General features: G+C 45.2%; 1 protein-coding gene across 1 annotated transcript; it reads right to left on the bottom strand.

Moving 5' to 3' along the window:
* Nucleotides 1-13718: 13718 nt before the first annotated feature.
* On the bottom strand, nucleotides 13719-76006 carry LOC120753632 (vasoactive intestinal polypeptide receptor). Its single transcript, XM_040066054.2, has 12 exons — nucleotides 75916-76006; nucleotides 61721-61828; nucleotides 52237-52340; nucleotides 47206-47306; nucleotides 44364-44496; nucleotides 30180-30333; nucleotides 27102-27162; nucleotides 24763-24832; nucleotides 20907-20998; nucleotides 16071-16200; nucleotides 15422-15463; nucleotides 13719-14295 (listed from the first exon to the last, which is right to left on the bottom strand). Exons 1-12 carry the CDS (start codon nucleotides 75980-75982, stop codon nucleotides 14104-14106), a joined length of 1254 nt encoding a protein of 417 aa, XP_039921988.1. The 5' UTR covers nucleotides 75983-76006; the 3' UTR covers nucleotides 13719-14103.
* Between the last annotated feature and the right edge of the window lie 57236 nt (nucleotides 76007-133242).

Raw genomic sequence — 133242 nt, 5'->3', positions numbered from 1 at the left:
AAAAAAAAAAAAAAAAAAAATCAAAAATCAAGATATGCAAGTGTGGGTGAATTGTCCTGGCCAGGCATCAGACACTGTCACGGCTGACATCTCCAGCTGAGACAGTCCCAGGGAACCCTTTATTTCAAGGAAAGAAATGGGAACTTTGGGTGAGGTTTTCATCTGTCCGAAACCAGGCTGGAGAGTTGTAGCAGTAGGTTTAGATGGGATATCATGAAGGAATTCTTCCCTGTGAGGGTGGGGAGGCCCTGGCACAGGGTGCCCAGAGAAGCTGTGGCTGCCCCTGGATCCCTGGAAGTGTCCAAGGTTGGACTGGACTTGGAGCAACCTGGGGTAGTGGAAGGTGTTCCTGCCATGGCAGGGGGTGGAATGGGAGGATCTTTAATGTCCCTTCCAACACAAACCATTCTGTGATTCCATGGTATTGACCAACTCTCCTGCAATTACAAAGAGATTCACTGTAAAAATGCTGCCCAGGAAATGAAAACATTATTTTCACTTCAGTAGATTTTTGGCGAAGTTGAAAACTGGGGCTGAGAAGTTTGTCTGAGCCGGTTTCACGGGCGCTGAGCTGCATTTTTCATGGCCACAAAATTAACCTGTGGAAAAATGCCTCGATGTAATCCTGCTTTTGAGAAGGGGCAGAGTCAGCAGAGAGCAAAGCACATCTCTTGTCGCACGTGCAGCAGGATAAACGGAACAAGCAAAGGTCTGGTTTGTTATTGCTCCCATCTGGAGGGTAGACCTGACATTTCTATCTGCCAATAGCAATTTATTGTGAAGCAGAGCCACGGGGAAGGTTTCCTCATGCTAAATCAATGAGCAGAAGAAATGAACCTTGTGTTACAACCAAATAAAAAGCTTAATCACAGCCTACATGTCTGGCTGCATAAATAATTCAAATACATGCAGCTGCAATTTCAATATATTAAACCCCAACCTCCCAAACAGCCCTGTGAAAAACAAAGATTAATATTCCATTAGTAAAGAAGCGGAATAAATTGAAGTTCAGGTTTGTTCTCACTTTGGGGAAGAAAGAACTTTCTACAACCCACAAGGAAAATAACTGTATTAATGATCTAGGGGTTATTTTATCCCAGTTAATCTCTCTTTGCTGGAGCCACGGTCAAATTCTCTGCTGAACCCACAGTGCCCCAAAATAATTATTCCTGTCACTGAGCCAAGATCATGAGTTTTAGGTGTATTACTGAAGGTAGAAAATGTTTTTCCCACTTCTCTTAAAAGCTCTGAATTTATATTTTTCTCACAAATGGGGACATTCACTAAGTGTTAATACAGTAAAGATAATTACATTCTTAACAACAGCAGTGTCCTTTTTGGTGACAAGTATTTTTTAATACTGTAATATTCAAGGTTTCCATCTGCATTGCTCACCAAAAAAATCTTACTGTAAGAATTTGATTTCAGTATTAACATAGAGCAGAAGCAAACCCCAATTATTTCTATAAGGGGAGAATATTGGATATCCTGTGAGGTGTGCAGGTGCGTATTCCAAGCAAAACTATAACTGTTGCCAGTTTCCTCCCCCGGCTTTGAAGTGAAATGTGTTTGTGCAGCATTTTCTTCATCACACACCTTTTTACTGGTGTTGTGTCCCATAACACACCCCTTCCTTCACAAGGACCTGTTACCAGTTTTTGTATTCACCAATCCGACAGGAGCCAGGGCAGCTGTGTCTCAGAAGGCCAAGGCCCGCTGTGGGTGTTGGTGATCCATCCATTCCTTGGAAGCTCAGGTTCTCCTTGGCAGCACCTCTGCAGTCATCACCACAGACCTTTGTAGAGGAGTTCACATCCATCAGGAGCCTCTAAATCCCTCCTTTATGGTTTCCATGCAATGCATTCAGCGAGAGGAAGACTTTGTGTGGTGCACATTTTGCCCCTTTCAAAGAGAAAAATCGGGAATTTCAGTGTCTTCTCTGTCTTTTTGATTCCAAAGTCCTAAATCAGACAAGCCAGGGTTTTCTGAGTGTATTTAAATTGAGTATAAATTTATCTGCTGCACCTGCATGGATGAATTTCCTCCTGAACTAAATTAACTACATTGACAAGAACTCTCTAGAATGGAGTTCTGGTGAGTGCCTCTGGCATTAAAAGCCGTTTAATTGACACCTAAAACCAGGCGAGAGGATTTTCCCCCCGAGAGTCAATGCTTCAATAACAATTCTCTTTGTGTTTACAGAGCTGACAACAGCTTTTCACACCCTGTCCCACCTAGCAGAGGGAAACCAGCTCTATGTGCAATGAAATGAAATGAAGTTTTTCAGCTTATTTCTGTAGAGACATTGTTTTTCTGGAGAGAAGCATTGGGTAGAAGGTTTGTCCAGGTTCTATGGCTGAATTCCACCTATGCTTTAAATCGGGGTTCAGAATTAACAGGAATTCAGAATAAAGGAAATTTCCATTGTCCACTTCACCAAGCTGTGCTGTGTTCATTTTAATTTGGTCTTTTTTTTTTTTTTTTTTTGGTTCCTGAAATGTAAAACTTTGGTAACGAGCTTCTGCAGCCAGAGGACAACAGTGAGGACTCTCATTGATCTTCATCACTGAAGTGCTTCAAACCTGAGCACCAGCCTGCACTTCTCCAGCACCTTGCCAGCTCTTGGCTTCCCAAGGACTTGTTTACCTCCTGGCAAGGGATTTGTTCTGGCTCTGTGTGTAGGATCCTTTCACAAAAACTCCCTGGAAATTCCTCTCCTGTTGGAGCAACTGCTGCTTTATACTTTGTCTAATAGCACCTAAAACGCTTTTCCCCTGTGAACAGACCACAGCACTTGATGTTGAATCTGAAGAATTTCACTCTTGTTTGAGGCTTAGGCAGCTTCCTGAGCTGGCATATTACTATGGATGTGAGCAACCCTCCGAAGAATGTTGCATTAATTTACATTTTGCACTGTAATTAGATTGGATTTGAATGATGAGAGTTGCTGAATTCTATGCATCTTTTGTTGATGTTAGAAAAGGTGCTCCTTGACTCTTTGCACTCCTGAACAACCCTTGTGTTTCTAATCTGCCACAAGAATGATGTGTATTATAACTATAGACAAATAAATCACCATGTACATAGAAGAAATGAACTGATGCAGTTGGATATTAAATCCCAGAATGGTTTGTGTTGGAAGAGGCCTTAAACCCTACCTTGTTCCATGCCCCTGTCATGGGCAGGGACACCTTCCACTAGAGCAGGTTGTCCAAAGCAAGTCTGAAATGTTCCTCACTTTTTTTAGTTGCTCTGACTAAGATGAGTCAGTGGGAAGGAGGCAGTGCTGTCCTCCTTTTTTTGAAAGTCCTTTTGGGTATACCTTGACTTATTCTCTTTTATTTTATTTTATTTTTTTTTTTTTAAAGTATTTTCAAATGGCTGAAATGAAATGTTCCATTTCATATCACAGTAAAGTTTCTTTTCAAATTATATTTTTATGTTTCTCTTCTCAGGGAACAAACAAACAAACAAACAAATACCCCCCCCAAAAAAACCCAACCAACCAAAAAAACCCCCCAAACTCCATAGCATGTCTGTTTTAATATTTTTTTCAAAATAAAGTACAGTCAATTTTGAATGGGCCTTCCCTTCCCTTCCCTTCCCTTCCCTTCCCTTCCCTTCCCTTCCCTTCCCTTCCCTTCCCTTCCCTTCCCTTCCCTTCTCCTTCCCTTCCCCTTCCCTTCCCTTCCCTTCCCTTCCTTCCTTCCCTTTCCCTTCCCTTCCCTTCCCTTCCCTTCCCTTCCTTCCCTTCCCTTCCCTTCCCTTCCCTTCCCTTCCCTTCCCTTCCCTTCCCTTCCCTTCCCTTCCCTTCCCTTCCCTTCCCTTCCCTTCCCTTCCCTTCCCTTCCCTTCCCTTCCCTCCCCTTCCCTTCCCTCCCCAGCAGCCAAACAAAAGCAATCGGTTGTTCACACGAGCCCTAACCACTAATCCAGCTGATGAATTCCAAATTTTTCCTTGGAGATGTGTGAGCTGTTGAGAGCCCAGAATTGAGTTGTACTCTATAATTTTGATTCCAAGCTTTATCCTTGCTGAGTTCTGGCCAAAATGACAGTAATTGTCTCTGAAACAGAGGGTTCCTTGCCAGTAATGGAAGCAAGGGAGGATAAAACCATCCAGTCTTCTCCAGGTCAGGTAATTTGCAAAAAGATCCTTGGAAAATGTGACCATCACAACCTGGGAAAGGGCTGAGTTCAGACTCAGCCAAGAGGGAGCTTCTCCCATTGTGGGTCAACATATTTGGAATTTTCTCAAAAGCCAGAGAATTCCTGGAACCCCGTTTAGACCCTTACCCATGAACTAAACAGCACACAAGGAGAGCTGGAATTTAGTGGCCAGCTAGATCACACTTGATGCAAAAAACTTGATGGGATGGGATGGAATGAAAACCTGCATGCATTCCAACCCAAAAATCACATTACACCCATAAATCTATTACATGTAATAAATTCTTTCATCACTGCCAACCGAGGTCGTATTTTTACCAGATCCCCGTATTTTTTATAGCTGGGAGCACATAGGACATAATGAAATATTATGGATTCTAATGGCTTTATGCCAAAGATCTCAGAGTTAAGTGGCTGATAAGAAACAGCCATTAAATTAGGTATTCCAGAGCAATAAATCTGTAAAAGCTGGGCAAGGCAGATTCTTGGCAGCAGTGCCCAATTCAGCATTGGGATCTTGCTGCTGGTATTTTAATTCCTTTGTAAAATAAGTTTCACAAGTGGATTCAGGTAAAAAAAATGACAATAAAATGCAGACACCTTTCAGGAGAGAAATATAAATGTGTGGGTGTTTGTTCAACCCTCATTTATTTTACATCAAGTATTGGCATCTCTGTGCTTTAAAAGCCACTTCCTTGATTTGGAGCTGATATTAAGTGACAGAGCCCCTGTTTATCACCCAGGACACCTATTTATCAAGGTATTGAAGTTCTGAGTTGAATTAATTGTCCCATCCCTGGAAATGTTCATGGCCAGGCTGGAGGGGGCTTGGAGCAATTTGCTCCGTGGAAGGTGTCCCGACCCATTGCAGGGGGTGGAAGAGAATGAGCTTTGGGGTCTCCTCCAACCCAAGTCATTCCATGATTTTTATGGTTCCTCTCAATGTGCTTTAGAGAGTCCTGTCTCCCTCAACAAACACATCAAACCACAGGCTTACAAGCCAAATGCTTTCCTTAATTTTTCCTCCCTCTCTCTCGGTCATTGTACAATAATTATGAAGATTTGCTCTGAAAAGCAAGGGCAGGGGTGGTATTGGCTGGTTTCAGCATTCCAAGTTACTTCCTGTACCCTTGGGCTGTGTTTGGGAAGGATTTGAGGTGTTGATCTAGACTGGGAGGAGCGGAGATATTTTCAAGAGGAGAGGTTCCAGCAGTATTGGTGAGTGGGGATGGACTCTAGGAGAGGGTTTCTCGCTTAGAACCATACAAAGGGATCTGTTGCTGTGTACAGGAAACTTTTGCCTCTCTGGTCTTTGGATGCAAAGCCAGTCTAGTTCTGAGCTTTCCACACCTATACCAGGGCCTGACAGGAGCTGGTGAAGTCCCCACCCCTGGAGGTATCCAAGGAAGGACTGGACATGGCACTCAGTGCTCTGGGATGGGTGAAAGGATCAGTCACAAACTGGACTCGATGTTCTTGGAGGGCTCTCCTAACCTCAGTGATCCTGTGATTCTGCGGCCTGGGAAATGGTTATTTTAAGATGACATTGCCACCCACCTGCCTTTGTTCTCATGGTCCAACAAATGTCTAAGGGTTTCTGCAGTAGGAATGATTTCTCTGTGAGCACTGTCAGTGTCAGAAGGGGATTTTGGGCTTTCAGAAAGTGCAGTGTTGTAGCTGTGACACCATGCCTAGGCTCTTTGTATCACACGTCCTTGGGATCCTCAGACAGCCAGCATCTTCCCGAGCTGAGGACAGCCAAATTCCCTCTGTGGATTGTACTGAGTCCCAGTTCAGACTTTATATCCCCAGAGTGAGGGTGTAGATACAACAGACTGCATGTGGAGTGAAGATGATTTAACCACTGGCATTGATCTGCTACATGGGAAATTGCCTTAATGCCATGGAGATCACAAAATTCCCCATCCTGGTATTTTGCCATGGAAACCATGGGAGATCAAAGGAAGAGGATGTCATTCGCCACCTTTAAACATGATTCTTCCTAATAGAGAAATGCTTTTGCAGTCATGAAAACTGAACTTACACAGAGAAGCCCTAAAAGCCAAGCTTGAAACCTTCCAGGAGTTGTGATTGCATGTTCCATCAAATTCACAATAATGGCGTGTGCCTAAGAAAAGCCAGGCTTTGCTCTTTGCCAACCAGGAAGGACACAGAGGACACACAGCTGGGACCAAAGAGGGTCAGGCTGATTTTTTTCCAGATTTCTCAGGCGACCTCCATCCAAACCACTTACGTTAATTTCTGAGCAGTGATTTCCTCATGAGAGTTCCTCATGTGGAAGATGTTTTTTTTTGTTGGGATGGGATTATCCTCACCTCTACAGATACAGAATAAATGTAATTGGATGGTTTTCCATTTCCCCAGCCCTCACAACCTGTTTTCCTCATTTCTGGCTTAACCCACTGAGAGATCCACTGGAAATCAGCACAAACAACTTTGCTTCTCAGAACGGCCCAGAGCGTCAGACCCCTTGCTCTTAAATGAAAATAGTTAATTCATGCAGAAAGAGGGACAAATATAGCCACGACCTGTCATTTCAAGTTGTAGGGTTGGCCTTCATCAGCAGTGTGAACACAGTGTGTAAGTCAGTTTAAGAAGGGGCTGAGTGGCCAGACTGGCCCTATGGACATGGCAAAGCTCACTGACCTCTTGTTGAGATCTATTTTCACTGCCTCATATGCGTGTGCATTAAATAACATGTCTTTGATATGAACAATTATTGTTCTCTTGCGGTTGCCTGCCAGGCTTTTCTCCAGCACTGAGGAAGGCTCCTGCTTTGCTCCGAGCAGCAAAGATGTTTGTTGGAAGATGTTCCAGCAACAATCATCACATCAATATTTGTGTGCTGGGTTGTAGGTTCCTGTAAATGCAGAGGAATCATTTCACACTTGTGGATTGTGACAAAATCGTGTTTGGAATTTCATGGTTGTCACCTCCATGCGTCGGTCCTGCCCACAAAGGACCATCCCTGCACCCAGCTCGTGCAGTGATGGATGTTTTGGGGTTGTTTGTGTTAGATTTGGTACTGGTTATTCTGCTGGCACAGATGTTGTCAAAGAAGGTCTCCTCAGAACTCCCATCTACTTGAAGATGTCCTTGCTCGCTGCAAGCACTAAATGGCCATTAAAGGTCCCTTCCAACACAAATATTTCTATGATTCTCTGATTTTAGGAGTGGTTTGGTCTATCTGGTTAACCTTTCAAACTATGAGGTCATTACGCTTAACTCCAAGCAAGAACCTCCCCAGCTCACAACTTCCTTCTCAGTTTGCCTTCTCTGTGTCTTCTCCAGGACTGTGAGGAATAAATCGAAACGTCAGGTGGAACACCTCAGACACAATGTCTTCACGATGGTTTTATTGCTCGTTTTCAGCAGCGTCAACCACAGAGAAGAGCCCCCTCTGGAGCAAGGAGGTGAACCAAGTACAAAGGAAAACAAAAAAAAAATAGCAATTTCATTGCATATATACAGAGTCAGACCAAAAATAAATAACATCAGGCAAAAGGCCATGAAACAAGGCAGAGATTTCACCTGTGCTGAGCAAGCAGGCCTGCTCTTGCTGGCATGGAGGATACGTCACAAGCACCTAGTACAGAACAATTCCACAGAGACAAAGATTCTCTGCTGACAGCAAGTCCCCCTCACCCTCTGCTGTCAAAGCCTATTTACAGGAGGGCAGAGCAGAGGTGTTTACAGCTTGAGTGAGAAGGGTCAGCTGGCACCAGCTGCCGACCCACAGCTTGAGGTGTTTGAAACAGGCTCTGAAAAATGCACACTTGGAGTTCAAAAGGGCCCTTTTGAACTCAGTTTGTTGTCATCATCATCTGAGTATCAAAAATGTGGTTTGTTTATTTTTTTTTCAAATGTGCTCCTCAGATTTCCTCTATGTACAAATGAACAATATCCACAAAATTTGGGTATAAAATACTGGTGCTCTGCTGCTGCCAATGTGCATGTCCTCAGGGTCTGGCCCTCAGAACACAAGTGGACATTATTTTCCTTTCAGACCTGTCCCAATGTTTGTCTTCTCCCCTGTGATTTCACAGTATTTTAGAAATAACCAGAATTTCAAACCCAGGGATCTTCAGGATATAGCACAACACCATGCAAGTTAGGACATTCGGGAAGAGATGGAAAAGATGATCCCTGCTCCCAAGAAACTCCTGATTAAAAGCCATAGTCTACATCTGCACAGGTCTCCAGGGGAAATAAAGAGGTCAGTCACTGTAATTACACCTTATTAGACTGATATGCAAACACTGGGTTTGGAGAGGGGATGAGAAGCTGACTGACTGAAAGGAAATAGATCAAAATCCACATTTTGGGACATCTGACTCCACGTGCCAGTCTGGGACTTGAATCTTTTCCTTATTACAGCAGTTCAGTGCCTGAATGATGCCAACAGAGTCACTCTGGATGGATGTGGGTGTGTGTGACCCCCTGCTCTTCGAGGCTCATCTCCAATAAAGCAGCTTTGTGGTGCTGGGGGTGGGAAAAGTGCAAATTTGCATTGCTGCCAGGGAATTCAGGATTGCAATCCCTGTCTCCAGGAGTTTGGCAAGATTCATGGGTGCAGAGATGCCGGGGAGGGAAGCACGAGGCTGGGAGGGAACCTGGGCTGTGCCAAACACCCAACCTGAGAGGAGGAGCTGGGACACAGCAGGAGGAATGTTTTGTGTGTGCTTTCCTGTTACAGCTGGATTCACCTTCCAGAGAAGGGACGTTGCTTCTGATCCACCTGCGTCTCTGCTTACCAAACCAAGATGTGCCCATGTGGTCAGAATAAAATAAGCTTTATGAAGACACATTTTGGCATTTCTCAGTTTGAGAGATTCCCTTTTAGCCTGAAATAATTTCATATTTCCTTTCCCCTTGTTTAAACCCTGGGGGGAAGCTGGAAGGAATGGAGACAAAAGGATCCCACCAAACCCCTTTAATCCCCGTCACAGAGCCAAGTGGTGTTCATTCACTCCTGAGCTTTCTTTGGAACTCCATTCTGGTTTTGAAATACTACTGGCAATCTTTCATTAATCAGCAGGTGCATTTCTCTCTGAAAGCATTCCCATCAGATTGGAGCAGAGATATGGGGTTAATCCCTCTGCCCACGGAGCTCTGTGGCACAGACATGACCCTCATTGATTTTGAGATGGATGGAAACCCAGTGGGATCCAGAGAAAAAAGGAAATTTGATGTTTAGTTCATGTATAAAATAACTTTCCTCCAGCAACACCTTCCTGGAGAAAAATATAACTTGTTTCCTAGGAAAAAAAAACCCAAATAAACCAAAAGTAAAACAAAATGCTCAGATCTTTCATCTTCTGGCCTTTCCCCCCTTTCATTCCACAACTACAGTAATGCTGCTGCTGCTGCACACACAACTCTGATTTTAAAAACTTGCCTGATTTTAATGCCCCTAAAATTCTGCAACGGATTTTCTTTTCTAAACCCTAAACATGGCCATATTCTCATTTCTTGCTGCTTGTGAGAGGGTCACAAAGCAACACAGGTCCCAGCTGAGCACAAATATCTACAGTCTAAAGTTAGCATTGAACCCCTAGACCTTGAGACAATAATTTATTGTTTATATTTAGTTGTTCTATACCTATTAGTAATTTTGAATAATTAAATCACTGAAGTATAGAACAGGAGGGGCTTACTCTATCCCTGATGTAAAAAGGAAGGAAACAGCTCCAGAATGAAGAAAAAGGAATTATTTTGAAGGGAAATCCCAGTTTAATGCTGGTGTAATTCAGAAGACACTGCAGTGACCTGATTGCTGCCAGCGGGATCACAATTTGGCTTTTTTCTTCTGTAAAGACTTTTGGAGCCCAAATTCACGATCCTCAAACACATCTCTGCCCTTTAACAGAGGCAGAAGAAATTTTAACACCTTTTAAGAGGCACACCTCTGACCTTATCATGCAGCACATGGACGCAGCTGCGCTGCTGGAGTCAGTTCTGAGTTACGCTGGGGTCAGGCTGCGGCTGGGGGAGCAGCAGAGGTGCTGAGCTCTGCTGTGTGCTCTGTGTGGGGCCAGGACATGGGGCCAGGATACGGGGCCAGGATACGGGGCCAGGACAGCTCCACCTTGTCGTCTGCAGTGAAGCCCTTGGATTCCACTCCATTGATGAGCTGGATGAACAAAACAGAGCAGGCAAGGCCAAGTTACGGAGCCAAATTCCTGCAGTAAGCCAGTTAAATCGGGCCCGATCCCAATGTCATCGTTCGCCTGATTGCTCACGTCCCCAGAGAGAAAAGCTCTGATTCCGCCCCCAGCTCCCCTCTTTTCCTGGAACACCAGGCCAAGGCAGCTGGGCTGGCAGCTCTGCACGGCTCACACTGCCATGCCTGTCACAGCAGGTACATTCAGCACGCTCATTTAATCCCTCAGACTCCCCTGAGAGCAGAAAGCCGACGTGGCTGGATGTTCAGTAATGAAATAATTGTGAGTAGGGTGCCTGGGGGCACAGTTCTGGCATGCCGGTGTATTCCGCGTTTTTTGAAGGAGCCCCTCAGCTTAGGATAAGTCCCATCTTCAGGCTCTTGTGCAGAACTGCCCGGTGGGGAATCTGACAGGCTGCAGAGGAGCCTGTGGTGAGGGTAAATAACCAGCTGGGGTTTTTCCCTGTCACTTCTCCAAAAGGCAAACCTTTCCTGGCTGTATTTGGCCCAAAGCTGGTGCTGGCACGGGTTAGACAGGGCTGGAACACAAGAGAGGCCGCAAACACACAGCAGAAAGCCCTGCAAAGGGAGAGCGGGGAAAAAGGGAGCACAGGGAGAGGAAAGGGAAGGTGAAGACCTGAGGGAAAATGCTCGATGTGTTTCAGAGCTGATGGCTCATGAGCCTTCCCCCAGCAAGGCTGCCTGGAACAGATGGGAAGGGATCCCCTCACATCCCACAGAGGAGGCTGCTGGCAATGGTGCTGCACTTCTGCTCTAAAGCTCTCTGCTCCAGCTCCTCTGCTGCCTGCCTGGGACCTGAAATTCCAGTTCACACCTCAGCTCCTCAGTGGATACATTCCCAAGATCGGGCAGTGCTCCTCTGCAGCCCAGCAGTTTTGTTGGGTATAAATATTTACCATGACAGATGAACAAGGGGAATGGCTTTGCTGCCTGATGAACCCAATCCTTCCCAGACTGGACCAGTGAGACAAAGCATTTTACACCAAGTAGAACAACTTGGAAGCTGAGACAGGATTTTCCCTTGCTTCTTCTGGGCTTCCCTGGAGTTAGCTGTTCACCTGGAAAAATGCAGGTCAAATCCTTGCTTTGAACCAGGCACAGGAGAAGAATTGGTGGTACTGGTGGGATTTCTCCAGTAGTTCCTGGGCGAGTCCTAATCCAGGTCTGAAAGTGCTCAGCAGAGCAACACAGGCACCAAACACAAAGAGAATCACAGAATATCCTGAGTTCGAAGGGACCCACAAGGATCATCTAGTCCAACTCCTGGTCCTGCACAGGACAGCCCCAAAAATCACACCAAGTGCCTGAGAGCGTTGTCCAAACTCTTCTTGAATTCTGACCATGACCACTTAAAAGATTCTTGCCTCTGAGAATCTTGTGGATATAAACGGGACACTGTTTGAGGGGTGTCAAGGCATAAGGGCTTCAACGCAAGAAAAGTGGGGAAATTTTGACCATCCTCTCATTTTCCCTGCATTTTGGGAATCAGGAAGCTGCATTTTGGTGATGAATGGCACGTCAGGGTTGGACCCTCACTGTTGGTGTGGGCTCAGTGCAAAGCAGCCACAACAAAGCTGGCTCACGTCTGGCCAACCTGGTGCCACCAGCGCTGCAATTCCAGAAATATTCACATCTTCTTTTCCTCTTAGGACCTACAGGCTGGGTAGCCATGGCTGTGACAGGATCTGAGCTGGCTCCCTGCAGACTCAGGACTGCAAGTATGCCCTTGGTGTGTCAGTGTTTCTCATGCCCCTTTCCTGACTGCAGCCCCCCACGCTGCTCTCAGTGACACACCTGGGGAAATATTTTGGAAGCATCCAGCTCAGCCGATAACAGCCCCTGGGAATGGTCATGGCATGGAACACTGCCCTGTCAGGACTCAGAAAGGACCTGGATCTGCAGGTGTCCACCTGGGCTCAGCGTGGTTTGTTGGCACCCTTTGTTAAAGGCAAACAACCCCCAGCCCCACCAGGCTGCAGGTGCTTCCCTCCAGGGAATTGTGTTTTGTTGTGGAGGAATAAAACTGGTGGGTTGAGGTCTCTGAACTCCAGAAGAGGAGCCCACCTCCTTCTCTGGGTGACCCAGACACTCTTTCAAGTGGACAGGTTTCAGCAGGATGGCAGCAGCCCCGTTACTGAGGGCACACATGAGCTGGGCAGGGATTTCCCAGCCTCAGCACAAAATTTTTTCAACCCCACTTGGTGCAGTTGAGTGGGACACAAACACTGAGCATCTGTATCTGTGTATTCTCTGTCTTCTGACTGAGTTTGGGACTGTGGGGTTGCCTGAAATGAGCAGGACTGGGCTCTAAATTTTCTCCTTTGCCTCTCCACCTTGAAAACAACAATTAAAAAAGCCCCTACTACTCCCTTGGTTTTAATGGGATCCATGTGCATTCTTCAAGTAGGAATTGCCCCTGTATGGAAACTAACAGGCTTTCAGAAAAGAGGTAAAAATGCACACAAACATCTTAAATATCTAAATGCCTTCATACAGGATGAAAGCTCCCCACAAAAGCTGAAGAAGAAATCCATTTGATAGCTCCTTCACTCTTTCCTCCCTCCTGGAGTGCCAGCTGTGTGCTGAGACAACCTTGCTCTGATGAAAGCAATTTTACCTGCTGCTGTGACGCTAATTTTTTTCGTCTGGAGAGTGGCTCTTTATGGCAGCTCTGATTCAATTAAGGATTACAGGGGCCCTATATTTCCCTTTCCTGACAGTGTGTGCAAAGCGAGTGCAAATGAATTACAGCCCAATTATTTTCCCCTGATTCCTAATGATCCCAGGTGCATCCACGCACCGAGATCTATGGGAGAACTTAAAGAGAATGGAAAAAAAACCCAAAACCACAGCCATGCTCCTCTTTTGGCATCCGGCCCCAGTTTTTATACATGCAAACTGAGTTTCCTGTTCATGGAACACAACCAAGCAGAACAAACACCATGTCACCAACACAGTGCAGAGAAGGGCGTCCTCATGCTGGTCCTGCCCGGTGATCTGCCCTTCCACAGGGCACCCAAGGGTGCCTGGAAAGCTTCTGCTCCCAAGGATGGTGACAGAACACACTGGGACATCCTCCAAGGGGCTTTCCTGGTGTGCTGCAGCTTCATCTCCACCTGTGTAAAACATGGGGGCCGTGTGCTGGCCTCTCCCTTCCTGCTCATGTTCCTCCTGTCCCTTCTCCCCGTGTTCCCAGCACCGTCTTTGGTGCTGTATCATCACCTCTTATCCACAGGAATTTTGGCACATTCATATGTTCGGCTTTTTTTTTTTTTTTGTCTTGTCTTGCCTCTGTCTCTCAATTACTGGCTCATCAAAAAAAAAAAAAAAAAAAAAAAAAAGTGCAATTTGTCCTTTTCAGAGATGCCAGTTCTGGTAAAGCCACTGAGGACTGAGGGTCTCCCTCCCTTACCCCCAGTACTTCATAATTTATAACACATCAGCATCTCCCAGGCTGTCCTCAAGGAACTGGGACAATTCCTCAGAGTTACCAACCCCTGAGGGCTGGAAACTGAGGGCTGAAAGGCCTGAAAAGAGGGAGAGCAAAAATGTTTCTCCGCCTCTTGGCTCATCCGGTCTCATTCTGGAGGCCAGCAGCTTTTCCAGTTGTGTGTCCTCTGTTGGCTCATGTGGAGCAGGTCATTTCACAGGGATTTGTCGTGGGATCGCTGCCTCCCAGGGGATGCTCGTGTTTCAGCTCTGGATGCTCAGTGCCTGGGGAGCCTCTCCCCGTCACACCAGAGAGAACTCTGCCTGGAAGCTGGAGCAGCGGCGCGTCTTTGGCGAGCACTTGGTCAGCATGGAGATCTGGGTGCTGAAGTTGGTGCCGTTGCTGCCCAGGGAAGGGTGGTGGTACTTCATGTCCGAGCCCAGGAACCTCTCCAGGTGCCACCTCCGCCACTTCCTCTTGAGCTCAGCTTGCACCTGAGCACAGGAAAGACAGAAAGGGCAGCACAGGGCATCACTTGGTGCTGTTCTGGCCTGGTTGCGTGAGCAGCCATGGGGAACCCACCCGCCACGGGGCCAAGAATTACTTTATAATGGCCACAAAACTTGTCTTGGCCAGAACTTTTAACCACATAAAGGGGGCACTCCAGTCAGTGAATTGCTGGAACAGAAATCCCTGAGCTTCATCAGAAAGGAATTTCTTATTGATACAGTCAAGATGTCAGATTACTTAGTTATACTCATAAAGTGACAACATTTTGTGAGTATTACTAAAATGCTTTCTTTCTCATTGCCGTGTTTCTGGTCTAAATAGAAATGATTTCACTACAGCTTGTTTGTAAAGCTGTCAATACAGCTGTGCCTTTTTTGACAGAAGCTGCTTGTTGCTGCTCAGAGAGTTTACAGAAATAACCTGGTTTATGCCGTCCCTATTCAAATCCTGAATGAACCTGGCCACTGTCCTTGTCCCTTCCTGCAGCCCTACAGTGCTAATTTTTAGGTAACAGCATGAATTAGATGAAACAGCTGTGTCTGAAGGGCTCTGGGATAAACGAACAGAGGAACAGCACAATCCTAAGGATGAGAATGCCAGGACTAAAATGTGGGAAAGTCAAGATTGCTCCTACAAGGCAGAAACACATTCACCTGCACTGCTCCGTGCTCAACAAACCACACCAATGCCTGTGCTGGTTTTGGCAGAGGGTGTGATCCTGGGGAGGATTCCTGGAGGCACTAAACGCAAACAGATGGGATTTATCCTGCCCTGCTGAAGGTGTTCCTTTGGGATCAGGGATTGTGCAAGCTCACACAGGACTTCTGCTGATGCTGTCCCATGAGGAAAGGATGGGCTCAGCAGCAACGCTACAGTGCACACACAGAAGACCTGATGTGTTAATTAATTGCTTTTATTAATTGTGCTGAAAGCTGTCAGGCAAATGGTTGAATTGTTTGCCTGGAGAGAGAGATGTGGTTTGGATGCTTCCCCCCAATATTGTAACATCAGGATCAGGAATGGGGCAATTCTCAATTCTCTCCCCACACGCATTCATTTTGTCCTAGCTGAAAACATTAACCAAAAAAACCACTGATGGTCTGGTCTTACCTCTCCATTGAGAAAGCAGTACAGAACAGCCACCACAAATCCCTGGGGAAAGGAGAAGACTGGATTTTAGCAATACAGACAAACAGAGAGTGTAGATGCATTCAGCTCTCAAAGGAGAGATCACACAATCACAGAATTTTTCAGGCTGGAAAAGACCTCTGAGGTCACCCAGCCCAACCATTCCCCCAGCACAGCCAAGTCCACCGCTGACCCATGTCACCAAGTGCCACATCTGCACAGGTTTGGAACACTTCCAGGTGCCAGACATGCAGTGATGATGATGTAGACAGGGATGCTAACCATTCACCACTGAATGAAACCTGCTGCTCAAAGCCCCGTCCACCCTGGGCCTGGATGCATCAATAACACAAAAACTGAACTGAAGTGCTTATTTTTCCCCATCAAGTACGAAAAAACGCAGAGAGACCAATGCACAGAGGAATATTTACATTTCATTTCCTAAAATGAGGGAAGAGAATCTCTTTCTGGAACACAAAATATAAATTTATCTTTCATCCTGGCCGGGCTGGAGCCAGTAGATTTTCCACAAGGGCATGAGAGCAGTATGGGGCATGTCCAGGAAAAACCCACGTCCAGCTCGTTGCATTTCTCCCTGGTGACAGACCTGGTGACCCAAAAGGTGGCTCACCTGGAATGACCCGACCACAAGCTCAAAGACCAGCTTCACTTCTGCTTTGAAATTGTCGGGGAAGAAAGCAAACATGATGTAGTGAATGCCGAAGAGAGGGATCAGCAGCAGAGTGGACTTGGCCAGCCTCCTGTTGGAGAGACAAACATGTGAGCCACGAGGGGAGAGGGAAGAGGGAAGAGGGGAAGAGGCTGAGGAATCCTGCAGCTGAGCCCTGTGCAACCCTGAAAATTCATTATTTCTCCTTGTCCAACAGGCTGCAGATGGCTGGTGATTTCAGACCTGGTGGCACCATAAAATCTGACATTTTTATTCCCAGTAGCTCCATTGGAGGTATTTCTTTCTCCCTCCTCTCTTCTTCCCCTCCCACCAGAGATCTTTTTTTCATCTCCGCAAGCTAAATCATCATCTAGCAATGTCTTTGTTTGCCTGGGATTTCTGAAAATTACAGCTTCTGGGAGAGAAATGGTATGTTTAGCTCAGAATAATGACAGGCTACTGCACAATGAATGTCTCCAAAGGAGGGGGATGAACAGCATTAGTGCTTAATGGCATCACGCTGGGTAATCAGGGGTCTAATTAGGAAGAGATGATAATGCATTAAATGTAATCATTATTAAAAGTAGTTGGCAGAAAGAAAATGAAATCAAGGGTCTAAGGATGCTTGTGGGGGTTTTGTCTCCCTTGGTCACTCATATCCTGTGACATCTCCCCCTCTCTCAGAGGCTTCTGGAAGAAATAAAGCTAAGGCTGGGAAATATTCATTCTGTTGGAAATTCCGGCTGCTGGGAATATTTATTTTTCCACCTGCAATCCCTCCACCTCCAAGGCCTCATCAGGCTCAGACCTCTCAGACCATCTTCATTTACTTGCCACCTGCACCAACCCACTGGGAGGCTGAAGTGGCAGCTTTGTGCAGAGAATGCTCATCCCAGAGTCTCCAGGAGCTCCTCAGTAGCTCTCCCTGGGCCTGGCTCAGAGACAGCTCAATACTGAGGCTGTGGCTCATCCCAGAAAAAATGAGAGCCCACAGGAAGCTGATGAGCTTCACAGGAGTTTGCCTTTCCCACCTCCCCCACTAGCAGGCGCATCCCTGCTCACAGGGATCCAAAATCTGAGTTCTCTTGCTCTGCTGCTGGACTGTCACTGTCTCTGGTGATCACCAGTGCTCCCTGTTCCTCCCTCCCAGAAGCAGCTCTGGCCAGTGGGACCCATGCTGGTATCACCAAGCCCTAATCCCCCCAGCATGTGAGAAAGTCACTCATTTCCCAAGCAGATCAGTGAATATCAACAATGGCTCTGCAGAGATCTCTCCTCTCTCCCCAGTCTCAGAAGAACATCAGCCTAGAGGAGTTGTAGTGCTACCTTTGTGCACCACACTGACAGAGATGTTGTTTGCAACCTCCAGTGGATTAAAAAATTATTGCAGACAACACTGGGGCCTTAGTTATGATATTTTCCCCCCTGGCTGGACTGTGGTAATGAAAAGGACATAAATGACAAAACCTGAGCCCCCTCCTTCAATTTGCAATCTTGCCCCCAACACTGAGCTTCACCAGGTACCGAGTTTTAGATTTTATTTTGCCATCAAGGCAAGGGCTCTGTGATTTTCAGAAGACTCCACCACCTAAACACCGGACTCATGAAAATCATCACCCAGTCACAGTGTAACTTTTCCCAGGAAGGTCAAGCCTGGCTGTACAGGAGGCAGAACTGCTTGGGGGATTGTCTAAAGGTGGTTAAATCTGCTGGAAGACATGGATTCTCAAAACCCTCATTATTCTCATTCCCAGCACATCCTAGATCCCCCCCTCTCTGACAGATACACGTGGTCACAGGAAATTTTGGGAAAATACGTGGAACCTGCTCCTGTCCTTGGGAGTGGGCAAGAGTGAACCAACATTTCAGTCACGTTCCCTAAAATCATAATGGAAAAATTACTCAGAGGACTTTGATGGCAATATTGATCCACGGACATGGACAGAATGGAGAGATGAATTTTGCTCAAGTTTTCTGTTGCAGAAGACAAATTCTATTTGCCTGAAATATTGCTGTCCCGCTCTTGCATGTGTCCCTGTCATTTCCAGAAAACTGTTCTGGGAGACTCGTTTTTAGAGCTTCCAGTACATGAAAACCAGCTCCCTGTCTGCAGCATTAATGAGGGAATCAGCAGCAGACCTGAACTTCCAGCCTGCAGCTAAACTCAGACGTTTTGGAGTTGAACAATGCCGTCAGCCTGTCAGCAGGCTGTGTTTGTAGAAAATAAACAATATAAAATATGCATCAGGAGGAGGGAGAAATGCAAATGAGGTATCCAGGAGGTTTAAACCAAATCTGTTGGTTTAAAACAGATTTGTCTCAGATTTGGCAGGAGGAATCCACACAGAATCACAGAATCCTTTGGGTTGGAAAAGGCCTCCAAGACCATCGAGTCCAAGCTGTGCCTGATCCTCACCCTGTCCCCAGCCCAGAGCACTGAGTGCCACGTCCAGTCCTTCCTTGGACACCTCCAGGGATGAGGAGTCCACAACCTCCCTGGGTAGCCCTTGCCAAAGCTTCACAACCCTTTTGGTGAAGAAATTCCTCCTGATGTCCAACCTGAATGTCTCTGGGCACAACTTGAGGCCATTTCCTCTCATCCTGTCACTTGCTGCCTGGGATCAGATCCCAATCCCCATCCAACTCCAACCTCCTTTCAGGGAGTTGTGGAGAGCAGCAGGGTCACCCTGAGCCTCCTCTTCCCCAGGATAAACACCCCTAGCTCCCTCAACATTTCAGCAGCAGTTTTTTTGCTAAGAACTGTTGCATCTTGCAGTCAAACCCTAGAAGTCTCCACAGATTGCTGTCTAAAAGTAAAAATCTTAGGACCACGCTGAGAACTCGCCTTGGTGGGATCTAACCTTCAGTTCCAGACAACTAATATTTGCTTCCATAATAAAGTGTGGTGTCTTGTACCCACTGCAGTGAGTACAGTCAACAGAGATTTCCAGCTGCCCCAGCCAGGCGTGTACAAGGCGACGAGCGTCCCATAGACCCTGTGTCCTGTGTGACAGGTCCATGCAGGTATTGGAAGCGTCCTAAAAAACCTCATGTGGCTTGGAAACCTAAAACTATAAGGTCAGGTTGGAAGGAGCTCTGAGCAACCTGGGATAGTGGAAGGTGACTCTGCCCATGGCAGGGGGTTGGAACTGGGTGAGCTTTGAGGTTCCTTCCAACATAAAAGGCTGTGGGATTCTATGATTCTGTGAAATGAGCATCTGATTCATTCCCGAATGGAACTGAGCCATCTTTCCAGGCGGTGGAGGAAGGTGAGGATCTGTAGGTGTCAGCATCAGTTGTCCTTCAGCAGACTCCCCTGTTGGGCAGGTCAGTGAGGGGAACTCCGTGTTTTATCAACATGCCCTATGTTTGTTTATGAGGCAAAAAGAGCTTTCCTGGCAGCTCCCACCTCACTGGAAAATATGTCCTGAACCCAAAGCCCAGCATGACCTCTGAGATAATCTGGGCATAACTCTTCAGATGCACCTTGGCAGCACTTTTGCTGAGGAGAACAAGAGCCAGCAGCGCCAGGACGCTGCTCAGTACTAGAACATATTTAAATATGCTGATTTAATCTATGCACCTGCTGCAAACCTGGGGGGCAAAGATAAAATTCCCAATTGAAAATCCTGAAGGGGAGGTGGTAGGAAGCACAGGGTCTGGTAATGTTGGTGTGTTGTGATGACAGAAAAATAGGAAATTGTCTTTGGCTGCTGCCAGGAAAATTAAGGTCAAAAACTGGCGTTTCCTTTCATAAATCTGAGAACCTCTCGAGGCAGATTAAATGAATAATTCACCATCACGAGAGAAAAAGTCTCAGCGCCGTGGCTGGGCAGGATTTAAGGAACATATTGTTACAGTTTTCCATCCTGCAGGAAGATGAACTGAGATTTTTTGGGGTACCCAAAAGCACAGCTCCCTCCGAAAAGAAATATTTATGAGCAGTGACTGTGTAGACACTGGACTTTCTTAATTTAATTCTTTCCTAGGAAACATTTAATAAATATCCAGGATAGCTGAAAAGCAGAGCCAGAACAGTGGGAAGAGGCAAAAATAATGTGGTCTGGACTTTTGTTTTATTTGCATTGAAGCCAGAATAAATCCATGCAGATAGACATTTCTTTTACTCTTAAAATACTGCAGCTGAGACCAGCCTTGGCCACTGAGAGAGATATTGGTCTCTCTTGCATGTTGTTCATTATATAAAGCCCCATTAAGGTCAATCTCATATCCCTGGAATAAAAGCATTAAGCCAAGTAAATCTTCTAAGACAGTGATCCTTCTCAACAAAGAAGAGAAATGTGTTGAGTTAATCCAATCTTGTTTAGAGATCTCTTTTAGGATAAGGAAAATTTGCCATAGATCCTACTGAATGGTAATTTTCTAGATCTCTCCTTCTTTAAAACTGAGAGTCAGGGAAAAAAAAAGCCTGTACACTGCGGGGAGCAACTTTTTGTTTTCCCTCAGGGTCCTTCTGCCTTCAGAATCCAATAAATATTAAATATTCAAAGGAAAATTATATTTGGCTTCATGACCATTATTATTACTCTCATTTCTTCATCATTAATCCCAGGAGAAATCCCTCTCACCTGCTGCAAACTGACATAAAACCTGCCCAGCTGTTCTAGCAAATGTTCCATTTCCTGATTTCTAATCTGCTTTAAGCAATTAAAATTAATTGATTTTGATCAGGACAGACAGACACCATCACAAACCAAGAGGCAATAATGAACTGTCAAGTAGCCAGGCAGGTTTCCCAAAAAACACAGGACAGGGCTGGGAAAGTCTGGGACTTACGAGTATTGGCTGGTTTCGTTGTGCCCAACATCCGGGGAATGCAGCTTCTGGACTAAAATACGGATGATGCAGATGAAGAGGATGAAGTTCACCTGTCGAGATGGGAAGAGAGGGGTAAAACATCAGCATTTTTCTCCAGGGAGAAGAGCCCATCACTAGAGGGGAATTCCTCTCACTGGAATGCTTTTTGCCATGGAACGAGCTGCCCTTTAACAAGCCATGAGCAGAGAGCCCCGCCCGGGGGCGGGGGGAGCACATGGAAAACCGACACAGGATGGCATCTTGGGCCTGACATCAGCCTGCTTGGGACTTCGTGTCATACATCCCAAGTATGATGATGTCAAGCCCATCGAGCACAGCTCCGCACGACGTCCTGCTGCGCGCGAGAGAGAGTCGGTGACACGGGGCCGGCTGCTGAGCGCGGTGAGCCAGGGAAACCAAACCAAAACACGAAGCAGGATCCGCTCCAGCCTCAATCCTTTCTGGTGCCGTGTGTTGGACTGTGCCCCTTCCCCACCACGACCAGGTAGATGTTTCCGAATAAGGAAAAGGGGTTTCAGTTTTACCCCTGACTTTTATGGAAAAGAACCGGAACTTTCTGTGTTTCTTTCACTGTGGTTGGCCCAGTTGAGCTTTGGAAATGTTCTTCAAAACCTGTAGCTTTTTCTATTGGCAGCAAGCCAAATCGTTCCTCCTTGATCTTTGTACAGTTAAGAAGGAGCACAGAGGTGCTCAAGTGTTTTTTGGGGTGTCTTAGCCAGGTGTAACGGTTTCCCTGCGCCTGAGCATGATTTCTGTTTTGTTTCTGTATTGTTTGTTATTTTCTCTTTCATTAAAACCTTTGCTTTATAAAGCACACCTGAAGACCCATCTTGCAAATTATTCTAAGCCATTCTGAGAAGTGCTGGACAGCCTCAGAGTGTATTGAACCCTCGCAGAGCTGAAAACATCTGTCTCTACAAGAATTCCAATAGCCCTAGAGTTTTAGCTTTTGTATTTTTCAGATCCTGTACTGTTTTAGTGTATAAAACTCCATAGCCTGTCAACTGCTGTTCTCCCGTTTTATCCAGACAAAACAATTCCTCTCTGGGTCTGAAACTCAAGAGCATCTCACTGCCTCAGGACTCAAAATGTATAAACAAAAGTGAATTGGATAAGGGATCAAACTGAGGGTATATGACTTCATTAGCTGACGCTGTAATTGGAGGATTTAACTCCTGATATGTAAATGGACCAAACTTGTAATTGTATGAAAAACTCGTGACCATTGTCCCTCTTGGGTGCAGCCCCTTGGAGGCTTTTGATTGCCCAGGGTGCACCTATTGAAGGCCTTTAATAAATACACACTTTTATTCTCTTAATCCTGTCTAGCCTCTGTTCTAGGCAGCCATTCCAAGCCATCGTATCGGCCATGTCCTATCTGGAGGCCTCGTGCAGCAAAGGAAAGACCTCACCAAGGCAGCAGGGAATGTTCCTTCCGGGGATGTTAGACCAAAGCAGTTCTGGCTGATACCCAGATTTCAGGTGGTTCATTTAACCCCAAAATCCCACAGTGCTCTGCCAATGTACTCAAGCAATGTGAACCTTATTTAATAGCAAAGGTGTAGAGCTCGGAATGGGAATGTCCTGGCGGCATGAATTGAATGCAAATCTGCTTCTTTCAAGGTCCTCTCCATTGAGTCATCCTGTTACTCATGCAACACAGACAAGAGAAAAGCGATGACAGATTTCTGGGGACTTAGTTCACTTTTAGTTTGGCACACAACTGCTTTCTTTATCCTTTCATGGTCAGTGAATGTGCAAATGATTCTGATTTTTAGAGGTTCAGCAGCTGGAAGCGATTGTGTTAAACCAGCCATTCTGATTCCCAGCAAAAATAGATGATAAGATTTCTTCCAGCAGTTCCTGCACTTATACAACAAGAGATGAATAAAATAGACTCAAGTCCATCTCTCAAATGGACATGCTATTTTCAAAGCCTATGAGTGATTTGATATTAATTGCACTTCTTGGTTATGACGCATTTCTTAAGCACTTCTTACCTATCCTGAGCCATTTATCATAGTTTCTGTTTGTATTTATTTCCTCAAAAAAACCCTGGTTTGTGTGTCTGATTTGATGGCAAGTGTAATTTATTAGTCCAATCCAGTATTATCTAGATCAATTACACTAACGAACATTGATAACACACAAGCTACTGCAAGGAAGGCAAGAATAGAGAAATTAAATTCCAACTGTGTTGGCTTGGAGTGGTCAAGAGCAAACACAAAGTGGAGTGTGATATGTGGGCTTGGTATAACCTTGGAATTCCATGGCAGAAGACACAGGAATCGGGATATTGGAAAAGTTGTTTAGATTTTTTTTTTTTTTTTCATCTCTAGAGTATAATCAAAGGTAATCAATCAGTGCTTAACATCTTGTACACAAGATATATCTGATGTACCTTAAAGATCTTATAGATCTTGTACATGTATTTCTCGCTTACACTGAGGTATCAGCTGTATTCCCATGGATTTGGAGGAAATGCTGCGTTACCCCCTGGAGAAACCTGCTGTTCATCAGCCAGTGGCTATCATGTCCTTCCTTTAGGACAGATGTATAGGATATCAGCTGAAGGAAAATCAGGAACTGCTGGGTAAATTCTGTTTGGCAATGAGGAAAAGATTTACTGGCCGAAAGAAGACACAGATCCATTGATCTGAAGAGAATAAAAGGGTGTGTTTTTTGACCAAAAGCTTATCTCAGGAAAGGGAAAATACTATCTATAGCTTCCCAGGATGATATAAATATTTGGAGATGTGTCATCTAAGTATTGTATTTCTTTCCAGTGAGGTAGACAGAGCAAGATGCCATTATTGAAACCTTCAGTCTGGAATCCCTGTATGATAAATGCTACAGAAAAAAAAAAAAAAAAAAAAAAAAAAAAAAGTCTTCTTGTAAAGGTCATCATGTACATGGAATAAGAATAATGTCTAAGGAAAGAATTCCATTTAAAAGAGATTGATTTGATTTGATCTGATTTGTTGCAATTTTTTTGCTTCCCTTCCCACTTCCTTGACTTAATTTAAGAAAACTCAAAACTAAGTTTAACTCCAGTTCATTTGACTTTAAGGTTTGGATCCATGCCCAACAGAGCGATGTTCAACAAGGATGGAAGGGCCCAGAGTTCCTGAGAAGCGTCCTGGTTTCTATGGTCAGATTGATCACATCCAGAGAATTAAAATAAAACACTTCTGTTGATTTTTTCTGGAAATTAGCCAAGATCCTCTAGAACTTACTCCAAAACATACGCAGCTGGAATGCAACTTTGTACTGGATGCAGGAGGCAAATTCCTGAGGGAATTCATCTACTCCCTTTTTATCTTAGTGGAAATTCACGGTAGGACCCATCTCATGTTGATTTGTAGTGTTGACATCTACAACTGAACAAGTCATCCTGGCCAGCTTGGAGAAACAAAACCATTCCTGGCATGGGTCATCTGATGGAATTCAGGCATCCACTGATTCATTAGGCAAAATGAGTCTTTCCTGGAGCTCCAGCCACATTCCTCAACCTCCTGTGGCCGCACACTCCCATGGCCACTCCACCAAGGAGATGGAGGTGCTCAAAGCTACATGAGCTCCACCCTGGTGGCCTGGTCGCTCAGACTCCTCCCATGGTCAATGCTACAGGTGTGGGTGTTTATCAGGAGAAGGAATTTCCTCATCTTGAAGCACATATTCAACACACAGTGGGATTTTACCTGGCAGTGCATTTTCCACGGACATTTACAGGACACTTCTCAACACCCCTTCACCCCTCCCCAGTTAGGACTAAAGATGGCTTTGCAGCCAGCAGAATGTGCTGATACTTTACCAAAATAGACACCAAAATAGGAGTTTTAATGATCCACCAGAATGGGGATTCCACTATTTCCTCCCAGCACCTAAAAAGAAACAAAGCCAGACTTAAAACATCAATCACAACAAGCAGGCAGGTCTGATACCTTCTCAGTTTTCCCTAAAAGCTGAGTTTTTCCAGGCTGGGTTGTGTGAAGAGGATTAACCTGGTGTGTATGGACTGGGAATGGCCAAAACTTGCATTGCAGTGGCTGTGAGCACTGGCAGGTACCAGATATCCCAGATATAATGAAAATTATTTCCCTTTGTCCATGTAATGGGCTGGAGGATGTTAGGCAGGGTGAATGTGGGGGAGGATGGTGATTTTCTTAATTTCTCCTACACTGAGCTGTGCTGCAAGAAGATTCTATTGAAACCACGGAAAACGATCAAAATCTATGAAAAGATTCATCAGAGCTCCAGTGGTCTCCACCATCCTGGATGGAGGGGGTTTGATAAACAGAGAGCAATTGGCACCAGCAGGAAAAAAACCCCAAAACAAGGAAAACCCATCACATCCTTCTGAAAAAAATAACAGCTAGTGGTGGGAGTGGTCCCACTTGTACCTGAGCTATGGATTGAGTTAGAAAATTCCATGGGGTCCAGGGTGGGATTTATTTCATCCTGAGGCCAGAGCTGTCTGCACACACCACCACTCACCTGGGACTGCATTTAAAAGCCAACGAGGAAATGAGGGGAAAGGAGTGATATGGAAATGACTGATATTGCTTGGGACACATTTATCTGCGCAGTCAGGTGGTAGAAGGCGCATTTTTTAGAAAAGCATTGATGGGAATTGGGCTGCTTTCATGTAAGAATAGATTAGTGGAGCCTACTGTAGACAATTTCACCCAAATTCAGCTCCTCTAATTCCAAATGTTGGCAGGGAAGGCAGTAGGAGATGAAGAGAGGCACTTTTAGGGCACAGTTCCTGAGAACTATTTTAAGCATCAACTTTAGGATGAGATAAAATTGCACTCCGTGGACTACACTGACTAAATCTGCCCTAAATCTACAGGGAGATGGAGCAAATTGCTCACATAGAGATACTTCCAGTTAGGTGTATGCTGCTCTTTTATTTAGAATTTAAGTGGCCCTAATTATGTCTAGTGCACTTCATTTTTGAAATAAATTGAGACAGTCTGAATGAAGGTCACTTTCATTTTGGAGTTAGAATGTTTAAATAAAGGCTTAGTGTTGTTTAACCAATCTTACCTAATTAGGGTTTATTTAATCTGGATTAATTTCCCACAATTTTTCTCTGCAGGTAATGAAAAAAAAAAAAAAAAATCTGTGTTAGGTATTAATATATTCTGTAAATTTATGCTCTGTTTTACTCAGCACAAAAATCTCGGGCTTTAAAGCCCCCAGAAAATGCAAAGAATTCTGTATTTTTATTAAGAATTTTTGGAGCCGAATGGGAATATATAGTAAGAAAAACTGGTGACCAGAATCGTTAAATCCTCCTGTCACTGTCTCATTGTGGAGATTATTTATTAACAGAGTAAATAAGGTCAGTTTTATGCAGATAGAGTGAAACCATGAAGGAAGTGAGTAGCCCTCAGGAAATGTGCTGGCGTGACTATAAGTCAAAAATGCAATGAGAAATCCGAGCTGCTTCTCGTAGTGAAAAAAGGGCAAATCAGGACACATTTGGAGGGGAAGAATGGATTTAACTCCAGGATGCAAATGCAAGAAGTGAGGGAATGCACACTGAGGACAGAATAAGCACCTGATTCTGCATCTCTCTGTGGTGTTTTCCTATAAAACCCTTTCCAATTACTGCAGTCTGACTGCTGGAATAAAAGCAAGAATGAGGATTTCGGGATCAAGTCCCCTTTATCTGCACATATCCTTGGATAACTGGTATCTGCCTCATTTTCTTAGCTGCATTCTATTTTCTTCTTATGCAAAATATCAAAGGCTGCTGCTAGGTGAAAAGAGATGAAGAATAGATCCTAAAATCTGCTTGAGAAAAAAAAAAAAAAAAAATTAGCCTCTTCCTGTGGGAGAGAATTGGGTGTGTTTAGTATCAATTCTGCAAGTTGCAAAGCTCATCTCTGAGCATGGGGCCCAAATGAAACCATCAAGGTCTGCTCAGATTCCCTGCAAATATCCTGACCAAGGCACTGGGAAGCAAAGAGGGTGAGAAATTGGCCTAAAATCAGTTTCAGGGAGACCTTGGAGCATTTCCTGGTCCCTGGTGGCAGGGGAGAGGTGCCACAGAGGTTTTGGGCTACTGAGGCTGCAGGGCTTTCCTTGGCCATAAAGGAAAGCAGATTTATAAAGGAAGGATAATTGAGCGCACAGGCTTACCCAACATCGAAAAAGTAAATCCTGACAATAGTCCAGGCGGTGATGAACACCGAGGGGGCACCTGAGGAGAGAAGAGATAGTGTTGCTGTCAGAAATCATAATCAAATGGTTACCTGATTTCATTACCAGATTATTTAAAGTCTGCCTCATTTCTCAGGGCTGTTCTCCCTTTCCCTCCATCCCTCCTGAGTGACTGAGGGGATGCCTTCCCTCAGGAGTGGGAAAATACTTCACGTTTTCAACCCTCACATGCCAAACAGACAACGTTTCCTTTCCCTCCCTGTGGCAAGATCAGCTCTCTGGAACTGCTCCCAGCACTTTGATATTCCTGCTGCAGTGCCTAGAAAAAACTTCCAGTGGTGATATGCAAGGAATAGGGATCACTTGAGACACTTACAGCGTGGATATTTGTATTTAAGGAGGTCACCACAGGCTCCCTTTAGCATCAACAGGCAGAATTACTTGTTTCTCACACACAGATCATCCAGATACGTTAGATGTTTGATTTAGAGCAATAAATATGAAATATCTCTGGACTCTTTTGCCCTGTAAGGGAGCCAAATTCACACAGAGCTGTCTGTAGTTGGCCAGGTGAAGTTGCCTCTGCTCTTCCCTCCATGATCTTCCAGATTAGGGTAGTCTTGTCCCACCCTTGTGCTGACTTTTCTCTCTCCTGTCTTTGACTGGATTTAGGTTGGAAATACTCCAGGAAGGACACATCCCTTTGCTCTGTCTTGCTCACAGATTTCTGCTCTTTATTACCGGTGATTTCCAAGTGCAATCATACTAAAGTCAGTAAAAACTGTAATTAACGCATCCAAATTATTAATTCATGCGTAACCCATTCCAGATCCATCCCTGATGCTCTTGCAAATGATGGACAACTGAAAGGCCAAAAGCCCCCTCAAGCACTTGTCATGCTCTGGAATTGCCCTTCTGTACCCAAGCGACCTCAGGACACGTTAGGAGTGCAAGAAATTTCCTTTGATTTAAATCGTTACCTTCGAGCATTTTTCTTTCAAACCTGCCAATTCTCTGGTGCTGAAATAAAGAATATCTGGAGCAAATGGTGAGTTTAAAGAAGGTCTGACCTGAGTAACTGAAACAAGACCTTCTCCCATCATCCCTCCTGCCCAGAGCATGGAGAATCATCTCTCCTTTGCAGTGTGAAGCCGAGCGTAGCTCCTGTCACTTTGGATGAAGTTACTCCATGGATAATTGATCAAATCCTGAGCCCAGGAGCATTCCTGGATGTGGCACAATTTTATTTTACCTTTTCTTCTCAAGATTCTTCCCTGCTCTTATTATTTCTCAGTTTCAGCTATTGAGAGCAGGCAGCAGAAAGTTATTTGCTTATTTAAATATAAATCTTCTACTAAATGGCATGAAAAGGGAAAAAGGATCTCTGTTTCCTTTTTGGAGAAATAAAAGAAGTTGGTAGGATTAACTTGCATAAGTCAGGAATTCAGTTATGAGTTACTTTGTGAAGAGCTTAATTCTCTCTTCCCTACAATTTATTTTATTTTATTTTATTTTATTTTATTTTATTTTATTTTATTTTATTTTATTTTATTTTATTTTATTTTATTTTATTTTCATTATATGATTGCAATTTAATTTTATTTTATGTGTTTGAGACTGGGTTTGCATTAAGGCTGGAGAAATCACCAATGCAGTGAGCAGAAGGTTTTGGCACTAGCACACAGCTGATGGGATCTGAGGGCAGCTGGCTGGCCTGAATTCAGTGCCTGGTTCAGTCCAGGAGTTCTGCTTTGCTGGGATTCATCCTTACAACTGAAGGTCAATGCATGATATCAAACTTGGGATCCTAGTCAGGATTAAAGAATTCTTTCCCAAAATCCCATCTAAATCTACTCTCTGTCAACTCAAAGCCATTCCCTGTGTCCTGTCCCTCCATCCCTTGTCCCCAGTCCCTCTCCAGCTCTCCTGGAGCCCCTTCAGGCCCTGGAAGGGGCTCTGAGCTCTCCCTGGATATTTTCCTTTTCCAGGTGAACATTCCCATCTCTCCCAGAGGGACCCCAGCCCTCAGAGCAGCTCCATGACTTCCTCTGGAGCTGCTTCAACTGCTCCACAGCCTTCTTATTTTGGGGACCCCATGGCTGGATGCATCTCTGCAGGTGGAGTCTCAGGTGAGGAGAGCAGAGGGACAGAATCACCTACCTCGACCTGCTGGTCACGTTTCTTTTGACACAGTTGGGTATTCGGGCACGTTTTGAACTCGTGTCCAGCCTCTCATCCACCAGCTGCCCCAAATCCTTCTCGGGACTTAGTGGGGCCGGGTGCTGTCTACAGACATCTCTGTCCCACCTGAGTCCCCAGGTACCTGTGCTAAATTCCTGCTCAAAACGGCAACCAGGATCCCCTCCTGGCATCCATCTGTCCTGAAGGAGATGCTGTCCTGGGGTGACTTTGTGATGCTTTTATCCCCAGTTGTCTGTCCTGTTTATGCTGGATATTAAGTTCTACACCTTTCACACTGGTCCTGAGAGTGAAGGAGGGGAAAGCAGAAGCTCTGAGTTTGTTTTCAGAAACTTCACTCACTGCTCCACATTCTGCTCACAGACTGTGCTGTCTGCAGCACGGACAGACAGTGGGACAGAGATCTCCTCTGCTTTTAGTCAGTTTTTAGCTAGCTGAGGCAGAGAAGTCCCTGGACTGTTTTTTTCCCTTTTCTTGGAACTGTTTAAACCTGTTCTGGGCTGAAAACCCAGACAAACACCTGGATCTCACACCTGTGGCTGACTGGGGCCCAGGATGGCATTTTCCAGCACTGCAGGGACTGATAAGAGACTGGGAGAGCCAAGCTACATGTGTGGCAAGGACTTCCTCAGTTTTGTCATCTCTCTTCAAAGCAGCAAGAGGTTTTATGGTTTCATATTATTCATTCTTTATGCTAATAGGCACTTTGTTTGTTAAATAAATAGTTTTTTCCACTTTTCTCTAAGGAGTTTTTCTCTTGGACCGACTGTGGGAGAGGGCACTTGGGTTTGCTTTTCCAGAGGGACCCCATTCGGAGGTTTCCTCCCCAATTTGCCCTAAACCAGGACAGATGCGTACCCCAGCCGATCAGGATGTACCACCAGAAGTACTTCCTCTCCGAGAAGAAGGAGATGACCAGCAGGGTGTGAAGGTACAACCCCTCCACCAGCAGCCAGAAGAAGTTTGCCATGACACAGTACTGGAAGAAAACCATCATGGCCTTGCAGCCCACCTGGAAGAGAAGACACGAACAGTGGTGAACTGCAGGGTGTTCCCACAGGAAAGAAATTTCCACCAAATTACCAGAGACCCTTGCTCTAGGTGTATCTCTGGGGTTGCTTTGGGAAGCACCTGAACTCCTTATGGAATGAATTCTATGGTGAAAAGCCAAGTCTACAAAAAGTTGCTCCTCTTTAGGAAAAGAAGGACTGGGATATATATTTTTAAAATAAAGCATAGTCAGGAGAAGCAGGGTAAGCACACAAAAGCATGCATGGCTCTTATTGCTCTGGAAGGGGAGAGATTTGAAAAGGGAAGGTGAATTGTTTACCTTCAGGAAATGAATAATTGAACACAGTTACTTGCTGTGTGGAGATTTCACTGCAGCACAGGTGATGGGAACAGTTCCCTTAGCAAAGAAATAAACACAAATGGAAATTTCTGACACTTAAGGGAAATGTCTGACATTTTGCATCATTACACATCCTCGAGATGTTGACTCAGCAATTGCCCTGTTGCTTTCAGTGGGTCTGCCTGGGTGATACTCTGCCTTTTCTGGGGCATTTGCTCTCACTCCCTTGTTGGTGGCACTTCCCTGGTGTCCTGCAGGTGTAGAATGTTTAATTTAGGGCAATAGTTTGCACCAGTGACAAAACCCCATTTTCCCCTCTGCTCCTCTCCTGCTGGAAGCATTTGCTGAGGAATGCCTGTTAAGAGGAGAAGTGTGGAAAGAGCTTTTTCAATGCCACGTGTTTTGGGAGGGACTGTCCCCACCCTCAGCCCTCTCCTAAACTCATCAGTGCATGACGCTGGGGACCCTGATGGGCTCCTGATAATCAATTTCTGCGCACATCAGCTCCCTCCCGTGAGGCACAGCATAAACACAGGCTTGCTTAGGGGGGCTCTTGCGGTGCCACCCCACACCCAAGCAAATGTTTTCATATTAGGAAAAGAGTTTCAGTTTTACCCCATGACTTTTAAGGAAGAAGAACCAGACACTGCTCGGTCTTTCTTGGAGTTTCTCAAGGCTTTCTCAAGGTATCTTAGCAGGTGCAAGAGACTGCCCTGCACTGTGCACGGCTTTGACTCTTCTTGTTCTGTATAGCTTGTTATTTTCTCTTTAATTAAACCTTTTTGCTTTTTCAAAACACCTCCAATTGAGCCATCTCTCCGATTATTTTAAAGCCATTTCTGGGAGGCTGCTGGTCAACCCTCAGAGTGTGTTCAACCCTCGTGGGGCTAAAAACCCCATGCAGAATTCCAACAGGGTGCTGATGGGGCAAACTGGAGGCAGAGCAGGAAGATAACTCCCTTCCAACTCAAAATATTCTCTGTGTGACTTCAGGCAATGCCAGGGAGGGAAGGTGGCACAGGGCTGAGCTGGCAGAGGCCGGGGGTGCAGCAGCCACATCCCGATGGCTTTGCCACACGTTTAGTTTCTCCCTGATTTTGTGTGCACGTGGCTGTGTGACATTGCCACCCCTCCCTCCTTTCCCCCAAAGCCTGAGTGCCTGCGTGATGTGTCTGCAGCCAGCAGGGGTTGGTGTGTGAGTGAATTCCTCTATGGTTTCACTCTGTCGGTGTTTGGCCCAAATCCAGCAGCTCCCAGGTGAGACACGAGGTTTGAGGGGGGGGATTTGGTGCATCTCAAGCACCTGCCTGTAAAACAAGGGTTACCTTTGGGGATTGTGCACCTGGGGATCACTTCTGGGTGGTTGCACTGAACTTATGGCAGAGGCAGGAGGCTGGATCATGGCACAAGGGACTGCAAGGCTTCACAGGACGAGGGAAGGCTGCTCACAAACAGTGCATGTGATTTCTGCCCAGCAGAGACTCTCAGGAAGGGATCTCCAGCCTGACCTTGCAGAGCTATTGCTGTTCAGACAGAAAACTGTACTAAATTCAGGCTGTGGCAGCAGAAATTGCAGATCCAAATCCATCCCCTCTTCTCCCAGTTCTGGCAAACATCAATTTTGTGGCAATCTCTGGGTCTAATTCCTCCCTTAAAGTGGTGGTGGCTTGTCACAAATCTGAGTTGGATCATGGTTAGCAGTTGGTTCTGATCATCTCCGAGGTCTTTCCAACTTTAACAATTCTATGGTTTTATTTCTCCATGTGCATGGGCAGCAGCTGGGTTTTGGCAATTTCTTCTCTGCAGGACCTGCAGCAGCTCAATTCTTTGCTCCTTGCTGGGGGATATTTGCTTATTTGAGCAGTTCCCACCACTCCTGGAATTTTTGGTTTTACCTGGAGTGAAGACCTTTTTGTGCACCATTTTTAGTGCATGACAGAAATGTCTCTCAGCCAGGGATCACCTGTGGCACGGGATGTTCTCTGCTGGAACAGGGTTGGATGCACTGCCCTGTCCTTAAAATTAAATAATGACATTTTTGCACTGCCTGGGCTTGCTACTGTTGCCTAAAGTGGGTAAGTTTAAAGCAGGTATTTCTATGAGAGGTGCAGTTTGTTGATGATTCCATCGATCCTCTTTGACACTGGCGCGTTTGGAAAACGGCTCTTCCTGGCTTTTGGGGAGACCTTACTCCATGCAGCACTTGGTAATGGGTCTCCACCTTCCTAATTGATTAAATTCAGCCTCAGAGAGGCTGGTTTAATGCGGAGGAATAAAATTCTCTTTTATGCAAGATACCTTACCCTTTAGATGAGAGACACGGGGCAGAGATGAGCCATTACATCTCTAGAATTTATTTTCTTTCGTAAAGAGCAGACCTCACGACGTGTCACTGTTGAAAGACTAATGTGGGCTATTTTTAGAACAGGCATTTTCCAGGGGAAAAGCTGAATTCCGTCACTGCCTTTTCTACCCTCTCTTCTTCCATGGGCTCATTTACAGATTATTTCCTTGTCTTTCCTCAGGGATCTTGCTTTGCTCACGTCCACAGGAGCTGTGGCAGCGAGGTGGCTTTTCCCTTGATTTTGTGGATGGCACGTCTACTCAAGTGGTTCCTCTCTTGTTCCTCTTTACAGCTGCATCAGGCAGGTGTCCTTTGCTTTTCTCACGAAAATCCTTCCCTTTCCACATGTGCTTCTAATGGTTGAACGCTGGGAAGGACTCTGTCTCCAGCCAGTGGGCTCTTGATCCCTCCTGACAAACCCTTGGACCCCAACATGTTTGTACTTCTCTGCAAATTCCTCGTAGTCAATAAGAACATTTAATCTTGATTATTGTAGAAGTTTGCCTGAGGATGGGGCCTGTCTTAAACCTGCTCGAGGGCTTTCCAGAGGAGGAGGCAAAGAGAAGGGACACAAGGGTGGGAAGAAGAAGACCGAGAAACAACCTTGCCAGGCTTTTTCCTTGTGCCCACTTTTTGCCTATTCTTTTTCAGCCTTCTGAGTTTGCAGGTTTGTAGTGGAGTTTCTCACGGATTGTAACATAAACTACGTGATTGTTTTCGCATTCCTCTTTGGAGGAGGGACAATTGATAGACTTCTAGTTTGACCAATGGGGTCGGAGAGGTGGCAAACTCATTCTCCAATCATTGTCCAGAATCTATATAAATCGAGGTTGAGAAATAAACATTCATCTTTTTTGCTCTTTTGCTCTGATAATTTAGTTGTATATCGTTCTTTTCATGTCCGTCTAGCGACACCCAGTAGGACATTTTATTTTGAGTAATTTTAGCCCTGAGGAAAACATCTTTCTCTTCATTTTTTTTAGGCAGGTCAACAGGTCACTGCATCAGTTTTATGACCCACCTATAAAAATGTAGTTCACTGAGCTCAATCTGCACTAAATATGCATATATCATTCTCCTCAGTGGCAGCAGCTCTGCTCATTCACAACTCCTGAAGGCTGTCAGTCTGGACCAGCTGACGAATTTCTCAAGCTCAGTATGAGCAGCTTAGTTAGACACGAATTGGTCTGAGTTTTTGAGGCACACACACCCCCGACACACATCCATGATCAGCCTCCTGTGGATGCAGTAAAACTCTATCAAAAAAGGCAATCGGCTCCACAGAAATGCCAACACAAGCCTCCCTTGCCTTCTTTAGCAGGGATATCGTTTAGGATTTGGGTTCAGGTAGGATTTAGACCAAAGAAGTAGAAAGGAGCACTTGAGTGATTGAAACTCCACCTGCCACAGCTGGACTGGGAATACTGGAGTGATCGATATCCCACCTGCCACAGCTGGACTGGGAATACTGGAGTGATTGGTATCCCACCTGCCACAGCTGGACTGGGAATACTGGAGTGATTGATATCCCACCTGCCACAGCTGGACTGGGAATACTGGAGTGATCGATATCCCACCTGCCACAGCTGGACTGGGAATACTGGAGTGATTGATAACCCACCTGCCACAGCTGGGCTTGGAATACTGGAGTGATTGAAATCCCACCTGCCACAGCTGGGCTTGGAATACTGGAGTGATTGATATCCCACCTGCCACAGCTGGGTTTGGAATACTGGAGTGATTGATATCCCACCTGCCACAGCTGGACTGGGAATACTGGAGTGATTGATATCCCACCTGCCACAGCTGGACTGGGAATACTGGAGTGATTGATATCCCACCTGCCACAGCTGGGCTTGGAATACTGGAGTGATTGATATCCCACCTGCCACAGCTGGACTGGGAATACTGGAGTGATTGATATCCCACCTGCCACAGCTGGACTGGGAATACTGGAGTGATTGATATCCCACCTACCACAGCTGGACTGGGAATACTGGAGTGATCGATATCCCACCTGCCACAGCTAGACTGGGAATACTGGAGTGATTGATATCCCACCTGCCACAGCTGGACTGGGAATACTGGTGTCTCACTGCCCCCGATGCTCCACCACAACATCTGATCTCTCCCTCCCCCTGTGCAGAATCATGGAACAGTTTGAGTTAGAAGGGACCTTTTAAAGATCCTGCCCCTCTGTGACCTGCCCTGTGTGTGGACATAACCCCACATTCCCACCTCGTACCCATAAACTCTGCAGTTTCCTGTGGTGTGGAAGGTTTGGGGCAGGGCACCAAGACACATTTAAGTCAGCTTAAAGATATATTGAAGACATCCCGTGCAATCCTGGTCAGTGATGCAGCTCCTGGCATTAGTTATGGAGTTGGGACCATGCATCCAGCAAAAATGTGGGCTCAGATTTGCCTCAATCCATCAATCATGAAACCTTGAGACCTCAAAACCCTCCTTTAAGGTACTTTGGTGCTGTTACCTGGGCTACTGCCAGCACTGCAGCTGGAAGAGATTTACACTGAGATTCCTGCAGGTCTCTTCCATAGAAGACTGATAAAAACTCATTTTCCCAGTGACAGATTTATCTAGCACTTCTGTTTTACGTTGCCCAGAAGACACAACCTGTGGGAAGGGCTGCTGACTGACTCGTCCTGCATTTGCACACAGCAAGAGCTGATCTTCTCCCCAGCCTGGTCAAAAACAGCTTCCTTGACCTTATTGAAAAGCTTTTTGTAGATCCCACTCATGACCTGGGTGATGGGATAGTGCTGAGCAGGTATTGCCTGCTTTGGAGATGCTGAAATTAAGAATTTCCAGTGCAGGGACTGGCCCAGCCTTAGGTCTCCATAACTGCAGTGCCACTTTAGACACTCATAATCATAATTAAATTCAGGAATACATCACTTTTGAGCTGTTCCCACCCCTTCTGTTGAGACATCAACTTTAACAAAAGCATGAAATCTGTAATAATGATCCAATAACCGAATGATTGCTCTGCTTGTAAGGTTACACTACATGATTAATTCCCCATCTCACTATCATGGTGTTGGAATTCATGTAAGTGTCAAATTCCCAATACTTTTATAATCTAATTGCTCTGTCCATGGCTAAACGTGGCCCATTAATTCCTGTGCATGTGGCATGGAGATGTCAGGATGGACTTGGTTTCCAAATGTGTTTTCAATCTTCACAGGGGATTTTTCTCTGCTTTTAACTTAACTTTTAGTTTACAGAATCAGAAAAAAACCCCACATTTGGGTTGCAAAAGACTTTTATTATCATTGAGTCCTACTGTAAATCCAGCACTGTCAAGGCCACCACTAAACCATGTCTCCAGGTGCCATGTCTGTGCCTCTGTGCCTCTTGAAAATTCCTCCAGGGATGGGGACTCCACCGCTGCCCTGGAGAGCCCCTTCCAATGCCTGAGAACCCTTTTTTTCAAGAACTGTTTTCCCTAATACTCAATCTAAACCTCTTCTGGTGCCAATTGAGGTAATTTCCCCTTGTCCTGTCCCTGTTCCCTGAGAGCAGATCGCGACCCCTCTGGCTGTCCCCTCCTATCAGGAGTTGTGCAGAGCCACAAGGTTCCCCCTGAGCCTCCTTTTCTCCCAGCTGAGCCCCCTTCCCAGCTCTCTCAGCTGATCCTGGTGCTCCAGATCATTCCCAGCTCTGTTCCCTCCCCTGGACACGCTCCAGCCCCTCCACGTCCTTGTCCTCTCAAGTAGGGATTTTTGTTGTCTAGACCAACATTTAACCCTACAGAAGCCAAGGGCAAAGCCCCTGCTGACTTCAATTTTGGTGCTGGAGGCTGAATTTGTAGAAATTTAGGATGGGGATGATGGAAAATTTGGGGCAGAAATAGAATGGTTCCTAAGTGGGTGGACTCTGCTCCTCCAAAGATGAGCTCTTGGGTCAAACCAATTTGCTGAGTGAAGGAAAAAAAAAAAAGGAAAAGAAAAAGGATGGTAGGAAGAAAAAAAGAAAAAGAAAAAGAAAAAGAAAAGAAAAGAAAAGAAAAAAGAAAAGAAAAAAGAAAAGAAAAAAAAAGAAAAGAAAAGAAAAGAACAGCAACAAAGACAAGACAAAGAAAGAAAAAGAAAAGAAAAAAGAAAAGAAAAGAAAAGAAAGAGAGAGGAAAAAAGAAAAAAAGGGAATGGAAAAGGAAAAGGAAAAGGAAAAGGAAAAGGAAAAGGAAAAGGAAAGGGAAAAGGACAGTCATGCTAACTTAGGCTTAGCATAACAAACCTTTTTTGTAACAACAGCAAAAAAGGAAATTAAAAACAAACCAGCCAGACTGCCTGGCTAAAAGCTATCACTTTCATTTCTTCCCTCAGTTTAATTACAGTTGTAGACCAGATTCAAAGAGGTGGGCAATAAAAAAGCCCCACAAATTTTATGTTCAATAATGAAAGTGAATTGTCTTCAAATACTCAAAGGAGAAAACTTCTCCTAAATCAGTTGGGTGCCTTTGACTCCTTCCCTCCCTCCCTATCACCGGGTGTGACAAGCAGGGAATTTCAAACAATAAATTGCTGCCTTGGTGGGTGGCTCTGCAGGTTTTCCTGGAAGATGCACAGAAATTAAGGCTGTTGAAAGCAATATCTATGAATGAAGAAATGTGATTCAAGAAATTCTTAAAAGGCCATCTTGACAGAAGCAAAGAGGCTCACGATGGAAGCACACAGACTCCAGTTTGAAAGTCTCAAAGTAATTCATGGTCTATCAGGACTTATGAACAATAAAATACCTTCATGGGAATAGAAATCTTATGTCTTGATGATGAACCTTTCAGAGGCTTCAGCTCTTAGTATAAAAATATATTATTAAGAGTACAGACAGATCAATTTGACTGGATTCATGGTCACTGTCTGTCTCAGGCACAGGGAGAAGAGGTCCCAAACCCACATTTTCCCTGTTAGCTGCCTGCTCTGCACCCATGGTGCCCCAGAAACATTATGCAAGTGCACTCTAAAGCCTTTGTGGTGGCTAATTATCTCAATTTATCTTAACCTGCTTTCCTTCAGGTCACAGTCCATTACATTTTCGTGCACCCATCACTGCCCCAAGAGCACGCCCTGGAATACTTGCCTCATGTCAGCTGCCAGTGGGCAATTTATGAAGCCATTATAACCTGGATTTGTGTCTGGGCTCGTGGATTTGTTACCAATTCATAAAGCAGAAATGACGACGGACGAGCTGGGCTGTACAGCCTGACCCAGGCACACAGCCCCTGCCTCAGCCAGGTAAGGCTTTCCTGGCCTCCTCAAAACTGTGCAGCAATGGGCACATCAGGAAGAAGCTTTTGGATCAATTTCTATTTCTTTCCTGTGCTTCTTTCACCTGCAACAAGGTCGGGCCACTAATGAACCTGGCTGGAGCATTGTATCCCTCATTAGAGATTTCTGCAGAAAGAGTTCAATCCAAAGTCATATAGAATCCAACGTCCCAGGAGATAAACCTGGCTTTTCTCTGTACTTTCACCTCCTCAGAGCCAGCTGAAAATGGCAAGGCATTTAGAGAAACAGAATCCCAGAATGGTTTGGGTTTGAAGGGACCTTAAAGATAACCCATGCCACGCCCTTGCCATCAGCAGGGACACCTTCCCCTGTTCCAGGATGCTCCAAACCCCATCCAACCTGGCTTTGGACACTTCCAGGGATGAGGTGAGGATTTACGAGGAAGTTACGTGAGACGGCCTCTATTTCATGTGCAAAGCATAACAGGGGCAGATCCTGCACTGATTAAAATAAATGGAGCTGCACCAGTGAATTTTGTATTGAAACAAAAGGAGTTGCACCAGTGAATTTTGTGTTAAATGGAGTTGCACCAGTGAATTTTGTATTGAAACAAACGGAGTTGCACCAGTAAATTTTGTATTAAAACAAATGGAGTTGCACCAGTGAATTTTGTGTTCAATGAAGTTGCAGCAGTTTTCACTGATGAAAAATGTGGTGCACATGGCTGCACTTCATGCCTTGCCCGCTTCCCATGCAGGCTTCCTCAAATCCAACACTGTCCTGTTGGATTCAAGGAAGAAACTCTTACGTCCGCTTTCCCTCAAATGAGAAGCAACTCTAAGCCCCATGACTGTGATCCTCAAGGCTCTTTAAGAATTTATCTTAGCTGATTTTAGCAGGGGTTATGTAACTGTCAGTCTTGAAGGACTCAGCCTTTCTATTTTGTCTCTTAGGAATTCTTGTTTGATTCTTGGGAGCCGTCCTGCGAGTATTTCTGAGATGCTGATTAGCTCTGCTTGGTCTAACCTGGGTGTCAGATGACTCAGAGTTGAGGTCAGATGTAAAAATAGAATTATCTTGGTAAATGGGTTAACGGTGCCTGTTTTGTGCCCATCAGTCACAGGATAATGGTGCTCATGAGCGCATCTTCAGTGATAAGCCAAGTCAACCACAAGGCAGCGATGAAAAAGAGAAGCTGATCGGGGTTTTAATAAAGCCCTTCCACACACTTTTCCCATTTTCTCTCTTTTTTGGCAACTGTGGTGTGTTAAGGTGCCAGCCCATGGTGGTGTCACTGCTGTGTCCAGAGTTAGAGTCACTTAAGTAAAGAAAATTCCTCCTCCAGAGCTCTGCCAGAGTCTGACCTTCTGCCTTCATTCCTGGGTTATTTCCAGGATGCTTCCATTCCTTCCCTTTGCTTTCTTTCTGTTTCTTTGCATGATTTACAGGGACTTTCTCTAGGGCATGTTTGGGGTTTTTTGTTTTGTTTTGTTCTTTTTTTTCCTTCCCCTCTGTTTTACTGTAAACCTTAGATTGTAGCAGTGATCATCAGATAACACCCAAAGAAACAACTGACTCTCTAATGTTTGTTTTGCTTTAACACAAGTGCACAAAAAGCCTTCTACTGTTCCATTTCTCCATCAGCCTGCATGCCGTGGTGCTCCCACATGGATCTGAGTAGCCTCACTGCTGTAAATGAAAATGTATCTGTCTTCAACTTCCATAAATAAACTTAATTTAGGGGCCTGTAGAGGCCTTATCAGTCTGTCCTGAGGGAATTAATAAAAAAAAAAAAAAAAAAACCCACCGATTTTTCACTCTGAAAATATGAGATATGCATGTAAATTCTCAACTGCTGAACTCCCACCCTCATCTGCGAAGAATAATTTTTGTGTTGGAATTTTTTGTTTTACTGGAATAATACAAAAGGGAAAAGAAAAATGATGCCATCTCCCTTGGCTGAATCTCCAGCAAGGGCAAATTTGCAGAGCTCAGAAAAAAAGTCAGCTTGAATTTAACCTGTAGAACCTGATCTTTGTTTACAGCAAACTGTTGGCTTTTTCTTCAGCAAGGCTGGAGATGTAAGTGGTTCATCATTATTATGCCATTCAGATGTGACAGTAATGAAACTATATCAAAACCTATCCCTAAACTGACAAAAAAAAAAAAAAAAAAAAAAAAAAAAAAAAAAAAAAAGAAATGAAACAACAATTCAAGTGTTCAGTGCAATCCTTCTACCACATTTGTTGTTTTGACTGTTGTTTTTACAGGCTGTTCCCCAGGGAGAGAAGGAAAGGGGAAGATAAATTGTGGGAATGCCAAGAGGGAAGGGCACTAAACCTAAGGAAATCAGTGTGAAAAAACTAAAACTTCATGAGTCTGGCTGGGGAAAAAAAAAAAAAACAACAAAACAAACAAACAAAAAACCAAACAAACAAAAAAAACCCCACAAACAACAAAACCCCACACAAAAAAAACCCCCAAAACAAACAAGCAATCAAACACCCCCCCCCTCAAAAACCTGAAAAAACCAAACCAGAAAATAAAATGGAAATCCAGACTGTAAAATGATGCAATTTTTCCCACACTGTGAACAATTTTCAGGTGTAACAAAGCCACATGTTGTGAGTTTTCCCTCAGAAATGACCAATTAGCGAGAGAGCACATAACCTGAATGAGTCCAACCCAATAGTTCTTGAAGAAGTCCGAGTGGGTGGGTCCACAGAGCCCTCTGAGCCCGATCATCTCCACATCCAAGTGCTTAAAGCCCCAGCTGACAAACACAGCTGCCTGTTTTTAATCCACTTAAGCCAATAGGGTGATTCAGTTATGTATAATTAGAATTAAAAAGCTACATAAATACTTTATGAGAGAGAGGGAGGAAATGAGTTTGGTCTCCTCATGGTGTGTTGAGCAAAATGTTGTGTCTGTGTGGGGCCATCTCACCCCTCTGCTGTTTGCACTCCTCTAGAAAATTCAAAATGTCCCTGCGACGTTTTATTTCTTACTGGAAAACCCCACAAAAACCCGCATTTGGAAGAGGTCAGCCTAGGGATTCTCCACGAGCCAAGTGACCCACATTGTACCTAGAACCAAATCTAACAGAATTGTACACCTGGAAAGAGGAGGAGGAGTGAGGGGCGTTTACAAAGCCACCGGTGCTGAATTTCCTTGGTGTTGGCCAAGGGGCTTTGTGCAGGGTCTGGGTTTAAAGATCATTTAAACCGGTTCCATTTAGGCATAAAAACAGGACCTGCTTGTTAACTCAGGGTTTCTCCCCAGTGAAGACCGGTTGATCTTTTCACCCAAGCAGCGTTTTTTTCCCCCAGGAGTGAGTTTATCCATAAAGTAGGACCAAGGAACTCATGGAGGTTATGGGTGCCACACATCACTCTGCAAACATCACCCAGTGCTGGCTCACACCATGACTCAGTGATGCTCATCACATTTATTTTGTCTGCACTGGCCCTGAAATGCTTACAGCCTCATTATCAGGCACTGTGGCCCATAGAAATGCTCAATAAATTAATTTTCAAGGTGTTTTTTCACGTTGAACTCAGTGGCAATCCAAAATTCTTCGAGTTTAAAATGGTGCAGAGTTAACACCACACTGGAAGTGCCCCAAACTAGATAAAATGAAGTAAAAATGCAGTAAAGCCTCTTGAAAAGGTTTTTTTTTTATTACATATACACTTACTGTGTTGGAGTCCCTGCTTGATTGAAGCATTGAAATGTTTGCTGGTGGAGAGCTTAACATATTTTTGTGTGGCTGGAGCACAAAACATAACTTAAAGTCTTCTTAATGCAGCAGGTAATATCAAATTGAGAACTTTGGTGCCTCCATCAGAAATGCTGGGAGAGGTTTCTATTAATTTGGATTTTATAGCCCTAAGTCTGTTCTGAAAGGGGAGTGTCTTTACCCTTTCATTGCCTCTAGGAACTGAGTGTGGTTTCTCTTCTAATGAAACAATTTTATTACTTTGGGTTTGCCCTGTTCTAAACCAGAGTAACAGTGAGAGCATTCAGCAAAAATTGTTAGTTCAAATCTCTCCCCAGACTGAACGAGCTCAAGGTCAACCCTCAGTGAATTGTGTATAAAATCCTGAGTATATGAATTAGCACCAGGCCTCCCAAGTCAAAGATTTTTCCTGCAAGTTCAAAGCACAAACTTAACTCAAGCCAACCTAACCTCACCCAGCCAACCCCACAGGAACACAATGGATTTTAGAACAATTTTTCCTAACAGATGAAAGTTAGAAGAGGCATTTTGTGTCAGTATTTTTAGACTGGGACCTAAAAAGTTGTCCAAAATGCTGGTTCAAGACTGGTGCAGATTTTGCAAAGGGTATGCTCGGCCTAAAGTGGTGTAGATAGATTTGTCCCACATGGTTTTTTATCTGTTATGTATCATCCAGACATTCACCCTGAGCTGGCAATTACCTCAAAAAATCTTCTGATGGGGAGAAACACAAAACTGTTGCAGCCATGGGGCTACCTGAAAGCGCAGGTGTTCTGGATCCTGCGGGAATATTCTGTATTTACACCCAGAAATGTTTCTGGATGGATGAGGAGCGAACATTTCTCACTCAGCTCTCTGCAACTGTGCCTCAGTCCTGATCCAGCAAAATCCAGTGCAAACTCCCACAGGGATGAGAGGCTGGCTCGCACATCGTGGCCTGGCCTATCTTGGCTCCTTTGCCGATTGGCATTGATAATTAATCTGTGGCAATTTATTCCAGTTTCCGTGTCTTTCTACCCATTCATGGACCTTCACAAGAAAAACCCACTCCAGGAATACCGATCCTAGTGAATCACAGAGAGGAGGGAGGGCACAGGGACATTCCAAAGGGAACGAATCATGCCGCACACAGTTCTTGGGAAAAGCTGAGAGGAGGCTGCTCTGGGTTTCAACTGAGAGATGCTCAAGCAGAAAGGTCATTTTAACAGCAGGGACAGGACTCAGGGTAAGGATACAGGAAAGACAGAAAGCAGGGAAGAAATTGGATGAATGGAAAAGAGAATCTTTTTTTCTGGCGCTGTACGACATAAAAAACAGGTCCAGAGGGATCTGCTGGAGTGCTATGCCCAGTCCCCCACTATTATCAGCAAGCAGCTCATCTAATGTTCTGAATTTACTATGGAGGGTTCCTGTTTTTCTTTTTTTTTTTTTTTTTTTTTTTTTTTGGCCGGGATAACTTCTGATCACATCTTGTAATTTTGGTGATTTCAATTTCCTGCCTAAATTCATTCATGACTGGTGTCCTCTTACGTCAGTGTGGCCTTTAGATAAACAGCCTTTCTCCCTCCCTAATGTTTGAGCTGGCTGATAACACTCAGCTTGAAAGGCAAAAAAAAAATAACCCAACTCCTTTATTCCCCTTATTTATCATCCCAGTGGGGAAATCTCACAGTTGCAGACAGCGAGCGTGGGATACTAATTCCGATGAAAAATGGGTGATGATGTCTGCACATAGATTTCCTGCTCAGAGAATCACCCACATGCAGGTGCCTTCTCCCAAGGGACTGAACAGCATTCCAGACTCCAGGGAACAGATGAATTAGAGCCTGCTGTCTATGGATGCACTTTACACATGTAGCTCATGTGTAGGTACTTACCCCACAGATAACTAAAATTAGTTATGTGAATTTGGATCTGACTCTCGTCCTCTCTGAAGGAAAAGGCTTTATTGAATCCCTAAACACAAACCTCCTTTGACCAGGACATCCAAAAAATTAGTGTGTGGCCCGGAGATGGACACAGGACTGACAGGAACCCCCAAATCCTGTACAACCTCACTTGTGTGTTTGGCCTGATGAAATCCTTAAGGTTTGAAAAGACCTCTAAGACCATGAAGTCCAACTTCAGAAAGGACCAGATATTATATATATATATATATATTTTTTTTTTGACTGTGATAATCAATTTATTCCTTCTCCATATAAGACAAATGGCAGCAGAGATTTTTTTTTTTTTTTTCTTTTCAAATGAGAAAAGGATTTGAAATCTTCCCGAAGTAACACCTTACATGCATTTGCAAGGTAATTTTTGCTGCATTCCAACAAAATGAGGTGGAAATTTTGAGTGAAAGGCTACTTACTGAGCTCACGAAGCAGTGCTCAGATTCCCCACTTTCAAACAGGATGACATCCTTTATGAAGACTGCAATGGCTCTCATGATGAAGGACATGAAGAGATGCATGTGAATGTAATTTCGAGTACAGTGTAGTTTTCTGTTGGGAAGAAATGAAACGTTTCTGAATAGCAAATCTTCTCAAAAGCATTGTTTTTATATTTACATGTTTCTTCTGCCATGACACAGAGTCCCAATTAAACATTAACAACCCTGAGACAGGCTCTGGTCTAATGAGCATCACCACAAATCCACTTAAGCCTCTTTAAGTCCACAGAATGTGGCAATCCACGTATCTGCAGCAGTACTGCTGCTTTTTCAATCCTCAAAAAAACCAGGAAAAAATACAGGATGACAGAAAACAGGTCCATCCCACTGCTCTCCATGGGAAAAGAATTGTTTTTGACTGAGCAGACTGTGCAAATGATAAAAGGCTATTTTCTACAGAATGTTTCTGCTGCAATAATTCTTTTCAAAGTGAAACATCTCTTCAAGCAGGCAAATAATTTCTTAGCATCTGTTGCCTGAATTAACACATATTACAGACTTTCTGGAGCAATATGAACTATATTTTCACTTAAAAATTACTGGTTGTTAATGATACTGAGAACTACACCAGAGTTTTTCTATCCCTTGCCCGCTAATATTTTGAAGGCGAATTCTGATCAAGAAGGAGGATTTTTTCCCAGAGAGACTTTACATCAGCTTAAGTGAAAGACCTAATAATCTGGAAATGGGTGCTTTGTACAGACACCAGAACCACACCAGACCTCACTCAGCAGTGCAATCAAATTACCACCTCTTAACGAGCCACTGTGCACTGGCAGAGGTTGTGCTCCTAATCTCCGATGATGGCAAGATAATGGGGCTGAGCTGAGTCCTCTGTGCCTGCAGGCAAAGGCAAGTCAAGTTAAGCTGTTTCCCAGGAAGGAAAAACAGAATCCTCAGCGGTTTCACCGGCTTGGCTGGCACCTGACACCTTGTGGAGGTAATTTGCATGTGTCTGATTGACTCCTCCATTGTAAAGGGGAGTGGAGAGAGCTCGTTGGAGAAGTGCAAAGATCCTCAAGGGTGAGGCCAGCCTTGCTGTGAGAGTTACCCTGAAAATGTGCTCTGTCTTACATGAGGAGGTGGAGCCTCATCCATGGACCTTCCATCTCACACAGGTCTGCTTTTTGCTGGTCTCCCTTTACATAAATTAATTTATAACAGGAGATTACATACGTGCAGACTTCTTCATTGGAGGCACCCAAATTTAGATGCCTGAATCTATTACAAACAATAGAGAATTAATCAATTTGCTGAAATCTGGGATTCTGATACCACTTGATGACCTCCAGACATCTACCCATCCATCCGTGAGGCCCTGGGTCTCCTGAAGGCCCTGCATCATATCTACCACACTTGTGCCTATCTCAGGGACATCAGCAAGTTTAAATGGCCCTGGGTGTCTCTGTCTTGCCATACAGTGGCAGCAGGAAGTGTTTCTGGGAAAGACTTTGGGAGGACATAGGTTTCCCAGAGAAACAGAATGTTCCATCCCTGGCAGTGTCCCAGGCCAGGTTACGTGGAGCTTGGAGCACCCTGGGATAGTGGGAGGTGTCCCCGCCCATGGCAGGGGATGGAATGGGTTGATCATTAAGGTCCCTTCCAACCCAAACCATTCTGGGATTTTGTGATCCTGGATGTTTTTGGATGCAATTTTAGATAGCATTTTGAACACCTACTTTAGGTAGAAATTCCGTGGTATCTATAGGCAGCATTCTGACTAGGACTCTATGGACGGTAACTCCCTAACAGAGATCCATCACAGAGCAATCTGCCTTTGGTGAGATGAATCCACCTGAATAATTGTATTTGGGTTACAACTCTGGCACAGAAGTCACAAACCACACACCAAAACACCGTGACACTGAAAGATGGAGGAACCTTCCTGCCCTATCCAACGATGATTGACAGAAATCTTGGGCATCTTCCTGTGACATTCATGGCCTGTACAGCCTGTAAATTACCAGCCTTTGAGCCATCCCCTTCTGTCCTGGGTGGCAATTCAAGATGTATTCTATTAGCATCTGTTGAAACTGGGTGAAGAGGTGTTTTTTTCTTTATCTCATAACTTCAGGGGGGAGGGGTGGGTGTCTTCTGTTAAGGGTCCAGCTGTTAATCCTCTTGGGGCAGGGTTCTTTATCTCTTCCAGGACCCATCCTCCCTCCAGGGGATGTCTGCTGTTCATGGGCCATCCAGGCTCACTGCATGGCTGATACAATTCCATCATCCCATGGGGAGATGCTCCACCCAGGGGAGGAGCCAAGCATTCCTACCTGGATAAAATCTGAGATTGGGAACACCAGCACAGCCTGTTTGCACTGGATTGCCAGAGGAAGACCAGACCCATCTCACCACCACTGGACCTTCAGAGGAAAATTACACCCTTCTACAGGATCACTGCTCCAACAGAACCACATCTGTCACTGCAGGAGGACTTGATTGGACTGCTCCCAACACCCTGACCAACAGGGTGTCAGTTTGTATTCTGTCAGTGTGTTCTCTTTTTCTGTTGTTTGTTTGGTTTTTTTGTTTTCTTTTTTTTTGGTACTATGGCATTTGTATTTTTAATAGTCCTAGTAAGGAACTGTTATTCCTATTCCCATATGTTTGCCTGAGAGCTCCTTAATTTCAAAATTATAATAATTCGGAGGGAGGCAGTTTACATTCTCCATTTCAAGGGAGGTTCTTGCCTTCCTTAGCAGACACCTGGCTTTCCAAACCAAGACACCTCCCCTCTGCCTTTTTCTGCTCATAGTCTTACCTGAAGAGACACAGAATGATCATGGCAGCCGTGAGGGCGATGAGGGATAAGGTGTGTCCGATGGTGTAGCCAGTCTTCACCGTTCCATAGAACGCTGTTTGCTGGTGTGAAAGAAGGAAAACAGCGCTTTCAGAGAGATCCAAAATGCACTCCTAAACACAGCATCACTTTGGTGGGACAAGGAAATCATCCTTCCCCATTCTTTTAGAACACCTCTGACTCCTTTACCCTTTAATATCTCATCCAGTAGCACACGTGACTCAAACACCGCTGGTGTGAGTGTGGAAAATGCATCTGGTTGCAGCAGGGCTTGGACCACTCCAAACCTGGTTTAAAGTTACACAGGGCGAAGGTTCCTGATGGAAAGAGGCTGATTTTACACCTAAAACCTTGTGGAACAGGAGTGACCAATGTTCAGCTAAAGAGTGCATGACACTGGGTCTGACTTGGTGAGTGCGGTGAGACTAATTTTATTAAGGAGGTCTGAGGGCAGAGTTGTCTGGGAAATTGGTTTGTTTTTGTGCAATTTACACTGTGTTTAGGCAAGTAAAAACTTAAAACATTCTCACTGTTAACTCAGAAATAGGTGTTAAATTGAAAACCGGTTCATAGTTTTTCTCTTTGACTGCATGCAGAGGGAATCTCTGAGCATGGGGTGCCGCAGGGTTTGGATCCAACAGGAAATCACAGTCTGAATGAAATGGGCAAATAAGCTCTCCAAAGCTCTCTAGCAATACTCTAAATCAAGAGATTATGATTTTTCAGCTTACAAAAAAAGAAAAAATGAAAAAAGAAAAAAAGAAAAAAAAAAGAAAAAAATGAAAAAAAGAAAAAAAAAGAAAAAAAGAAAAAAATGAAAAAAAGAAAAAAAGAAGAAAAGAAAAAAAGAAAAAAATAGAAAAAATAAAAAAAAGGAAAAAAAAGGAAAGAAAAGAAAAAAAATCAAGAGGTAAAATTATTTAAACTGTCATCAATTAAAAACAATCTAAGTTTTTATGAGACTCTAACTCAGTTTATGAAAAATTTTATTTTTTCCAGCTCTTGATTGACCCTTCTCTGCCCTCCTCGTCACCATCTTCTTTAAACAACCCAAACAACCGAAACCACAAAGAGCACGTTAGACAGAAAATCTAAACCCAACCTTGTTTGGAGAAATGCTCTCCCATTACATTGAGAGTTGACATTTTTATGTGCTATTTTCACAGGCTTTGGCAAGTATTTGGTACTTTACAGAACCAGTGAGGCTGGGATGAGTTGCAATCCTTTAGCATTTGCACAAGCCAGCTTGGAGGGGTGTTAAAACAGAAGAGTTTTCAGAGATAACACAGGCCATATCTTCGACCACAGATCTCAGAGGTGGTTTAAGCACTGTGTCCTTACAGACACATCACTGAGAGCTTTGGGTCACTCTGAATAGAAAATTCAAGGGTTTCAGGACAATTTATCTGATTGGCATTGCCCAGATAAAGCTCTGCAGGTGGGGCTTCACCTGAGAGGGGCAGAGGGGCAGAATCCCCCCTTTCTCTGCTGCCCAGGCTATGGGATCAGCCCAGGATACAATTGGATTTCTGGGCTACATGTGCACACGGTCAGCGCATATCCAGCCTCTCAGCCACCAGCGCCCGTAAGCTAAAATCTTCTTTCCATCCTTCCTGGAGTTTGGGATCCCAAAGGCAGCTCAGACTTTTCTGATTAAAGCAGTCAACCTCCCTAATGTAGATTTCATCTTTCTCTATTATCTCTATTTTTGATGGCACCAGAGAAGAACTGTCCCAGGAAAGACTTGGCCAACAGAAGGAAGGAGTTTGCGGTAGGGGACTGTAGGAGGAAGAGATTGTCCCACACTTCATTTAGGAGAGCAGAGAAAAATAAGCCTTCTACTTAAGAGTTATTCCCAGGAGCAATTATGCACAGAAAGCTCCTGGTGTGATTCAACAAGCAATTCCCTACTTTCCCCCTTGTATTTTATGAGGTGACTAATCCTTCTGGTGCAGAGAGAGATGCTTCTGCATTTATCTTTAATGCAGGATGTGGGGTCATCTCTGCTCTGGAAACAGCACATAATGACTTCTCACTCTTCACTGCACTTGCTAATGACAATTGGTTCCTATTTTAGCAATATCAAAGCAGAAAATTTGACCCAAGATCATAAATGGAATTGAAATTTCACTCAGGGTCCAGATTATAAAATATTCTTATTTGAAAAGAAAGGGATGTAGATAAGTGAAGGCAATGTATGCCAGGATGCCTGACTGATTTACAGAATGAAATCAGGCAACTTCATAATTGTCTCTTTGACTTCTAAAAGCTTCTGCTTAATTTCACAGGAGTGTGATAATAACAATTATTTGAGCTAGGTGCTAAATTGAGATTAACTGAGATTTATTTTCCTTGGTTTCTATTCGGTAACCTCAACATTTGTCCCTCATTGTTGACAATGGGAAACATTTACGATTTCGAGAGAAAAAGCAAAGAAATACTGACATAAAGCCTTCAGGAGCCAAGTGTTTTGGGGTTCATGTCATCCAGCCCAAAGTCATAGGGGTTCCCTCCAGAGTAAATGAAAATAAATTTCTTTGGAGAGAAACATGGGCTGAACTGACCTCTGGAGTTCTTTACTTCAGCACCTTCAGGCAGAACCTGCAGAGACCCTGGGGTGGCCCCTCTGAGCAGATGGAAGCACACAAGGGAGAGGAGCATCACACGTGACAGAGGAGCAGGATAACAACCCCACTCCCCGTTTGCTAATGCACTACTTTTAAAGTAGCTTGGAGAAGGGCTCATCATCACTGCATGGGCCCCAAGAGCAGCACTTTGGTGCCTACATGATCTTCTAATTTAGGGACTGCCAGAATTCACAGTTAAAACCTTACACACTGCCCTTATTTACTTTTCATATTTTTTTCTGTTTGTTTCTGACCTGAGACCAAAAGTTCATGAAGTCTTTTACTCCTGGAAGCTTATCAGCCTTTCCTGGACCTCATGTCCTGTACAGCTTGCTGGGTATTTTTTCTACTCAGTTTAATTTTTGCTCCCCAAACTCACTGCCAGTTCAACAACAACAAAACAAAAATCTATTCTTCTTCACAGACTGCTACTGCATGTTCACCCCTCTCAGCCACCTTTCACACAAATTGGACTTTAACAGCAGGGGAAAAAAAAAAAAAAAGTGGAAATCAAGGGAAAATAGTTAAGAAAGAATTAAAAGAACACAATAGAGGTTCTCCTGGCAACGCAGCACTCTGGCAATGCTGCAATCCATTGGGTGGCCGGAGCATGTCCCAGGAATTCCCAAATCCCCTGAGCAGCAGGAATGCCAACCAGAGCTCTGGATGGGGGTCCTTCCCCAGCAGAGCTGGAGCAGGGGTTTTTGCAGCCACAGAGCTCAGTCTGAGGGATGGGCACTTGACGATGTGAAGTGCTGGCTGACCCTGAAGGCAGGCTAAGGCTCTGTTCAGCACAGCCCTGAAGTTCTTTGTGCACCTCTCCCTTCCCTGTTTTCTGTTTTCTTTCACACTCAGAGCTGTCGCAGTTCTGCTCAGATGCCCTCTGAGTGCCTTGGCAGTGTGTGACCATGCACAGAGACCTCTCACCATTTTGATCCACAGAATCCCAGAACGGATTGGGTTGGAAGGGACCTTAAAAATCATCTCGTTCCACCCCCTGTCCTGAGCAGGGCCACCTTCCACCATCCCAGGTTGTTCCCAGCCCTCTCCAGCCTCGTCTTGGACACTTCCCAGGATGGGACAGCCACTGTTTCTCTGGGCACCCTGTGCCAGGTCTTCACCACTCTCACAGTGAGGAATTTCTTCCCAATATCCCATGTAAACCTTTCCTCCTTCAGCTTAACATCATTCCCCCTTGTCCCATCACTCCATGCTCTTGTGAAAAATCCCTCTCCAGCCTCTTTGTGAGCCCTTCCTTTAAATACTGGAAACACATATTAATTATTGAGATTCCTTTGTCCAACATTCACTAACACTGAGGTACGTCTCAACAAAACAAGAACAAGAAAAAAGCATGGGCAGAGGTTTAATATAAACACATTAATGCATTAATATAAACACTATTATATAAAATATAAATACTGCAACATATGATTGCAGTGAAATATAACTTTTCTTGCATCAGCTTTTTCTTGTTGACTATGGGACTGCTGCAGGCGATTAGTTTAGATTAGATGCTGAACTTTGAGTTAGGGGAGGTGAATCTTGCTTCTAACATTTGTTATCCTCCTTAGACTTTACCCTTAATGTCTCAGCATGCAGCAAACCAGTAACAAACTCCTTACTGTGGAATAACACTACTCTGTAAAGCTAATTATACCTAGGTCAGCGATTGCTAATTTGTACACAAGCAATATACAATACACAAATGTTATTGCCGAAACAATATCCTAGAGAACTTCTGGATTTTCTACCAAAACTTAGTAAAATTTCATGAAAATGCGTGTTCACTACAGTGATCTAGATATTTAGCTGGTTGAGATCTACAGAGCAGCAAAATGTAATTTTTATCCCTTTAGAGCTTTTGATGCTTTTGTTGCCATAGAAAGACTGGAGTCACTGTATCTACTTAAGCATAAATATAAATGTGGAGGGCTTGTTTCAGAGTGTGGAAAATCAAACACCTGGAGTTATCTGTGCGCATCACACAGACAATGGTTTGATCTTCTCAGGTCCTGACATCCTGGAAATTTTGGATGCCCCATCCCTGGAAGTGTTCAAGGCCAGGTTTGGAATAACCTGGGATAGTGGAAGGTGTTCCTGCCCACAGCAGGGGGTGGAATGAGATGATCCTTAAGCTCCCCTCCATCCCAAGACATTCCATAATTCCATGAGTCTATGACATCAAAGGGAAAATTGTTTCCTTGACCAAACTCTTGAACTCTGCTTCCAAAGGTCCCCAAGAGGACCCTTTCCTCTTGAGGAATCAGAGAGGGAATGGAAAAAAATGGGGCATAGGAAGATCAGACAGTTCTGATATTGATCCGTGTTAAATCTCGATGTCCCCCCATCCAGGTTTACAGACCTCTTCCCCAGGAGTGCTGTTGGAATCATATCCACAAGCCACGGCGTAGGGTGCAGGGTACACATCTGACCAGCCCTGGCTTGTACAATTCCTGGTCACATTCCCTGGAAGAAAAGAAGAAAAAAAACCCCACCATTTAAAAAGAAACCTTCAGCTCACAGTTAGAACAACTTCTGCCTTTTGTGGTATAAATGCCAAAGCACAATTCTTGTAACACTTCGGGTAAAACTCCCATCCTTTTACCCTGTTATTAGTTTTTCATATTACACAGAACTCATAAATGGGAAGCATCCATTGTGTTTTAAAGTCCAGATCTCAGTTAAAAATTACATTTTAATACAGAGGTGCACACAAAACATCTCTTCTAGTGGTACCATAATGCCACTAGTACCCAGGCCTCTGGTTGCTGGCACTTGCACCAGTATTGTTTGAATGTTTTATTGTCACATTGATTTTGTTCCTGGAAAATTTTTATCAAAACAGAGCAGTGAAGTATTTATGCCTTTCACTCTGCTTGTGAGAAGCCAGGACAGGGATAGATAAAGTGCTCATTTCACACGGTGCAGATAAGGCTGGGGGTCTGGGAACTGAATCCAGTCCTCCACACCCAGACCTTGCCTACCACTGAGCCCTGACCAAATGTGATTCCTGGGAAATGTACTGCACTCTTGTTTGTGAACAAAGCACTTCAAAATTTGGCTGTGAAGGGAGAAAATTCACACATGGGCAACCTGTACTGCCTGTTTTAACTTGTATACTCCAGGGCAGGAAGATTTCCTGGACAGCCAAGCTCGCTGAGTGCCTGGGGCCTCTGACCAGCTAAAAAGAGCTTTAATTAACACAAGAACATCTCACTCCTTCTGCCAAACTGTCAAAACTGAAGTTCACGTGGCTCTTTGGTACTCAGAACTGCCTGATCCCTCCAGGATTGTAAGTGAAAAGCACTTCTCACTTTGTAAAACATCTCTGCCTCCTGTCCCAGCTGGACCTCAAACGCACATAGGATTAATCCAGAAAAGGAGGAGAGAGCAGCACTCAGGATAAGCCTTACCCCAAGAGGTTCGTTGGGAAAAAGGCCAAATAATAACAAAGCAGAAATGCACCCAAACAGGACACTGTAAATTCCCCCAGCACGTTCTCGGTCCCCACCCTGCCCACGCCACTGAGATCCCATTGTTGGGGCATTCCACTGGTGCCATTCACCACACAGAACTGGAAAACTGGTCAATACACCAGAATGAGCAAACAGAAGTCAAACCTTGCTTCTTAAGGTGAAAGACGGCACCAGTGAAGCTCAAAGAGCTTTGCAAACACTTCCAACAATGGGGTTCTTTGCACACAAGAGTAAGGAAACTCCTGCAAATGAGTTTATGCAGCTGTGAGTCACAGAAATATTCGAGTATCACCTCCAGCAATTTCTGACACTTGAGTCATCTGAACATCCTCCCAACCACGGGCTTGTTCTGCAATGAAATTAGCAGCAGACCATCCCCTGCCTGAAGTCGCTTCTCGAATCCCTGCGACAGGTGGATTTTGACACTGAAGCTTGCCCCTTTAATCTGTCTTTGCAGCAGATCTGAGCCCAGGAAGGCTGTTTGAGGGTGCCTTTGCTCATTTTCACAGCTGCTCCAGAGGAGCACAACTCCCTGGGCTGCTGCTCCCAGACTTTCCCTACACAGCTACTGTTTGCAGTTCTTTCCACCAGGGCTCATATCAGGATCATAAAGGATCTTGTGCAAACAAATCAAGGACTGGACTGTTCAGTACTTTCAGTTTTTTTGAGGTGTTATGCAATTTCTGTTATTTCTTCTTCACTACAATGGATCCCATTATCTTGAACTTCCTTGCTTCCCATTTCCTGCTCGGAACTCCTCCTCTCTTAAGATTTCACCGTGGTTTTAAATCTTTGTTTCTTATTCTCAGTGAGCTAAGGTGTGCTTCTTTTAGCTTAATTTTCTCCTATTTCTTCTTTTTAATTGCACTTTCTCACATTTTATGATTATATAAAAACTCTCACCACTCTCAATAATTTCAATAATTTCCCCAATGCTTTAGCAGAAGTGGAAAACAAGGTAGAGGGAAGAACAATGACAAAGCATCAGTGGGATTAAAAAAATAACAATGAAAATTACTCTGATATTAGGGAAACTCGCTTCCCAGAAAAGCTTTTCTACCGCCCTTTGCTACTCAGGTCACCTTTAGATGTGGAAATCCACACACATGGTGTGATACAAGTCACCTTTCTAAAACCTCTCATGTTCACCTGACGTCTCAGAGGTATAACAAGTACAAGGTTAGAAAACAAAGATTTTATCACACCAGAATCTGGCTCAAGTAATGGATGATGTCTTGCTCAGGCCAAATAACAGTTCTAATTACTACTATTTAAAATATCACTTTCTATATTGAAATTGAACATAACATTTGGGAAAGTGCTCCACAAGCTTAGCTTTCCTCTGAGGTTTACAGGCTCAGGTTAGACTGAGTTATTACCCGGATTTTTATGTTCCAAGATCAAATCCCAGCTCTGCCACAGATCCCGATGAAAATGAGCCAGTTCTTGTGGCCTCCCTGGCTCTCGGTTTTTCCAGACTTTGGTAATAAAGTATAATTATTTGTCAATGGAAAGGCAAATTTTTCAGAGCACCAGGAGTTGTATTTGCCATTTTCCAGAGCTGTTTCTCACTAATTTGTGTGACACACGTCCTCCCTAAAACGAGCACCAATGGAGTACATTGAAAATCTGGAGATCATTGAAAATCTGGAGATCATTGAAAATCTGGAGTGCATTGAAAATGACAGTATCAGAAAACACAAAGTTTCTGCCCTTGGAATTTATCTCCAGCCTTTCAAAGTTCACCAGATTTCCTGAAATTTCCTATTTCCTGTCAGACTGGAGCTGAAATTTTCAAAGAGTACTTCTGGATATTTAATGAGAAAGGAGACCAGGGTTTTTTAACTACACGTAATTAACAATGCAGAGTGGAGGAGATTCACTGGGAGATGAGGAGCATCCCAGTGCCAGTCGGTTTGTGCTCCAGGCTCTCCTCTGTGTTGTGGAAAAAAAGGAGGGAAATCCCCGGTGAGAACAGAGTCCCCTCATTCCCATGGTATTAGTTAAAGCCATGAATTTTTTTTTTTTTTTTTTGGTGGGGTTTGCATTTAATTTGATCAATGTTACCACTGTCAAACTGCTGCATCTGTTCCTAAAAGCAATGAGGTGAGGTTTTCCATTAAAAAAAAAAAAAAAAAAAAAAAAATTTAAAAAGCCACAACTAACTCTCATAAATTTTAATAATACCCTCATAATTCCTTGCAAGAGCTCAGTGTCCTGCTTTCACAGCATCCCAGAAGGGCTGAGGTTGGAGGGGACCTCTGGAGGTCACCTGGCCCAAAACCCCTGCTCAGGTGTGGTCACCTAAAATGGAAGCATGACCAGATGCCTTCTGGATATTCTTGGAGTCCTTCAAGGATGGAGATTGCACAAGAAAAACTTGTCTCAGAATTTAGAATCATAAATCATCATAGAATGATTTGGGTTGGAAGGGACCCTAAAATCCAGTTCCAACCCCCCTGCCATGGGCAGGGAACCTCCCAGGAGACCTCATTGTTGTCACTCAGAGGAATGTCCTTCCATTTGACGTGATTTATTCATGACACAGCAAAAGAGGAGGGAGGAGTCTGTGGAGCAGAGATAAAACCAGAACATTTTGTTGTTTGGTGTTTGATCTGGGGAGGAGTCAACCACTGAGCAGATGAACGGAATAAATGCATGGAGCTGTTGTCTATGTCTTGCTCTTTAGTTTTTCTCTCTTACTTAATTTCTTTCTGCCTCTCATCTGTTTCAAACATGTGTCTGAAAGTTCATGTTACAGGTGAAGTTTTACCTCTTGGATCTTCTTGGAAAAAAATGTATTGGCTTTTAATGAGAGTTTGAATTCAGACAAAGGGATCTGAGGTCAATCATGGTTCAGGGGTGTTGGGGTTTGCCCCCCTCTTGCCTTCCTTGCCCTTTTCTGTAACAATTTCCAAAGCAGAGGGGAAGGTGTGCTCTGCCCAGCAATCAGTCCTGCTTCTCTAGCATCGTGTTCAATGGACATAAATCGATTTTTTCAAGCAGAAACTGTTAAAGCAGTAACACTTCTATTATTTACCATACTTGGGAGGCCGCTGAGCCCACTGGTACATCTCTACTTTCATTTCTATTATTGATCTGCCCCACTGTTCCTGGGAAACACTCGAAACCTGCAGACAGCTTGCACTTAGCTGGATGCTGAAGTCCTTAGGCCTGGAAAAAATTGTGGGGAAAGTCGTGACAAGATCATTTCCCAATTTGCTTTCTCTGCCTCAGTTGTGGTCTCACAAGATCATTCTTTTGGTGGAATTTCTGCCCAGTGTTTAATGTTATTTTAGGGTTTTTTTATTTCCTAACTTCATGTTGCAGTAGAACCCGTAGCAGTGGGTCAGCACATCAAACAAGATCAACTTAATTTTCTTCCTTTGTTGTTTTTCACATCACCTGGCCTGTAGATATTACTTCCACGTCCAGTGCCTTGAAACCTCCTGCACCCTCTTTTTGTGGCAAAACTCAAATTTTACTTACTTTCCTTTCCCCTTTCTGTACATTTCATTTCAAAGAGTGAAAATCCTGACCCTTAATAAATACAGATAATTCCCCCTTTCTTCACAATGCCAGTGTTCCCCTTGATTAGGCACCTTTTGTAAACCCTTTGTTTTCTCATCCTAAAAACAGAGATGTCAAATTTTAGGACAAAATTCTCACTAGATCTTTGAATACTGCAATTATAGGATTCCAGGAAACATTTATGAGGAAAAGATGCACATTTTTGGGTGAAGTACCAATTCAGAGAAGAGGGGCACAGGCATTGTGATACCTCAGGTGCAAATAAATCATGGAATCGTGGAATGGCTTATGCTGGAAAAGATCTCTAAGATCTTCAAGCCCAGCCATTAACACCACACTGCCAAGGCTGCCATCAAATCATGTCCCCAAGTGCCACATCCATACGTTTTTGAACACTTCCAGGGATGGTGATGCCCTCTCTGAGCCTCCTTTCCTCCAGGTAATTTTGCCTCTTTGATATGAAGGCACATGAGGACAGCAGAGCAGCTGAGTAGGGCGAGGGCTCTCAGTGAAGAGAACATCACAAAAAGCATACACAACTTCTTGGGTATGTTAACGACCATTGCAGCAATTAAATAATGGGTATTGTTCATTTTGGGGTTCTTTAGAGAAGTGGTGATGTCTTCTTCTTTTCTGCTGCTCTCTGCTCATCCCTCTCCTCATTTTATTCAATTTTTGTTCCAGTTTCAGAAGCAATGCACTATAAAAAGTGTTCATGAAGGAAGGGAAAGGAGAGGGGAAATAAATTTAGAGCACCCAAGGAAAAAAGGAGTTTGGCAATCCTGAAACTCAGATGAATCTCACCTCCCTGAGTGGGATCCAGAGCTTGGTTTTGCCCATCCCCACCCCCTTAGGTCAATTAATTTCAGAGCTGAAGCTTAAAAACTGTCTGTGCTCATTTAACTTGTGCATGGTGGACAATTTGCTTTTGGAGAAACTGTGAGGCATAAATCCCTATCAGAAATGTCATCTTCCACATATGGAAAGAGAGCTGGAACACTCTGGTCAAGGGGTGGAAAGCAATGCACTCTGATAATGAAAAGTGCCAAAAATATTTTCATCCATCTCCCCCACATGGCACTGACGAACGTCATGAAATAATGAAAACTTTCTGGATCTGTGAATGCCATAAAAAATTAATGCCAAATGACATCAGGACAATTTAGGTTTTTTAAATGCCATGAGGTATTTTATCCTTTATTAACCATGAGATGGGATATTAGTCATTTGGAGAGCTTATTCTCCATGAGGCAGGAAAATCACATTAACTCTTTGTTTCCTGGTATTTAACTCTTTTCCCTCTATGAATACATTAATTTTTTTTTTCTCTGGCTCACAACTTGAAAAGAGCTTTCACGTTCCTGCAGAGGGATCAAAGAGTACGACACAAACATTACCCAGATGATTGAGCTCCCTGAAAGCTGCTCGATGACACTCACAAAGGAAGAACAGCTTCACAACCTTTAATGGCATTAATTTTGCAACAAACCCTGTAAAACAGGAGGCAATCTTTCCCTCCCTTTATTTAAGACCATCACTACTTTCCCTGTTTGCTAATGGCTGTACAAAGCGTCTGACTCAGAGAGAACCAAAGCTGCTGCTTCTGCTTTGGGAATCAGTTGTTGATGCTGTTGGTGCTCTGCTGAGGCGGAATTCAATCCTGTTGGGAGACATTCCCATCTGCCAGAGCCACTCCACAATATTTTGATTGCAAATGGAGAGAAATACGTAGGTCTTGGGTGGCGTTAAACCCATACTGGAGTGGGAATCTAAAAAAACCAGCTGAACTCTACCTCTAAGGAGCCTGTTCCCCACCTCTGACTGTAAAACCAGCTCAGAGAAAGACTGAGTTACAGAAAACTCTAAAGTCAGTTGGTACAAATGCCATTTCAGGTTGGAAATCCTGAGTGCAGGTGTCTTAACACCAGTTGAGGGACCCTCATGGATTTTAGACCTTCCAGCATTCATCAAATGGTACCAGATGTTTATGGTTAAAAACCTGAATGGAGCCCTCAGTGTCTGTGCTGTGGGTGCCTCCCTGTGAGCTCAGTACCTGCATTCCCACTCCAGAGCTGTTCAGGTACCTCCACGGTGTCTTTAGCCAGTGCTGACCAGATTTCTGTGGACATTAATGGAGTCCTGGACACCAGTCTTGTACAGACACCCCTGCTTTACAAACAGCAGAAATTAAGAATCCTGACTCCGCTTTCTCCAAAGAAACTCACCCTGTGCTTTACCAAATATGAATTTTCACACTGTTGTTCATCTGATCACTGTAAATGGCTAATTCAAGTCGAGATGAATCACTAACCAAACCAAACCACAGAAAGGATTTGTTGGAAAGGACCTTAAAGCTCATCCCATTCCACCTCCTGCCATGGGCAGGGACATTTTTCATTGTCCCAGGCTGCTCCAAGCCCTGTCCAACCTGACCTTGGACACTGCCAGGGGTCCAGGGGCAGTCACAGCTTCTCTGGGCAACCTGTTCCAGGGCCTCCCCATCCTCACAGGGAAGAATTCCTTCCCAAAATCTAATCCAACCCATCCCTCTGTCAGTTTGAAGCCATCCCTCCTTGTTCTATACCTTTGTACAAACCAGCCAGCTTTCCAGGGATTGGAATCCCTGGGTGGGTCAGCTGCAGAGAACCACATTAAACTAGAGGAAACTCCTCCAAAGCGAGGTGAAATTGCCCCAGGAGGCTGCTGACCTTGCCAGCTGCAAGTCTGGGTGATGTTTGCTGAGGTCATGGCTCCCAGAAGAGCACAACTGGCCACAGGGGTGTGCAGGGAAGGGCCGTGTCTGAGGCTCTTTCTTGTCTGGGCTCACAGAGATGAGGGCACAGAGCCCAAGGGATGCTCTGAGTGCTCTGAGGGAAGTCTGGGCTTCTCCCACAAGAGGGATCATTCACTGCACACAAAGTCACTCAGGTTGGGAAAGACCTCCAAGGTCACCAAGTCCAAGCTGTGCCCAGTGACCTCCTTGTCCCCAGCCCAGAGCACTGAGTGCCACCTCCAGGCTTCCTTGGACACTTCCAGGGACAGGGAGTCCAACACCTCCCTGGGCAGCCCCTTCTAATGCCTGACCACCCTTTCCATGAAAAAAATGGTCCTGATGTCCAACCTGAATCTCCCCTGGCACAGCTGGAGGCCATTTCCTCTTGTCCTGTCCCTTGTTCCCTGGGAGCAGAGCCCAGCCCTCACCCAACCTAAGGATTTTTGAGATACTCTGAAGCACCTGACAGATCCAATGACACAGAAACTATGGGAGATCTGCACATTTCTGCAGGAGAACCTGGACACAGGATGTCCTGGGACATCTCAGAGAACAGCAGTTGCACCTTAGCAGGCAAATTTATTGAGTCTCATAAATCCACCCTGCCACAAAATTAAAGATGTCCCACTCTTCTTAGCTTAAGGCCAACACAGTCCCAATGATTTAAAAGGAAAAAAAAATGTGTATACATAAAATGGAATCTTAGAGTCACTGAGGTTTAAAAAGACTTCTAAGAACATCAAGTCCAACCATGAACCCAGCGCTGCCAGGTCCACACTAAACCATGTTCCTGTTTTTGAACACCTCCCTGGGCAATGAATCCACCCCTTCCCTGGGCAGCCTGTTCCAGTGCTTGACCTCTCTATACAATCAAATACACAGAATATTTTCCTCATCTGTCAGCTCTGGTGGGATGATGTGTTAGAAAGCGTTTTTAAAGATTTTTCTTTGTGTTTCACTAACTCTGCAGGTATATCAAACCCAGTGGGTGAATGCTGTGCTCAGGGGAGGGCACAGAGCAGGAGCAGCAGGAAATTATTCCAATGCACAGGGGTCTTGTCCTGCAAGACGTGATATCACAGCAGCTTCTGCCTCTTCTCCCTGTTGACGCAGGAGTGATGAGCCACCAGGGAATTTTGGAAATGAGGAAGTCAGCCCTTAGGATAGCACTCCAGGGATTTTGAATTTCCCTTCTGTGCCTGCAATGAATTTTTGTGCGGCCTTGGGCAAGTCACGTAATCAGCATGTGCTGGTTAATGAGTGCAGTGCCCAGGGCTGCTGAACAGGGGTGATATTGTGTCCCTACCCCCGTTCCTAATTTATCCTGTGTGTTTGCACAGCAAGGCTTTAAAAACAGAGGGTCAGCTCAATGCCAGGTCTCCAGTGCAAAAGAACTTAATTCTCTTCAGGGCTTCTCTAACAAAAATAATGAAAAATAACTATAACTACCAGGAGAGACAATCAGCCCTGTTGCTGCATGGCCCCCTGAGACGTGAGTTTTAAACCAAAACTTCTCAGAACACCTTGAAGAGAGTGAGTTAAGCTACCTCCTCCATTAACCTCCCCTGCCCATTATTTGTCAGGTTAATCCCTTGGCCTGTGGCCAGATTTGTCATTTCAGCAGAAAAAAAAAAAACAAACAAAGAAAAAACCAAACCAACAAACAAAAAAAACCAAACAAAAAACCCCACAACCAACTTTATTATGTACCGTACAGTTCCAGCTTGTTTATTTTCTGTCAGAACACTTGATTAATGATTGTGCTAAACTGCTCATTTTGCACAACAAACACAACTGTTCCACAGGTTGGTTCAGTTCCCACTGCACAGCATCGACACTATTGGATTTCACCAGGAACCATTTTTTGCACCCCTGTGACCCACAGCAGTGGTGCTGCAAGTGCAGGGAGGATGTTTTGATGTTTGGGAATTCGTGTATGGCTTGGAAACCTCCTTTACCTCGGGCTAACAGCTGGTTCCTCCCTCTTTATTGAGACGTTCCCCCTGTGGGATGAGGAGAAACCCCACTGGGAGTGAAGCTGTGGAGCTGTTTTGGGATTTGCTTACCCTGGTAGGAGGTCAGGAACCTGAAGTACTTGGGGCATGGCCGTACCACGACTTCTCCCACCTCTGCTTCAGGCCAGCACGTGATGTTGTCCCATTGCCTCCTGCAGCCTGGGGAGGAGAGAAAAGCAGATGGTGGAGCACTCAGAAATGCTGGAGGCAGCAGAGCAGCTCTGCAAAGGTGCCTAGAGCCCCTCACCCTGGCACAGGCACCTTTTGGAATGAAACCCCACAGAAATATTTCCTTTAAACACGCAGCTTTTTAGCTCCCCCAGTCCCTGAATTTTAGCACCGTAATTTTCCAGAAATCAGTAGGGAAAGAACAGCAGATAAGGGAAAAAAAAAGAAAAAAAAAGGCCAATCAGGCTTGGTACAGGAAGAGTGTCTTCTCCTAGACTGAAAAGGCAGAAATTCCTAATTAAATATTTCTCTTGCCCTTGTCACTCCCTGTTCCCTTCAATCACCTGATCTGGACCTGTGAGACGTTGTCCCCTTCCTTCTCTGCTTCCCCCAAATGCCATCACCTTTTTCTTCCCATTGCAATGACTGTGCAGCTCTCACAGCAGGAAGGGGACACGGATGACAACGGAGGGATCAAGGACCAAAACCCCTTCACCAGAAGCAGTTTTTTTTCTTAAAAAGAGAAAAGGCTCAAAACAGTGCTGGAGGCTGAGTGGGGACAGTGCTGTGGCCAGGACATGATCCCTATGGAAGAGTGGGGGAAGGAGGCACATCCTGAGCTATCCAAGCTAGGAATGGAGGAATAACCAACACAGGGAGGAAACACAGAATATTGTCAAAATGAGGCATTGCTGAAGATTTTCTGGGTAGAAGAAAAGCTTTCGTGGAAAGAAGAAAATGCCATGTCCTTTCCACAGATTTATAATGTTCTGATTTTGCCCTTTCATTTCTCAAAGGGCATTGATAACACCCCCTGCATGCTGCATTGTTGGATCATGTGATATTAACGCTGAAGCCAAAAAGAGTTGGCAGATCTGAATTTAAAAAAAAAAAAAAAAAAAAAAAAAAAAACACCACCTCAAACACATTTTTACGTTGATATGTTACCGTTTTAGAGTTCTTAGCAGAATTTTGACATTTCCCCCCCCTGCTTTAAATTTCCAACAGCCAGGCATTTCAGTTGCTGCCTGGGTGAGATGGATGGGTTGTCAGCAGAGCTCCCTTTTTCCAACACCTCTGCTCTCAGTTATTTGTCACACCCCATCAGATGGAAACCCTCCCCCAAAATGTGACTGACGTGCTGTTGAGGTCAACAGCCCCACACGAGAGAGACTGGGATGCGAAGAACAAAGTGGTGAGAAAGCATTGAGGAGGCACTTCTCAGTTACCAGCAAAGGGAACTCTGAAAACCCCTGTCAGTCTGTGCTTGTTGGTAATTACACTCTGCTCTGAAATTCCTCCTTTAAATCATCTTTTGCTCCTTGAGCTAGGGGAAGGGCTGGTGCCATCACCAGCCTGTGCAGATCTGTCTCAGATCAATGGAGAGCGCTCAGAAATGCTTTGAAGCTGAAAAAAGAACCCTTAGCTCGCTTTCAAAGTGATTTTACAGGTTTTTCTTTTGTGAACAAACTGAACTTCTCAAATGAAGTCCTGAGCTGAGTTTGTCGGAGCCTGAAAAATGGAATAGCTGATGGTATCTCCTTCACACAGCTCTCCTGCAGAGTTCATCAAAAGCCAGGTTTCAGGTCCTTATATCAGGTGCCCAGCTCAGATCTCACAGCCTCACACTTATTTCCCACCAAAGAGCCAGCAGCTCCAGAAGTGTCAGGATATTAAAGATTCCATGGAAAATGATTTCATGAGAGAGTATTTCACGTTCTACAACTTTTTCCTCCACTGACTGCAGTAAATTAGAGTGCAGCCATTACCTCATGATAGGTTATAATACAAAATAAAAGCTATCTGATAGCATCAGATGGCTTTTTAAATGCCCTGAATTATACACTCTGAGAGTTTTGGTGATCTGTATCTTTTTCTCTGTTGACATTTTTCAGCACCACCTGTGATGTATGAAGAAAGCTTTTAGTTGCTCACATTGGTATCAAAATCTTTGATTTTTTTCTGATTAAAATAAAGTGAAACTGGCCTTGAAAGACACATAAAGTGTATTTTTACAAGTTATTGCTTGTAAAAACATACCTCGTACCTGCCCATTAGCTCTTACAACACCGATCTTCTTCATCTCTGTCCTGAACAGGCTGAAAATATTTCTGCAGTAAATAAAGGAGGCAGTGGAAACCAGAGCTCTGGCTGGCAGTGCCTGTCACCACAGGATCAGCGAATCTTGGAATGGTTTGGGTTGGAATGGACCCTAGAGATAACCCCATTCCAAATCCCTGCCACTACCCCAGGCTGCTCCAAGCAAATTCCAACCTGGCCTTGGACACTTCCAGAGATCCTGGAACAGCCACAGCTTCTCTGGGCACCCTGTTCTAACAGGTCTGTGTATTTCTTGTGCTAATTGCCTGCAGTTCAGGAAAGTCAATAATTTTTAGCAGGTTGAAGAGAATAACTGGAGTTTAAAGAATTGAAACAGCTGAAGATTGATCACTGCAAAATGCTTTACACGCACGCTCCAGTGCTGTAATCATCCCATCACAGCTTCAGGGAAAGCTTTGTGCCCTTTCATCTGACCCAGCACACAGACAACCTTTATCAACGAGCCTTCCAGAAAATGCATTTCTGTCTCCCAAACTATAGATTTTATCCTGGAAAACTGCTGGGACTGGGGAGTCGGCAGACAAAAAACTACCAATAGCCCACCATCAGCCTTGGGTCACCACTGCCACCACAGACTCCAGGGAGCAGAGACCTCCCAAATGAGGGATATTTTCCTATTTAAAAATTGTGTGAAATAATGAAAAAGAACATAGATAGATTCTTCTTCGCCCATAAATCTTGTAAACTAAACACAATTGGAATTTGATTCTGAATCCAGGAAAATTTTTAGAATTCACAACCTCCTGCGCCACGGCATTGCACTGTTTAAATGTCCACTGACAGAAAAAATGATATCGTTGCTGGTTTCACTATTTTACAACAACAAAAATATTCACAGCCTCGTTTACCAACGAGCCTTCCAGAAGGTGCTTTTATTCCTCCTAAACTGATAGATTTTATCCTGGAAAACTGCTGGGATCAGGGAGGCAAAAAATCTCTCTGAGGGCAGAACCAGCTGCACGGTGCCTTGAAAGGAGGAAATCCCTCTCTTCCCTGTGGCATCACTTGGATACAGCAGAGATGACAAGTCTGGCCTGATCACGTCGTGTTTGGGGATTGATAAGTGCTTCCCTGTTAATTAATTATAAGTGTTGTCTTCTACTTTGCACCCAAGTGTCTGCAGGGAGGATGCAAAGGTATTTATCCATCCTCACCCAGTGCAGCAGGTGCCGATGAGTTACAAACACACCTACTCTTAACTTCCATCAAAAGAAATGCTCTGCTCATGTGCCTGTCCCCAAAAAACACTGGATACACACTGCCAAGGGCTGTGCTTTGCCTTAGGAAGGACCCCAGGTGAATCTGGAGGAGCTGTGTAAAAATTATTGTGTGGTTTTTCCGAGTCAGCAGCACTTACCACCTCTCTGGGTGTCTCTGGTGCAGTCTTTGAACTCTTGTCATTACAAAAATAAACTTTAAAAACTTAATTTTTTTTTTTTTTTTTTAAAGAAGAGGGTTTTTCTCCATTTTTAAATTATTTTAACTGTGACTCCCGCACCCTCAGCTTTCCCTGCACTTCCTTGCCAGACCACAAAGTGCTCTCTGGAGCTGAATGTCTTCTTCTTGAGGGCTGCAGGGGGAAATTCTTGGTGCCTCTAAAGGGGCTGGAGCTCAGATCCCTCTATGCAGCAGCTCAGCCTTCCTCTCTGCAGGCCAAATAACCCATGAGCAAGCCAAGGGCTGCATCAGCCTCACTTGGAGCCTTCCTCTAACAGGTTCTGGCCCAGAAGCAGCTGAAGACCAGTGACACAGGGCTGGCTGCAGGGCATTAGGAGGCCCCAGCACACCTTTCCCACTGTCTCTGCTAAAAGTGGATCAGAACTCTCATTTCCTCTCCCTTTGAATGGTTGATGAACAGAAAAGAGGTCAATTCTCACGAGGCACCCTGGTTTGCAGAACTGGCAGGCTGGAGCATAAAAACCCATTTATTGGAGTCATATCTACACTTTACAGCAAATCGTGGTCAAAGCTTATCTAGGAAGCAGCAGATGACTTTCCCTCATGAATAAACATGAATTCCAGAGCTTTGGCGCGGCCCTGAGATGGGACTTGGTTTGGCTGAGAAAAGAAATGAATGGCAGCAGGCTGGTGCCAGGCATGCTCTGAAGCCAGGTGAGCTCCCAGTTCAGGGAAAAACCCTTTCAGCACATCAGTCTTTTGCTGAATCATGGAATCATTAAGGCTGGAAAAGACCTCCAAGGGCATCAAGTCCAAGCTTTGTCGAACACCATCCCCCAAACACTCCCTAATGCATGAGGGGTTACTCCAGGTCTCTTCTGAGAGACATTCCCACATGTTTTGCTCCTGGAATCCCTGTTCAGATGCAGAGATGCCCATTTGATGCCTAGGGTATCTCAGGAATTCTCAGTACCCACAGGGATAACAGGGAGGCCAAGGCCAGGCCCAGTTAAGCCAGGCTGAGCTGTCCCAGGGCACCACCACAGCCGGGTGTGCTGCAATAAAATCTCATTTTCACTCCGATTTCATACCAGCAGGCAGTTTCCAAGCTCTCAGGACTGTAAACAGCCGTGGGGTGACATTTATTGTCCCCCTGACAAGGCCAGCCTTGGTGTTCACCTGTGGCTTGCCTCGTTACAAACATCCCATTACAGCCAATTATCACTGCAGCAATCTCCCTGTCCCAGCTGAGCACTGATCTCTCTCACCTGACTGAAGGAAATGGACTCCAAAAGATGGTGCCTGCAACAATCCATAGCTCAACACCATCCAGGCAGTTTGAATTTTTAATCCCTGTGGAAGAAATCCCACCGTCTGCCTTGGGTCACCGCTGCCTCCACAGACTCCAGGCAGCAGAGACGCCCCCAAATGAGGGATAATTTCCTATTTAAAAGTTGTGTGAAATAATGAAAAATACCACACATAGATTATTTTCCTCCCATAAATCTTGCAAATCAAACGCAATTGGATTTTGATTCTGAACCCAGGAAAATTTTTTAGAATTCACAACCTCCTGCGCCAAGGCATTGCACGGTTGATGTGTCCACTGACAGAAAAATTATATCCTTTTCCGAATTCACTTTGAACCTGCTCGTTGCTGGTTTCACTAGGAATTGCTCAGTTCTTTCACAAAGGCAAAAATATTCACAGCCTAACCACAACATCCCTTTCCCTGGGGAGAAAACCCATAAAATCCTCTTTAATATCCCTCCTCGGGCATCTCTTTTTCAAGCTGAAGTGTCCCAGCCTATTTAGTAGCTTCCAGCATGGAAACAGCTCCCTATCATTTCTCCCTCGTGTCTTTGGTGGATTTATTTCTACCCCATCCTGCCCTGGGCTTGCAGAGTAGGGTTTTTCCCTATTTTTCCGTGACAGATTGGGTTTGACTGAGGTTAGTTTGGCTCCGAGGTTTTGCTAAATGCATCCTCACTCTCTTCCCTGAAAAAATCACTGCCGTGCCCTCCTGTCCCCAGTCCCACTCATACTCCAGCACCCTTTGGGCATCTCTCCTTCCCCCAGCTCCATCCCATCACCTTTTTTATTTGCATCACCACTGACAGTCTGCTCTGCAGCAACCCCATCCCCTCAGAGCTCCCCTTCCAGCTTTCCACAGCCTTTTGTTTTAATTTCTTGCCCATTGTGCTGCCTGCTCTCGCTCCAGCGCTGCAGGCAGGATGTGACAGAGAATCCACCCAGCTGAAGGAAAGCCACGATCCTGCCGGGGATGTCACCCCTGGCACGGTGGGATTTCCTTCCCACCACCCAGGAGTTCTGCTGCTGCTCTCATGCTCCTGTGCTCATCGCTCACTGAGGGATTTGTAGCTCCAATTCAGCACAAAAGGGAGCTGGACAATCACAGAAAGCAAGAAGGATCCCAAAATTCAGGGTAAGTGTAAAGGGTTTTCTTTGGACTTTATATCTGTGGCAAGAGAGAAACTGTGATTTCATTTTTCCCACTCTGTACAGATTTGACTTGATGTTTTTAAAGGTCCTTTCTACCTTAACAACTCCATGATTCTAAACCAAGACCACCATAAATTACTATAAAACCTGCTTTAAACTTCTGCAAGCAGAAGCTGTCCAAGCACTCAGCAGGAATATATGAAAAAATAACTTTCTTCCTAAACGTTTGCAGAAATTTGACTCCAAGACATATGAAGGAAGCCTCACCTTAAAGACCACAGACTGAGTCATTCTAATCAGCATGAAAGAAATCACAAGTCGCTGCTGCTGGAGGATGATTTTTGAGCATGAAAATCCCATGAGATTTTCCATCAACAACATCTATTAGGAAACAATTTCGTTTAAAAAAAAAAAAAAAAAAAAAGTTTGTAATCTTTCAGCCTTTCTTAAACCAACAAACTAAACAAACACTGGATTTTTTTTAATCCCTCCTTTTCATAAATCAAATTTGTGGGCTGAGCCCTTCTGCCTAACTCCAGAACATGTAAACTGAAAGAAAAGATCCAAGATTTAAGATGAAGGTTTACACAGGGCGTTGCCAAAAACATGACTTATCTCCTCAGCAGCCTCAAAAGAAGATCTCCAGTGCTCTGACACAGAGCATGCTTAAAGGATTATTCCAGGGTTTCCTCACTCAAATCCCTCTGCTCTTCCAGGAGATGTAGACAACTGGATTTATAGAGAATCAGACTTTGAGTTCAGGTACCTTCCTAGATGTTTTTTTCCCATACTGGCGTCTCCAGAAAGAAAATCATGGTGAAGATGAGTGGCTCAACCTCTGGGAAAATGCTTTTTTCAACACCATTTATGGTGTATGCAATATTGCCCAGGGTATTTACCCCAGGTAGAAAAGGGTGGACACCACCATGACAGTGCTCTGATACAGTCAATATTAACAGGAAAACAAAAAGGAAATATGAGAAAGGAGAGGCATTTTAACCAGAAACCTCATGGGATTTGAGAGGGACAAACACAGGCTGCTGTCAGAAACAGAACCTCTGCAGAGAAGGCTTTAATCTGAGCCTTTATCCAGAGCTTTGAAAATACTTTGAATTTATTTTCCATTGGCCTGCAGCAATGGCACTTTCTCCTTATTTCTATAACCTTTGCACAGCTAAGGCTGTGTGCATTTATCTATTATCCCACGTTAAAAAATAAAAGGAAACAAAACCTTTGCTGGCATTTAAAAATGTGACACAGTCTCCAAACTAAAATGCCTTTTCCAGCACAATTTTATGTCCACTAAGTGGCTGCTAATCCCAAAAAACCGCGGGACAGCTGTTCCCAAATCAAACAAACCCTGCTGCTTGTTAGAGAGCTTCCAGCCAGGAGCCAGCAACAGGCAAAACCAAGGCAAAGCCTCCACCCCTGCTGTGTTTTAAGGCAGAAAACAGATGTCGGAACGTTTCAATGTCTGTGGAAAGGTGAGATCAAGGCAAAAATCAGCTCTTAGCTCTGCAGGGAGGAGTGATGAGGTGCTATGTGGATCTGTGTTGGAATTTCATCCTGGTTTTGGCACCTCAGGTGGGTGGGTGGGCTCAGACAAGCAACTGAGGGACCACTGTTAGAAGCATGGAATCAGCAAGGTTGGGGAAATATTTTAAAGCCATTGAGGCTGGCACCACAGTGTTCACCACTAAATCACGTCCCCAAAACTCAGCAGGGAATTAGCAGCACTCACTGGAGAGGTGGGCAGTGGGTCACGGAGCAAGGATGGACAGAAAAAGAAGCATTTTCGGGGGAATAGTCGCTGATTGCTGTTTCCTCAGAAAGGAACTCCCAACCTGGAAGAACAGCATCAGCTTCAGGCTGGATCAATGCATCCAACACCAAAGTCTGGGGATGGTTCTCAGGGTTCAGGCTGGGTTTGCCACTGTGACAACACGGCTCCCTCCTCAAGTTTCAGGGGCCAAATTTCACTGCAGAGTCTGCAGAAGTTCTCCTCTGAAAAATCCAAAGTAAATTTCTTTATTTTGAATTTACAGGGAGTATATTTCACCTCTGTAAGAGCTGCAGCATGAAGATGTTTGGGAAGAGTCCCAGAGAGATGAGGGAATGGTGAAGGAAGACCATTTGGAACGACCGGTCCTACTGTGTATCATGACCATTACCAAAGAACTGGGAGAAAAATTCCCCTTAAATAAAAGGGAGCTTGACTGATCCTACATGAGAGTCTGGGGTTTGAGGTCTTGATAGCCCATGGCTGAATTTTCTACTCTTGTAGGAGAGGCCACCCTGTCAAGGGATGGAAGGACTGATGTCATATCTGGGACAGTGCTGCTGGTCAGAGCAAGAATGGGACTAAGAGGCCCTTTGTATCACCTAGGCTAGAGTAATAGGAAAAAAGTAAATTAAAAGTTAAAAAGGAGGACATTGCAAAAAGTCCAGCAGGTGCTTTTGCCTTTAGAGAGACCATCAAGATCAAAAATATTTCAGACTGAACTAATTTTTTTTTTTTTTTTTTAATTTGTTGACAGAGGTTTGATTTGGGGTTTGATTTAGCAGACAAACAGCTGTCATTTAATGCCATTCCTGGTGTCCCAGGATTTTTAAAGAGGTGATGAACGTGGTAAAAGGCTTATGAGAGATCTACACAGCTCTGAAATGACAGAGTCACAGAATCTTTGAGGCTGGGAAAGACCCCCACGGTCACCAAATCCAACCACCAACCCAGCCCCACCACGTTCCCCGCTGACGCATGTCCTCAGGTGCCACATCCACAGTTTTTCCCCACCCTACTTTGGGCACTCTCCGGAGTTCTTGAGCTGGATCAGCCACAAGGTGCCTTCTCCAGCACCTGGAGATAGGAGACTTGTGGGACAATCCTACTGGTAACAGGATTGTCCCACAAATCCCACTGGCACCTCATCTGCCCCAGCAGGGCTTATGCAACTGGGAGGTGAGAATTCACTTGAACTTTTCCAAGCAAGGAACTATTAATTATTTCTTATCTTACTGCACTATAAACAGATGGTGATGAATAAACAGGCTCCTAATTTAAACTTCATCAATTTTTTTTTTTCCAGCTTGATTTTTAATTTCCATATGTTCACTGCTTCTCCTCCCATCAAACTTGTTTTGACTTCTTTAGGGGGGACTGACAGAGACACCCCAGGCTCCAAATTTGGTTTTTCAAGCCAGCCTCCACTGTGGAACAGCAAAAGCAATATTCAGAGTTTAAACAGCATGGGCCATTTCCCACCTGATTTTTTTTTTTCATGTGACAGTGGTGATGATGAGCTTGCAGGACTCATTTCTATCTTACAACAAGGGTGAGGCATGTGCAAGTTAAGCAGATGTGAACAGGCATTGGGAGGGGGAATGGAAATATTTTTTTTTCCCCACCTTTTTCCTTTTTTCAGACTTTTTTTATTGGGTTTTAATCTGTTTCCAAGACAGACAGGGCTAGAGAGCAAACAAAAAAGTGAAGTGCTGAAGGACTAGGGGTATCAGGCCAGGTTGGATGGGGCTTGGAGCAAGCTAGGAAAGTGGAAGGTGTCCCTGCCCATGGCACAGGGTTGGAATGAGATGAGCTTTAAGGTTCCTTCCAACACAAACCATTCCAAGATTCTGTGACTCCATGAAGGCTGTGCTTCCTGCACAGCTCTTGGGTCTCCAGAGCTGCTTGTCCCTCCCAGGCACGAGCCACAGTTCCTTATTCAGCTGTTATCCCTAAATAACTCTCCTGCTTCTGAAAGAGTATCTGATTGCAGAGCAAATCAATTAGCAATAATGGGATAAACAGATAATGAGCTGAGGCAGCCGCCCTAGACCTGATGGATTTTCCTGCCCTTTTAACAAAGAGAGGGCTACTTCTTTTTATTTATTATCATTTCATTTGTGTGCTTCAGTTTAAGCTGAACTGTTTGTAAATCACAACCAGGGAGAAGTGACGTTTTCTCAAAAACAAACCCAGAAATGCTCCTCTGGGACCACGACATAAAAGAGGCAAGTGGAAGTCGGCAGGGAAGCAGTGCAGTGGTGATTCCTGCCTTGCAGCCTCCTGGAGCTCAGCCACACTTCACAGAGAGGGATTTGCATCTGTCTGTGAGTCTGGGAAGCAAAGCCCCTCATCCCAACCCTTGGGAGAGCTTCCCTACTGCTGCCCAGTGCATTATCAGCTGAGCCCCCACTGTGTTGCACACGTGTCCCAGCTGGAAAACCATCTGGAGCTAAATCCCAGTTTTCAGTGAGGCTGGGGTTGCATTCCTCACTTCTCTGAGATACGGAATCATGGAATAGTTTGGGTTGGAAGTGACCTTCAAAGGTCATCTTGTTCAAACCCCTCGCCAGAATTTCACCTCATCTGGCCAAATCCCCTCCAAGCCAGTGAACACCAGCACAGAGATTATCTGTGAAATGTGGGGTTTTTCCTACACACCTGAGCTGCTCGCTAAGATTCCCCCCATTTTAAGTATTTTGACAACAGCTGAGACAATCTGAACAGGATTCATCACATTCTGAAAGAGATGCCTGCACCTGGCCAGAACACACCAGAGAAAGCCCAAACCAAGAGGAAATCCCTCTCCAAAAGTCATTCCATGGCTGTTTGCCCATGTGAATCTGGTCCCTGTCTACCTATTCCTGATTTTAGTGGCAAAGATTCCACTCCTGGGTTGAATCACCTGTGTCATTTGTTGCCTTCGCTAGCCATTGCAGCATGGAGTTAAAGAACACCAGGGAGTGCAAGGCCAATCCTGCTCGGGAAATCCAGCACAGCTGCATCCCACACACCCTTCCAGAAACCGGGCAAGCTCTGCCACAAAGTCCATAAAACTCTCCTTCCTGCAGACCTGCAGAGAGGCTGTTGGGTGCTCTGTGATGGTTAAAAATTCCCTTAAAAGCTCAGACTTTGATCTTGCTGCTGTTTTGTTCTCCCCTGTACACGCTGCCAGCTTCAACTGCTCTTCCCTGTGGATTTCCCCCTCACTGCATCCTGTGCTGGAAAACTAAACAAACTTCAGGGTTGGGCAATATTTAGCGGCCCCTGGGCGGTAGAATCACAGAACCATCAGGGTTGGAAGAGACCTTTAAAATTATCAAGCCCCAATTGTCAGACCTCCGCAAATGTGGGTAAATCCACAGGTACTGAATCACACTCCTAAAAGAGAATAGAGGGATCCACATAGATCATCTCCTTCCAGTCCCCTGCCATGGGCAGAGACACCTTCCAGTATCCCAGGTTGCTCCAAACCCCATCCACCCTGGCCTTGGACACTTCCAGGGATGGAAGACATTTAATCTGAAAAGAAACCTGGATTTCATGCATGTTCAGCCCCTGTGAGGACAGGGTGGGTGTTTGAAGAAAATAAAATAAAATAAAATAAATAAATAAAAAAAAAAAAGAGGGTTAAGAAGGACATTGTTGTTTATCAGTGGAAATCTACTGCTTAATCCAAGCCAGTGATCAACCTCAGCACCACCATCAAGTGCTTTTAACAAGTGACTAATCTGTCTGACACATCAAATTACGGCTGTGATTAAGCCCCTCTGATCAATACAATTGATAATGGCTCCTAAACAAAGCTCTCTTTCCAGAAGGTACCGTGACACTCTGTTTATTTCCACTCATTTGATTAGAAAGGATGACAAATCCCTCATGAAACCTCAAGTGATTCTCCTTTTCCTGAAAAGGCGTGGGAAGTGCAGAAGGCAACACAACTACCTGGCCATAAATCAGTTTTACACTGCAGACCACAGGGAGCTTCAATTGCTTTCCATTCTCCTGTTCTGGGGGATGGAACGGGGTTAAAATTACGTTTTCCCTCAGAATTTTACTCGGATTTCTCTTTCCAACAACACTCAGATGAAACAGTCATCACTTTCATACGATCTCATATCATTGCCTTCATGAGATTTCTCTCCAACAAACTTCCCCCTCTCCCCCAACCGTCAAAGTCCAAAGTTTCATTTTACAGCTCAGCCGCATTTATTGAGTTATGGAGCCCCACTCCAGAAAAACACCTTCTTTGACCTACTTGTGCTCACATGCTGTGATCACTCTGAAGGGAAACTAATGCTGTGTCGGCACTTGGAAATTATCTGTCCACACAGCGCGTAACAGAGCCCTCCATACACTCATCCACAGTCACCCATCTGAGAGCCAACAATTCTGATTTTTTCTGCTTCCTCCAGGGCACTTGTGAGTGTCTGGATGATAAAGTCAGGTACTGACTAAATACATGCTGATGTTTTGGGGTAAATGGATGCCAACTGCTTTCCACAGAGGAAGGGACCTTAAAATCATCTCCTTCCAACCCCCTGCCATGTGTAGGGACAACTTCCACTATCCCAGGTTGCTCCAAACCCTGTCCAACCTGGCCTTTGACAATTCCAGGGATGGAGCAGCTGCAGCTTCTCTGGAAACCTGTGCCAGGCCTCACCACTCTCACAGGAAAGAATTTCTTCCTAATATCCAATCTAAACCTTCTCTCTTTCAGTTTGAAGCCATTCCTCCTTGTCCTGTCACTCCAGTTCCAGCACTGTCTCCACAGACAAAACCATTTTCCTGTGCTCAAACCTGCAATTTCTGAATCAGTCCACTTCATCGGTAGTGACTGGTAGAAATGTAGATTTATTCCAGCCCAGTATTTCAGCATTCCATCAAGGAAAAAACCTTCCAAAGGATTTCTGTGTACTTGCTTTGGGCATTAATGACTTGCAACATGGCTGTGTGTCTTTACTTCAGAACTGGGAAAAATTCCTGCACTGGTTAATTCTGTTGTTACAGGGAAAAAAACCAAAAAAACCCAACACCCTGTTTTGAATTAAACTTTCAAATGAGAAAAATCATTCTGGAAAAGCAGAAGAAGCATTATCACTTCAACTATTTATTCTCCTTTTAATGCATTGTATTTAATTTAATTTCTTTAAATATCCATGAGGACGAAATGAAGCATTGAGCTGGCTTTCAGATGAAGGCTTTTATCCACCCTGAGTTCTCCCTTTACTGGATTCTAGAAGAACATTTCTTCAAAAGGCTCCATTTAACTGCACAGGGACGCTTGAAACAGATTCCAAGTCAAAGGCAACCATCCCATAGCAGATAAAAGCAGGGGCCAAAAGCCTTCCTGAAAGCCGGTGAAGCTCCTCCTGGGACCAGCTTTTTCCAAGGATTCTTTTCCATCAGAACAGTCCTTCGGTCTGTGGCCTGGCTGCAAACATTACCAATGGAGAGTTTCCTCTTCCACTTTTCCCTCTTTTGGGAGGAGGGATGCAAATCTCAGGATTTGAGATTCATCTTCCCAGCCCTTTTCCCAGCACAATGATCCCTCCTTTTTGGATCCTGGCAGTCCCACCTGGGTGCCCACACATCTTTTACTGACAGACACGGGGCTGGTAACTGGGGAGAGGCATTTGGATGGGGAGGATCCAACTGGATGCCTTAACCTGGGGTTCTGACAGCTCTGCTGTGGGGTGGGATGGGATGAGATGGGATGGAGCAGCACCAAAACCTTCCTCCTTTCCTGATCATTGAAGCAGGAAGAGGGTTAAGGAGAGCAGAGACGCTTCCAAGGGGATTTTTTGGTGCGGTGAGAGCTCCACGAACAAGGAGAGGATCTCAGCTGCCTGTCCCAGCTCCTGAAATACTTCACAGCCTTGGAGCACCCTCGGCTTCACCATCAGGACAGGAGCAATTTTGGCATAGGGAAGGGAGGGGAGTTCAATCAAAGCACATGGTCACAATGACTTCTCTTGAAGCAATCCAAGGGCTGGAAGAACTTCAGGCTTTCAGTTCCCAAGGAAAAAATCAGAAAAATTCCAGTTCAGAGAGGTGGGCAACTGTGATTAACCCCACTGAAACACCTCAGCTGGGCTTTCCCAGCCGGGAGACTGCAAGAGGAGCTGCAGAGCTGCTGGAACTCTCGGCTGACTGAACTGTGCTTTGAAACCATCCATTTCTCTCCCTCCCAAAGAGCAGCTGGAGGAATGCTGTCTCCAGCAGCTGAAGGGCTGGGAAACGGCCGGGACAAAGCAGCTGTGAGGCTGGGGGATGTGGGTTTGCTGGGCAGGGAGGGCCGGGAGTGTTGCCATACCTGAGGTCTGGTTGTCCCAGGTCAGCTCTGCCAGGCACTGGCTGCGCTCCTCCTCGATCTCCTGCATGATGCTGCACTCCGGCCGCGTGCTGGACGCCTGCAGGGAGGGCACAGAAGGACACAGTGAGCAAAGCCCACCCTCAGGGAGGCATTCCTGGGGATCCATGGCCTCGTGGAGCAAGCTGGAGCTCTCCAGGACCATTGCGCAGGCGTGCACCCAGCCTTTTAGAGAAATTTTTGTCGCTTTCCTGTACAAGGCACAATTTGGAGTGACATCCGTAATTGCGTCTTTACTTTGTTTTGACCCAGGAAAATCAAATATTACGCAAAAATCCATTTTCACTGAGGGAAAGATTTCCAATTCTTGAGTAGGAACTCCTAATTCATGGTGGCTTCAGGGAGAAATTTGGTCCAGACACCCCATCCCTCAGAGGGATTTGCAATGAATTGTGAGAGATCTGGAGAGACATTTTTTGGTATTGGCCAATTGTCTACTGGTGAGCGCTACCCAGCAGGTTGAGAGTGGCTTTTCTGGACTTGGATAAGCCAAACAAATGCTATCCAAGCCAGATGCATTGGCCAAGGTCACCCAAACTTTGGTTTTTGGTTGATTCACAGGCAGGATTGTGTTACTTAAGGCAAACAACAAGGTAATAAGGCATGAGTATGATAGCTGACTTGGTTTCGTATTTCTTTTTGGTTTCTTTTCTGTTTCTCTCCAGACATCTCCAAACATTTGCTCAAGAGGAGGGAGAGAAACCCAGAGCCTGCTGAAAAACCAACATTTTCTTCCATTTCCTTAGGAAAAAAAAAAAAACAAAAAACCCACACCCCCCAACTTATTTTTTTCTGATGATAAGGAACAATTCTGCTGCTTTATGCTCTGGAAACACTGCCTGGCTAACCACCACCACCAGCTATGTAGGGCAGGGAGACAGCAGCTTTAATATTCATGCCAGGAGCAGTGGGATCTGTGCTTCATGGCTTATTCCCTGTCTCCTGGCTCTCACGCTAATTCAAAGCACAACAAACCCCAAATCAAGTAAAGGACAGAATCTCTGATGCAGATTAGAAGATCAAGGAGCTAAAAAACAGGAAATTCCCAGGGACAAGGCTTTTCCCCCCCTCAAGCGGTTTCTCCTCAGCCAGCCCTAATCAGGTTGTGTTTGTAATTACAGCGGTGGTCATAAATGTTCAGGTAATTAATCGTGGACTCCTCATAACTTGCAATTCGTGAACCGCCTCAGTCATACAGCATGGAAACGGTGATTTTTACTCTAAAAAAAAGGAGCTGGGAGCTCACACACATCTCAGTGTCCCCTTGTCACCAACACGCTCCCAGCTTGGAGGGGACACCTTGACCATTGCTGTGGCCACAAACTGAGGCTGCTCCAAAGCCCATCTCTTTTAAAGGGATTGGAAAAGGCATTCAACAGGGAGAAAAATTCTCAGAAATCCAGCGGCAAAGAGGCTGAGAGAAGGGGATGATGTCAAGAGAGCTGAGTTTTGGCTTGAGTTTATACTGTCACTGTTAAATGTAATGTGGGAAAAAACATCGGTGGGGTGAACTTCAGGAGCAGATCGTGAGGACACGGGAGGAACCTCTGCCAGTAAGAAGTGATTAATTCAATCTCCCCTCTTGAGGGTTTTGGGATAATCATATATTTTCAGCAGAAATAGACAAAGAAAAAAAAAAAAAAAGAAATCCTGTCTCAATTTAAAATGCATAAGTTATTGCTCTGTTCATATATTTGCCAGTCAAGGTTTTAAGACAAAAAGTCCAGAAATCCTTTGAAGGAACAATTGTTTGATGTAAGTTTGGTTTACAATTATAAAATAATTTAACACATTAAATTAATCTCACAATTTCCTATTAACCTATCCTGCTCCCTTCCCTGTTCCATGCCATGCCTGGTTCAGATTTTAATTTCCTTTAGGTTAGGAATGGGCCTTGATTAGTACTGCATAAACAATTAGTTAAGTGGTTTTCTAGTCAAATTAAAAATAAATAAAAATACAAACACTAGAAGAAGGGGAATAATTTGGAGTTGTCTTCATTCTCAAATATTTCTTTTCCCTAAAGGGAAACAGTTCTTTGGAAATTTCATCTTGGCTCATCTGAAATACCATAGATTTATTTTGTTTTGATTTACAGTGCTTCTTGCCATTTGATTTTAACCTTAAAAAAGCACAAGGGGAAGCGTGAGAGATTTGCAGAATGCTTGCTGGAAAAATAAAGATTGCAATGTTTTCAAAACATTCTGACTTTTTCAAAGGGAAGTTTTAACTCTCTGGACTTAAACATTTGCCAAATTCATCTCACGTCTATAAATACCTCTGGTTTTCACGTTATAAATTAATTCATACGACTCTAACTTTGATCAGGGCTGGCAAAGCACTCTGTAGTTCTACAATACATCTGAATGTTTTTTAGGCAGTAGATTTTACACCAAGCTCATTAACAAGTACTTCACTGCCACTTCTTCCCTTCACTAAAATCTCATGCCTGAATTGGATAATTGTGTATTCACCTCAATAGTCCAATATTTACTTTTGAGTAACTAGTTTTATCACCTTTAAAAAACGAATGAGGCTCTGTTTTGAAAAGCAGACTCCTGAGAGGCTCAGGTAAACTTGATTATACACAGAATCTTTAAAATCTCATCATTTTTTGCCATACAATCCAAAAGAAAATATATCTATGTTAGGCAAAACACTGAAGATAAGAGTGTCCAGCAGCTAAAATATCAGATTACAGAAGATCTTGGGTTTTGTAGTACTGGAACTGACTGCTTGTGAGCTTTAGGAAAGGTGGGTGCTGACAACAACCCCAAGCAGAACTTCAGACAGAGGGGTTGGAAAAGGGCCTGGGGGTGCTGGTGACAGCAGCTGCACATGAGCCCAGGTGTGCCCAGGCGCAGGAAGGGCAATGGCACCTGGATTGGGTCAGGAATTGGGTGTCCAGCAGGACCAGAATGGGGATTGCCCCCTGTGCTGGGCACTGGTGAGGCAACACCTCCAATCCTGGGGTCAGTTTTGGGCTCCTCGTGTCAAAAAGGACATTGAGGGGCTGGAGAGAGTCCAGAGAAGGGAACAGAGCTGGGGAAGGGTCTGGAGCACCAGGAGAGGCTCAGGGAACTGGGAAAGGGGCTCAGCCTGGAGAAAAGGAGGCTCAGGAGGAACCCTGTGGCTCTGCACAACTCCTGACAGGAGGGGACAGCCGGGTGTGGCTCTTCTCCCAAGTGACAGGACAACAGGGAACGGCCTCAAGGTGCACCAGGGGATGTTTAGTTTGGATATTAGGGGAAAACTTCTTCACTGAAAGGTTTAACCCCAGCACAGGCTGCCCAGGGCAGTGGTTGAGTCACTGTCCTCTGGAGATACTTAAAAGCCACGTAGGTGTGGCGCTTGGGGACGTGGGTTAGCGGTGGCCTTGGCAGCGCTGGGCTAATGACTCCTCTTGATGATCTTGGAGAACTTTCCCAACATTAATGGTTTTATGATTCTATAAACAAAGAGTGGGATGGGTCTCAGCTACTCTGTCAGTGGGACGCATCAGCCTCTGTTTTAGCTGAGTCAGAGATCTATGTTTAGTCTGACCTGATTTTTTACCATTCCTCTGAGTCCACAGAGAGCAAGCGAACGCCAGCTCTGAAGGCTTTCATCCCACTCCACCGCCCGTGGTTGGATGGCTTCAGACTTAAATACCCAGCACTTAGCTGGAAAAGGTCAGTGATGTGTGAATTTAATGTCCACAGACCTTTAACTCAATCGAGGTCAACAAACAGATTCACACTGGAGGATATCGAGTTTATGGCTCGTTTTGCACATTAACTAAAGAAGTAAATAAATAACTCTATCACAGCAACCCTCCTTCAACCCCCTCAGTGATAACAGCAATAACTCACACGTCACAGCTGTCACTGATGCAGGCTGACAAAGGCAGATGGAATAAAAATAATCCAAAAATATCACAGTTTGGGGCATCATCAGGAAACAGAAAGTGTTGGGGTTTTGTTGGTGGGTCATCAGGGTGTCTGGTGAGTGAGGGAACAAGTCCAGCTCCCTTAATTCCCCATCAGGAGACAAAAAGCTTGTGGTTGGAAAGAGCCCTCAGGAGCTGCAAGTCCTGCCTGTCAAAGGGGATATTCCCTGGAGGAGGGCCTAAATAATTATCTTTTTCTGGCCTATTCCTCCTGGAAAAGTTGAGTTAGACTTTATAAACAGCTTTGTACAAACTCACATTACTACTTCTCCATTCTAGAGGTTCTTTTTGCTATGTTGTGTTGTTTTGTTTGGGTTTTTCCCTATGGAAAAGGCAGAGATTTTGGGCTTTGGCCTCTTTCACTGCAGTGGGCAACTGGCCACACAGACAAAGGGCTGAGGAGCACATGAATGTACTTTTCCCACCCAAAAATTAAATATAAAGCAAAAAGCACGATGAGCTCTGGTTAGCTCATGTTAACAACAGAGGGTGAGCTGTCATCCAGTTCCTTGGGAATATCCATTATGGGTGAAGCTGAAACGTGGTAACCAGCCCTCACTAACCCCTCCTGGCATACCCAAAGCCCCGTGTAGAGGTGTGCTGGGTTTGTCAGGGGCTTTCCCACTCATGCTCTGATCCCTGAGCAGAAAGATGAAGGGAATGTTTTTCTGGATGTGATTTCTTGCAGCCCTGAGCTCTGCAGCAACTCTCACACAACAAGGAGTTGTAACCAAAGTCTTTATTAATGAGAGTTTTCCTTCCTGATGGATCCCAGGAATTGTTAGAGGATTACTGTGCAGTCTGCTGCCACAAATAAAGCCTTTGTGTACACTCCTTAATTAAATACAATTCCAAGGGTTGCCACAGACTGAAAGAACTGCAGAAATATTTAGTCTCATCTCCAGGGCCAGAATAGCCAGGGAACACGTGGCAGCTCCTCAGGGATAAGTGGGATGCACAGAAGAAGGGCTGTGAGCCTCGATGTGTCCCTTTCTCCTGATCCCAGGGTGTTCCTGGAATCACCTGGAGCTGGAACCTGGAAACTCCATCTCCCTCTCACCTGGAATCTCCATCTCTCTCTCACCTGGAATCTCCATCTCCCTCTCACCTGAAATCTCCATCTCTCTCTCACCTGGAATCTCCATCTCTCTCTCACCTGGAATCTCCATCTCCCTCTCACCTGGAATCTCCATCTCTCTCTCACCTGGAATCTCCATCTCATCTCTGGTTGGAGACTCGAGGGATGAGGACCGGGGTGACCACAGGGATGACAGGATTTGGAGTCAAACAAAGGGGGAGTAGAACTGGAAAATCTTCAGCTGATGAGATCCCACCCCTCACCCGTTTCTGTTCAGCCCAGTGGAAGTGGACACGGGTTCACTTCTGTTTCTCTGAGTGACAATTTCTCACCATCCCCACCTTCCCAGAGCTTCTGTGAAAATAGGGATGCAACAGGACAAGGGCAAGCTGGCTTCCTAGAGTTTCTGTATCTTGACTTCAGTCACTACTAGAGGTCGAGATGGAGTTTCTTAACCCCTTCTTATCTGAACCACAAAGGAAATGAAAGATTTTAGCAGGCGGGTCTCATTTCAAGCATCAGAAATATAAACTCAATCTGGATTTCATCCATGCTCATTATTCGTAGGAACACAGGACTGAAAGATCTTCTCCCAAAACAACCCTGGCTTTGATTTCTTCCATAACTTCATTCAGCTATGTCTTAAAACTAGATTTTCAGATTTTTTTTTTTCTTTCTTTTAAAGATCTTTAGGAAAATACAGCTTTATTCCTAAAAACCCTCTGAGTGAGCCAAAAAAACCACCCCAAAAATACAGTGTAAAATTGCAAGAATGAGAAAAGAAAAACACCAAGGATTATTTTTTTTTTCCTACAGTGATGGGTGACACAATTTCCCACAATTAGACTGTCAAAAGCTTCAAAAGCTCTAGTGGTCTGAGGAAAATAAAATTTTTTAAAAAGGGAGTATTTATGAAGTATTATAATTATTTGCTCTTTTGAAGGACCTCTGTGTAAGAATCCAAAACCATGTTACAAATGTCATGACAATGCAGGGAAGTAAATTTTAAATATCAGTCATATGGTCAGGATGGAAGGTAAATCTGAGTTTGAAACACCCCAAACCTCCTGTGTGCCCTTTGTAGGATCAGTCCAGGAGGATTTGAAAACCCAGTGATTTTTAAACAGAGAAAAGTTATTTTCTCCTGTGACCACTCTTGTGAATAAATTCCTCTGTCACCAACCACCAGAGAGGGACCATGGGTATCAGCACGTGTCCCTGGGAGACTTTTCCAAATAAAAGAGGTCCAGGCAAATGCTCAACTCTCCTGACTCCCGCTTAGCTGCTCAAACCACTCCGCTTTATCTTCCTGCCAAACACAATCCTGCCGATGACAGATCCATCATTTGAGGAGGGAAGCAGATGTCTTTCCCCAGCTCATCCAAGCAGGCCCTGTCAAACAAAGGCAACTTGGCCAAATCAACCCAGCAGCTCCGAGGCTCAGAGCCTTCTTTTAGTCTGATTGCCCCACTTCTGTGGGAGGGGTTGGAATTTCAAGGAAAATGGAGTGTTTTGCAAAGGGCTTGGAGAGCCAGAGGGAAAGGGCAGCTGAGCAGCTGTGTTCCTTAACTCCTTAGGGACAAACTTGCAAATGCCTCTGCTGGGAAAAAACAGAGCTGAATTGGGGTTTTTAAGGAAGAAGTGACACGCTGGAATTTTGTTTATGAACTCAACTAAAAGTGAGGCAGCACCTGAGTGAAATCAGACGAGCAGGAGACAGCTCTGATGGCTGGGTAAGCACCTTCTGCTCCTTCTGCTTTAAATCTCAGCTGGAGTAGCCAGGGATGAGTTCCCTCTCCAGGAAGCTCAGAGTGAGGATCTGAATCCAGGCTGCTGCAGGAATAGAGGGATGCTGCAACACAGAGCTCAGCAGGGCTTGGATCTGCAATTGCAGGGCACAGAGGAAAGTGCTGCAATATCCCTCACATGGCTGAGGGAAAATAAGAGAGAGGAACAATAATTATCCCAAAACGGGTAGGGACAGGGAAGCAAAGGACAGAAAGAAGTGGACTCCACTACCTGGTGTGCAAATTCTCTTGTAGCTTGATCACTGACTACTTTAAATTTCCTGTTTCCTTTGGGTCTAAGAAGCCTGGTTGAGGGAAGCACGCTCTTTTAAATGAAAGTGTTCCAAAATTTACCCATTAAACTATTTAAACCTCGTGGATGAAATTCAACTCCATCTGCTCAGTCAGTGACAGGAACAGCAGGAATACAAAGGAAATGCAGATCCAGACCTGCCTGACCCCCAGGGCTCAGGAAGAGGATTTGGGGATTCATGGACAAAAAATTATGTGTCTGTAATGTAAACATCTACGTTTGTCCTCACACTGATTGTCCTTCCTCACCTGAAGAGAGGGGCAGGAACTTTCAGGGCATGAGTCACTCCAAACTGGAGGAAAACTGTCTAAAATAGGCAAAAGAAAGCTTGCCCTGTAGTGCTCCATCTCTGCTGATATCTAAAGTTAAACGAGCCAAATCCCACAGACCTGGGCTCATCTAAACAGAATCATTCCCCTCCAGACAGCCCCGTCCTCCCCTCGTGTTCTCCAAGAGCAGGTGGGACTTGGTGGGAACCCGATAAAGAAGTTGAGTGAATACTCGTGGGTGCTCCAATTTGTTCACAGGCTGGGTTTTGGGTTTTATTTTTTTCCCCAAGACGTATCAAGTTTGACAAGCTGCTGTTCAGGAAAGGCCCTTGGCTCCAGCAGAACGTGCAGGTAACCTGTTAACACTGTCTCCTGAGTTTCTGCTCTTCCAGCCCTCAGTCACCTCCTGAGCAGCCACCACTTCACTGCTGTGTGCGGGAAAAACGTTTCCTAATTCGGATGAAAGCTCAGAAAGGACTGGAAAACCTCAGATCCCAACTCCTGACAGTCTCCATCCATCCATCCAGCTGTGATTCTTTCCTGGGAGAACCACAGAGTGCCCCACCCAGTCCTGCCCTCTCCCCTCTGCACCTCCTTCTCTCCAGCTGTGCCACCTGTGCCTTATTTTAATCCTGAATCCAACCCTGTTGTCTCCCTCCAGCCGGTCCAGCTGCCACGATGTTAAACTCTGTAGTGAGCACAGATCTGGTCAGACGGCCCCAAAAAGTTGGAAGGCATTTTGGGTGGGAGGAATGGCAGAAGGGGATCCCAAATCCAGAGGAGCTGAGTCTGGCAGGGTGTCCAGAAGAATCCATGAGCTGGCAAGGGGGAGTTCAGTCACAAAATCAGAGTTTGATCAAAACCACAGGGAAGTCCCTGAGGTTTCTCTTCACATCCAGTCATTCCCTAGACCTCTCCCACTGCCGGGGTCTGTGTACACACATCACATACACGAAACCTTTGGAAAACAGGACCCCACAGGCCTCCTGCAAAGCTGGATTTTGGGCATTATTTATTACCAGGGGGCTGCATAAAGCAAACTGGGCATTCTCCTGTTCTCAGAAAAGCTGCAGTGGTTTGGTTTGAGGAACAACAGTTTTGGTCACAAGCACAGGCAGCTCCTATTCACTTTTAGGGGAAGTGAAAACCCTGGGAGTGTCCAAAAATCCAATGTGAACCCAGTGTGGCCAGACCATCAGGAAAGGAAGGGTGTGACAGACACCAGGCTTGCCCTCTGCATCCCTGCTGGAAACCCCCAGAACTGGACTAAGCACCAACTTCAGCTGGAGCTCTGGGGCTGTTTGGAGAGGAGGGAAATCCTGTCCACAGCCTCTCGCTGTTCTTTTTTTTTTTTTTTTTTTTTTTTTCCCCATGCACTCAGATAAGGACGGCAAAGGGAAGTGTTACAGAACAGCTTTAAACTGAGAGAGAATGGGTTTTGATGGGATATTAAGAAGGAAATTATTCACTGGTGAGGCCCTGGCACAGGATGCCCAAGGAATTTGTGGCTGCCCCATCCCTGAAGTGTCCAAGGCCAGGTTGGATGGGGTTTGGAGTAGCCTGTGATAGTGGAAGCTCTAATGTCAGTATCGCATCCTGAAGAGCAACCAGGAGGAGATAGAAACAAGAAAAAGGAAATGCATAAAGTTATCCTTCCTGTGGGCTGTGTTATCCAGCAGTTACCACAATGCCCTTCTATAACACAATTTGGGATGAGGCTTTGACCTTCCTGGCTTCCTTCCACATCCTTTATCAAACCAACCCAAGAGAAATTCCAGGATGATTTTTCTATTCATACATCACTTCCATTCTAAGCAAGCGGCCTGTCCTAGGTTACAATGTAAAATGTGCCCAAAGTATGTCTTCTATCACCATCTACATGAAATGTTGTTGTGCACCACTGTTTCCCGTGCCCCCTCCCTCCAGACTCTCTTCTGTTAATGGCCCATCAATGCCGTCCTGCATGACTCATAGATAACTCTCCCCAGGAGCTATCTCTGTTTAATAGGCAATCAAGGACCCATTGCAAAACTGATAAAATGATATCAGTCCATTGTGAGATGCTCCGCCCAGGGGGAGGAGCCAAGCATTCCCACCTGGATATAATCTGGGCCTTGGGACAGCACAGGCAGCCTTACCCACTGGATTCCCAGAGGACAAGAGCTACCAGACCTTTCTGCAGGAGCACTGCTTCAACAAGACCACTTCATCTGGACTGCTACCATCACGGTTTCAGGTTGTATTCTGACTCTGTCAGTGATCTTTTGTATCATTGCATGTGTTTTATTTTATTTTGCTTTTTTTTTTCCTCTCCTATTAAATTGCTTTTTCTGGCTTGGAGTCTCTCGCTGGTTTTGCCTTCAAGCCAGCACACGGCCCTAAGAAGGGCTTGTTTGTGCCACTGCTCAGAGCTTTCTGTGAAAATCCAGGTACATTCCTGGAACAACCCATAAACACGTCTCATTTCGAAGAACTGTCTCTCAAAGGGCAGCTTCCCTAAAAAGGGGAGCACGAAAATTACAAAAGTGTTGGCACAAGATGAGTTTGGTTCATTCAGACATCGGGGGAAAAAAGGAATGTTCCCTCTTTCAAATGGAGCAGAAGTGGTTCTGTCAAGGCTCTGGATGAGTACATTACTCAAGGGTTTATAAAGTATTTTTTTTATCAGAGCCCTCTGGTGAGTGGTTCTTCACAGATGGTCTGAAGCATCCAGGTGTGCCTCCCAGGAAGAAGGACATGCTGGGATGAGCTCCCAGCCTCGGGACAAAGGAAAAAGTCATTGTTCCTAACAAGAAACTCCAGAGGTTTAGAGCCACTCCAAGCTCAAGAGCTTCTCTGACAAAAATCAGGACAGGGCCACCTCTCCTCCTTTGGCTGAGGAGGGAGGGGAACAAAAGTACAAGTCATTTGTAAAATGAGTGAGGCAGGGCACAACCGCACGGAGCAATGCTGCCATGGAGAATAAAAGATTCACAAAAATGGGAAAACCCACGCAGAGAGCAAGCGAAGAGATCCTGACCTAAGCCAGCACAGGATGGACACAGGGACAGAGCTGATCCAGAAGAACAGAACATGCTGGAGATCATCCAGGGATCTCCTAGAGGAAAGCTCCTAACTGCATTTAAGTTTTCCAGCTTTGAGTTAAGACATTTTTGATAACCCTCCTGTGCCCAAAGGCCAGGGCACATGGAGGAACATCATGTATCCGAGCAGCTGCTGAAGAGGGACGCTCTCATCAGGACTTAGCAGCCTGACTACAGATTTTAGGAGGATTTTAACAGTCCTGGAGGAGTAAACATTACTGGACAGTAAACAAAACTGTCAGCACTCCCCTGCACGGTGTAGGGTCACTCTGAAGACACAGGAATAACTCAAAAGGTAGTTCCACTCCTGGTGGCTGAAAAGGGAGTTAAAGCCACAGGTTGAACAGGTCGTAGCGTCAGCCTGAGAGCCTGAAAGGCAGAGGAGAAGGTAACAAATAGGACACGACACACACTCACCCACACTGTCTAAGCCAGGCCTGCACACGGCTCTTCCACCTGAGGAGAGCCCTGACGGCTCCCCAGGAGCCCAAGGGCCACATTTAAATCTCCTGACAGCTCCCACCACCTTCCTCGTCATGGTGCTCGTGGAGTGATGCTGTGGCAGGGCTGCATCCCCACCATCAACACTTCTGAGCACGCAGCTGAGTGCCAGGTGGGACAGAGGATCCCAGGAAGTGTCAGATGATGGAAATATCTTCGTTCCAAACCCAAACAACACGCCAGCAACTTCCATTTTGTTTTAAACACAGAATCATGGAAGGGTTCGGGTTGGAAGAGACCTTGAAGATCACCTCATTCCACCCCCTGCCATGGGCAGAGACACCTTCTGCTATCCCAGGTTGCTCCAAGTCTCATCCAGCCTGACCTTGGACATTTCCAGGGATGGACCATGGTGAGAGGCATGACCAAGAAAGTGTTTTCCAATAGCTTTAAGGAAGCAAGGATCAAACCCTCTTGCTTCCTGCAGGGATTCACTGCCGCAGCTTGCCTCCTAGGTGACAGCTTTGCTTCCCATCCATCCCCAAAAAAAGTCAGCTTCCAGCACGCTCAGACTGTGCGCCAGGTTGTGGTGAACTTGATGTTCAGGAAGATAATTAATTATGCTTTATTCCCCTGGGGGTTTCCTTTTGTCATTCCTTACCTGCTAACAGCACAGATGGGGAAAAGAGGTTAGAGGGAAGAGATTTCTGCTTTGTCTGGTTGAAAGGGAAAATACAGAAGAGAACAAATGGCACAGAAACTGAGTGCTTTGATGGTAAACCCAAATTTAGTGGCACAGCATCACCAGATCTCTCTCGGGTGATGACACTGACTGTAGATCTCAATGCTTTACAAAGGTAGTGTCTTTAACATCTTTTAACAGATGGAGAAACCAAAGCAGAAAACCAAAAAACCCACATAAAACCAACCAAAAATACTTCCCAAACTCAAAAGAACATAAGGAAACCCCAACCCACACAAGCCCCACCAAAAACCCCACAACAAATCTGTCAGGTTGGTCTCTCTGCCTCCAAAAACTCCTTCCTTACAGAGAAAAAATAGACAAAGGAGTAACACCCCCCACCCCCCAAGTACTTCACACTGTTCCCAGCATCTGAATGTCTCTAAAAGACCTTTCCACATGCCAGGGTACCTTGATGTCCACATCTGTGAGAGAGATGAAATATTGAAATGCTCTCCTCGAAACACCCTGCTCTGCCAGCAAAGAGCCGAAAGAAAAAGGGAGGATTAGTGTGGAAAAAGGAGTGGGAAGGAAAAGAGTTTGGCCCTTCAAATCTCAATTTAGGAATATGGGATATGAGGAAAACAACGGATTAGGCAATTAGGAAGGTAAAACCTGAGATGGGCGTCGGTGATCAGGACACTTGGGAAGAGGATCTTGGAAAGAAAGCAGGGGAAGCAGAAAACCTCTGAGCATTGCTGGAATCTCAGCCTGGCCGTCAGGATCTACTCGGCTGAGCAGAAAATGCCTTTGAGCAACAGGGCTAAACAGAGAACAACAGGAAAAGAAACCAAGTGAGGTTACTATGCAAAGAGCTGAAATTCAAGAGAAAGCTAAACATAGCACCAAAAAAAAGGAGAACTCACATGGAGCCCCACCCCAGCTTCTGTTCACTGGCTTCTCCAAAGAACTGGAGGTGAAAATATAATTTTACTGTTGCAAACTGGAGTAGTTACACATGAATCTGATTTAGCTTGGATAATTGAGAACAACAGCAGGGCTGAGTGTGAAGAGGAATGGAAACTGACGTGAGGTGAAAGCCACTCAGGAAAAACGTGCTCAGATGGGATGGTGGGAGTGGCACCATCTGGCTGAAAGTCAACAACAGTAAAGCTTCTTTATATGTAGGAAGGAGAGGGGGGCAAAAGATCCAGACAGCTCTCAGCAGGTTAATCTGAGTTAAATACACAAGATTTTTGAACATGACTTGAGAGAAAGAGTGATGGAAAGTGACAGCAAATGGAGATGGGGACAAAATAGAAAATGTGGTTTATTAAAAGTAAACCATGGCAATGTAACTTACTGGGTTGTTTTATAAGGTAATTGTTTGGTTTGGATTTTTTCTTTTTTTTGGGGGGGAGAGAGATGAAAATCAGTGGAGTTAAACTTTCCGAACCTCAGTAAAATTCTGATTTGGTGCTAAAAGGAATGACTGCCATAACAGAGGACACAAGGATTAATAAAACTGGACGGAAATAAAGGAGATGAAGCTGTGAATTCCTCATCCCTGGAAGTGCCCAAGGCCAGGTTGGATGGAGTTTGGAGCAGCCTGGGATGGTGGAAGGTATCCTGCTCATGGAGAGCTTGTTGGGTTTTTTTGTTTGGTTTTTTTTTTAATCACTTGAGTGCACACACCTGAAAATGGCCAATCCAGATCTGCCTACAGCTAAAGATGGGGCAAACATCCTTAAAAAGGGACAGAGAGGGATAATTTAAAGGGCAGTAATGGTGCCTGTCTTGGATTATACAACCTAAAAATGTGTATTCTATTTCATCTGAAAGCTGTTTTTTGGGAGATGTTTTGTTCTTCTCTTGCAACCCCAATGGGGAGGGGGGCAGATGCCTTCTGATAATGTCCCAGCCATTAAACCCAGGTGGGGCAGTGTTTCTTATCTCTTTCACCACCCCTCCACCCTCCAGGAGGACATCTTCTGATAATGGCCATTAGGGCCCACCAGTGACATGACACATTCCATCATCCCATTGGGAGATGCTCCACACAGTGGGGAGGAGCCAGCTGTTCCCAGCTAGATAAAAACTGGGACTGAAGGACACAAGGGATTCGGTTTGTCCACTGGATTCCCGGAGGAAGACTGGACCCATCTCATCACCACTGGACTTTCTACAGGACCATCTCTACTCCCCAGAACCACATCTGTTACTCCAGGAGGATTTATTTGGACTGCTTCCAACACCCTGACCCTGTCAGGGTTTTTCCAGGATCTTAGTTTGCTTCCTTGATTTTTTTTTTTTTTTTGTACCACTACATTTGTATTTTCCTTTTTTCAAAATATTTTTAGTAAAGAACTGTTACTCCTATTCCCATATCTTTGCCTGAAATCCTCTAATTGCAAAGTTATAATAATTTGGAGGGAAAGGGGTTTACATTCTCCATTCCAAGGGAGGCTCTAGCTTTCCCTGGCAGACAACCGTCTTTCAAAACCAAGACAATGCCTTTAGAGTAATCAGCCCTTTACAGTCACCTCCTCCCTGCTTTAGCAGCCCTTACCTGCCTGGCACCTTTCCACCAGGAATCAAATCTTTCCTGGCTCTACCCCAGCATCCCTTGGCCACATCAAATCAGGACAAGCAGTAACACTTGAAAGCTCCCCCAGAAGCTACAGTCCTGCAGCATGGCTACAATTTCCTGACTGGATAGAGAAGGGAAAAAAAATAATAGTAAAATTGAAAAAGAGAAAAAAAAAGATAGCAACTAAGTTCAACTTTTTTTCTGAGGAAGAAAACACGAAACTATGCCAAAAAAATTTTCTGACTCTCCGAAACTGCTTCAAGTGTGTAAAACCGATTAGGTGAGAGACAGGCAGCAGCATACTGAGCCGCAAGAATATCACAGGGAACTTCTTCCACAGCAGTCACCTCCAGAAGGGTGAGAGGGGAGGAAAGAAAAACTGCTGGGAAGAAATCAGCCCAGCCTATTTATGCTTCTTCTTATGTGCCTTTCAAACACTGACTAACGTGGGATAACAGAGGAGGAGGCTCCCAGGTGTCTCACTGTGAGGTCACCAGGATTTCAGTTCCCAGGTGCCTTTCTTTGGTGTGGTGATTTCAGATTGACATTCAGCCCCTCTGTTAAAAAAACAAAACAAAACAAAACAACAACAAAAAAAAACCCAAAAAAACACACAGCCCTGCACAAAGTCAGTAAAAAAGAGTGATAATTTTTGCTGAAATGGCCTAGGGAACTCCTGGCACTCTCTCAGTGGTTCTGAGCAATGATCTGTGGCTCTGACAACACGATTCTGAGAAAGCCAAGTACTCTAGGCAGCTGAATGCAAGAGGCTGAGCCTCAAAAATACTCAAGCCATAGTGGTGACACGGTCATTGTCCCCCCATAAACACAGCCATGGCCTGATTAACCAAATCTCCCCAGTGGAGAGCTGCTGGAAGTTCATCCAACATAACAGCAAAATCTCACAGCTGTGAGTTATCCCTTCTCTTTGTTGTTTTGACAACCTGTCCCGCAGTAAATTTGGCCAAGGAATTACCCCAGTCACCCGCAAGGAAAGGATGCAGCAGAGGCACCGTGGTGACCACAGTACAAGCAGTACATGGTGCTGTCTAATCCCTGAATTACAGAAAAATTGGCTGCAAGGGATCTCAGGAGGGCTGGCCCAGCCTTCAGCTTGAAGCTGGACTCACACCAATATTTCTCTTCCTCAGCCACAGATTTCTCTAACCCAAAACCCCTTCCAGCATGGGGATTGCGCAACATTTCTGGGTGATTTGTTTTGTTTTACGACCCTCGTAGTGCAGAAAACTGCATTATTTGTGGCTGCTCTTCAAGTACCTTCTGACCACAACCTTGTGTAGAACCTTGGGGTCAGAGAGGAGCCACATCTCCCCCTTTTTACACAGCGAATGTTCATCTACACAGCCAGTGTCCCCCTTTTCACCTTCACAGACAATAACCGTGGGATTTACATTGGCAGCCTGCTTGCAGGGTAAGTCGTAGAACAAAATGAAGTCACTGAGATTTCCAACATGGAATAGGCAGGATTGCACCTCGTTTCAAGGTTGCTGGTGCAATATACACCTGCATCACTGCTGAGAATTGAGGAATGATTAGAGGTCTGGAAAACCTGCTAGGATAAAAAAAAAATAATAAAAGACAATTTTTTTTTTTTTTTTTAAGCCTGGCTAAACTTAGGGAAAGAGAAAGCAAATGTGTAATCAATCTCAACCAACAAGTGTCTAAACTCTAGGATTTCTTCCCAAGGATATCTGTTTAATGTGGGTAAAAAAAGGTTTAAATTCCAGGGACTGAACTCTCTAATGAGACAAATGAGGATTAGAAGCAAAACATTTCTTGGGGATGGTTTAACACTGCCTGACAGGACTGGTCAGAAAAACCTTTCAAGAGCGTCTCTTCCAAATCATTTGGGTCTGTCTGTAGTGCAGGTCCAAGGAAGAACCCAAGGGTTGGAGCTATGAAGGTGGTAAAAGTAAATTTCACAGAGTCAAACAGGTGGGCTCCAGAGGTCCCTTCTGATCTCAGCTGATCTGATTCTGCATGAAAATGATGTTGAGTTTGCCAAGAGTAAAGGGAGAAAGTGTAATTCTCAGGATTTTCCTTTTACCTATCAGGAAAAAAAAAAAACAACCAAACAAAAAAACCCCAACAAAATAACAAAACCGGCAAAGATTAGGACAGTCCATAAGGGCCTGATTATTTTATCCCTGTTTAAAAGCAAGAAATCCCAGAAAGAGTTTCTATAACCTTTTGTCCCATCCTTTGTCAGTGTTCCCAGTGATGAGACTCCACAGTGTCTTTATAGTCCCTAACCCAGTCCTGGGCTTCTCTCTGCTGACCATCAAAAAGATTTGATCTATGTTTTGAAACTCTAAATTTCTGCGGTTGCAACTTAAGGCTTAAATTTGTAGTTCTACCCCACCAAATTTGTGGTTCTAACCAGACTAGTTATGGAGATTTTTCTTTTCTCCTGCTTTTTATTTGCAGAAGTTTTATCAAATACTTGAAGACAAGTTGTAAGTTGTCCCTCAGTGTTTAATTTTCTGGAATGAACATCCCCAATTCTTTAATTTTTTTCTTCCATGGCATTTTTCAGACCTTTTTTTCATTCTTCTGCCCTTGCCTGGGCTCCAGCTCCAAGTATTTTTACCCCAGAACACACACACGTGCTCCAGTTGAAAGTCTGTCAGGGATTATTTGCTTCTTTTCCCTTGACCAAAACAAAAGTTTGGTTCCAGTTCATTGTTTATCTTAGTTGCAGCCTAACATAGCCAGCAGCCAAAAGAACGAGGGGCTGTCTATGAGCTCAGCCCAACCTCTGTGGAAAATGAACTAAAACAGGCAAAAAAACCCCTCTGAGAAATTCTGATTTTGCAGGTGGAGAAGTGCATAAAGCTGGGGAGGACAAAAAGTTCTGTCAGGGACCCAGGGCAGTTTTTCCAGGTCCTTTATCTAAGTCTTCGTGGCATAATGACCTTTCAGCAAATTAAAATATCAGTGCACCAGATGAACTTTGTGTTGCAGAGTCACAGCTGAACAGAGAAGATGAACTGCAAGGAAAAACAACAACCCCAAGGAAAAGCAGGAATACTCCCAGCAAGGGGCATCCCCCTCCATCCCCTCCAGCTCCTGAAGTGACATCACGTATTCCAGTAGATTTTGGATATGTATGCATGTGGAAAGAGAAGGGCAAAAATACAGCCTTACCCTGCAAAATCAACACCAAATGATAAAAAAGGATTTTTTTTTTTTTTAAAAAAAGAGAAACATTTCCTCATTTTAGTTTCTTTCCATTCATGCAGCCCAGCAGCTCACATGCACATGGGTGAACCTCAGTGAGGACTACCCAGTTTCACAAATTCCTGAGACTTCCCTTTTTAATAAGTCAAACATCAGTAAGTTTGGGCACCGAAGGAATGAAGGCAATCAGGGAATCACAGAATGAGTCTACTGTGGCTTCACTTTTCTCTGAGGGTTTGCACAGCTGACGGGACCAGCTGAGCACCAGACCCTGACATCACAGAACCCACAGAACAATTTAGGTTGGAAAAGACCTTTAAGACTATTGAGTCCAACATCATTGAGTCTTCCATTAGTAAATTTGTGGGCGACACTAAGCTGGGAGTGTGTGTCCATCTGTTGGATAGTAGGATGGCTCTGCAGAGAGACCTGGAAGTGTTGGATGGATGGGAAGAGTCCAATAAGATGAAGTTTAATAAGTCTAAGTGCCGAGTCCTGCATTTTGGCCACAATAACCCCCTGCAGCATAATAGGCGGGAGACGGAGTGGCTGGAGAGTGCCCAGGAGGAAAGGAACCTCGGGGCACTGATGGACAGCAGGCTGGACGTGAGCCAGGGTGTGCCTTGGTGGCCAAAAAGGCCAATGGCACCTGGCCTGGATCAGGAATGGTGTGGCCAGCAGGAGCAGGGAGGTCATTCTTCCCCTGTACTCGGCACCGGTGAGGGCACACATCGAGTGCTGTGTCCAGGTCTGGGCCCCTCAGTTTAGGATGGACATTGAGTGCCGTGTGCAGTTTAGGGTGGACACTGAGTGCTGTGTCCAGCTCTGTCCCCTCAGTTTAGGATGGACACTGAGTGCTGTGTCCAGCTCTGTTCTCTCAGTTTAGGGTGGACATTGAGTGCTGTGTCCAGCTCTGTTCTCTCAGTTTAGGGTGGACACCGAGTGCTGTGTCCAGCTCTGTCCCCTCAGTTTAGGAAGGAAGTTGAGATGCTTGAGCATGTCCAGAGGAGGCAACGAGGCTGGTGAGGGGCTGGGAACACAAACCCTGTAAGGAACAACTGAGGGAGCTGGGGTTATTTATCCGGGAAAAAAGGAGATTCAGAGGTGACCTTATCACTCCCCACAACTCCCTGAAAGGTGCCTGTGGTCAGGTAGGTTCGGTCTCTTTCTCCAGGCAGCACTGACAGAACGAGCGGACACAGTCTTAAGTTGCACCCAGGGAAATACAGGCTGGATGTTAGGAAGAAGTTTTTTACAGAAAGGGTGATAAAGTATTGGAATTTTCTGCCCGGGGAAGTGATGGAGTCACCATCCCTGGATGTGTTTAAAGAAAGTCTGGATGTGGCACTCGGTGCCATGGTTTAGTTGAGGTGTTAGGGCATGGGTTGGACTCGATGATCTTGGAGGTCTCTTCCAACCTGGTGATTCTGTGATGCTGTGTGATCAACCCAGCACTGTGAAATCCACCACCAAACAATGTCCTCATTGCACCTGAGGAGCAACCAGTGTAAGACCTTCACCTGCAATCCCCAGCCAGCAGCAATGTCCTGTCAGGATTTTAATTCAGGATGCAATTGGAAATAAGATGACACCTGCAAGGCCACATAATGGATGACTCACAATGAATCCAGCCAAGTTTAACCACCCAAGAAGGACAAATCTCATGGCTTCAAAATGGTCTGGACTGGGCCACGGTTGCGGGGTGGAATTGACAGGGTTAAGGGTTGGGCTCAATCTTTAAGGTCTTTTCCAGTCTAAACATTTCTATGATTCTGTGGATGCAGGGGTGAAATTGAACAAGCAGATTAAAAACTCCCTTAAAACTCCTTCTGCAACAGCTTGAGCTGCCATAAAAGTTTCTAATCGCAAAATGCCTGAGAGGAAATAACCACAAAACCCATCCTAAAGGATTAAGGTGTTTCATTAAGGGATATAAATATTAATAATTAAGAAATCCAGCCCCTCTTCTCTCCAGAGTCTGACCTTGAGCTGGGTTTTCTCGGCCACATCACACACTCCTGGAAATCCCAGATTTCCCACAGAAGGCATCCACCACAAGAACATTTCAGGCATGGGCACAAAACAAACACAGCCCAAGAATTTTCTAAAAACATTAACTGACAAAACCCAGCCAAGTTCTTAAGCTGCCATCCATGCCCCATGAAGAGGAATATGTCCTATAAACACAGAGGTATCTCCACAAACAGTGATACCAAACAGGAGGTTCCTCTTTGCCAGTGTTCTACTGACTGAAAGTTGAGTTTAATATACACCACATTCTTTTTTCTTCTCTGGTTGTATTAATCGCACCAAGTGTAAATCTGTTAATGATACTGCACTTAATTTGTTCATAGTAACATTAAAACCACCCCCCTGTGAAATGAATGAGCTTCCCCTCTCAGGTCCTCTCTGCGGACTGTGGGAAATTTCCCTGTGCCGATTAAAATATTTATTTATGTTGGGTTTCGAGTAAACAGTTGTTGTAGGGAATTGATCGCTGCTCTGCCATGCTCTGATCTGTTGATCCTCTGCACCTTTCCAGGGAACACCATCCCAACAATTCCATTAGGATGATATAATCCTATTCCCACTGCCAAATTGCCATCCCTGTCTTCCAGAAACGCCAGGATGTTGTAGGAGCCTATTAAAATATCCCTGCTGTCCCCAAAAATTATGCTTCTGTAATAAAACCCAGCTTCCTCTAGTGATCTCTGCATCCTGACAAAAAAACTTCCTCCTCCTGATGACCAGGCACCAGCTTGAGGATGGGGGACCTCCTTTCCTTCACCACTTCCTCTTGGTTGACCTGTCTATGAAATCATGGAATGGTTTGGGTTGGAAGGGACCTTAAAGCCGCTCTCATTCCAGCCCCTGCCATGGGACATCTCCCACCAGACCAGGTTATTTTTTGCACACAGGTTCTCCTAGAAGCATGGTGATCCAATCCAGGCACGGTTTCCCAATGGAAATGATTAACTTGGAGTAAAAACTCCATCCCAGCTCAACCATGAATTAAAAAGTGGGGAAGCGGAAGTGAAAATAAATAAGTGAACCAACAACCCAATGTTTACTAAACTAAGGCAAATAGAGATGTAGATATACAAACAAAGCATCATGAAATTTAGAAGAATCACATGAGAACCTGAAGACATCAGGAAAACTCTGCAGCTGGTAAAGATAAGAGATTAATGAGGAGTGTTGTTTTGTTTTGGGGTTTTTTTGTTGTTGTTGTTTGTTTGTTTGGTTTTTTTTTGTTTTTGTTTTTGTTTTGATTTGTTTTGAGTTTGGTTTCCTTGGAGTTTTTGGGTTTGGATTTTTTTTTTTTTAAAAAAAAAACAAAAACACTACAACAAATTAAAAAAAATTACAGGCTGTGCACTCCAGCAGAGGAAAGTTCATCATGTAACAATTTTCATCTCTATTCGGAAAGCAGCAGGGCAACATGCATGACTCTGATGATGACGGAGAAGCTCTTTCCAGCTCACTAGTAACAAAAGCAGATGTTAAACAGCATCCACGAGAGGTAAACATTTAAAATTAGCAGGCCTGGATAACTTGCACCTAAGAGCATTAGTAAAAGCTGGCTGAGAAGATCTGTTTGAACTCCGCCAAATGCAAAAGCTGGACTCGAGAAAGAACAGACCCAGCTCAGACCAGGCAGCCCAGATTTTGGGAAAGAAATGATGTGGCAGAGAATTTGGGGATTAAAAGAGGTAAATAATTCCACACGAACTCCCAGTGCGTGCTGCTGGGAAAAGGCAAACACGAGTGTTTGCTGGATAAACTGAGCAGAGAGGAAGGACAAGAAGAAAATTCTCCTTTTTTACATGGCACTGCGAAGATCTGTCCCGTGACACTGCGTCAAGAATTTTAAAAGGCCAATAAAAACCCAAAGGAGGGTGTGGAAAGGAAGCACAAAAGGAAGTAGAGGAGCTCCGCATCCTTCTGGATGCCCTCAGGTTATCTCAGCCGCCACTGGGAGCTTGTTCAAGCGACTTAACCAGGTGTTGAATGTGCTCAGAGGCCCTTTGCTATCAGAAAATTCAATCTAGCAGAGTAAAGCGCAATGGGACATGAACTGAAAACCTCTGAAAATTCAAAACCCTCTCCAGATGATCTCCAATAATAGCAAGGGCCAGGGGAAATGTGCTGGGCTGCCCATCTCAGACCCTTAAAAAGAAGAGTTCAGCAGAGCACGAGTTACATTTTATCAGAAACAGGTTGCTGGACTCGACTTTCTGGAGGTAACTGGTGAAAATCAGCTGCTTTTAATAACTTGCCAAATAAAATAATCTATCCTTCCCATCAGGGATTACTCTAATCTTAATATAGCTCCAACTGACTTCCTGGGTTTTGAAGTCAGATTTTGGCCCAGGCACTGAGATGTTACATTTTCCTTGGACTTTCCCAAGGAGCTGCTGGATTCCACTCATGAAAACCCACTTGCTCTCATTCGGAAAAAACCCTCACATTTAAATAATGAAGTGTCAATAATGTTCATAACTGCATGAGGAGGAAATGCTGCTCAGATGACCTTGAAAACTCCACTTCATGGACACGTCTCTTTGATAAACACCTTTGGGTTGGAAAAAATCAGGTCAAGGTCTAATTATCCATGTCATGGAGCAAGAAGAGGTGAAGAAAAATCATATTGATCCTGCTGGAGCCACAGGTGTTGTCGGTTCCCGAAGTTTCATCACAAAACTTGCAGTATCCTCTTTTTTTTCCGTGGTCAGGACACCCTGGTCCTACTGAGAGCAGGAGCTTGGAATGAGATGAACTTTAAGATCCCTTCCCACCAAAGCCATTCCGTGATTCTGTGATCCCAGCCAAAAGAGGCGCAGCAGCCTTCGTCTTGGTGGCACAGAGAAGAAAGTTGCCAAATCTCTGTAAACCCTCTGATAAATAAATGAGAAATTCAAATTTTTTTTTTTTTTTTAAAAACAATTTCATGGGTTTTGTTGCTGGTTTTGCTGGTTTTTGGGGTTGCCAAAAGTGACCAGGAGCTGTTGGTGTTTCATCAGTGCAGACCACTCCTAAATTCCCAGTGACATCGAGCTGGTCCCTGTGCATGCAGGAATAGACAGAGAAACTGCACCCCAAGGCAGAATTCCTTTGCCTGAAGTTTGCTGCTCAAGTCCCAGGTGAAATTCTCCAGAGCTGGGAGAGCCCACGGTCCAAGAAAAGGTGCCTGAGGGACCTGTCCCCTCCGCAGCCCTCAGCTTCCTGAACTGGCACAAGGCCCTACCTGGGGGCAGATAAATCCAACCTCAAAGCTCCAGCGACCACAAAAGCAGAGTTTGACACCTTAATCTGCAATCCAGTCCCACCCTGGGGATGTCTTTACAGGACAAAAGGAGAATCTGATCCTATTCTTGCAAAAAATGAAGGATGCCTGGAGTCTCCCTGTCCTGTGCACAACATCTCCCTCTGTTCCACGTGTGGGAGAAAGAAATCCATCTTCAGTGAAGGAGGTGACCTGCAATTCCAGGGAAGAGACACCATTCCAACTATTTTGTTTGTTTGTTTGTTTGTTTGTTTTGTTTGGGTTTTTAAAAAATTTTATTATTACTATTTTTTTAAATTATTTCTTTTCTGTTTTCTGTTCTTCAAAGCAAGAACACCCATGTCATTGGTTCTGGGCTTGCTTGGCCTCACAGATGAGCCTGGGGCATGGGACACAGTGAACTCTGGCTGCACCTGCCCCTCAGGAACTATTTGGATGTTACAAAAGAGAATGGATTGTGCAACCCCTGTGCCTGCAGATGTGCTGTGGGATCCCACTTTAACCCTCTTGCTATCAGGGGTGCCCCATCAGGTAAAAGAGGTTTGCACTGCATGTGGTTTATCAGACTCATCTGGGTCTTAACCTGGGAGCAGGGACCTAAAAAGCATCTTCAGGGCTGGGATTTCACAACCCAATTGATTTCACTCTTCTGGAAGAGTTCAGACTTTTCCCTGAAGATCCTCAGAGCTGAAAATGCCTCTCAGCAGAATAAGCTCAAGCTGCCATGGCAGAGGTTGGTCCAGCAAGGGAAGATCTTCCAGATAAGAAGAAGAAACATGTTTAAGGTCAGGAGTCCTTCAGAAACTCTTCCCAGCTCCACAGCCCAACTGCCAGACCTGTGAAAAATGAGGATTTTCTGTTCCACAGCCTGCGCTTTGCCCACTGCAGTGAACATTGTGTTCACCATAATGTGGTTCTTGCCATTAATTTCCCTTACTGGGTTTCCTGCCCCCAGGGGTTGCTTCCTGCCTAGAATCCCATTCCCAGCCCTGCACATGTTAGTGACGAAAAGTTCTTGTAGGTGAGAATTTATGGCACTTTCAAACCACAGCCAAACCAGCACCAGGATCCAGCTGTTCCTCGTGCATCCCTCACAGTTTATCAGGCTGTGAACACTTCTGGGAGAAATTGGCTTCTCCAAGTGTGGAAATGCAGCTTTGCCCCTTCATTTCACTCCTAAATTCCCAGGCTTGGGCTTCAGGAAATCACAGAGGAGGCACAGCAGCAGCAGAACACGGTTGGGAAAGAGAAGTAACAAAGCCTAAAATCAAAAGCCTGGAATCATTAGTACCTTTTCACAAGGCCATGTGTGCTAATGTAAAAAAGCCTGTTATTGCTGTAATTACAGCTGTGCTTACTGTCACTGGTAATGGATGTGCTTTCCATGCTCACAGGGCTTCTCCTTCCACAGCTTTCCCAACTTGGGCATGGAGCCATCCATCCAGGGCTCCCAGCACGCCCAGAACTGAGCCTTGCAAAGAGCTTGAGGAAAATCCAACTTAGCAATCCTGTCCCACTGATTTACAGTGACACCCCACACCAGGGTTGTGCTTATACAGCCTGGAAATATTCTTGGGGGTGAATAAACAAAATAAGTGATTTATCTTAATTTTTTTTTTTTTTTTTTTTTTTTTTTTTTTTTTTTTTTTTTTTTTTTTTTTTTAATCTGCAAGACCATTAGGAGTTCTGGATTGAATTTATAGCGATCACCTTGTTGTATTTCTGCTCTTTTCTGTATGGCAGCCTTAGGCGGAGATTTGTGTCATTTATCTCCTCGGTGACACAAGTTGATATCAGACAGTTTTATCTGGAGCTATTTGACAGCAGCAGCTCATGCCACAGCTAAACCCGGATCAGGTAAGACTGAGCAATGTAAAGAGCAAAATAACATCTTTATTTTCTCCTAGGTGAACACGCATTTTCTACCAAGCATGGCCAGAAACTCTCTTGGTTCAGCTGAGCTCCAGCTCCAGGCTTTGCTCCACAAAATTAAATACAGGATAGGAAATAGAGGGAAGTGCTTTCCTCAGCATCAAAGTACAGCAAAATGCACAGATCTTCTCTGAAAAGACTTCATTTAAAAGCAAAAAAAACCCAAAAATAGAAACAAGGTTGGCTGCCCAGAGTGCCGCATCCCCCTGGGATGGCACAATGAACTCCTTAACATGTGGAGTCAGAGCAGGGATGTCTTAAAGATGGGAGAGGGGAAAAAAAAAAAAAAAAAAATCAATCACATTTCTTCCGAGAAGCAGAGAAATTATCCCTGACCTGGGATCCAAGCCACTGTGGATTAAAACTCTTTGGAACAAGAAGACAATCACACTTTTTGTCTCCTTATACACGAAGCAATTTGCGTCTTCAATGGCATAAGAATTAAATCCAGCTGGAATGGCTTTTTAATTAAAATCATACTTTGCTTATCAGAGTGAGAGCACTTAACTGATTACAAAGGGAACGTGGCAGACTCTGGCATCCCATTCCCTGTTCCCCAAGCCAGGCTGTGCCTCAGACTCCCTGTGGCTAAACCCAGTGTAACCCTTTGTAGACTGCCCCAGCTGAGCTCTCCTCACCCCACTCATGGACCAGAAAAAGTCTTGTGTGACACACAGAGTGCAAAAGTTGAGACAAAAAATTCAATCCCTGAATCTGCTGGAGTTCAGTTTGCTGGATCCTGAGAATTTCCTAAACTAAACCTCTTCCTAAGCTAAGAACCTCCATACACTGAATTTCATCTCCTTGTCTTTGTTTTTATATTTGTAGACAACTGAAATGTTTCTCACTGTCCTGGAAGGGCTCTGAGGCCAAAGACTGAACCCATTCCTGCAGACTCCTCCCAATCCAGCGGTTAAGGAGCCCTTTCTTCCCAAACATCATCATCACTTGGAAAGCTGCTGGAATTCTCCTCCTTTGCCAGGTGGGGACCACAAAATTCCCAGCTCAGAATATGGACAAGGGTGGGTTATACACCTCTCGAGGTGTTCCCTGAGGAACACCCCACATCCCTGGGGTCACTGGGATGTGCTGCCTGTGCTACAGGCGGGTCTCAGCCCCTCAGGGCTGCTCCTGTCACAACTTCCAGGCACATTTCCTTAGGAATCTTTAGATAGGGCAGGAGTCCTTAAATACAGCAGGAGGGTTGTAGGAAGGATGGGAATGTTACTGAGATAAGGATTAAGAGATTTCCTAGAAGTGATGGGCTTGAAAATTGGTGAAAGAAGCTAAAACTCATGGTCAGGTTCAGGGAGTGGTGTTTGATGTTATGGGTGTTTTGCTGGATGTAGGGTTTGTGGATACAAATGAGAGGAGTTTAGGCTGGATGATGAGGGAAAGGATAAGTCATGAAGCAAGCATGATATGAAATCAAGAGTTTGGGTTTATCTGGGGCATATCTTTAAGGAGCGGGTAAATCCTCTTTCTCTAGCTTGAAAGGCTAGTGCTGCTTCATAGCTCCTTAATGATTAGGATGATAATAAGGATGATCAGCCCTCAAAGTCAGCAAGCGGGGTGGATTCTACCACAATTGGTATGAAGCTGTGGTTAGCTTCACAGATTTCTGAGCATTGTCTGTAGAAGATTCTGGGCTGAGGTGAGGTTTGGCTGAGGTATCCTGGAATTGCACCACTTTTTTACACCGAGGCCAGGAACAGCTCATGAATGGAATGATTCCTTAGGAGGGCTGACCTGAAACAGACTGGACAGAACTGGGGAATAAAGCAGATATTTTTTGAAAGGCCTCTAGGATACACCTTGGGCAGGACAAGAGCCTGGTCAGGGACACACCCAAGGTGGAACCAAAATAGTCACAAAATGGTCACAAAATGGACACAAAATGGAAAAAGGGTCACGAGGTCTCACACTTTTGTAAGTTTTGGTCCATTTGCACATTGGGGTTGAATTGTCCAATTCCAGCTCCAGGTTCTCCAGTCCCATCCTTCTTGTTTTCTCCCTCCAGCCACCGTTGTTTGTGCTTTTGGGCTGAACACTTGTCCCAGTTGTCCTTGGTGTGCAGCAGGAGCAGGATTTGTTTTGTGTGGCTGCTGTGTGCAGAGAGCTGAGTGACACTGGCTGTGAGCTCAGAGCTGCACCCTGGGCAGCACAGTATGGGAAACACAGGGAAGACAAAAGTCAAGGCGTCAGGAACACACTGCCAGCAGTGACGATGACTTGAACTGTAGATTCTATCAGAACAGCAAGGTGATGGTCAGCTCCTAGGAGATGGAAACATCCTGGTGGTAGATCCTGGTGATAGATCTGCTGTGGGTGGTGTGTAGGAGTCAAACGTGAGGTCTTTGAAGTCAGTGTACTCATAGGATCAGCATCATTGATGACCAATGCCTTTTAGAGTTGGGTCAGGTTTGTCGATTTCATCCGTCATGTAGAGGATTTGTAAGGAGGAGAGAGCAAGTATCATTGGGGCCATAGCTGGGAGGATTGTTCAGATGAGCTCGATCTCTTCATCAACTTGATGGGCATCAACTTGATGACGGATTTTCTGTGAGCGTAAGACCTAGAAGGTGAAGAACCAGGCTGCAGATGGCCAGAGCTACCATTGGGGTGTGCTCATAGAATTCTTAGAATTCTATGTGCTCATAGAATCTATAGGTGATGAGGCATCTTGCAAACAGAATTGTGAGTGGTTGGCCATGTTTGAGCATTGAGGTGTACTGGGTTTTCACCTGTAATTAATCCCTCAGTGGAACCCTCCGTGGCACAGCCAGGCTGACGTCAGCAGAGCTAAGCTGATTTACCCTGGCCGGGGCGGTGGCTGCAGGGCAGGATTTTCCCAAGCACAGCCAGGAGTTAAATTCCAAAGGTCCAATGAATATGTGACCAAATTCCTGAGGGCTTTTATCTCCCCATGTCCTTTGCCAGCTCCTGTGAGGGGAAGGGATGCTGGGGGAGATGCTGGAGCTGAGGTCTTGGACTTGGGCTGTTTGTAGCGCACCTTTGGGAATTCCCTTGACACAGCACTGCCACAGGAACTCAGCAGCACTTTCCTTACAGACAGCAAGAAGATCAGATGCTACTTCCATCAGGAAAGATACGATTTTTAGCTCCAATAAAATTACTTCAGCCACAAGGTGCGGATTTAGGCTGAATTAACCATCTCCCGGTCAAACCCAAGAACACACATGCTGCTCTTATTGTGTCACCCGCGTAATGAAGAAAATGCAGCTTTTCCCTTGCACTCCTCCTGCCCTCTCCCTCCATACACTCAGGAGTGCTGCTTTCCATCACACCACTTAAATACCACCATTCTGCAGGGAAACAACCCACTGATAAACCCTGCAGCAGACACCCGATCTCAGTGGCCAGAACTTCTTCGATCCTTAAATACTTTTAAACTCCAGACTTAGCCCAGTATTGCATTTCTAAGCCTGAAAACATTCTTCCCCAATTAAGTCTGCTGCTATTGAAGGGAGCTAGAGAGCCCCAGACTCCAAGGCTGAAATTGAAACTAAGAGTTGTGATAGAGTTTTCAAAAGTGAAACTTTTCCACTATCTGAACTGTGGCACAGGTCATGATCCCTTCTCTGACTGGGTCAGACTGACAGCCTGAGAATCAGCAAAGTGGCATTTCCCTCCTTCCCAGAAACGGCTGTGCCATCAGTCAAAGATGTGGCACATCCTGGCCGTTTTCTGGCCTGAAAAGAAAGTTTAAAACCAAGGCTTTTTTCTTTATTTATTCACCCTTCTGTTAAGAAAACCAACAAACCACACTGGATTTCTATATCAAATTTAAATTTCTAAATCAGAAGAAATGTTCATCTTTCCAGGATGACCCATTCCCATCTCCTACTCTCACTTGGCTGAAAGTCAAGCACAAGAATAACTCCAAGCTTCACCAGGCTCTCATTCCTGCACTGCCAGGTGGATCCACAACTGCACTAATGCTTTGCTCCTGCTAAAGGTGGTTCTGCCTTGGTCAGTTTTTCCTGACAGCAGAGCAGGAGGGTGAGCACAGCACCGGGAACAGGATCACATCTCACTCCCTGACTGCTGCAAACCTTCCCACACCCAGCTAAACCCAATCCCATCGAGCATACAACCCTTCTGCACCAGCACTAGCCCTTTACTTTAGAATTATAAAATCCTTAAAGTTGGGAAAGGCCTCTGAGATCACTGAGTCCAGTCATAAACCCAGCACTGCCATGTCCACCACTAAACCATGGCCCCAAGCACCACCTTTACACATTTTTTGGAACACATTCAGCGAAGGTGATTCCCAACAGGAGCAGCCTGTTCCAAAGCTTGGCAACAGGTTCAGAGAAGAATTTTTCTTCTTAACACTTCCTTGAAGAAAAAGATGCTTCCATTCCCCGCTGTCATCACGAGTCCACGTGTGTAGGGGTTGAGCACATCGTCCCCATGACATCAATTAGCAGTGCTAATCTAGCCAAACATTAATTACAGCGCCTTTAGGATGTGGGCAGGAAAAAAGAGAAAAGAAACAAGGCAAAAGTAAGTCTCATTTCCAGGTTGGGTTTTAGGCGTTCAGCCACAAGACCAACCCCAGCAAAAAGTTCGTTTTCAGAATCTGGAACTGAGCTGAGCTTCCCAGCTTTCTCCTGAGCTCTCCATCTGTAGCTGAATTTATTGGTTCATCTCCTTCTCCTGCTGGTTGCCCCGGTGGATGCTGTTCCTTGCCTGTACTTTTCCCCAGGCTACTCTGCAAGGGAAATCAGCATTTATTTTTAGGTCCATTGCTCTCTGACTGGTTGGGCTCTCCTCCCAGGGCTGCAATATATATTTAATACTTGTTTTCAGAGCTGACAGCCCAGGAAGTTTGAGTGGTGAACTGGCACACACAAGAAATCTTTATAAAAGAGAAGGGTATCAACCTGCCAAGCACTTTAACTCCCCTTCTGGAAAGAGACTTGACTCCTCAGCAGTCCCATAGTGGGGAAGGAAGCAAGAATCAAAGACACAGCTGCTGTTTGATGAGGGTGATGGTGGTGATGATGGTGATGATGACAGTTTCATTGTGCAATAACAAATCCTGTCAGATCAGAGAAGAACAGGAGGGGGATACACCATTAGGGCAATTTGAAGTGGGAAAAAAAAAGTCCATGTTGGAAAAAGGCAGTGCAGGAGAGAGAAGTGCACCGGGGCTGTTCAGCATTCCCAGCACAGGGAATGTCCCTGGGAGTGCTGGAGCTCTGGGAGGCTTCAGGTGGGATCAGCAGAGCCAGGGGTCATCCCACAGGAGGGATTCAGCTCAGATTTGTGATCATTCCGCAGTGGATCTCCCCAAAAGCTGTGATCTCCAGCCCTTCTGCAGCTGGGGTTCAGAACTCCTGCCCGTGGCTCACCACAGCCTCCATCCTCTCCCTCATCCCCATATCCCCAGGCGATTCCATGCTGGGATCACAGGTCCTGGCCAGACCCTGAGCTCTCCACCACAGCCTGCAACAGTCCCAGGGATTCTTTTAGCTTCCCATCTCTCTTTCCAAAGCATAGGGACTGTGCTGTTGAGTTGCATGAGGGGTCTTCCCTTCAGGGAAACACAGCTTTTCCTCAGCCCTTTACTTTGCCCTTCTTCCACAACTCAACTGATCATTTTTGGAAGATGTCCCCTCAATAAATCCGGCCTTTGTTTCACCACCCCATAACAACATTCAGCAAACAAATTTGCACAGACAACCAAAGCTTCAGCTTTATAGCTGATTTCCAGATATTTTTTTGGTCCCTTAAGGCATTTCTGAGGCTCAGGTCAAGTAGACCCATGGCAGCGAGCTCCAACTCTAATTTCCTTTTCTGTCTACAAAACCATCAGGACTTGGCTAACACAATTTAACCACCAGAGATGTCTGGCTCTGGGAGAAGCTTTTCAATGAAAGCAGCACAGCGAAAAGGTGGATTTTAAGAAAATGAAGGTAAACAACTGTATGGTTAAAATGGGAGCCCTGTGTTGGCAGATAATTTAAGGAGGCAGAAAATTTTTTCCTGCTTTATATCCCCAAGTTCATAAGACCCAAATGATCCAAACAGCTGAGGTGAAAGGCACAAATTCACACACCAACACCAGGAGCCCCTTCCTCAGGGTGTATAAATTTAATTATTGTGTAGATCACACACTTGCAGAGCACCCTCAGCCTCTGGCAGGCACCAATGAACCATCTCCAAAAGAAGCAGGGACCAAGATGAATGTATCTCTAAAAACATCATCCCAAAACAGAGTTATTATTAAGTGCTCTTGTAGCCATGATTGACTGCTGATATATGACACACGGTATTTTTCATTCGACTGACTAGCGCAGCTAGAGGTAGAGAAAAAAGCTTTTAAGGCTCTTTACCCCTGGAACACAGTGAGGGAACTTCCAGCCACACATTTCATGGGGCTGAAAAAAAAACTGTTCTGAGTTCTGTCAAGTGGGTTAACTACAGAAGTAAAAATAATTATAGAAATAACCAGAAAATAAGAGCTCCGTGGGGCTGGGGGATGTGAAGAGTTATCACCTCTGCGGCAGCACGGAGCGAGCAGGTGGGAAGGAAACCGTGGCATGACATAAAAATCCACATCTGCACGGAGTTTGAGGGGTTTAATGCCCAGAAGAGCCAGGAATGTTAATTTGAGAGCTCGGCTGCAGGTCCATGGCATGAAGGATGGGAGCCATGGTTTTGCCACAGGACACCCACCACAACCAGCACTCGGATCCCATGTTATTCCAAACATTTTCAGGCCAAATCCACAGCAATGGCTATTCAGCATTCCCCGCCCCCCCCTCTTTTATCCCTCAGGAGGTACTGCTATACCTGAAAGCACACATTTTTATAAACATAAATATAGATACATACATAAATATCTGTTTCAGCCATTCCAATATAAGCTGTAATTTCTCCTGCTAAAACATTTCCTCATCTGCAATGCACACAAACTGCCTAAAGATAAGCCTTTGATACACCCTGTGCTGTGTGAATTCCCTGGAAAAGGAAGAGAGAGAGAGAGGGGGGGGATGAGGAGGAACAAAGTCTAATTTTGCTGGAAATGCAGCTGGAAACAAAACTGTTTGAGCAATTCCTGCGCCCCAACCACAAAGCATCACCTCCAGCAGGTGGGGGAAAAAAAGCTTTGCACAGAGAAACTCTGCAAAAAAACCACAAATTGTTTGAAGAAAGTCAGGGAGTCAGAGAAGAACAGGAAGAGTGGAAAATCTCCTTGAGAGGGATCACTGGAGTTAAGTGCATGGATGAGACCCACATGGCTCTGCAGATGCGTTTAATGTCACATCCCCCCCAAAAATGCACTCAGCCTTGCAGTCGACCCTTGAGCGTGTCAGAAATTCCTCGTGTAGTGCTTGGCCTCCTCTTGGTTCCCTGGGAAGCTGGGAACTCACTCACCAGCGTTTTTCTGTGCCTCTGAGGATGTCAAGGAAAAAGCCTGTTCCTATTGTGAAAACAGGCTGGAAAAGCCTAATTATTCTTGAAAGGAAGGATGAAAATGGTAAAAAACCACAAATAGGTGAATGCAGATGTGGAAGGAAACAAGTGAATTGACTCAGTGTTGGCTCTTTTGCTGTTTGTATTTTGCTCTGGAATGACCCCAGGGCAACAGGAAAACCCCATGAACTGTGAGGGAGGGAATCCCAAAGCTCCATCACCCCCCCCCCCCCCCCCCCCCCGCCGCAGAACTCCCAGCACATGGCAAGGATCAGCAAGGGGAGCAAAGCAAATTATGTGGGGAGAAAAGCAGGCAAAAAATACCAGGCACAGCTCAGGACTGAGCCCAGCCACTGATGGTGAGGAGGATGAGGTGGCTTTAGCCAGTTTAAGCCAGGCTCCGGTTTAATCTCCGCCCAGGAAACTCCAGAGGGCAGTGAAAGCTGACTAAAAACTAAATATTAAAATAAAAGCAAGTATCTGTGTCCCACGTAGCCATGAGCAGAATGAACGAGTTCCTCTCTCCCCTGACAAATGCATGGGGAGGAAGATCTAACAAAAATCACCACATTCACTTAGGATGAGAGGTGGATGTGGCTGTGGCAAAATAACGGTGGCAGGGGTGTAAACCCCAGCAGGGTTTTGTTCCTGGCCATTTCCAAGCTGAGTGCATAAAAACGCTGAGGATCAGCCTCGAGGCTGCATTTCATTTTGGTGCAAAGTTGTTGGGGAACCCTTTTTCTGGGGGGGTGGTGGTAGTCACAAGCAGTACATTTAATTTGATTTCGTTTCCTTCCTGCCTGGCAAGGGGATATGTTCCTCAAAGTCTGAGCTGCCACTTGGGAGAGATGAAATAAAACCTGTTCTTGGGTAAGGAATAAAGCAGTAAAGCAGGCTGCAGGGAAAGGCTCAGTATGGAGCAAATTTCCTTCCTCTCTCTCTCTCCATTTTTTTTTTTTTTTTTTTTTTTTTTTTTTTTCACTCTTGCACAACACAAGAAACCAGTTTGAGGCTTAAGATCTCTAAAGAGAGGTGTCTGCCAAAGGACTGAAGTGCCACTGTATCTGTGAGGGTTCAGGAAGGTGCAGAAAGAGGAAACTTTAATTTTGGTGTTCACAGCATCACAGCGTCCCAGAATCCCACAATGGTTTGTGTTGAGAGGGACCTTAAAGATCATCTCCTGTGCAACCCTGCTGCCACAGAGCATCTGCAGGGGCTTCACTCTCTGCAAAGGGATGATGTGGGGATGTTTTTCTATGCCTCCAGTGGCCTGACAGTGGTCAGCAGCACTGAGGCTGCCTTTGCTGCTGACCCCAAGAGAGCTCAGACCCTCCCGGTTGCTCAGAGAAATGCCAAAATCGGGGTGCCCTGATCTGCCAGGAGAATCCCACCTGCAAGGGAGCTCCCAGGCTGAGCATCTGTGACAGCCGGTGACTTTGGTGAGGGCCCTGGGGACACTGCTCAGGTGTTGGTCGGGGTGTTCCAGATCACCGGGGATTAATTGAAACATCTGTTAAACACAGAATCCAGGCTGGAGCCTCCAAGTCTTTTCAAAAGGCACCCAATAGATTTCAGCTTTCAAAAGGAGACACCAGGTATTGATATTTCGCCCTCCAGACAAGAATTGTATTTAAATGGATTTTTTTTCCCCTGTCCCTCTTGATAAGGTGACAGGGATGAGGATGAAAAAACCTGTGGAGCTCCTACAGGAGGGGAGCACCCCTGCTGAAAACAGAACAGGATCCTGGTGGCTCAGCAAACAGAGCTGGGACCTCTGTATTCAATTCTTTTGGCCTCTTCTCCGCTCTAAATCGATGCAAATCGATGGAGCCAAGCCATGACAGCCAGCAGGGTTTATCAAAACGACATCACCCACCCTGTTTGTCCAGCTCGTTAGTGAAATGTATCAAAAAATAATCCCAATTTGGTTCTGAAATAGGAAATAATCACAATTCTGTGCAAACACTGGAATTTAAATGCCAAGCAGATTTATAGAAGTGCAAATCTCCAGCTCTCAGCAATGCAAACAGTGAAATGGAGAGTTAGGGACTGCCCTGAGGGGGTAAAAACACTCCACCTAATGCGACTAATGGAGGAATTTAAAGCTGTTAATAGCCACTGGTGCAGCTGACTGGAAAATTGACTGTGCTGATTTAAAATACATCAGGGTCTCTAAAATTCCTTCACGTCCTGGAAATCCTGTATGCATACACATATATATGTACACACATACATACATATATTCATATATACATATACACACATACATGTATTCATATATACATATACATGCACACATATATATGAATGCATTTATATAAAATATATATATAAATATATATAAAAATATATATATATAAAAAAAATATAAAAAATATATAAAACAGTGCTGGAGATAAGATCTGTCCCAATAAGTGCCAGTAAAGCAGCACTAATGTGAGCTCTGCAGCCTTGAGCAGCCCTCAGCGCACATCCCTGCTGTCAAAAACGTCCCTAAATTCACTTCACCACCCAGCCAGCTCAAAATCACCCAGCTGAGAGCTGATTTCATGTACACCAGCCCCCGGCCAGGGCTGCACTGACCCCGGGGCGCCGCATCTGCCTGGCACCCGCAGAGCTGGGGGCAAAAAATAGCAGACGCAAGGGTTGAAAGAACAAATCTCACTTGTGCTGGCTCCTCTTCACCTCACCTGCTCGCTGCCAGCGGGTCAGGCCCCGCTCACAGGGGCTATTTATATTTGTGCAGATTGGCAATTATTAAACATGAGTGCTTTGCTATTATAGCTCTTCCCTCGTTAGGGTTTATGCGTGAGGCCGGGCTGGTTCAAAGTGGTTTGTGGTGAAGCTGCAGCCAAGGGGATGCTCCTAATAAAGCTGAAGTTGTGGGATGGAAAAGATTTGTGCTGTATTAACAACATCCTCATCAGAAAGTTTGTGTCTTTTTTTTCTTTTTTTTTTTTTTTTTTTTTTTTTTTTTTTTAAATTTCTGCATCTTCAAGAGCTTTTAGGTTTTCTAGTAGCGCTGAAGCAGCCTGGCACTGCCTCATTTAATATATAAATGGGTTTTATGGGGATGTGAGGAGCATCCAGTGGCTCCTCAAAAAAGCTCCTTCCCTCCTGGGTGCTAATGAATGAACTCTCCCTGCATCTTGGGAAGGGTGAAGGCTGTGTCCAGAGAAATCCCTGGAGCTCAGGCAGCGAGCCCAGTGTGCTGAGGGCTCCCCAGAAGGGAATGGTGACAAAAAGGCTGCTCGGGTGGGGAACAGCCTTCTCCAGCCTGCCATGGCAGGAGCTGTGGGAGCTCTGTGGATGCCAGTCTGGGGGTTGGCATCTCATCCCTGGCCCTCCCGTAAACAAAAAGGTTTGGGTTTTCTTCCACTGCTGTCCTCTGAGATCTCAGTTTTGAAGGCAAAAGCGTCTCCCCTCTTGGCTCAGGTCCCACCCAGCTGAAGCTGTGGGAGGTTGTGACTCCTGGAAAACATCTGGGAGTGTGGAAGGGAGGGAGCAGTGGAGTGGCTGCTCACGGAGGGAAACCAGCCCAGCTGCACAGGGCAGGACAGCAGGACAAACCCGGCCAGGGCACAGGCCAGTCTGTGTGTCTGTCCATCCTGCTGGGTCAGAACTCCAGCTCTGGGCCCTCCAGTCACCTCCAGCTTGTGGTTTGTGGTTTTGGCCCCTGACTTGGGATTTCTTTCTTGGCTGCATTTCCTAGATTTTGATTCTTGCAAAGGACTTTCCTCTTCTCTCCAACAAAGAAGAGAGAAAGTGGATGCCAGTGGGGAGCGGGGCTATATTTAACCCCACAGCCTTTCCCAGGCATTGGAAAACCACAGATCCATGTCCCCTGAGGCAGGGTGATGCAGCAGGGACCCCATTTGCAGCAGAGAGGTGACACTGCCACGCTGCTGCTGACCTGGTCTGAGGGCAGGGCGTGACCTCCTCCATTCCTAAAACCCAGCTGAATCCTGCTCCCCACCAAAGCCCAACTTCGAGTTTTCATCCTGCACGGATAATCTGAGCCCTTTCCTGAATTTCAGCCACTCAGAGTGTGACAAACCTCCTCCAAGTGCACTCAGGTCTGATTTATAAAAGGTCACCCAATCTCTGATCTGGTTGATCTCGAGTGTCTGGTGCCCTTCCCCAGGCTGCCCATAAATGGGATACTTGATGCTGAACAGGGAGATCTCCCTCCTGTTCCTCGTCCCTCTGTTCCAACAGAGATTTGTGCCCACATTCTAGCCCAAACACCAGAAAATTCCCAGTCCTCCCAGACTACCGGCGTATCACGTGGAAGACTATTTTGACAAGTCACCGGTCTCTCCAGTTGTTTCCGCTGGAGAACATCTGGTAAAGGCAAAAAGCTCTGTATTTTTTAAATTTTTCCCCCTTTTTTTCCCCTTGAAAATGAATATAAACTCTGCATGTTTGCCATTTCTAAGGCAGCCACGCAGCTGAAACACCTCTCTCCTGACACGATCCCACCACTCACTCACCACATTTTGCTGAATGTGCAGAGCATCCCCCTGCTCTGCCTCCCCCGACTGCCCTGATCCCTCCTTGGAAAGCCAGGTGTGGGGAGACAAAACAACCCACTCAACAAAGCTGCTGTGAAACTCTGAGAAGGAGAACAAAATGTTTTGTCAGCCTTCTCCAGACACCACGGGACAAAATGCAGCTCACCTGAATTTGCATTTCTATCTGGAGCAGCCCTCTGGCTCTCACACCTCTCGCTGCTGGTACAACAGCGAGGGCTTGGAAACTGAATTTTTTTTAAAGTGCTAAATAATCATTTTTAATGCAATATTTCTCCCCCTGTAAAAATGGGGGAAATGCACCTCCACACCCAAAATTCACAACCCCGACGGCTTTCCCTGTCCATGGTCCCACCTGCCTCCTGATGCCGAGTATCTGGTAAAAATCCCTCATTTTAAATCACACCCCGGTGGACTGGTCTGCTTTTACAGCCCATCACAACTCCTGGCTGGTTGTCCAGAGTTTCCCGACTGGAGACAGACCTGGGTTGTGGGGAGGATGTGATAATGGTGGTGTGAATGCTCCTGCTGAACTGGAGCAAAAACACGGCTTAAAACAGCTTTAAATATTTTCCCTAGCACGATTTTTTTCCCCCTCACATCCTTTTTTTCCCCCCTCAGATACTGTTTCCCCCTCTATTTTACAGTTTTGCCTTTTTACGCCCCAAATAAGAGCTCCCACAATATCATTATTGCTGACTGTGTGTCTCTGAAAACTTTCAGCATTATAGAGAGGCAGAGAAGCTTTCAGAGCTACCCAGGCACAGGGCAGGGCAACTGGTTCTCCTGAATAAAGTCAGTCATGCATTTATACAAGCACAAATGGAATAAATCATACACCCAGCGCTGCGCTCGGGATTTGTGGCAAGGCCTTTGTTAAACACATGTTGTTACTGCTGAAGGATCTTTGTGCTGGATGCAGGAACTGGGCTGGAGGGTTCCAGTGAGAACCTTGTCTTTTGGCCAAAGCAGGGGATTGTTTAGTTTAAAGCGTGTTGATGTCACTTCACAGATTCTCAATCAATGACAGGAGGAAAGAGATGCAGACACAGCTGAAGTGGGTGTCCCCTGAGCTCACATTTCACTGATTTTCCACACTGATCACATTCCCAGCATTTGCGCTCGGACTGGTGAAGAATTGAGATCTGAGTTGTTTTATTCTTTTCCATCACAAACCTGCTTCAAGGCTGGAACAGAGCAAAGCTCTGAAGAAAAGCACAAATTACACCAGATGGGCAGATTTGGCTAATTCAAGGAACTTGAAGTTTGAAGGCACGTGGAATCCACCAACTGCTTCAAATTATCCACATCTCATCTTCTAGACACACACTGGGGGGGGGCGGGGGGAAGTGTCTAATTTGTAGCTCTTCAGGCCAAATTATCTTAATTACACCCCTAAAACCAACACAGAAGAACCTAAAAAGGATTATTGCGCATTTACACCTCCAACATTAACACTTTTTATTCCAGCTTTTTGAAGCTGACCCTGGCAGGAGGGCAGGACTTTGGTGAGCGTGGCCTGATGAACTGCAGTAAATGAGATCTGCCCAATTCCCTCTTCTCCACAGCGTGCATGACGAGAGGTGAAAGTTTATAACAGCAATTAGAAACCACATGGCTGCGACAATTTTATGGTGCTGAACTTGTTGATCAGCCACTTGTTCAGAAATTTTTTTTTTTTTCCTCCCCAAGGACGTACCAATAAAAATGATCACACTAAACTATACAAAAGAAACCCAAACCAACCAAACTCTGCTGAGCCACCACAAGTCCCAGAGCCAGGTTACGATTGCAGAGCTACTTCTGCTTTAAAAACCAGCACCAGATCCCAGGTTTAAGCTGAGAAACAAACCAAGGATTTTCTCCAGCGCTGAGGCAGTTCAGTATTAGTCACCTTGCAGATCAGGGCTGATAAGGAGCATGTGAATCTTTTTAACCCACCAGCGTGATCCAGATCCCAGGAACATTAACAACAACAGAATAATAAAAGGGTTGGAAAGGAAGCAGTGACGGGATTGCACCCAGCCTGTGCCTCGTGCTGCCCCAAAGCTTTAGGGGTTTGTGCTTATTTATTGGTGGCAACCCGAGAGCATCACCCACGGCCTGATCCTGCCACCCCTCCCAGGGTGGACTTCAGCAGCCCTGTGACCTCACCCTCCGCAGGACCTGGCCCCAGAGGAGCTCCTCATGCCAACAATCTTTAAAGAAATGGGAATTTTGCCAAGGGCTTCAGTGGAAGCAGGAGTTGGAGCAGCTCCAGCAGCTGATGAGAATGCTGTCCCCTTCTCCCTTCCCCGGCTCCAGCTCTGGACACATGGGCTATTTTGGATCTTCCCTAAAGCAAGCTCTGTAGAATTCCAAGAATCTGGTCTCTTTTTTTTAGTGCTTTAATCAATTTTCCCAACTTGCTCATACTCTAAGACAGTCTTTGGCGATGCAGGTGGGTGGGTGGCTCATGGTGAAAGCCAAAGAAAAAAAAAATAAGCAATTAAAATCCATTTGTTTCATTTCTTGTGGGACAAGGGGAGAAGAAAGGGGAGAAGAAAAGGGAGACGAGTGATGCACTGACACATCTGGGTTAACTTCCACTCTCCGAGACTCAGCGTGGACAGTCTGACTCTGATTTAAGACCAGGCTGGATGATGCTCTGAGCAACTGGTCCGCTGAAAGCTGTCCTGTCTGTCCACAGGGCTTTGGAATCAGATGACATTTGTTTCCAACCATTCCACAATTCTGTGGTGGTTCTGTGACCACAGCCACAGTCACCAGCCCAGCAGAGCAAACACGGGGGACTTGCAACCAAGAACCGAGGGTACAACCCAGCTGTGGTGGGCAACCTCAGCCAGCCCTGCTGGGGAGGCAGCCTCACCTTCCAGAGAGAAAACAGCTCTGAGAGAAGGTGACAAGCGAGAAGGAAACTCAACCACAGCCAGCACCAAATCTCCCCCTCCAACCCCAGCCTGCCGAATTAAAACCAGCCTCGCCGTAAATCAAACGCTGTGAGGAAACCGAGCTGCGAGAACAAAGCTTCAGCCAAGCCAGGGAAGTGCAGAATTAGGAGAGAGACCTCAAAGATCCTCCAGTTCCACCCCCTGCCATGCGCACGGACACCTTTCCCGGGAGCGGGGAGCTCAGAGAAGCGTGCAGAAGCCGTGCCCTGTGCCCGCCGGCACGGAGGATCCGCTCCGCCCGCACGCCCGGCTCTGTGTGCACACACAGCTCCGGGAGAAACAAAACCTCTGGGCTCAGCCTGCCCCGAGCCATCACGGGCCCAGGAGGGGCACGGCAGCCCAGACACGTCCCCTGCTCCCGGAGTGTCGGAGAGCAGCGCTGTGCCCAACTTCTCGTGGGGAGACCCCATCCCAGAGCCCCCTCCGGGAAATCACATCCCCTTATCCCCACGTTTGGGGGGAGCACAGCGAGGACTCAGCGAGCCCCTGGACAGAAACCAAAGCAAACCGAAAGCCGGCAAAACCTGAATGACAGCGAATCCGGGCGCGGGTTGTGAAATAAAAACGCTAAAATCCCGGAGGGAAATCCTCCAGCTCCGAGGGCTCCTCTCACTCGCCAAGGGGACGGCGCGCCTGAATCTGAAGGCAAACCAAGGGATCGCTACTTCCCACGCCACCAGGGGACAGGGAAAGGAGCAGATCCACCTGCCTCCGCCCGCCGGCGCTCCCAAAGTTGCCCGAAGTTTGCCCGCGGCATCCCGCGGTCCCCGGCGGTCACTCACCGCGGCCAGCAGGCATCCGAGCAGCGGCACGGCTCCGCGCAGCACCGAGCCGCGCATCCTGCCCGGGCTCCGCATCCTTCCGCAGCCCCGCGTCCTGCCCCAGCCCCGCGCATCCAGCGGCGGCGGGCACGGCAGCGGCAGCAGCAGGAGGAGGAGAAGGCACAGGAGAAGGAGAAGGAGGAGGAGGAGGAGGCGGCAGCGGCTCCCAGCCCGCTCCGCTCTGCTCCGCCGAGCGCCCGCACCGCCCCCGCCGCCTCCTGCGCGGGGCGGCTCCGGCACCGCCCCCGCCCGCCCCAGGTACGGCCGGACCGCGGGGAGCAGCGCCCCGGCTCCGTCCCCCTTCCTTCTCTCGTTCTGCACCATCGCCTTCCCCCCGCTTCCTTTCCACCCGGCTTTTTTTTTTTTTTTTTTTTTTTTAAATTAATTAATTCTCGCTTCCCCCTTTTTTCCCTCTTTTTTCTTCCTGTTTTTCCTGCTTACCCTTCTTTTCTGCTTTCTTTCATCTTTCACTTCTCGTCCTCCTCTTCCCTCCTTTTCATTTTTCCCTTTATCTTTTCCATTCTCTGCTTTTTTTTTTTTAATTTCCTGTTTCTTCTTTTCCCCCTCTTCCTCCTCTCTTCCCCCTTTCTCCCCTATTTCCCACATTTTCCTTTCATCATTTCCCCCTTTCCTCTCTCTTCCCTTTCTACCTTTCTTTTTTTCCCCCTTCTTTTATCCCCTTTTTTCTTTTTCTTTCCCATTTCCCCCTTCTTCTCTATTTTCCCGTATTTACCCCTTTCCCACTCTTTATATTTCTTATTTCCTTTTCCTTCCCTTCCCTTCCTTTCCATTTCCTTTCTATTTCCCTTCCTTTCCATTTCCTTTCTATTTCCTTTCCTTTCCTTTCCTTTCCTTTCCTTTCCTTTCCTTTCCTTTCCTTTCCTTTCCTTTCCTTTCCTTTCCTTTCCTTTCCTTTCCTTTCCTTTCCTTTCCTTTCCTTTCCTTTCCTTTCCTTTCCTTTCCTTTCCTTTCCTTCCTTTCCTTTCCTTTCCTTTCCTTTCCTTTCCTTTCCTTTCCTTTCCTTTCCTTTCCTTTCCTTTCCTTTCCTTTCCTTTCCTTTCCTTTCCTTTCCTTTCCTTAAATTTCTCACTTTTCCATGTTTGGGAATGTGACCCAGCACTGCTGGGAAGGGAAGGGAATGATTGGTTGAGGCATTTGGCTTCCTCTGAAAGAGCTGCTGGCTTAGAAGTGGTTAAATGGGCCAAAACTCCCAACCCAGTTCAGTGACCTGTATGTACATTTTCCCCAGAAAAAAGCAGAACAATTCCATGTTGAAGGCCACTGACAGGGAATTTCTGGATTTCACACTTTGGAAGAACAGCTCAAGACCAGGCTGACCTTCATTTTTCAATAAAAAGTGTGGAAATCTTTCCCCTTTCCAGCACACCGGGCAGCATTTAATTTAATATTAAGGGAAACGCTTCTTTTAAACCAAGATCAGCCTCAGGTCTAAGCTTGTTTTGGTGTAGAAAGCCAAACAAACCCCATAAATAAAGGTAAAAATAAAAAAATAATGCCGTCCTCGCTGTTTCTTTTTCCCCAGCCCCTCTAGATTTTAAAGCTCCAACAGATGGGCAGATTTGTTGTCTTGTAAACCACCTGCTGAAGAAAGAAAACAAAATCCTCACACTTGGGAGGCCCTGGAGGCAGCTCCCTAATTCCAGGCTCTTCAATCCACTGACACAAGCAAGAAAAATGCCATTTTTTTAGGGAAAAAGCGTAAAGGTTAAAAATCCAAAGTTATATCCAGTCTTTAGCTCTTGTTAGAAAATCATTAAACCATCCACTTTTTAAGGGTAACCTGCAAAGGGTGAGAGAAAATCAGTTTAGTGTCTTTTGTCCCCACTTTTATGGAAAAATGTGAATTTATTGGTACTGAAAACAATTTCCTTTTTCTTTTATTGCATTTGATAAGAAAAATCCCAATCCTCTCCCTTGTATCTCATCACAGGCCCAACGATGGCCTATAATTGCCAGTGTAAAAAGAGGCACAAGATGTTAATTACCTCAATTTGCTGTACAGAGGTTTGAACACCCAGCAAAGCTATATGAAGCTCAGTTTGGACCCTAAAATGGCAGAGTTGATCAGCTGGTCGCTGCATCCCCCCACTCATGAAATACAGCCACTCTGGGTTTCCTTATTTCATTTATTAATAATTTCATTTATTAATGAATTTATTAATTAATTTCCTTTTTTCATTCATTAAAGGATAAATTTGGGGGGGGGAAGGAAGAGAGGAGCAAGGTATTGGCAGGTGCTGCTTTTTGGGTTCTTTGCAGAGAGTAAATCTGAAGGATTTGTAATTTTACAGGAAAACTCTGAAGCACATTTTGTCTAGTGGACTGTGCCGGATCGAGGTCCAGCTCATTGAGTGTCCCATGGATTTGCTGTGTTGAGGGTATGGACATTTGGCAGAAAATAACCCTCTTGTGATCCTGCTGGTCCTCATCCATCAGAAGGGCTGGGTGCAGCTGGGTTTAACTCTTGGTTAAAACCAATTCAGCTCTCGAGTCTGGTCCTGTTCAACAAAAACTTCCACACATTCACAAATAGTTGGTTTTCAACACCATAAATCTGGTTGCATTCAAAGAAGGAGGAGAGACACAGTCCAATGACTGATCCTGAGCAAACAGAGCTGTTTTTTCTATCTTTCTTTCTCTCTTCTTTTCCTTCTTTCCTTCTTTCTTTCCTTCCTTCTTTCCTTCTTTTCTTCCTTTCTTTCTTCCCTTATTTCTTTCCTTCCTTCTTTTCTTCCTTTCTTCCTTCCTTCCTTTCTTCTTCATATTTAATTTTGTCCAGACTCCTTCCATACTATAATTTTTGGCCTTGCCAAAGGGGTGGAACAATCCCGTGTTGCAGGTGGGGCTTTGTTGTCTGCATGTGAGGCGTGTTGTGTCTTCATCGGCTTCCTTAGGGGTGTGGAAGTTAATGTGAAAATGAGCATTAATGAGGGGCTTGGCTACTTTCAGTTCGAATCTTCGGTGAATACAGCAGGTAAAATAAACACTTTGGTTCCTCCTCCACCCTCCTGTGCCTCACTGAAACAACATCAGGCTGTGGGACCTCTGCCTCCCTCCAGACATCATCCTGTTGTTACTCCGTGCTCAGGCCAGGTGCAAGATAAAAGAGGGCCAAGCTTGTGTTTTTCTCATCAGTTCTTCACCAAATTCAGATAATTCTCTAAAAAATCTGATAATTTCTTACGAGGCAGTGAGTGAACTCCGCAGCGTTGGGAGAGATCTTCTTGCTTGATTTGAACTCAATTCCTGCTGATTTCATCCCGTATCCCCGAACCTTACACTGCCAGTATCAGTGAAATCACATTCCCTTCTCCACGTGGCTAAAGGCTTTGTGTCAGTGCAGATTGAAAAACCCCAAACACTATGGAGCTTGTGCCATGTCTTTGACAACTTTTTTTTGGCCTTCTTTTCCCTGTGTGTCCACTTTAAAACAACAGCGGGAGCCTGAAGAATTCAAAATGTTGGTGCACTGTTGTTTTATGGCGTGGCCTAGACCTGGTCATGGTTTAAACCCTCATTTTTGCCTTGGGTGGGTTGGAGCAGGAGAATTCCCAGGCATTAAGCTGAATTACTCGGGTATTACCGTTTCAGGATGTATTTTCCCCCAAGCATGGTTCTGCTTTGAGCTGCTGCATTTCAGTTTCCATTTCTCCCAGCTGGTGGGAGCTTGGTGCTCTCCTCGCTGTGATTCCATGCAACACCTCCCTGCAAAAGTCTCTCCCAAGCTTCGGGGCCGTGAGGGGCGGCTGGAGGGTGGCAGCCGCTCGGTGTTGAACAGGCTCTCAGCTATTAAGTTGATCTTGCAGCCTGGAAGGTGATTTTTTTTCCCTAATCTCAGTTGTGAACAATTCCAGAAAGCCTTGATCTAATTCCTCTTCACATCAGTAGCAGCACAGTCACCTCAGTGATCACTGTCTTGGGCTGGTGCCCCTGCTCTGTGCCTGCCTTTCTTCATCACCATTATTTAACCCTCTTCCTCAAAGGTAATTAACATTTGTGCTGTGGCACCCTCCACAAAATGCCTTATCTCTCTAAAAGCTGCTTGGGGAAATGTCATACAGACATAAGAAATTTCGGTGGACACTAATGGCAGAGGTAAATAAAAGCAACCACTGTTGTTTCCTGCCTGTGGTTTTTTTTTTTTTTTTTTTTTTTTTTTTTCCCCTCTGTGCCTCTGGCAGTCAGAAACACAAAGACCAACGGCAGTGGTGTCTAGAAGGACAATATTTGAGGGCTGATTCATGCAGCAGTTTGCTGAAGGCTGGATTTGCTGTTCTGTGCCCTTGGGGTTACATTCCCCATTTAGCTTCCTCTCCAAAGCCAGCGCATTGCATCTGTTCTGCTTTCCACCGCGTGCGACTTCATTTGAATACAGTAATGGCATCACATCCCATAAACAAGCTGCAGAATAAATTCCTGAGCATCGTTTGCTTTGGGGATTAGAGGCAGGCGAACACTGGCCGGGGTGTTTTGCAAACAGGACAGATTCCATCCACCTACAGGACTTCATTATTTGCAAGATGAAGCACAAACAATTGGTGCTTTCCTGTGCTTTAAGGCCCCTTGTTTCTTGGGTGGAAACACAAGAGTGGCCCTCGGGGAAATCTGAAGGGAGTTGATCACAACCCAGCAGGGCTGAAAGCTCAGACTTTCTTCTCTTTCTGTCCCCAAATGTCCCCAAAAGTTTTCCTGTGAAGTTCTCCTGGAAATCTCCACGTGCTTAATGATTAAAGCTGTGAGGGCAGCAGAGGTGGATGTGCCAGAGCAGAACATGAAATATCTGAAGAGCAGGAGTGGGATATTTCAATTAAAAGGATCTACCTGATACAGGCAGGCTAAAATGTTGTCCCTGATCTCTGGGGCAAAGGCAAATTGCCCAGTTCCTGATGCTCACCTCACTCTGTAAGCTAAAGATAGCAATAATTACCTACCCAACTCCCAAGAGAGCTGAGGATTAATTGCTTCTTAGTACTCAACGTTTATTTTCATACAATCAAAGCTGCTGGGAGCAGAAAAAAAACAACAAAAAACAACCAACTTTGCAATTACTATTACATATCCACAGGGGACTGTCCCTTCACAAAACGCTTGAGTAAAACAGTTTTCTTAAAAATAATTAAAATAAAAATAATCTTACTTGCGTTTTGGACAGAAAAAAATCTTCAGGCTCAGGAAGAACAAACCTAATAATAATAATAATAATAATAATAATAATGCCAAAAAACAAAACTATGCAAACAAACTAATAAGCAGTGACTTTCTCCAAACTCGGAATGGCAGGGATGGAATGAATTCAGGTGAGTAGAAGACCATGCATTTTTAAAGCAGAGCTGTTTACAGTGGGAACACTGTAAAACTGCTCCAGGGCACACCACGTGCCAAAGGCACGGGGGAAGCAGGGCTCCTCTCCTTCCTTTCTCCTTGGGGCTCTGCAGAGCCAAGGAGGACACAGGAGGTGGCCAGGGCAGGGTTGTGAGGGCTGAAAGATGCTCAGCAGAGTTCTCAGCGCGCCTGCAACCACATTTCCCAAAATAAGAGCGCCCAGCAGAGGCAGGTTCCGTCCCAGGTCGTGGCCACCATGAAGAAACATTTTGCCCTCGCTGCTGAGAGATTTTTATCTCCTCTAATGCTCACCGAGAGTCCTTTGGCAGCAGAAGGCACAAGAAACAGGAAAACCAACACAGTGATGGAAGCCAGAGATTACACAAGCTAAATAAAATCTTGGGCTAAAACATGCTCTAGAGAGGGAGATAAAGCCTCCACCTTATCATCAGAGGATGTGGCACACCTGATGCTTTTGTGGAGGAGGCAGGGAAGGGAACATTTTACACAGGCTGGCCAAATGCATCACTGCAGCACTGCGCAGAGAGGACTGGCTGCTGGTGCCCACAGCCCCAGTTTCTTCTGGCTACGTGATGAGAATCTCCATTGTTCAAATAATTAACTGTTTTTAAGACCTCAGCAGCTGGAAAGAGGAATTTCCAGAATCTCATTAATTTTTGTGATGAATGTTGTGAGGCTTGGTATAAACTGACGAGTGCATTAAACAGTGAATAAAAAATTCAGGGCTCTTCCCAAGGTGTCTGCTTGGATCTGCTGCTGGCACTCAGGGATGTGGTTTGTTGGTGGACTTGGTAGTGCTGGATTAATGGTTGGACTCGATTTTAGAGGTCTTTGCCAAGCTAAAAAATCCAAGATTCTGTAAATCTGTTCTTCTCCAAGATCTGATCTTTTATCCACCTTTGCTTCACCATGGACAAAATCCTCCTGGACCTCTGAGACTGGATGTGCCTGAGTTTACTGAAACCAGCCTGGAGAAGTCTGAACTGCTGAATTCCCTTCAGGAAGGGTCAGAGAGGAAAGCCCACATTTCAGAAGTCAGCATGTTCATTTAATTTGTGCTGCTAACCCAGATCTGTCTAATCCATCCAGGTTTGTGCTCTGTGGCTGTTGGAGTCCTGAGGGATGCAGAGAGCCCTGGGGACAGTGGCGCTGATCTGTGGAGAGCCAGATGCTGGGAAGGAGGTGGAATAGCTGAGAAAATGCTCAGCAAAGCACTTCTGGCCACACTGTGGAGCATGATCCCATTTTTCACACCTACTGGGCTGAGTTGCTACTTTTCCTTTCTAAGCCAAATGAAAGCTGCAGCTGAGATCCAAAGCACTGGACAAACACCAGGACACCCTTTGGGATGTATCCATCAAAGGGGCTCCTGTGAGTTTTTCTCTTTTATGTTCCACTCCTCTTCTGAAGTGAACAGCAAGCTCTGGCTGCCTCCTTTCCTCTCTTGCCTGCAGAGAAGGAGATCTTTCATCTCAGCTGACAACAGCCTTGGTCTGTCCAAGCCAGGTGCCCTCACACAGGGCTGGGCAGCCCTGCCCCGTGCCTGGACCATGCCAGATTATCCCAGCAGTGCTGAGGTTCCTGCAGGCATCAGTCAGGAAAACAACACCAAAATCACAAGGCCAGGCTCAGACATGGTGATGGAGAAGAGGGAGAAGGGAATAAAAACCCCCTCTTTTCCCCCAAGCTGAGGGAATTTTTTTTTTTTTTTTTTTGCAGCTTGGTAGGAAAACACCTGAGCCTGAACACCTTGCTGGTTGTCTACCATACTTCTCTGAAATCTGGTTGTTTCCACAGGAAAAATATCAAGTCAGAGGCTCTGTACAAGGTTAGTGTGAAGGTATCTGCCTGTTTGAGGGCTCCCCTGTGAGCTCATTCTCTCACACCCCAAACAAACCAATGCCACTGTAAAAAAATCAGTTTCTGCCTCTTCCTGGTTTGGCTTTTGGCAGTCAGTGAATGTTCCTTGTAAGATTATTGATTTTCCTCCTGTTTGTTTAGCTGGGATATCCCTTGTTTCCAGCTCAAACCTGCTCTTCAAAACCCTCCTAGCACAAAGCAACGAGAGCGGCCCTGCTTTTCCCTTTTCACTCAGCTGTAATCTCTCGGAGAGAAAGAATCCAGGCAGGTATTAGGGCTGGGAGTTCTTCCTCCAGCCCTCCTCATTATGAATCAGGTTCAAAGCCAGCCTTTCTGGCTGCTGCAGTTCATTTCTCTTGGTTGAGCCGACAAATATCCCAGGCTTTGCGCTGCTCATTTGATTCCCTTGCCTGATGCATTCCTTACATATCTCCTGCCTCCAGGATAGATCCGTGCAAGCGAATGAAGCATCCTCACTATATGTCAGCAAAACATTGCATCCACTAATGGAGAGGAGTGTTATGTTCTAGGTCCTTTCAACACACGTGAAAAATAAAACTCCGTTTCTCGGGGGGAATAAGGAATGACAGCACATTCTCCTGAATTAATGCTGTCTGGGAAGAATTTGTCTCCCACAAATGTAATTTTCCAGATAATTTTGAAGTGTTTTCTTTATTTTTCTTTCCCTGACAGCTCTTCTTTCTTTGTAAGCAGAAGATATCTTCATGCCCACAATCTGCCAGACTGACTGTACAAAGCAGGGAAACTCTCTCCTAATCCAGACTAAATCGTGTTAGATTTAATCGGATTGACAATGACCGATTTTCCATGCTTCCCATCAATTTCTGACAGTGCAAATGGCAGCAACGTATTGATATCCCACAAAGTTCTGTTCTCTTTTTCTGTATCAAGAGGTGGGGCGGTGAAGGAGCTGGAAGTGGCATTACTCTGACACCAGTGAATTGGGAGCCTCTCCAGGAAGTTTGGCGCTGGATTTTTCATGGAAAAATGAGATTTTTAAACTGTGGGTGCTGCTGTAGTCATCTAAAAAAAATCGGATGTGTAAAGACACGCTTCCCATGGAGAGCTAAACATTATCCAAGGGGATGACATAACAAAGGGAATAATTGAGGCAAGTGAAGCATCAGGCTCCAGTGCTTTTGACTTAAGATAATTGAATTCACTGAGCTTTCCTGACTGCAGGCTCTGTGCTGGTGCCTCCTGTGTTACCTGGTGCCTCTGAAAGGGCTTTCACAGAGAGGTGAGTGACCTTTCTGAAGGACAGGAGAGTTTGGGACTGGATTTTGCCTCCAAGGTTCTGCCTTGAACTCGCTCCTCACGTATCAAAGGCTTGGCACAGCCCCAGTGAAGTTCACAGTGAAGCTTTATTTGTTTTAACAGAAAATATGACCCTTGGCATTTGTAACATTCATCTTCTCCCTGAATGCTACCTTATCTCTCTATTTACACTCGGCCCTCAGTGTTTTTACAGTGCCTTCTCCCCTGTGCTCCCCTCTTGGCTGGCAATCCCTTCGGAGCAGGGCGGCTTTTCCCATTTGTGCTGCTGCCCTCGCACACTTTTTTATGGCTCAGCCTCTGTAAATATTTTTCAGGTTGCCTCCATAACACGATTGTTAATAGATCCCCGATCAGGTTAAAAAAAAAAAAAAAAAAAAAAAAAAAGGTAAGTTTTTTAATAGTTCAAATGAAAATGATGGATTTTTAAAGCAATCTGGCTTTATTTTCCCCCACTTTTTTAAACAGCGGATGAATAGAGAAGCCTCGATAAGCTTTGGAGGTGAACACAACACGAAGGGTTAAACATGATCTGTGCAAGCAAATGAAGCCTCCTCACTACAGGGCAGCAAAACTTTCCATCCACTAACGGAGAGGAGCGTTATGTTCTGGGTCCGTTCAGCACAGCAGATCTTTGGCTGGGGATGGCAAAGAGCAGCCGCTCCAGCCCCACAGCTCCACGCGGGATGCGAGTGGCATCTGTGCGCTGCGTTATCTCCAGACAGCCTGGGCTGTGTGCAGCTGGCAAAGAGAAAAAATATTCCGGTGCCAGCACCGAGGGCAGCAACAAGCACTCGTGGATGTGCTTATGCGTTTTTTTTGCTCTCAGGCAGGCGGTATTTTGGAGGTGAGACATTTTTAAAGTGTGACCCCACTAAGGTCCTGTGGCCTTCAGGCATCCCTGGCATGATTCCCAGGAGAAACTGGGGGTGATGGACGTGTAAAACACTCAAGGAGCAGCTGGGCTAGAAAACTACAGTGTCTGTCCCCTCTTTGGTGGGAATAGTCCTCTGAGGGGGAATTTAGGCAGCTGTGCCACATCTCCCTCTGTCTGGGGAGGTGAGTGGATTGGACTCGCTCCGCAGTGAGTCATCCCCATCTTGTTTAACTGCAGCTTAGCCAATTTTTATTTGTTTATTTGTATGTTCCGGGCATATCTGATCGGTGATGGGGCCCTGGAGTCTCACTGCACTAAGGCTCCACACTTCCCATTGAAGTTTTCCAGCAGACAGGGTGGAGGTCACAGGACGAAGCATCAGACACGCAGATGCAATTTGCAAGACCAGAGATGTTCTGCTTTTACCATTTATCCGTGCTTAGGTCGAACCAAGGCTTTCTGTTATTATGAATATCAGGGATGACTACAAAATATAAGCCTGTGATAAAGTCCAAGATGAAATTCATTCGGCTTATTTCCAAGTGAGAAAATAATAATTATAATTTTAAACAATGCCAAGATAACAAGGAATTTCTGAATTGGGAGTTATAATCAGCTAAGGCTTCACTTAAGGAAATTATCTACAATCAAGGAAAAAAATCACTACAGACTTGGTCTAGATTTCAGTTTATTCAAATCCTGTTGAAGCTGGGGAGGTTATAGTGTATAAATTTCTGTTTACTCAAGTCTATTGAAGTTGGGGATGCTATGGTGTCCAAATTTCAGTTTATTTAAATTCTGTTGAGGTTGGGGAAGTTATAGTTAGTGCTGAAAGCTAAATGTCTGTTGAAATTATTTCCTCTTTGGGGACTTATTCAGGGCGTTCCTGAATGGGTCAAAAGAATTCCAGAGCACTTAATTAGGATTATGTGTTAGAGCAGCCATTTGGACCCCGAGTCAAATATCACGTTAAGAAGAAGCAGGATGAGTTTTGCTGCCAGACAGTCTCAGTGCCACCCACCATATTGAATTCCAGGGAAATTAATCACAGTGGAGATCTTTTGGAACCAGCACTGCCCAGCATGCCACCTGTGCCTTTTATGCTGTTCAAGGCTTGCTCTATTCCTGGACAGCAAAAGAGCCCTGCAATAAAACCCAGTATTTATATGCGTTTCTTCAGCTGTGGCCCCAAAAGCAAACACGCTCCCTGTAAAGAGCCAGCCTGTAAATAGTGAAGTGTTATCACAGTGCACCCCGGTTTCCATCTTCAGATAATCTTCTGACTTTACTGGAGCCGTCAATCCGTCTGCACACAAAATGAGAGCACTGCTCCCTTATACAACCTCTTTGTTGGGCTTTCTGGGTGGGACTTGTTTGCTTAAACACAGGGAAAAGACAATGTTGTTTGAGATTCTCCCTCGCAGCCCTGTGAGCGTGGCAAACACGGGGCAGGATCTGCAAGATCTGCAACACATCTGTGCTTTACGGGGTGGGAAGAAGAGGGTGCTGTGCCAAAAGTGCTCTTTCAAACTGTGGTTGCGGTTTTGAGCTGTGGAGCACCGTGCTGCACGTGTTAATTTGTCTCCCCAGGTTCTTACCAATCGTTGGGAGTTTAATCATTCCAGCCATGGAAAGATGGAGAGAATCCCGGTGAAAACATCTGAACTACGTCAGACAACCCCCCCTTCAAAAGTACCTTATTTTTATCCTTCAGCAACAACAGAGCTCAGGGCTGACAAGTTCAGGTGTAGAAGCCCAGACTGTGAATATCGGGGTGACATATTTCACTGGGATTCAGGGTTTTGTGTGATTAGGTCAGCACAAAACACATCCTGGCCCCTTTCTCCTTGGCAATGCTCTGACCTGGGACAGCTCTGTCAGGGCTGCTGCTGTCTCCCCAGACCTGCCCTGTGCTCTGGGTTTAGTCAGGTACCAGGTCCCTCCAGGCTTTAGAATCATGGAATGAATGGAAATCGGGATGCTGGAATGCTCCCAGGCATTATGCTGGAATGCTCCCAGGCATTGTGCTGCTGAGAGTTTCAGAGACAACTTGAGAAACAGGACCCTGCATTCAAAGCTGGTGCAGTTCTTCACCTCTGTCAGGGGTTGACACTTCTGTTTTCCCTTCAGTTTGCTTCGATTTTGGGTTATTTGTTCAAGCTGTAAAACCTTTCAAGGGCAATGGTTATACAAACAATAACAACCCAAGCTGAAATTATTTGCATGGACTGAATTCTGAGTCGGAAATGGGAGCAGTGACCTGTGGGCTCCTGCAAAGGACTGTTATCAGTGTGAGATCCAATGCTACTTTGATTTTGGTACATAATTAAAAATTATAAACTACCCTAAATGCTTAACCCTTTATGTTCTGTGCATCTCCAAAGCATATCGAGACTTCTCTATTCATCACTGTTTAAAAAGTGGAGAAAATAAAGCCAAATCACTTTAAAAATCTGTAATTTTCATTAGATGGATTATTATTTTTTTTTTTAACCTAATCAGGGTTCTATTAACAATAACGTTATGGAGGCAACCTGAAGAATATTTACAGAGGCTAAGCCATAAAACCTTTACATGCTCTGTACCCATGATCCCTGTTCACAAATATCTCATATCAGTGATAAACTTTATGTAGATACATTTTGGAGAACTCGAGGGAGCTTTTCAGGCACGTCTTCTGCGTGTGTTTAAATGAGTTCTATGCAGCAAAATATTTTGGATATCTCTGAGTGACTTCGAGATCTATTCATCAACATGGTCACAATGCTCAGGGCTTGATTTCTGGCTCTAAAAAAAATTATTCATGTGGCAGGTCTGGGAGCACCAGGAGTGCCCTGGCCAGGGAATCCTGCCAGGCTGGGCTCCAGCACTGCAGGAAAACTTCAGATCCTTTGGATTTGCTCAGAAGGTGGTTTGAGGAAGGCGCTGTCTGGAGTTGAAGGGAAGCTAAGCCATCCTGAGGGCACTGCCAGCATTCCAGTGCTGGCTCTAATCACTTCTCTATTTATATCCCCAGGTGATTATTCATGAGGGTGTCGCATCAGGAGCTGCATCAGCAGACAAAAAAGATTGATTGCAGTAGAGGTAGCAGGGAAAGCTCACACCAGCAGCATGAGGGAGGAATCCAAAGCAGGGCCCAGCCTCCAAATCTGGCCAGAGTTGAGAGAAGGAAGTTTGACTCAGAGGAGGATGTGTTTCACACAGTGAACTGAATCAGTTCGTCTAGGATGAGCCTGTTGTGATCTGATCTTCCTTGGCTGCAAAACACCTCCAAGTTTTGCCTGTCCTCAGAAGTGAAGGGTTGTGTAGTGTCTCCAGGGGTAATTTGGGAGGTTGTGAGTAGATCAGGCCTCTAGAACGGCATGAGAACATGAGGGAAGAGTGCAGCTCCTGGCAATTAATTAATTAATTAATTGCCTGATGACCTTGTGCACATCGTCACAATGATGTGATCAGTTTTCTTCTTCTACCATCACTTTTCTGCCAATGTTTTAGATATCTAGTGTTGGGTTTTCGGTGTGTTGTTTTTTTGTGGGGGTTTTTTTTTTTTTTTTTTTTTTTTTTTTTTTTTTTTGGGTCATTTCAAACCAGCTGTGATCACAGAATCTTCCAATGGTTTGGGGTGGAGGAGACCTTTAAGGTCATCTCGTTCCAACCTTCCATGGGCAGGGACATCTCCCACCATCCCAGGCTGCTCCAAGCCCCATCCAGCCTGGGCTTGGACACTGCCAGGGATCCAGAAGCAGCCACAGCTTCTCTGGGCACCCTGTTCCAGGGCCTGCCCACCCTCACAGGCAAGATTTTCTTCCTAATACCCAGAGCTGGATGCAGCAGAGGGGAGAATCTCCTCCAACACTTGTTGGTCACTCTTTTTTTTTGCTGCAGAATAGACATTTCTGAGCCATGTCCATCGACATTCATGATTCATTTTCTTCAGGGCTGCTCTCAAAACATTCTGATAAATGCCATCTTCAAATCCCCGCTGCCATGGCGTGTCCTCTAACAGTGAACTGTCAGCTTGAAATATCTCTGGATGTTGGGCCCTGTAACTGTGCAGAACCACTTACTACATGGGTAACTGGAAATTTATGAGGCACCACTAATCATATTTAATTCACATCAATCCCCAGCGAGGCCATTGCAATCACAAGGGGGATGAATCTCGCTCAGACGTAGTCCGGAAATGGAATGAATTTCAAAAATATAGCCACTTTTTCATCAGAACCCCTGTAAAATCCATCTTCCACTTCAGAATATAGCCCTAAGGCTTGAAGCTGACTGAAATTACCAAAATGCAAAAAGAATCATTAATTACATGCTCATTTGAGAGGAGGGATGTAAGACTATGTCCCTGGATTCATTTCTCAGACTAATTTAGTAGTCTTTGTGTTGAACATTCTCCTCTGATGGTGGACTTGAAAAACACATCCAACATGGAAATTTGCCTTGTGAAGAGACTCCATTTCAATTATAACTCAATAAAATTGAAATAATATGTTACTATCCTGGATGAAATCACAATCTTTCTGACCCTTTGAGCTGTCTGTGACAGTGACAAGCCTGTGACAGACCTTCCCACTAAGGAAAGACTGATGGAGGATGCACACTGGGCTGTTCCATGCAGGGGGGCAGCTCTTCATCTGATGGACATGGTCTCAGGTCAGATTTTCAATGCCACAGGAAATTTCAGAACCGTGTCTTGTGATTCCAGCACAAAATGGGACAGGTCTGGTTTGGTTGTCAGCACAAGGAGTCTTGAATCTGTCAGATCTGGGGTCATTTAATCACATGAGTGCCTCCTTCCTAATCCAAATTTCTTGGTTGTTTTATCTCTGGAGCAGAGAATGTAAATTCTTTTCCCTGCACTTCAAACCTTTCAATATTTTTAAACCATGATATTTAACTCTGCATGTGCTTTTTAAATCTCATCTGGCTTCCGTTTTTATGCAGGAATTGGTTACCTTGTCTGTGTGGGAAAGGAGTCCCTCGAATCAGCCCATATTTCAGTGATTTTCACAGATTTAAGGGCCGGATGGGATCATTAGCTCACTCATCTTGATCTTTTACACAGCGTGTGGGATGGGATTCACCTCACAGTTATTTAAGGAGTGAAGTTGGAGATAGAATACCTGTGCCGAAATGAGCTTCCTTCTGCTCCTTTGCAGTCAATGGAGAAGGATCATTCCTTTCACAGGGTAATCCATTCTTCCCTGTGATAGATTTGGATGTATAAATTCCTGGGGCTGTGGCCTTCTCACAGTGAGTTCATCATCCAGTCCTTGGCTGAGGAATGTCAGCAGTTTGTGTCTGAAAGTGTCAAGAAATGGAGAATCCACTTCTTTTCTTTCTTGTGCTCCTGATTTATCACCCTTGGTATCAGAAACAGAACCCCAAGGGTGTGGCTGGCTGGATTGATGTTGGTTATAAGGGAATCTTTTGTGAGTAGCACTATGCTGGATCCATCTCCATGCCCTGTTACTGGCTGCCTCATATCCCAAAAGACTGAGAAAACAGCAGAGATCTCCGGAATTAGGTGATAGCAATGACTTCTGGCAGGGAAAGGTTTCTGCAAGGGGCAGGGGGAGGGAGGAGGAGGACGTGGAGGGATGTGAGAGATGAAGAGAAATTGAGTGTTGAGAAAAAGTTTATTCAGAAAAATCAAGCTGTGGTGAGCTGACCTCAGCTAGACACCAGGTTCCCACCAAAGCCACTCCATCATTCCCCTCCTCAGCTGGACAGGAGAGAGGAAATCCAAGGAAAAGCTTTTGGGTCGATGCAAGGACAGGGAGAGATCTCTCAGCAGTTGCCGTCAAGGGCAAAACAGGCTTGACTTAGGGAAAAAAGAATAATTTAATGTATCACCATTAAAATCAGAGCAGGATAATGAGAAATGAAAATCAAATCATAAAACACCTTCTTCCCACCCTCCCTTCTTTCCAGGCTCAACCTGACTCCTGAATTCTCTGGGGCTGGCTGGAATTGCCTCTCTTGGACATGGAGGAAGCTTCTCAAAGAAGCCACCCCTGAAGTCCCCTGTTACCAAAACCTGACCTCCCAAACCCAACACACAGAAACTCTCTGGTACTAAAACAAGAAGACTGATAAAAAGTGAATGATGACTAATTTAAAATCACTAAAATCAAGCTTGTTTACTTACAGACCCAAGAAATAACCTGAATCATTAATTATGCCAAGATAAACTCAAAGCCAGACGTATGTTTTGGAGGGATGGTGCTTACCTGAGGTGGACACGTTCCACTGGAAATCAGTGGATAACAAGAGGAACCTGCAGCAGTGTCAAACAGAAAAAACAACTCCTGCTTCAGAGTAAAACTGATGACAATGACCAACGGAAAGGTGGAAGGATCTGTACTTTCTCTGGCTTCTTCTTCTGAAAAATGCAATATTGGTCAGTGCTTGAGCCAGACTTGCTGTGAAACTGATTCTTCTCTGCCACATTACAGCACCAATGAAGATCTTTTTATGACACTTTTTTTTTGACTCAAAAATAATTCCATGAAGAGGGAATAACCAGGGAAAGGATAAAGAATATGCTTTTGTGTCCTGATATGCATTAATTCAGACACCATGTCTAACCCTCTTCATTGACTGCACAGTTAAATGGAAATAGAAACCCTAAACTCTGAGTCATGGGCTTTTCTCTCTTGATCAAAAAGTCTGTGGGATTTGTAACTCGGATGTTGAGTACCTATAAGAGATGGTCTGGTTAGATCCTTTAAGGATTTGTCTGAAATAATCCAAGTGGTTTGTTAAGGATCGTGGAGTTAAATCCTGGTGCCTCACCCTAATCACTGGTCCAAGCTGATTTTTGGATATGGAATGATATAATCAACATTCATGTAGGTCAGTGTTACCTGGAGATAAGTCAAGAGGGTGTCCTTCCCCTGTCCAGCACTGCTGGGGTCACTCCTGACGCCCTGTACACATTCCTGCTCTCCACAGCTCTTCTAGCCCAAAGGGGATGTGAAAACAATAAAAGTGATTGGGAAAAGGGCTACCAAAATTATCAGGGACACAGTGCAACACCCTGGCCCTGCCAGCCATGAAATTCCCAGTTTGTACCAATCCACAGGATTTTCCCACATCCACCTGCACAGCTTTGCACTTTGTCATTGGGACACACCCTCAGGGAATTAAAGAAAGAAAGAAAGAAAGAAAAAAAAGGAGACGAAAGTAAGAAGTTGGGGTTATATTCCAGATCAGCTCGTGGTGGTTGTGTGGTTATGCTGAGTTACGTGAGTCATACCAGCACCCTGAGAGTGTGGAATGATGAGCTCTGCCCCGGTTAAAGGAATGTTTCTCATGCCTGGGCTTGGCTGGCATGGGGAAGGAATAGATTAAATCACACGCTGAGATTCTTTCCGGGCGTGTTTTTGTGATGCTGCATCCTGAGCACTTGTCTTGGCACTTTTGATTTAGCCTGGGCATACAGCAGCGATGCTCCCGCTGTCACAGCATGCACTATTGATTTATCACACTAAAGTGAGTACAACTGAAACATGAAGATT

The sequence above is a fragment of the Hirundo rustica genome, chromosome 1 (genome assembly GCF_015227805.2).
Source record: "Hirundo rustica isolate bHirRus1 chromosome 1, bHirRus1.pri.v3, whole genome shotgun sequence".
In the NCBI taxonomy this organism is placed as follows: domain Eukaryota; kingdom Metazoa; phylum Chordata; class Aves; order Passeriformes; family Hirundinidae; genus Hirundo; species Hirundo rustica.
The sequence above is the reverse complement of the archived record's forward strand: the minus strand, read 5'-3'. Positions and strand labels throughout refer to the sequence as shown.

Bases quoted from the DNA above. Each gene is read 5' to 3' on its own strand.
- LOC120753632 (XM_040066054.2), bottom strand. From the start codon at position 75,982: ATGCAGGAGATCGAGGAGGAGCGCAGCCAGTGCCTGGCAGAGCTGACC. The intron at 44,497-47,205 runs GTAAGACTATGA...TCTTCCCAACAG, and splicing joins ATCATTCTGTGTCTCTTCAG to AAAACTACACTGTACTCGAA. The intron at 20,999-24,762 runs GTAAAGTATCAG...CCATCTCGACAG, and splicing joins CTATTTTGGTGTCTATTTTG to GTGAACTTCATCCTCTTCAT.